The sequence below is a fragment of the Thermobia domestica genome, chromosome 15 (genome assembly GCF_964235325.1).
Source record: "Thermobia domestica chromosome 15, izTheDome1.hap1.1, whole genome shotgun sequence".
Classification (NCBI taxonomy): domain Eukaryota; kingdom Metazoa; phylum Arthropoda; class Insecta; order Zygentoma; family Lepismatidae; genus Thermobia; species Thermobia domestica.
This window is the reverse complement of record NC_137468.1, coordinates 87,362,841-87,479,723: the sequence shown is the minus strand read 5'-3', so window position 1 is coordinate 87,479,723 and position 116,883 is coordinate 87,362,841. Positions and strand designations below refer to the sequence as shown.

The 116,883-nt window shown below is 36.3% G+C and overlaps 1 protein-coding gene across 1 annotated transcript; it reads left to right on the top strand.

Annotated features, from left to right (window-relative positions):
* The first annotated feature begins 269 nt into the window (after positions 1-269).
* Positions 270-89,206, top strand: LOC145671124 (trehalose transporter 1-like protein). The gene is made up of 4 exons (XM_081739919.1): positions 270-612; positions 23,203-23,280; positions 61,251-61,386; positions 87,226-89,206. The coding sequence occupies exons 2-4, from the start codon at positions 23,215-23,217 to the stop codon at positions 88,527-88,529; spliced, it is 1,506 nt and encodes a 501-aa protein (XP_081596045.1). The 5' UTR covers positions 270-612; positions 23,203-23,214; the 3' UTR covers positions 88,530-89,206.
* Positions 89,207-116,883: the final 27,677 nt, after the last annotated feature.

The following is a 116,883-nucleotide window of genomic DNA, read 5'->3' as shown; positions in this document are numbered from 1 at the left end:
TCAATCAAATATCGAGACTTCCATGAAAACCTATAGGCTAATACGTCCCACCATTGATATTCACCCACATAAATTTTGGAGAGTCGGCGCCGTTGCCCCTTTTAATTCATAAACAGTAAAGTACACGTTTCGTTCTTGCATATATTTACTTACAGTAGGTCATGTAGACTGGAATGAATAGTATTTTCAAGGAGAGAAGAAAGTGGTCATGTTTCCTCGCTGATGTCAACACTGACAAATTCTTTCTTTTTTTCTTCCAGTCTTAGCGAATCACGTGCGGCTACCTTGGCTTTCGGCCACGTTCAGGGATAATATTGCACTCGTGCTGAGTACGGTTTTTGTTTTGCATTCCGCACTAAAGAGTGAAGAACGTAGCATATCTTGGTAGTACCTGCTGTTAAAGTTCCGCAGGAAAATATCTATACAATATGTAGTGACGTGATTTTCTGGTTCGTTCACTGCATACGACAGTGGCTTGTCATTACAAGGATAATGTGTTTGTGATATTAAGTTATTATTTCCTGTGATAATCTTCAGCGATATTATCAACAACAGATACATTGTGTATGTGTGTGTATGTGTTTTTAAAACGTTATCAATATTGGGAATGAAGTAAGTACATTATTTTATAATTCACGCGTTAAATAGTATGACCTTAATTTGATCAATGTTATTTTTTATTTAATCATTTTTACTAGTGTATCTCCGAGAACGCGGAACGTCAAAGGAATTGCCTTGACCTTAATATGAACGAGACGATGTAAATAAATAGCAGGAGACATCCAACTTCTAAGTCAAAACTATGAATATCTTGTTTGGAATTAGACACTTTTGGCTTGCTATATACGAACATCAACTCAAAATTTAATAATAATAATAATAATAATAATAATAATAATAATAATAATAATAATAATAATAATAATAATAATAATAATAATAATAATATCTTTATTAGTATCTTTGGGGGGCGCGATGGCTCAGTGGTAGAGCGTTCACCTCCGGTGCTTGGGGTTCCTGGTTCGATCCCAGCTCGCGCCGTGTGGACTTTGTGGTGGACAAACACCGTGCTCGTGGGTTTTCTCGGGGTTCTCCCGTTTCCTACCACTTTCTTCATTCCACCATTTCACTCATTTCTCATTATCACCGTCTCCTTTAGCCTAACCGGCATAATCGTGGGACGTTAAACTTAAAGATTTCATTTCATTTTATTAGTATCTTTATTTTAAAAAATGAACTCTTTCAGTTAACGTCCCACAATTATGTCCTTTAGAGTAAGAGAGGGATGATTAAAACAAGTGAATAATAATAGAAGAATTGGTGGAATGTAATGTGGGAGAAAACTCACGGACACGATGTTGTCCACCAGAAACTCACTTGGCCTGGGAGCAAACCAAGGACTTCACGTACAAGAGGTGCCACTGAGCCACCGTGCCCGCTATATTTTAACAAGGAGACTGATCATTAATGAAAAGAAATGGAAGAAATTGGTGGAATGATCATGTGGGTAGAAACGGGAGATTCTGTAGGAAAACCACGGACATTATTTTGTCCTCTACAAACTCACATGGCCTCGTATTGAACTAAGGACCTCCCCCCTCCTTCCATAGGCATCGTGCCTTTCTAAAACTGCAGATTCTACTGTGCTAACCTGGTAATACATTTTGTTCGTCTTTGAACCGGCTAGTATACCTCTACGTGTTTATTAAATTGGAATTTAGCGTCCGTTTTTGAAATACTAAGATCGCTGTGCTTTTATGTCACCGAGCCAATATGAAACATGCACCTACAGCCACGGAATCTGAATCACGTGACCTCCCATCGGGTATCAAACCCAGATATTCCGCGGCGAAGGCTCATACTCGTGTTTGCGTTCAGTTTGTGTAGTTCCGTGTCCGAGTTGGAGTCTAGTGTCCCTTTTCATCATCAGCACCGTGGCTATATGAGATGTTGACATATAGTTTAAGGTGGAATCCGAATAACCGTAATGCGTTCTAGCGGAAATAGAATCCGCTTTTTATAGATACATATTTAAGATAATTCTGAAACCAACTTGTATTGAGAATCCCGACTGAAGAAATGAATTGTAATCACATTCAATTTGTCATTTCAATCCATGTTTTGAAGTACCGGTATATTTCTTTCCGAAGTTAGGTTCCTTTGTGTTCTATTGCGTTTCTTTTCTGTAGTCTTTAAAAAAAAAAATACTGGGTATATTTGGGTTGGGGAAAATTCCAACAATTCTGCTTTAAAATTAAATCTTCAAATAATGACCCACAATTGTGCTCTTTAGCCTGAAAGAAACGGTTGATTAAATGAAAGTTAATAATTATGAAAGAATAGGTCGAAAGAAAATGTGGGAGAAAACGGAAATACTGTGGGAAAGCCTAAATATAGGCCTATATATGATGTTCATCACAAACTCACATGGATTGGGATCGAACCAGCGACCTTTCGCATGAGAAATGAGTAGTCTGCTACTGATCTACCTGCTCTCCTGTAAGTACTGTCTTATGCAATGTGCACAAATAAACGACAACAAACTTTGATTAACTAAGCCAGTGGTTCCCCACCGGTGTGTTGTACAGTCCCATATAATGTGTCGTGAAATTTTAAAATTTAATGGACAAATTAGAATCAATTTAGAGACAGACTGTCCTCGAATGGCAGCAAACATGCCCAGTACCACCTCTAGTAGCAGAGACAACTTGCAAAGCGCTTGCTGTAAGCTTTAATTCCGAGTAGGCCAAGCTTGCATGGTTGCATCTAGCTTGATTGGAAAACTTGCAAGCATGCCGCAAGCTGGATTCCAGTAACGAAATTACATTGGGGCAACCTTTCATTCAGTGTTTCATTCAGGCTTGACGCAAGAGTTTTAAAAGTCAAGTAAAGTCAATAGGCAATGAACGGCCAGTGATACTATGACGCTTTGCGAAGGATCGATTAATAGTTTACTTGCAAGTACAACAAAAGGCAGATTATATGAAAGCATGTGTTTCAAGTGCAAGCGTAGAAAACCAAAAGCCAAGCACACGCCAACTGGCCGAAAGCTTTCTTGCTACTAGGGACATAGAGTCAGTACTTTATAGAAACGTTTAATTTTTTACACTACTATCAGTGGCGTTTGCAAGGGGAATTTCGAGGTTTTAACCTCTTGCGCAAGCTAGCAAACTAAACGCACACATACACAGGGGACTTTTGAGACACCCTCTGTGTATATATATATCTTGTTCTGATATAATACTAGTTTCAATTCTTGGTGAACCCTCTCCACCATGAAACTCTGTATAGCCACTGACTATTCTATTATAATTTATATTAGCATTAAATCCAACAAGTGTGTCACGGTGTCAGTCGAAAACGATTTAGAACCATTGTCATAAGATGTTGCGAAATTTTAGAATTTAAAAGCCATGAATTTAAGATCAATTTGAGACAGGGGGCCGCAGTGGCTCCGTGGTAGAGCGTTCACCTATAGTGCGTGGGGTCTCTAGTTCGGGGCACTCGGTCGAAAAAGTGTAAAAAGTTTTTTCAGGTCAACCATCCTGAATGAGGTTTTCCTGAGTTTTCCTCATTCTCACCTTCCTTCCCCAATCCTTTCTTCCTCTCCTTTCCCTGGTTAGTGTGTTCACCAAGGGACGTCATCCCTCATTCGTGATGGGCTAACGTGGTCATAGATGCAAAAGCCCGAAAATCTAAATCCTAAAATGGGGTCCCTGGTTCGATTCCAGCTCGCACCAGGTGAGTTGAGTTGAGTTAAGTTGATTTTGAGTTTAACGTCCCGTTCAGCAGCGAGGCTATATGAGACATGGACCTAATCCGAACCACATGAGCTCCCGCCGGAAATCGAACCCGGGTCTTCCACGCCAAAGGCGCATACGCTAACCGCTTAGCCACGAAGGAGCTTTCGCACCAAGTGAATCTTGTCGTGAACAAACACCGTGTGCTTGGGTTTTCTCGGGATTCTCCCACTTCATTCCACCATTTTATTGATTTCTCATGACCGTCTCCTTTAGTCTAGCCGGCATATACGTGGGACATAAAGCTTAAATATATTACTTCATTTTTTTTCAAGTTTGAGTGACTATACCAGTTAACTCCTTCAGCGGCAGCAACAATGCTCCGTACTGCAGAGTCACTACTTAATAGCAGCTGACAGGCTTACACTTTGCACTATAAATTAAAATATTATTAATAAACCACCAGATAAGTGTGTCACAATATTATGAACCTTCAGTGTCCTCAGTCAAGGCAAGTATGGAACCACTGAACTAAGTTATCAATAAAAAGTTTACAGGAATGAAGGATCGATAACAACATTACATAATTTACTTTTCTGGAATGCCTAGCTTGTCATTGTGCTTTTATCATATGACATTGATAAAGTACTTCTTTTATGATTAAATTAGATATATTCTGATAAATATTAAGTTGTATAAAGAGTATTGAGCCTTGGGGGGCCAAAATTGAGAAATATTTTTATTTTGATTTAAAACGAACATTATGAAACCACGTATACACCATTTGTTCAATGACCTGCTATTTGATCGGCAACATCGTAACCCCGTTGCTGTTGAACTTCTGGTGTTTCTGGTTAAAAAAAAAAAAAAAAAAAAAAAAAAAAAAAAGTGATACGTGGCTATCACAGATCTCTTTTGGAACTAATTTAACACCATTCAGAGAGTTCTTCAGAGAATGAGACAAATGATAACCTGGTGGTGACAGGTCCAAGCTATACGGTGGATGCATTAAACAACTAGTCAAGTTCTTTCAATTTTTGATTGGCTTTTAAAGATGTATGCAGTGTGACGTTGCCACCCAAGCATCTTGGTATACGACATCTTTTCTATTGGCCAGTTCTGGCCGCTTCTTTTGAATGCTAGGTGCGCTCGCTTTAATTGTCGATAGCACATGTATCATTCTGCCCGGTGGCAGCAGCTCGTCAATCACGATGTCCTTCCAATCTCACCAAACGTAAAGCATGACATTCCTGGGTGCTTGTGTAGCGTTTGTCACAGCCTATGAAGCGTCTTCTCAGTTCTACCACTATCTTTTTCCACATTGTTGCCGTAGCTAATCCACTCATGATCAACCGCTTTAAAAACAGCTTGAGTTCTTTACATTTCAGTATAGATTCGCAGATAGAAATTCGATCGTTCAAATGTTTTTGAATCAGATCATGTGATTCGAAGGGCGCCGATCCTGCCTTCCCCCAAAGCTTATGTCGGCCCCCTATTGTATTTATGAATATACAATATTTGGCATAATTTGAATGCAATTTGTCTTAAAATCCTCATATATATACCTTTTGCCTCTGATTGGGCCCTCCAAAATTTACAGAGAAATCGGCGCCCTTGTGTGATACTCACACATCGAGCTTCTTTTCGCAGCCAGCTTTCTCCGAATGGTTTAACACTGTTTGGTGATAAATGTTTAGGTCATTAGCGATACATGCCTGCTTACATGTTGATCTTGCTCTCTCTTTTTTTTTTTTTTTTTTTTTTTTTTGTCAGAATATCTTCCAGTTTTGCTCTGATTGGTCGCCCACTGCGAGAAACATCTTTGACATCGAAATTTTGCACAACGAAAGCGACTGAACCATCTTTGTTTGTTATGTTTGCTAATGTGTACCTTGCCTATAAACAGCCCAAATATTTTCACGGGCCTACCCAACATTTGCGCCAATATCGAAATGAAAATGTAAAATATGCCGCAATTTTGCGAGAAGTCCATACATCTCCAGGGCGCAATATCTTACTTCTGATTTTAAACATTTTAACACTTTTTTGCAGAATTACAAACTTCAACTATTATATGACGTTAGGACAGACACTCTGCGACTCATATACTCTGAGATTTGGGACACTAATGCTATCTCTTGTACAAAAAGGCTCAATAAGTCTACGCCAGACTACCTTATGTATAGCATTTAGACGGTTTACCAAGAGGCACAGAGGCTTTCTATAGGTATTAGCATAAAAGTCAATCATTCTGGCTGTGACCTGTACTACACTGAGAAAAAACCGTTCTCCGGACAGCGGTATATTGAAGAAACATGCGGAACCCTCTTGCTTACTACAGAAATCAGTATGAAGCATACGTTATCCATATGCTACATACGCACACTGCCCTTAGATGGTACATCATGCCGTTGCAGGATGTCTGACATCTAACAGTCTTCCGTATTTTACATACATATACATATGTTACAATCGTCAGCTATATATTATATACGTCCATTTGTATGCGTGATCCTGACCACCTATATTGTTTTATACGGAAAATACGTACAGATAGAACGCTTATACAGAAAGTATTATAAAACATGCGTTTTCAGTTATACGTTTGCTGTACGTTAAGTCCAAAAACTACAGGAATTACACATGTAACCTACTTAAGTACACGCCTACATTTTTTTTTTTCAGTGTAGGCTTATAGAGAATGCGCATCATTTCCATATTATATTGTTTTGATAAGCTCATAAACACTTGGAGCACATAAACATCAACACTTTTATTTGGGAGCAGGGAAAAGTTAAATGACAATCTTTCCAGTGTTTACATTTGTTGTCAAGATATACACAAGGCACGTTCCATTCGTTGGCAGTATATACGCAGTGACATACGAAAGGTAATTTCTAGATTTTAAATCCCCTTGAGCAAAATATTATGCAAAAATAAACATTACCATATTAAGATTATACAAACACCTAAAATTATATGTTTCGCCTTTTGACTTAACTTCTGCGTACGCCACTGTGTATATATAGAGAGGTATTTTAAGTCATTTTCAACTCGTATAATATATCTTTAACAGTCTTATGTGTAGCCTATCTTGTAGAGTGTGAAATATCATGTTAGAATGTAAATATACTGACTTGAAAAAAAAGGAACGTAAATAATTTGGTCCCTGGTATAATAGGTTCCTGCACGCCAGGCTTAGAAATTTTAAAAGAACTAATAGTGCCAAATTGTCAAGTCGAGCCTTCTACATTAAAATGCCTCTGGCCGAGACTCTATCTATATGTTTGGTCAGAATTCTCTCGTTTCCTCCTAACATCTCACTTTTCAATATGTTTCATAATCAACTTGCGCTTGTCACACATCATCATTAGCATGAAAAATATAAGAGCAGACCGATATGCTAGTAAAGGTTTACTATTCGCAGATTTCGTAATCGTTCCGTGATTATGCACCGAGGCTAAGGGAGACAGTGATAATGCGATGGATGGTAATGGTGGAATTGCCGTCGGTTTCGGCGTATATTTATACCATCAACTTAAATATTCAGTTCTTAATTTTTTTCTTTTCCCGATTCTTATTTGTTTCTGGTGCTTATTGGAATAAAAAAAAATGTGAAAGATTTTTCGATAAATGTTTAAGCAGGGTATTTTGAGAAAAAAAAAAAGCATTAACATTAGTTAAGTGAAGCACAAAGAAAGAAAATAACGGAATTGACATTTAGCTCTTTACAGAAAATAAAATAGTCTATTATACAGTGATCAGCCAGAACATTATGACCACCTACCTAATAGTCGGTGTGTCCACCTTTGGCATGGATAACAGCGGCGACGCGTCCTGGCATGGAAGCAATGAGGCCTTGGTAGGTCGCTGGAGTGAGTTGGCACCACATCTGCACACACAGGTAACCTAATTCCCGTAAATTAGGCCAGGATCCATTCATCCCTCATCTTCTTGCCGAGAATGCTCTAAAACCTAAATTAGACCGGGATCCACTCACCCCTCATCTCCTTGACGAGAAAACTCTAAAATCTAAATTAGGCCAGGATCCACTCATCCCTCATCTTCTTGCCGAGAATGCTCTAAAACCTAAATTAGGCCGGGGTCCACTCATCTCCTTGCTGAGAATGCTCTAAAACCTAAATTAGGCCGGGATCCACTCATCCCTCGTCTACTTGCCGAGAATGCTCTAATATCTAAATTAGGCCAGGATCCACTCATCCCTCATCTTTTTGCTGAGAATGCGCTAAAAACCTAAGTTAAGCTAGGATGCACTAATGCATCAATAATCGTCCAACTCGGTGCAACGGTCAAGGAGGAGTTAGCGAGCAAAACATTGTCTCATTCAATTTTATTTAATTCATTGGTTGAAGTCTAATCTCTCTTGTCACAACCGAAGCTAAAAGAGACGGGCTTGTTTACAGTCGGATCCGTATCACTGCTCAGGTTTTATCCGAGGCGAGTACATCGACCAGGTATCAAACCTTGAACTACGAGAACGGAAAGCATACGTGATGGTGATGAAAGAAGTACGCAGGGGCGGATCCAGGACCGACTTCCGGGGGGCGGTGGGTTGTCATACTGCTACTTTTAAGGGCTCCAAACTTTGGGATGGATTTTATTTATATATATAAAATAAAAAAGCTTCCTCTTCTGGGAGGGGGGCGATCGCCCCCCTGGATCCGCCCCTGGAAGTACGTCTCAAGTCTTAGATGTAGTGGTATTAAATAATTTTTACTTCCATGTAACTGAATAATTTATGCGCGTCGCCAGACTAGATCCCCCAATGGAGCACAGAAATTTTTAAGTTGAACGTCAGTCTAGAAAACCAGAAATATAGTGGTTGTAAACAAGGGTAAGTGGATCTGAAAAGGGAGGGGGACGGTAGGTAGCGGCATGACGTCACACCGTCCCCCAGCCTATCTTTGCTCATTGTATTTTTTAGGAACTGGGGGGACGCCGTACATATTTTATGGAAGTGAAGGGACAGCGTCCCCCCCTACTTTTACCCCTGGTTGTAAGTTGATACGCCTGATCAGCATCTTTGAACTGAATATGTGCAATCTGAGTTGTTATAGTAATAACAGGTCTTTCCTTAATAAAATAGGCTCTTTCTTTTTGGTAACACAATATACCCTTCGCCCTTAGTAATAAAATGGACCCTTTGCTGTTAGCAATAAAACAAACCCTTCTCCCTTAGTAATAAAATAGTTTCTTTGCCTTTAATAAAAGAGGTTTGGTTTCCACTAATGTAATGAGCTAATCCCAAGGGAAGTTTATACCTATAATAAAAAACTATTTCAATAATTTTGATAATCAATTCACGTATATTTCGTAGAAAAATTGGGTATCTAATTAAAGTACTGCGGTAGAACCGGAAAAGTGGATTTAAAGAAAAAAGTTAAAAGCGCTATAAAGTGGAAAATGATAACAATAAAGTGCTTAAAGGCAGAAAACAATTGATTACTATTATTTATAAAAAGGTTTTGAAATCCCGCCAAGGCGAACATATACAAGACCTCATAAAGTAACCATCGAAACAGTTTTATGTAAGGCAATAATTTATTCGGTTCGGACGATTTCAAGAAATCTTTAAAATGATAACAGTAATAGATTGTTTTCTACATTTAAGCGCTTTCTTAATATTATTTTCCTTTTTATTTTTTGTGCTTTTGTTTTCTGCCTTTTAGTGTTTTTAAGTCTCTTCATGTCTTTTAAATTTATTTATTTATTTACTTTTTTAAACAGTTAAATATACTGGATCAAGTTATTATATTGATACGTGTAATACATAGCTTCAGTGAACTAAATGAAGATTGCATCACACTTCACGAATACATTTTAGTTGAATAGACAGTGATAAGGATAGTTGGTAGTCAAGACGAGCAATGAAATAATAATAGCCCTACTTGAGTCTCATGATGATTCTCGTTTGAAAGACCACAAATATGCTTCTGACAATGAGTGTGAGTACTATTGAGTCCATACGCTTTTGTACGTAAGGAATTTATAATTACACTACCAGAGTAAAGACGATTTGAATCGACAATTACTTTCATGAGAACAATAGGAGTACCTGGTACCACGATGTACTCAACAAGTTAACCTTCACTTTTAATACTAGTCCCCCGCTTGTTTGATAGTGATTTACAGCTGAAAGCGAGGATGTAAAAAAAAAAAAGCAATGTGAGAAAGGTTTGGCATCTGAATGACGTCAAAGACCATAAAGAATATGTATGGGTGTACAATACATTCAAAGAGAAATTCGTTTGTTTATAGCTTCACTCAGGTCTCTGGCATCATAAGTGTCTCTTACATTTCTATGGAAAGGAATCAAAAAGACTAGCGACGTCCTCCTACAGGAGCTTCAATTCAAAATTAACTTTCGCTCAAAGTAACGAAGCTTACAAAACACTTCAAATTCTACAATATAATTGCTATTTAACGAAAAAATGTCGATAGATGAAATAGCGATAGATAGATATCATTAAATGCAGTTTTCCGAGATAATCCAGCTAAACCAATTTTGCGAAATAAACATTACAAAAAAAGTTTAAAAAATTATACTGTACAATAAACGCCATCTGTTAATTTTGATTTGATTTCAATTTAACGTCTTTTTCGGCAACGAGGCTATATGAGATGTGGAACTCAGCTTAACGTGGGATCCGAACCGCATGTGCTTCCGCCGGGAATCGAACTTTTGTCTCCTAGGGCAAAAGCGCGTATACAATTCACGTAGTCACGAACAACTTATTGTTATTAAGTATTCTGGCTGTTGGTAGGTCCTGGAACTATTATTATTATTATTATTATTATTATTATTATTATTATTATTATTATTATTATTATTATTATTATTATTATTATTATTATTTTAGGTTTGGGGCTGGAAATGTTCCTTTCAGTTTTCCCGATCTTCAGCTTCCTCTTTAAACTCCTAATATTGTCTTTTATTTTTCAAATTATCAATCAGTTGTGTTATTCTCCTTCCTATTCCTAGCTTTTCTTTCATCTTTCATTCTACAGCGGTATAAGAAAGACAAATTTTTCAAGATGTGTCCAGTCCAGTTGGCCTTCCTACGAAGGATGCTGGCTAAAATTCTCCTCCTCTCTCCTATTCGTTTTAAAACGTCTTCTTTGTTACTCTCTGCGTCCATTTTATCTTCTCCGTCTTCTCCATCACATTTGGAACCGTACTAAATATTTCTTCTCTAACTTCCGTAGTGTCCAAGTTTCTGAACCATACAGTCCAATGCTCCAGATATAGCACTTGACCAACTTCTTCCTAAGTCCAATATTGAACCTGCTAGTTAAAAGTGATCTTTTTTAGTTGAATGATTTTTTGGCTATGACAGTTCGTGACCTAGGATCCGCACTACGTGTGCTCTCACAGGGAATCGAACCCATCTCTCCTAAGTCAAAGGCGCGTATGCTACCCACCTAGCCACTACCCACTTATTAAGCTGAAATTGGTACTGAAGTATACATTACTCAATGTTTTTATTATGAATATGCAGTATAGTTAATGAAGTATGACCAAGGTTGATTTATGATTTTTTTAACTCAAAGTTTTTTTTATACAGGGGAAGATGGGGCAAGATGATACAGTTGTTTTTTTTATCACGTGGTGAAAGCACTATTCATCGCAAGTCGTAGCTTTTACACCAACAGAAAGATTCATAATTCTAGTAAAAACGAACAAATTGGTATTGATGTTTCTCAGTGGTTGCTGAGGGATATTTTCTTTTAATGACTAGGTTAAAAATATCATCTTACCTCACATACCGGAGCAAGATGATATTAATACTAGAGCAAGTTGATACAATATTAGTACTTTCCTTACATATAAATAACACTAGTTAACAAATTTAAACTTTTTGTTTGTTACATGAGAAAAATCACCTGATCTTAAAGGAACATTTTACGCTGAATTCGAATATGCACTCGGTTTCTCTCCATCACGTACAGTTTTCCCGTAACAGAGGGATTTTCGGGAAATTCCCTCAAAAATTTCCCTTTTTCAGATATTTTATTCCCCTAGCTCCTGTCCCCTTACATATAGTAACATAGAAATTATACCTAAGTATACCTTGATTTATATTTAATAAACCCTAAAAGTTTCGTAAAAACCTCTTTGTTCTTTCTAGAGAAATAAATATATTTGTATGTATACTGTGTGCACTGTTTATTGCACCTGATAGTAATGCTTTCAGATCTCCTGAGTTGGGGTAAAAACGATTTGCTTTATTACTACAAACACAGACATAAAAATGAATATTTACAATAGTCAACAATACACTTGTATTGCTCTCTGTAAATTAGAAACGTGTATAAAAATAGAATGTACTTCCAACGTATATATTTTTTTAAACGTACAGTATATGTATATCTTAATACATATATATACAGTTCTCCAAGTTTTTTTCGTTTTGTTCATGAAATGGTTATCAATATTTGTTATCAAATGTAACAGAATGCAAAAGAAAGAAAGAATGGAATACAGACTCATTGTTGACAACAATGAACTAATGCAGTCTGAATTTTCCACTACGGTATCGTTTCCCCCCTCCCCCCGCGCATTTCATTCTTTCTTGTGTTCTTGACACCTGGTGAGGGAGTTTTGTACATTTTTATATTGACGTGTGGTTTAACACTACTTCACTTTCAAAGTTATCTTTGCTGCTAAGAGTGCTTTCATGTTTGATCTTAACGGCATTATACCCAACTAAGACCAGAAGTTTAGTTTGTGATCAGTACAATGGCGTCAAGAGGACGGCGTTCGTGTGTTAACTCACCAAATAGTTTTTGTTATGTGTGTGGCCAGTTTGTAGTTAAAGGACAGTGTAGATCCATTACGCCATCGGTGAAACAAGCATATTATATATATTTCGGATGTCGTGTGGGAGATCAGGACAAAACTTGGGCATCCAACATAATTTGTACGTCGTGCTACGTCACTTTACTTGCATGGGCCAAAGGGAAACGGAGGTTCATGAAATTTGCTGTACCAAATTTCACATAAGTAAATCCCCACGCTAAGCGGGTTTGCATATCCAGGCTCCTAACTATGAAAATATTTACGATCACTCCAACCCCAATCATTTCACAGATTCAACCTGTTGTATATAAGTTATTAGGACGTAAAATTGAATGTAATTTATACGAAAAACCCTTTTATGCATTGCAAGACCTGTAACGTCCAAATATTCACCACAAACTGATAGTTGTATCGACATAAACAAACAAACAAAAAAAAAGTGTGGAGCAGGAAACCACTTTACACAAAAGTCAAAAGAGGTCATTGAAGACATACGAACTGGTCGAGCGGTTTGTGTCACTAGTCTATCAATCAGAAGTTTCTGTGTTCAAACCCTGTAGAAAATATTCGTTTTTTTTTTCTGAAAAGTGTGTTCCTATTTTCATCAGAGGACTCAGAACATTTCTTTGAATAAATCTTTGGAAACTACTTTTCTCTCAAATTCGATTAGAAGCGAACATTATATGAATTGCTAATCTAAAATCCACAGCTGAGAACAAAATATTAAGTATGTTCAATATGTCATTATTATCCTTTGATTTGTAGTGAAAAACTAATTATAAGCATTGACAATTTCAGAAGATTCTCCCCCGGTAATGGTCAATATATGAATGAGAAAAAAACTGATAAAACATTATTAGTCCATTTGAGCATGATCGAAGATAACTTATGGCCATGAAGGGGAAATTTATGTCGACAGGGTCTCAAATTCTTCGACAGGTCATGCCCTAAAATCTTAAATGTTTGAAAGGTATCCTTAACAAATAGAATATTACATTTATTTCTCCTTCTACGTTTTGAAATGGAAAAATCATAATTTTAAATAGAATTATAATACGATAAGCATAAAGATTTATACAACTAATGAAGTAAATATTTTTGTGTAAGCTATCGATTTCTATTCGGATTAAAACTCGAATACTCATTTGCATCGCACTTTAAAGTAATTCCTCTCTCTATATATATATTTCCTACTGGAAAGCATGTTTAACTCCAATTACTTAATCAATATTTTGAATAATATATTTTTATTGTAATACTCTTACTATTCAATGTTGTATGCACTTAATTTCTCAAAGCAAAACCTCACAAATGTATAATTGACTAGTAAATATTATCAAATAAATTATCATTTAGTTTACGTAAACAATGCATCGCCTGATTTGAAACTTCGTATTTTAAATAATAATAATAATAATAATAATAATAATAATAATAATAATAATAATAATAATAGTAGTAGTAGTAATAAAATCATAGCCATATCTTTATCAGAATTTCAGGCTTAGTCAATAAATGAATTCAACATAGTCTCTATTCGAAGCTCTATTTAATCGAATCAGATAGAAATACGAAGAGGAACTTCGAGAACAGGTAAAAGAAAAATGTTACTTTGGTGGGTTTGGAAGTAACTTTTAAGAGTTTTTTTTTTTTAACAAATTACAGACAAATGCCTTGGACACTTTTTTCTTTTCTTTAAGTTAACTGATTCACCGAACGTATTTGACATATGAGTAACTTGTCTCTATTTTCTACTCGGTTATACACGTTTTACAATCTTTTCCATTAACCTTGAACGACAAGAACACGAACACAAAAACATCCACATAGGTATGACAGTTAAAACTCCTAACTTCCCCCACGGGGAATCGAACCCGGGACCACATACACCTGAGGCACACGTGCTAGCCACTAGACCAGCGGGAAGAGCAAATGAAATGTATTTTGTAGTTTCTGAAGTTTATAGCTATTTCACCCTGTTGTAGTATGTCTATTGATTTTTTAATGTTTACCGTATTCGTTACTTTGAGGAATGATATATATTATTGATATAGGTTTTATTACATATTCGGCCATAAATATTATATAAATGATCAGAATTATTCATGATCTTCCATGGAAATTCACTGGTGCATGCGCAGTAGAAACAGAAGAACACAACTTTCTGATGTTGGTCAGAACACAAATTTCTAACAGGATGTCTGAATTCCTTGGTGCAAAGCAGTAGTTCCCAACCTAGGGACCCGCAGCTTCCTTCTGAGTAAGCATGAAGAGCGAGTAAGGTGGCGAAAGCTACTGGCATAAAAGAATTGTGCAATAAATAAATAAAGCACTACTTATTATGACTTTCAAATTCAGCTTGACAATTTTATAATTGCCGTTTTACAAAAACATCATATTGCACTAGGAGGGTATGCAAAAGTCTTGCTGGAAATAAATATAAATTCCTGGGATTATTATTATTATTATTATTATTATTATTATTATTATTATTATTATTATTATTATTATTATTATTATTATTATTGGTCTCCTACTTCTTGGCCAAGATGTGAAATATTCACTACCTTCTTCATACCGCTAAATCAATTTCTTCACTGTTTTCTCGTCACAGCTCATACCCCTAGCTATCTGAATGGCAATTTGTCTAATTGTTGCTCGACCTATGATTTTCCCTCGCATAGTAACAGATAGTTTTCTACAGCTTTTAGAGCGAGGTATTTTGACAACCTGTAGAAATTTGCATTGTGATTCGTATTAGCAATGACAGTAAAGTGGATATTTCTGTTCCTACTGTGCATAATCAGTATCATTATATCAGAAGTATTCCGCCATTACCAGCGGGTCACTTACCGCAGCTCAGAAGCTGCCATGCTCCACGATCTTCTGTTAACCTCTCCATCTTCACATACGATTTTTCTGTTTTGATATCGCCAATAGCCTAATTCTGTTTCTATATAGTCTAATTCGTCCTCTCCCTCTCTTCCCTGCCACCATACACTCTAGCACATCCGTCATGATACAGTTCCTTCTTAACAGTTTCTACAGTTTCGTCCATGTTTATGTCCTATAAATACAGTAAAATACAGTAAACGAAGCATTTTATGAGTCTTTTTCTTTACAACTCTATTCGTGGTCCCCTCAAAATACTATTTCCTCCATCCTAAAGGCTCTTTTCGCCATTTCTATCCTTGCTTTTATTTCACGTTCGCATGTCATATCATCACTAGTAATAGTACTCAGATATCGAAAACTAATCACTTGTTGTTTTTTCCCGCTCCTACTTCTATATTTCACACCGATCGCTTCGTTTCAATCACCATGGATTTTGTCTTTCTAACATTTATTTTCAGCCCATATTCTTCACAAGCCTTTCTCAAGTTTTCTACATCTTATTAATTTTCTTTTTAGATTCTGCAACAACAACCATATCAACCCCAAACCGTATACACCTCACCATTCTATCTTCTACGGAAATTCCATCTTCATTATGTAGACTCGTTTTCGTTATCTCTTCTAAATAGTTATTAAATAAAATATAATCGGCGGAATATATAACCTCTGTTGAACTCATCTTCCAATTACACTGTCTGTCTACTGTGCATGCACCAGTGAATTTCCATGGAAGATCATGAATAATTCTGATAATTTATATAATATTTATGGCCGAATATGTAATAAAGCCTATATCAATAATATATATCATTCCTCAAAGTAACGAATACGGTAAACATTAAAAAATCAATAGACATACTACAATAGGGTGAAATAGCTATAAACTTCAGAAACTACAAAATACATTTCATTTGCTCTTCCCGCTGGTCTAGTGGCTAGCACGTGCGCCTCAGGTGTATGTGGTCCCGGGTTCGATTCCCCGTGGGGGAAGTTAGGAATTTTAACTGTCATACCTATGTGGATGTTTTTGTGTTCGTGTTCTTGTCGTTCAAGGTTAATGGAAAAGATTGTAAAACGTGTATAACCGAGTAGAAAATAGAGACAAGTTACTCATATGTCAGATACGTTCGGTGAATCAGTTAACTTAAAGAAAAGAAAAAAGTGTCCAAGGCATTTGTCTGTAATTTGTTAAAAAAAAAAAAAAAAAAAAAACCTCTTAAAAGTTACTTCCAAACCCACCAAAGTAACATTTTTCTTTTACCTGTTCTCGAAGTTCCTCTTCGTATTTCTATCTGATTCGATTAAATAGAGCTTCGAATAGAGACTATGTTGAATTCATTTATTGACTAAGCCTGAAATTCTGATAAAGATATGGCTATGATTTTATTACTACTACTATTATTATTATTATTATTATTATTATTATTATTATTATTATTATTATTTAAAATACGAAGTTTCAAATCAGGCGATGCAATGTTTACGTAAACTAAATGATAATTTATTTGATAATATTTACTAGTCAATTATACATTTGTGAGGTTTTGCTTTGAGAAATTAAGTGCATACAACATTGAATAGTAAGAGTATTACAATAAAAATATATTATTAAAAATATTGATTAAGTGATTGGAGTTAAACATGCTTTCCAGTAGGAAATATATATATAGAGAGGAATTACTTTAAAGTGCGATGCAAACGAGTATTCGAGTTTTAATCCGAATAGAAATCGATAGCTTACACAAGAATATTTACTTCATTAGTTGTATAAATCTTTATGCTTATCGTATTATAATTCTATTTAAAATTATGATTTTTCCATTTCAAAACGTAGAACGAGAAATAAATATAATATTCTATTTGTTAAGGAAACCTTTCAAACAATGATAATTTCAGGTCATGACCCGTCGGAGAATTTGAGACCCTGTCGACATAAATTTCCCCTTCGTGGCCATAAGTTATTTTCGATCATGCTCAAAGTAGACTAATAATGTTTTATCAGTTTTTTCTCATTCATATATTGACCATTACCGGGGAGAATCTTCTGAAATCGTCAATGCTTATAATTAGTTTTTAATTACAAATCAAAGGATAATAATGACATATTGAACATACTTAATATTTTGTTCTCAGCTGTGGATTTTAGATTAGCAATTCATATAATGTTCGCTTCTAATCGAATTTGAGAGAAAAGTAGTTTCCAAAGATTTGTTCAAAGAAATGTTCTGAGTCCTCTGATGAAAATAGGAACACACTTTTCAGAAAAAAAAACGAATATTTTCTACAGGGTTTGAACACAGAAACTTCTGATTGATAGACTAGTGACACAAACCGCTCGACCAGTTCGTATGTCTTCAATGACCTCTTTTGACTTTTGTGTAAAGTGGTTTCCTGCTCCACACTTTTTTTTGTTTGTTTGTTTATGTCGATACAACTATAAGTTTGTGGTGAATATTTGGACGTTACAGGTCTTGCAATGCATAAAAGGGTTTTTCGTATAAATTACATTCAATTTTACGTCCTAATAACTTATATACAACAGGTTGAATCTGTGAAATGATTGGGGTTGGAGTGATCGTAAATATTTTCATAGTTAGGAGCCTGGATATGCAAACCCGCTTAGCGTGGGGATTTACTTATGTGAAATTTGGTACCAATGGTGTGGAGAGAACCCACCAACCATCTGGATGATTGTTATTTTTGTCTCACAGTAGTTAAGGGACATTCTAAAAAAAGCAAATACACAATAAGTTATCCCAACGTTAAATCCGCAATTAGACCTATTTCGCACGGGAATGAACTTCCACTTCCCGAGCCCCGTACCAACTGGGAAGAGATATGGCCAAAAGACTCTGATGATGATCATGACCTTGATGAACCATCGACATCAACATGTACATCCAAGAATCCAACGTTCATCCCTGACTGTGTTCGCGAGCCACATTTCATCCGGCAATGTGAACTTAATGACCTAGTCCGTGATTTGCACCTGACAAAACAAGAGGCGGAACTTCTGGTATCAAGGCTCCAGCAGTGGAACTTATTGGATGCAGAAACGAACATATTAGTGTACAGGAAAAGGCATGTTCAATTTTCAAGCTATTTCTCAATGCAAGATAATGTGTGCGTATGTACGGATATAAATGGGTTGATGGCGGAGCTAGGAATTCCTTACGTTCCAGAAGAATGGAGGTTATTTATCGACGCGTCAAAGGTCAGCCTTAAAGCTGTCCTTTTACATAATGGAAATAAAAAAACCTTCTATATCACTTGCGCACTCAGTGAAGATTAAGGAATCCTATGACACCATGTCAACTTTGCTAAATCTTATAAATTACAAGGACCATTGTTGGCAAATATGTTGTGATCTCAAGGTAGTTGGTATTTTATTAGGACTGCAGTGCGGTTACACGAAGTACCAATGTTTTTTATGTTTATGGGATAGCCGAGCTGATGACAAACATTATGAAGTGAAGGAATGGGAACCTAGAGTGAATTACGTACCTGGAGAATGCAACGTCAAATACGCTCCTTTGGTAGATCCTAATAAGATATTACTACCGCCACTTCATATCAAGTTAGGACTTATGAAAAACTTTGTCAAAGCCATGGACACATCTGGTGAAGGTTTCAAGTATTTGCGAGATAAGTTCCCTAACCTGAGTGATGCTAAGATTTCAGCGGGAGTGTTTATTGGTCCCCAAATTAGGAAATTAATGCTTGATGATAGCTTTGACAGCAAGTTAAACAGTGCTGAGCTAGCTGCCTGGACAGCATTTAAGTGTGTTGTGCGCAACTTTCTGGGCAATAACAAAGCTGAGAGTTACACAGAAATCGTACAGGACATGATACAGAAATACAAAGAGTTGGGTTGTAGGATGTCTTTAAAAATCCACTTTTTGCACTCCCACCTCAGCTTCTTTCCTGCTAACCTAGGTGCTCTCAGCGACGAACAGGGGGAAAGATTCCACCAAGATATAATGGCAATGGAGAAAAGGTACCAGGGACGATGGGATCCTTCAATGATGGGGGACTATTGTTGGGGTCTTGTTAGAGAATGCAACATTTCTTACAAAAGAAGGAAGTAGTGTACGTTTTTGTAACCCAATGGAAGTTTCATATATTGTGATAGTTTTGATTGTCTTTTCATGACCTTTTGGTACATTTGTATTATTGTTTATTGTAAATTGTCACACTTGTAAATTATATTGTATTATATTTTATATATGTGTTTGTGGTAATAAAGCAAAACGTTTTACCTCAACTTAAGAGATCTGAAAGCATTACTATAAGGTGCAATAAACAGTACACACAGTATACATACAAACATATTTATTTCTCTAGAAAGAATAAAGCGATTATTACGAAACTTGGAGGGTTTGTTAAATATGAATCAAAGTATACTTAGGTATAATTTCTATGTTAGTATATGCAAGGGGACAAGATCTTGGGGTGTAAAATAAACGAAAAGGGAAATTTTTGAGGGATTTTCCCGAAAATCCCTCTGTTAGGGAAAATCGTACGTGATGGAGAAAAACCGAGTGCATATTCGAATTCAGCGCAAAAAGTTCCTTTAAGAACAGGTATTTCCTTTTATGTAACAAAACCTTTGTTAACTAGTGTAATATAATTTTGTAATCTAAAAATACAAATAAACCTATATCGAACATTTTATATCAGTGATAACAAATGCTACACTGAGAGATGATGCAGGTAAAGAAAAAAAAAACTAGGTTAATACTGCATTTGCAATTTGAAAATAGAAACCTGAAAAGAATTAGTCTACTCATACTCTATATTCAGATTGTTCTTCTAATATTATAAATTTAAAATAAAACTGTTATTACATATTCTTCGTTCGCTAATAATAATTTTAACGGGAAGCTAATTGGCTAATTTTGAAGTTATACAAAATGTGAATAATAATAATAAAACTTAAATATAAACTAAATAGGAGGTGAAACTTGAGGTATGCCGCATTACTACCACTAATCATTCACCACTTCCAGATATCACTCATCACTACAAAATTCATAGATAAAAGGACCACCAGCTTTTACCTTCAGTTTGGAACTTCAATTTTGGAGATTATCGTTTTTACATTTTATATTTTCATCTTCAATTTGTATTTTGGTTATTCTATTTTTTGCTTCAGCCATGTTGTGTAGTAATATTTGAGTTCGAGTTGATATAATACAGACGATGTAAACAGATACAAGATTTATTACAGGTTTCTAGTAGTATCCTAAACTGGGTGTAATTACCTGCACGTGTTGGTAAATATGCTACTTCGTAACACTTTTTTTTTCTTTCACCTTGGGTACAAAATAGAAATGAATCGCATCATTCCCACATTTTTTTCTACACGCGGAAAAAGCTACTCTGCAACGCACATGTCTTGTTCTTTGTGTTTCATGAAAATTAAGACCATAAAAAAAATACAACACATATTTATCTGCACCTACCTTATTTATGAAATATCAACAAAATTAGTCTTTTTAAAGAAAATTGTCCGGAAAAAATTCTCAGAGTTAAACTACTCCTTAAGCCATATTGTTGGTCTATTAATGAAATATTTATATGTGAAATGTGAAGAAAATCAACTGAATAATTTTTGAAGAACTTCCAAAAAGTAACTCACCCGCAGGAATAAATTGTCCGTTGCGATTTTGTTTCTTCAGAAGAAATGACATGTCATATTGTACGACTGTTAATGAAATTTAGACAAAAATCCCTGAGTCCTTTTTAAGAAAATTTTCCAAAAATGACATCTCCAAGAGTAAATTACGCCTTGAAATACTAAGTTATGATTATAAAACAAAATTGTTAGAGCCATTTCCGAGAATGTCATAAGCTTATCTTTCACTACTTTCATTTTCAGTGAATAGGAAGAAAAATCGAAACTATCTTATCTGGAGAATTAGGGATGCATTCGAGTCGAGTCGAGACAGAATTTTCCTGACAAAATTCGAGTCGAGACACAGCTCTTCCAATAGAAAAATATATATTTTTCGAGTCGAGACATCACTTTTACAGCACATTTTCGAGTCGAGACAATCTCAAATCTTGTCTCGAGCGCATCCCTATGGAGAATCTAAAAAAAATATTAGGTTTAAAATTTGGTATGGCTATTTTGGATGATATGGTCTCTAGACGAGTGTAATATCCAGGACGAACGGACATCGAAAAACCACTTTCTTGTGTAGAGGCAGCGAAAAGTGTAAATCCGCTGAAATCTCGGATTTCAATTTTATCTTCTATCATTACTCTAAAGCAGGAATGCAAATAAGCAACAAAATTTTACTAGTCCAAGAAAAAACTAGTAGCCCACATCCCACGTCCCAATCGTGATTTTTATAGCCTTACTGTTTAATAGCGCGCCCGAACCGATGAACCACTCGCTCCTGGCGAGGCGTGAGAGACCCGGGTTCGATTCCCGACGGGAGCTCATGTGGTTCGGATTCCACGTTAATCAGTAGGTCCACGTCTCATATAGCCTCGCTGCTGAAAGGGACGCTAAACTAAAATCAACTCAACAACTCAACTCCTTTCTGCACAACATTAAACATGATATGGGTAATCAGGATATGCGCTAAGTTGGAAATCAAGGAGAATGGCGCATTGCACCTTTCTGCTTTCTAGGGGCGATTTGCTTATCGGTTATTCAATGACGATTTTTGTAACGGAAGTAGTCCAGCATCATATGAAGGGTGGAGTAAGTGTGGTGGTTATACCAGGCTCTGCACTACGGTAAGAATGAGTTACATCCTTCAGAAACAGTAACAATTTTACTATTGTAATTCGTTCTTGGGATTCAAGATATTTTGAGATAATGACCTATCATTTTGTACGGCATTTTAAAGACCTATAATATGCACTCGTAACGTCAACAATTGCTACATTAAACATATCCCCCTATTCATTCCATTCCATAACTGTAGTGAATATCCGACTTAACCTTCGACACTTCAGAATTCTGTTGTGAAATTCATGTGAAGCTGATGTGAATGTTTACATGATTATCTTCTAAATATGAGTGTTCGCTATTTAACAAAATAGTGTCTTTATAGGTGAATGCGTTGATAATTTAATACGTTATATTAATAATACTGGAATGACTTTTTAAAAGTTTAACATCCCACGTTTATGTCGTCTAGGCTAAGGGAGATGAACAATTAATGACAGTGAATGATTGTGGAATTAATTTATGTGCTCTTCCACAACAAATCGAACTCGGTACCACATGCACGAAAGGTTAATGCGCTAGCCACTAGACCATTGCCAGAGCATATTATTATTATTATTATTATTATTATTATTATTATTATTATTATTATTATTATTATTATTATTATTATTATTATTATTATTATTATTATCCTTATTTTAGATAGTTACTGATATATCACTATCAGTGATATGAAAAGTGAACGTTGCCGTTAATTTATTCATATTGGATATGATATTCTCGTCTACACTATTGCTCCGCAATTTACTTTTGCCCCAAGCTCCGAAAATTGACGGGATGATCTTGATGATATATTCATGAATGGCAGCTTATATAAAGTGCTAGAATACCAAATCAAAATACTGAATTGGGAAAATGTTATTACATTAAGTTTCGAACTTTTCACTAAAATTCGTTTAAAAATTAAACTAGTCAACAAACTACCGTATATCTGAAGGATTATTAATTACTTTTGAAAACAGATCCATCAAAAATATAATATATTGTATTAATTTCAGGCATCGAAGAAGATGGAGGTAGCTGTAGATCAACAATTTAACCCCAAAAGATCTGAAATCAAGAGCATTCTTACTCAAGTAAGTGTTTTGATTACTGTTTTTATTGTAAGTTTAATTACAGTAGATACTTGAAATTATATTAGTAGTCCAGGAACTTTAGTCAAAAAATGGGCGTTTCTTCGGAAAAATTAGAAGCCAAGGTTTTTCTTCACAAACACGTTCATTAGGTCATTCTAAATGACATATCAAAAGTCCCCGACTTTCTGATGTACGCTTCCCCTTTTTCCGGGGGGTGGAAGTGGGGGAGGAAAACGCTATTTAAAATACAATCAAATTCAGCTTATTTGCGTGTTAACCTAAATATTCCGAATAAAAAAAAACAAAATTTACCGGGAACGCTTAGCACATTTGCTCGTAAATGTTGCACAGGAAGTCCCAAAGAATATCGGGCCGGGTTTCGGAAATATGATGTCATCAAAATGGCCGACACCAGAATTTGTAGTGTTTTGTGGGAATGGTTATAACTTCCCGCAGGATAGTGGTCGTTTTTGTTTCAGATTGAAGATAATTAATTACCAAATGTACGGAATGAAAAGTGCTGTCTGCATTGTTAATTTCTATCGAGATACAATAACAAAAAAAAAAAAAAACAACTAGTTTTTGAGTACCGGGTTTTAAGTGTAAATGCAAATAACTCAGTAATCATAAAATATTTCAAAACATATCTTCAAATGAAGGTTGTAGAACATTATAAAGCCTTTCCAACGGTATCTGTACCTGCATTTTTTTGTAACTAAAACCAAGTAAGAGGTCCAACTGCACAATTATGGGACCAGTATTTAGATATGGTGTTAATCCGTAAAGAGTTTATTGGGGCAGAGAGGATGAGTGACTGGAAGGCATATCTGTCTGCAGTGAAGAGGATGATTCCGTATTTCCACGCCACAGGACATTTTTTGTACGCTAAAAGTGCCAACTTGTTTGTACAAGACATGGTAAAGTTGGAGAACATAATGGATGGAGAAATCTGTAGAAAATTTACTGCATACTTTTTCACTGTTAAGCAATCAGACAATTTTTTTTAGTGGAACTCCAACAGATGTGGTATAAAACAGTCACTCATGAAGTCTTCAAAGATACGAGGTGGGTTTGTGCATGGAAGAAGTACAAAAAAGAATGTTTTAACTAAGTTTGTTGTTGGTTTGTTAAGTGCGAGCAACATTTCTGAAGGACTAGAAAACTTTTGTGGGATTTCGTTTGCAAGTGGAGAATAGCACGTAGATGCACGAGAATCTCGAATCAAACGGGACCAAGAAGATATTAGGAAAGTATCAGAGTGGTTCAGTGCCCACAACCCTTTCCCAAATGTACAAGCGATCATGTCTATAGCAATAGGGGTTACAGGTAATGTGGAGAAGATAAACTGCTACGATGCACTGAACATTGGAGCAACCATGATGGGAAGAAAAGTTGGTGACAATTTTCATGACATAAAATATTCTCGTACTGATAGGGTTCTTTCTATTCAAACAGTGAACAGTCACCTTACGGTACATGATGTTACTGTGCCCATCGATCCACTGCTGTTGTTTCAACGATTCAGCGTAATCAAAAGATCAGATGATTACCTTCGAGCATGTTGAAATTTCGTACTGGATCCTTACCCAATGGCTCTTTTTGATGCAACTGGAATGAGAAAAACGAAGAAATCATCTTTATTCAACATCTTCAACCCGACCAATGTTCATCCTGATCTCGGAAACGCAAACGACGTCGTTGATGGAGGGTGCCTTCTTCATCGAGTGGTGTGGCGTCAAAACAATTCTTTCATGGATACTTGTGATAAATATGTGGCACATGTGGAAAAACGCTTTGGTCAAAACACTGTCATCGTATTTGATGGATATGGTAATCCTCAGAAAAATGTAAAAGGTATGGAGCAACTTCGACGGTGCTCGAAAGCAGCATCAAAAACAATTATATTTGATGGAAACATGGTTGCGACTACGAGCCAAGAAAACTTTCTCGCCAATGCAAACAACAAAAGTAGGTTGGTCCTCATTGTAGAAACCGCACTCACGATTTCAAAAATTAATTATAATTCTACAGTTATTGTTGGTGAGGATATTCATTTGTTAGTAATCATGACAACTCGATCTCCGCCGAATTTAGAATTTTTTTCTTGAAGTCAGGAAAAGGAAAGACAGAGCAGAAGATTTACTCATCATGGAGTTTAGAAGGTGTATTCAAAAATCACATTTTATTTCTACATGCTTTTTTAGGCTGTGATGGAACATCTGCCATTTTTCAGAAGGGGAAATCAGCTTGTTTGAAATTATTACAAAAACGTCAAGATTTAATACATGTCGTATGGCATACAGTTTTTTTTTTTTTGGGGGGGGGGTTATTCGGTGCATCGGCAAATGACATTTCACTAAATGATTACCGCTATCATTTTTTCACCAAATCCGTGAAGAGAAATAAGTATGTCGATTTAAAAGCCATACCACCGTCTTCAGCTGCAGCACAACATTTGTTTCGGGTTTATTACCACATACAAACATGGCACGGAAACCAACTAAGTCCTGAGGAGTAGGGTTGGGTTATGAAAGACAATTTGTTAGTACCAATTCGATCAATGCAGCCACCTGCACCACCGTCCCTTTAAAATGATTTTCTGTTCATGATTTAAAGGATGCGGCAATGTGTGTGGATGTCGAAAGCTGGGTCTGTTCTGCTCTCTTGCTTGTGCAAATTGTCACGGACAATCCTGTTTGAATGTCACTCCAACGGAAGAAATCTCTGAGCGTGAAATATTCATGGACGCCGAAGAAATAGAGTTGAGTTGAGTTGATTGCGAGTTTATCGTCCCGTTCAGCAGCGAGGCTATATGAGACGTGGACCTACTGATTAACGTGGAATCCGAACCACATGAGCTCCCGCTGGGAATCGAACCCGGGTCTCCCACGCCAAAGCCGAAGAAATAGAGGCCGAATACTTATTGAGTTCCTTTGCTGATTGACAAATAATAATTGTAATTATAGCATATCCCAAACCAGGTGGACATGCTATAATTACAATTATTATTTATCAATCAGCAAAGGAACTCAATAAGTAAACCATTTCAGGTAAGTTGAATAGTTTACATTCCTTATTCATTATTACTCTGAATTTTACATTTCTCATTCTACAGACGATAAGAATCTATCGCCGAACGTTGTAAATCCTCATTTTTGTATCTGTGTTTGGGGTGTGTGTGACTTACGGATTCTAATGCGATATTAAATCTTATGTCCGATTTTTTCAATTATTTTAAAACGTAGGCTTATATTGTTTTTACAAGAGTCGGTCTATTAAATAAAACAACATACCTTCCTTACATTTCAAAATGCAAAAAAATGCAGGTACAGATACCGTTGAAAAGTATTTATAATGCTCTACAACCTCCATTTGAAGATATGTTTTGAAATATTTTATGATTACTGAGTTATTTGCATTTACACTTAAAACCAGGTACTCAAAAACTAGTTTTTTTTTTTTTTTTTTGTTATTGTATCTCGATAGAAATTAACAATGCAGACAGCACTTTTCATTCCGTACATTTGGTAATTAATTATCTTCAATCTGAAACAAAAACGACCACTATCCTGCGGGAAGTTATAACCATTCCCACAAAACACTACAAATTCTGGTGTCGGCCATTTTGATGACGTCATATTTCCGAAACCCGGCCCGATATTCTTTGGGACTTCCTGTGCAACATTTACGAGCAAATGTGCTAAGCGTTCCCGGTAATTTTTTTTTTAATTCGGAATATTTAGGTTAACACGCAAATAAGCTGAATTTGATTGTATTTTAAATAGCGTTTTCCTCCCCCACTTCCACCCCCCGAAAAAAGGGGAAGCGTACATCAGAAAGTCGGGGACTTTTGATATGTCATTTAGAATGACCTAATGAACGTGTTTGTGAAGAAAAACCTTGGCTTCTAATTTTTCCGAAGAAAAATGCTAAAGTTCCTGGACTATAGGGTCAGTCCATGCCAAGTGATCGAGAAAAATAAAAATAGCCGCTCGACCTTTTTCTTTTAAAAAAAATCTAATTTTTTCATGAACGTTTATATATATATCAGGGTACTTCAAAACCAAGCACAATTAATTATTAAAAGATCTCGTAGCGACGCAGCTTCTGCCGCTATTTTGCGTTTTCTTGATTTCAGGCGTTTACGTTATTTTAAATATCTCAGCATGTATTTGTCCTAGCAAATTTAAAATTGCTGGGCGTGTCCAACTTGTGCAAAGCTAAAACTTTGTCCTCTTAACATTTTTGCCTAAAAACACTTGGAAGGGCTGAAATCAGGGCCTACAGTAGCAACATTTTTAGACATTGAAGACGTGTTTGGGAAGAGGAAGCAACTGACGTACAGATCTGAATTTGTGTCTGCATGTAGTCCGGGGTCATACGTTTATACTCAAAAATATGCAGACCTGTAGCTGCTTCTAAATGCGTGACAAAATATCGTAAATTTGGGGAATTATGCCAATTTGCCATATTTCACTGTCCAATATCTCCAATGGGCCTGGATAAAAAAATCTGAAATTTTGGAAATAATTACTCCATTAGTATACCATAACACACAACAAAGTGCGTTTGTGTGTATTTTGACTTTTCTCGCCTTCTGCTGATACCTTTCCTTCATTCATTTCCTTTAATTTAATTCATTTCCTCTTTCTTAGCCTAACGGACATACTTGTGGAAGGTGAAAGGGAAAGATTTCATTTTTCAAAGATTTCAAAAGTACCTACCACCGGGAATCAAACCCAGCCTCCTGCATAGACACCGAAGTTTTAACCACTCAGCCACGAGGAATCCACCGAGGTATCCTTGGTTTCGCCAACAACATATTTCCCTCCTTTACCTCTTTCCTTCCTGGTTCAATAATAATAATAATAATAATAATAATAATAATAATAATAATAATAATAATAATAATAATAATAATAATAATAATAATAATAATAATAATAAAAGTTATAGCAGTTAGAATCATCTCATGGACAAAAGGAAGTGTTCTCCGTAATCAGCTAGCTGTGAAGTACTTTTAGTGTAATAGAAAAGTCAGGGGAAATATCGATTTTTCACTGAAAATATATAAAATCGCGGGGAGAATACACTCTTACTTTATTATTGACCCATAATTTCAACTCCAAGCAAGTGAAACGATTGAGAATCCTCAAGGGAAAAAAATGCAATATTCAACGAACGGAAGTTTTTTTTTTTTTCTTTAACGAAATTATACTGGTCAAAATAATTAACTTTCTTTCGCAACATGGATGAAAATTCACTTTATGAATTCAAGAAGCTGAACACGAAACTGAAAATGAAACTGCTACTCGACTTTTGATTTAGGAATTATAGGAGGTATTGTTGAAAAGTCTAGAATTTCCCAAAGTTCTAACGTGGTGAAGCAATTATGTATGCTAGATGTGTATGTGACTTTTACGCTTTAACTATATTGTTCGACACTTTGACTGTATTATTATTCTCAAATGCTAATAAGCTATTTCGGTATTATTATAATCTATTTATATAAAAATGAAAGTCACCATGTTTGTGACTTAATAACTCTTGAACCACCCGACCGATCAATGATCAAATTTTCAACTTAGATTAGACTCAGGCTGGAATGGTTTTTGTCATATCACTCGTGGTGCAACTTAGGGGTTGCGGAGGGAAAAGATACATAAAAATGTCTAAAATGACCAATATTAGTGTCGAATTCATAGTTTTCCGGGTCGTTAAGATAAACAGTGACACTTCCAATGCCATGTAAATCCAAATTCATCCCAACAACTTAGAGGAAGGGGAGATATAAAAAAACGATTGAAAATGGTCGATAATAGTGATGAACCTATTGTTTTCGGGGCCGGGGTCGCTGAGACGAACAGCGGCACTTCGATGCCGTTTAAATCCAAATTCAGCCTCCAGTAGTACTCCTAATGGGGAATCGTGACATGTAAAAATAATTCGAAAATGACCGATATTAATGTCGAATTCCTAGTTTTGGGGGTCCCTAAGTTGATTGGTGCCACTTTTGATGCCCTTTATGTCCGAAATGAAAGTGTTCTTCCCATGCTGAGATTGGGTACCGGTATTCTGCTAATATTATTTAATAACTTTTCCGATTAAAACTTCAGCTGTAAGCATTGAGTGTGAAGTATGTTCGGGTGGTTCAAGAGTTAACCCGATATGGACGACGAAAACAAATTTGTAACGTTTCAACGCATTGTTGTATTGCAAGCCCGAGCATTTTTTTTATTCGAAACGACGAACGTTTCATATCCGTTACGTTTCGAGGATTATATTTGACAAGTAGCGAAGCCTGGCGTCTTCAGTGTGGATCACAGCTTGATACCGAAAACAATTTTTTTCTTCAACAGGAAAATAATTCCGTCCATAAAGGGTTAAATTTTATTTATTTTTGTGTATTTTCCATCCTCCTCCTCCTCCCTAAGTTCTACCGTCAAAGTGATTTGATAAAAACCACCCCGAGTCCGAACCTCATCTATGTTGAAAATTTGATTGAGATCGATCAGCTGGTTCAAGAGTGATGAAGTCACAAAGACAGCACTTATATTTTTAATTTTTTACACACACACACACACACACACACACACACACACACATATATATATATATATATATATATATATATATATATATATATATATATATATATATATATATATATATATATATCCCTCCTCCCTTTTCCCCTACGTTGCACCGTCAAAGTAAAATGATAAAAATCGCTCCAGGCCTGAACTTCATCTATGTGGAAAATTTGATCAAGATCGGCCGGGTGTTTCAAAATTTATTGTTTTTACTTTATATATATATATACACATCCCCTCCCCTCTGCCTCCCCCTCCCCTATATATACCATCAAACTGAAACAAGCTCGAAAAAACTTTCCAGGAAAGAACCTCATACATGTTAAAAATTTGATTGAGATCGGTTCAAGAGTTATTAAGTTACAAACTTATTCACTTTTATTTTTATTTATATTGATTTTTGTACATCTACCCCTCCTCCTTTTCCCCTACTTGCTCTATCAAAGTGAACTGACAGATAACATTCCAGGCTTGAACCTTATCTGTGTTAAAAATTTGATCGAGATTGGTCGTTTGGTTCAAGAGTTATTAAGTTTTATTATTTTATAACTCTCCCTTATCCCCTCCCCTAAGTTTTACCGTCAAAGTGAAATGATAAAAACACTTCTAGGTCCAAACCTCATCTATGTTGAAAATTTGATCGAGATCGGTGGGGTGGTTCAAGAGATTAGGAGTCACAAAAATAGTCACTTTCAATTTTATAATATACATAGTATAATGTTATATCCAGGCACGAAACCAGCCACAGAGGTTTGGGGGGGGGGGCACGAATATGTTAGGGGGCAAGTTATTAAAAATTTCCTTAAAATATCTTAATTATGATTTTTGTAGTGATGACTGGAGGGTCACGAAAAGTTTAGGGGGGCAGACCCCCTATCCCCCCTCATGTTGCGGGTCTGGTTATATCGTTGAATCCTCGATGTGCCGTATACCTAAGGAGGCTAAAAGTTATATTAATACACAATTGTACAACGTATAAGCATCCTCCCATGAAATCAAACTTGCGGTCAGATGCACTAAGTTTTTGTCAATGTCATGAAAATGTTATTTCGAAATTAATTTTATGAGCACATATTAAAAATTTCCAACGGATGCTTGAGTCTCGGAGCCAAGGCCATACCCATGTAGTCAGCACCTATGGTGTACGGTATTACCGATGTTCACTACTACATTTCTCTTTAGTTTTGTAAGAAGAACACCACTAGTATGTTTTGAAACGAAACGAAATATCTAGTAGGAGGAAACGGCAAACGCCGAGAAAATCTACGTACACAGTGTTTGTCCACCAAAAAAGCTCACATTTCGCAAGATGACACCAGTGGGGCTTGAAAACGAGCAATATCTACAGAAAACGCGAGCAACCAATTCAGAAATTGACATATTGTAGCTATATGCTACAGGGGCAGATCGACTCACACGGATTGCATAAACTACTGGTAACACGTTCACTCCAGCAGCATTTTTACTGAAGCCAAGAAGTCCATCTCCTATTTTACATTATATAAAAATATTCAAGTAGTGCCGGTACTTGTGCAAGACTCTTGCGCAAGAGTCTTGATCTTCGCCTTGCAGGTATGGTCTCGGTCTTGGTCTTACATCGGGATTCTTGGTCTTGGTCTTGCATGCAAGACTCTTGCAAAAACTGCAAGACCAAAACTCTTGTGCTCATCACTAGCCCAGGGGCGTAACTAACGGCAAACCTTGCCGTGTGGAAAGGCCCACAGGCACCGGGGGCCCATAAAGAGTAAGAGAAAGATGGAAAGAGGGGCCCAAGAATTAGAAAAACAACATTTTCTATGGGGCCCAAATGCACGTATTAATACTTGCCCCCCAGAAAGAAGTCTAAGTTACGGCACTGCTATCTCTTCTCCTGGCGTGTGAGATACAGGTTAGATTTCTGGCGGAAGCTAATGTCGTTTGTATTCCTTGTTAGGCTGCAGATACGCATTTCATATAGCCTTGCTGCTAAAAGGGTGCTAAACTCTAACCAACTACCTCTTCCGGTACCTCGATTACTTCTTGGTAGGGAAGAATTTCCATGGTGTCCCGTGGCCTGTGCAACGTGTGATTAACGATTTTCTTTTCATCTCATGCTCCAGACATCTTTCGTCAGGGAGCCTAATGGTTTGTTGAACGATGTCTAAAGTGTGTTGCTTTAGCTTGAGTCTACTGACTAATCTGGTACTGTAGTTTTCATTTTATTCATTTTTGAAATGAAATGAAATTAAATTAAATACTTCAGTGTAACGTCATATGACTATGCCCTTTAGGCTAAGGGGGATTATGATTAAGGCAAGTGAATTATAATTATGGTAGAATTAGTAGAATGAGGTTGTGGGAGGAAACGGAGTCCCTAGAAAACCCACGGACACAATGTTGTCCAGCATAAATTTACTTGGTCCTGGATCGAACCAGGGACCACACACATCAAAGGTAAGCGCACTACCATTGACCGGCTGTGTACCCCTTTTTTCACCTTTGAAAGTGACACATTTCAGTTAGACATTTCAGTCGTACCAACTTAATAACTTATCTTCGATATCTTGGTAACATTGTACTTTTAATTTGACTGATTAGTTTGATTGAGTTCATTTAGCACTTTTTTTTCTGTTACGCAATACCTTAATGTTGGATAAAAATGCATTAGCTCCCATCAGGAATTGGATCCCCAATCACACACTTTAGCTGCTTGGCCACAAAGAAATGAAATGAAATCTTTTAAGTTTTACGTCTCACGGTTATGCCGGTTAGGCTAAAGGAGACGGTGATGATGAGAAATGAATGAAATTTTGGAATGAAGAAAGTGGGACGAAACGGGAGAACCCCGAGAAAACTCCATAAGCACGGTGTTTGCCCACCACAAAGTCCACACGTCGCGAGCTGGGATCGAACGGGGAACCCCAAGCACCGGAGGTGAACGCTCTACCAGTGAGCCACCGCCTCCTTGGCCACAAAGAGACACATGAGATTTTAAGTTTCAATTTTCTTAGGAATATATTAAATAGGCGTAACATTTAAAAATATATTTAAAAAAGAATACACACAGACAATGTTTGTAATACGTAACCCAAGAAATTTTATGAATTATTGTTAATGTGTTCTCACACTAAAAAAAGAAAAAGAAAAAGAAAAAGAAAAAAGATGTCTGTGCTCTACCTTCCTCACTCCAGTGCCGCTGTAGAAAAATTGTTTTCTATCGTAAGTTTGATGAAGACAAAACAAAGAAACAAACTGAGTACTCAAACTTTGCAAGGATTGCTGCACACAAAAAGGCTCACTTCCAACACCTCATGCTGCGGATTCCCTGTGGATCACTCTCCTACCAGCAGAGTCAATGTTAATAGGTATGCAGATGAAGAAGATTAGTTTTTATTTTTAAGGATAATCATTTATGGTTTACTGTTTGCCTTGTAAAAAAAAAAATCTTCCTAATTAACATCTTTAGATAGTAAGTTGTCTCTCCTGGATTTTGGATTTTAAAAAATCCTGATTTTTCGAAAAATTGGTTGGCAACATTGCTACTGAGCTTCTGAATAGATACATAGCAAAACAAAAGCTAGTTTTTATTATATTGTTTCAGTTCTTATGAATATGAAAATCTTACAAGAATTCTGCTATTTTAAGAAATACAAAAAGGAAAGGAAAAAGAGAAGAAAATAGGATTTGGATCCGATGTCAAAATGATATACGAGTTTGCAGTCCTTCATTCCACTCATTCATCCATAAGACTTCCGTTGGATGAGCTTCCTATTTTTTACCGTACGTTCAGATTTTTAAGATTTTTCTAGCCGTAGTGCGTTGCTTTAAGCCTCAAAAGAAGTTTTCGTTTGTTTCTATATTTGTGTACGAAATCTTGAAGTGAGAAGTTAATGTATGTTTGACAGACATTCTAGACATCAGGTTTGAACCAACATATTTAACATTTTAGTTCCTTCACTCCTCCCTTCCGTCCCTTACCTATCTCCTTTAAGGGAAGTTCTGAATTTCCCTTCACTTCTACAATAATCCCTCGAAGTTACGATTGCCACGGTTCACTCAATCGAGCTTAATTTTGTTTTCTCGCTTATACTTTTATAATATTTTAATATTTTTGGGGGGCGGGAGGGACATTTTCTTACAAGGAATGCTTTCTATCATCTTCATTTACTAATCTCTCAACTTTAGCCAAAAACGAAAATAAAATGTAACAAACGCGAAAAATTGTGTATTACAAATATACGCGCAAGATTTAGTGTGCATGGGTGTATATCATTGAAAAAAATTCTTATCTTTCAGTGGGTGTATAAAGATTGTCCAATGAGCATAGTACGAGCCAATCACTTGAGGCAGCCCCTGAAAATGTCCTCCTCTCCATCCTCACGCCACGTTAGGTCTGTGGATCAATTATCGCAGCCACTGCCCTATCTTCTATTAGATTTATGTGTATGGCAAGAGAACTGCATTATTTTAGTTTGCAGTTTTCCAGGCTACTTCCGTAATAAGCTTTCTCGGATTGAGCGCCTCCTTTCTACAGCTAACCCAACTAACTCTTAAGTTGTTTGAAAATTTCTTATAAAAATATCCCCTCATAACCAGAGATGGAGTGGATCAATGGATCGTAGGTCAAGATTTGTGAGTGGGTCATGGGTCAACAGAACGTGACCCACTGCGATCCACCGTGTGTGACTCACTGGCCAACTCTAACCTACTACGGCACACCGACCCACTTTGCTCAGTGCATTTTTCTTCCCTTTCCATTTGTTTCTATTTACTTACCTGAGAAGATATATATCTAAATGAAGAGGCACTTTTGGATATTGATATTTGTAATTGTAATAATAGTAAACTTGGCTTTCCAGAAGCAGCCTATGCGTTTTTAGAGGAGCTGACTACTGGAAAGAATATATTTTTGAATCACCTGTAATATATGAAGTATTATATAAAAAAATGAATATTACTATGTGTGCGTGATCATCACGGCCAAATGCCAAACCCAAATGAAATGACTTTTGGTATGTAGGTACACCCTGATCCCAACTGGGATGTTATCATATCGCTTCCATTATAATACATATCCTAAGAGAGTGGGAGTCCGAATTTTTCCGAAAAATTGAGCATCTCAGGAGCCGTTCAACTTAAGGAGCTGCAGTTCAATATATTTCGCAGCCTTGTTTTATTGCAAGTGTGAACTCAATCAGTGGACAAAAGGGTGTGGATAATGGACCAAAGTTGATGATAATGAGTTTTGGTGGGTGATCAGAGAGAGTGGGTCATGTTGCGTGGTGGGTTACGGTGGGTGGTGGGTCAGTAGGGCAAGTTTTATTTAACACACGCCATCTCTGATCACAATATACGTGAATGATGAGCCAGTTAAAAAAATTGTTGCATGAATAATACAAGGCTTTACGTTTTTAATTAATAATATAAAGCTTATTAATACCTTAGTTCTACCAAGTAATTATACTTTGCCCTAGAATTAGGAGTGGTTTAAGCAGTTGCTGAATGTCTAAAATTGCCTAGACTGAAGAATACTTAAGTTTCTTCATTTCACATGCAGACTCTTGTTGGTTGTCATCAATACTTTCGTGACTTATATTGTTTTTATACTGACTTGAGCGTTTGGCTTCTTGCTACAAGACTCCTTGTGTCGCAGGAATAGGTATTAATATGCTCAAATGAACGGCCAGTTACATGATCTTGTAGTCCAGCTGCCTTAGAGGAAATATAGTGCAATGGCGAATGGTCTTTACACGAAGCGTTGATCTTAGATGATGGACCGGATTCAATCCCAAGTCATGGTTCTGAATTCATGGCAATAGTGGGTTCTGTCCTTCATAATCCCGGTGTTGCATAACGATGCATACACAGAAACTCGAATGGAATTAAATGAGCATTCCAGTTTCGTATCCAACGTTTATACCCTTTAGGCTAAAGGAGATGGGTGATTAAGGGAAGTGAATGAAGGTATAACTGATGGAATTCCAATGTCGGGAAAACGGGAGAATCCGGAGATCTCGTGTCACCAAGGATCGAACCAGGGACCCCTTGCACTAAATATTAGCCCTCTACCACTGTACCAGCATGCTTCCCTCTCCTCCGCACACATATTTTTTTTTTTATTATTTATAAAAGGGTAAAATACTCATTTCTCAGTTTCCATATACTTGGAATCCCTGATCCTAATTTCTAAGCTATCCCTTGACTTCGAAGTCACTAACTTCCACTTTCTCGTAGAATCAAATTACTGAGGAACAAACTGACAACGTTAGCCATTCTATATTTCTCTAATACTCCGCCTAACCCCGCTCGCCAATAGTTATAAAATTTTCCCTGGAGCAGAACACTCATACACAAACATAAACATATGTAAACATTCATAATGTTGTATTGACCTGTCTTCAATATGTAAATATGTTTAGTTTATTCTTTGTTATGTCTAATATAAGATATTGTAAAGCATTGTTGATAGAGTTTCAATTCTTGTGCTCACTGTTATCGTTACTAAGAGCCTGAAAATTCAGTGCAGCGCCATTGATCTTTGTAGCAGACGTACGTTGACACTTGTCTCTAAAAAGAAAGCGATGACTGATTGGAAGAAAACTTCTTTTCTTGCAAAATTCGAACAATCATTTCCTTATATTGACGACGCACCCTTAACTATCAGCTGCGAGCGAAGATGTAGAGAATATCAAAGTTACGACAGTAACGGCAACTTAATATATACGTATCGCTGTGATGAAGAAGTTGTAAGATCATCGTTCATATATACTGTAACTGGTTTCGCTGTTTTCTGGTTCTCGCTGGAAGAGATGAAGTTTAAGGGAATCCTTCCATACGTTAGCGTGAGAACCGATTTTCGTAGATTTCGTGAGCTACATAAGGATCCCTCAATGCAGAGAATAGATTCCGATCTGTCTTCCACCTCATTGAGCGACACACAGAGTGACTCCTCTTGGTATTTAAAGATAAAAAATAATGAAGGAGAAGAACAGAAATTTGACATTTTTCAGTTTTCGTTTTCGAAGATTGTGTTCGCAGGGATTCATACACATAATTCCCTTACTACCATTGGATCAGATGATCACATTAACGAACTGTCGGAAGATGATTTGAGCGATATCCCGGAATCTGAATTTGACGGAATAATCTTCAACTCCAGTACAGAGAGCTTAAGTTCACACCAGAAGAGACCATGGTGGAAAAGACTGTTGTGTTGCTGTAGTGGTGGCTGTCGTTAAGGAAACGCTTGTTATACGATGAGAGCCGTCCAGAAGAACTAGAGACGCCTCCAATACGGGAGAATCTTTGGCAATTGTTAACTACGCCAACAGCAGTAATAATAGAACCCCTACACCAAAGATCAGATTGCACTGTTAATCATTTTGGAACATGAAAAAAAAAAAAAAGAAAATTATGAATATAGCTGCCGTGCCTTGGCTCACATAAAGGACTTTAGGAGAAATGGAAAATTTTTACAAAACTTTTCGGCTACTTGTACAACAATAATGCAGCTCAGTATGTATAAGAATTAGACAGGGAAGTTAACTTGATGAGATTGGATTCAACAGTTTTCTTAGAAATTATTGAACCAACCGAATATCCGGTGCTTAATATGAAATACTACTTTCTTTACTAATGAGGCTACCACAAGTGGACCATAATATGTGTTGTGTTAAGTTTTAATTGTGTAGCAGCTTTCCTGTATAATATTGTTGTGTAAAGAAGTGTTAAACTTCTGTCATTGTTTAATGTATTTAAGGAGGACTTTGTAAATCCATATCCAGATAGTTCGATGAATTGTAAACACATGTGGATGCCCAGGAAATGAAGAAAGTTCTTTAGTTTTGGAAAAGAAAGCGGAATTTCGAAGAAGAATCTGAAAGAGGGCCAAGAATAGAATGAGAACTGGTTGAAAATACGAGAATCGTAACAGCGTTGAAAAGAATGAAGCTGGAAAAGCATGCTGAGAAACAGTTTAAAAGATTTATTGAAGTACCATATATTTTCTTTCGTATGTTTAGATAAACACAAACGAAAAACGAAGACAACAAATTAATAATTGTTTTCCGTAACTGCAACCATATTAGATGGAATAATCTGCGATAAATTTGTCATTTTTATTTTGGATTTTAAAATGTATTAAAAAACCATACGTTGCATTAACTTGACTTATTATTCATAATGCTTTGGAAATTATGAAATACTTTACCTATTCATTGTATAATAGTGGTTCCCAACCGAGGGTTCTCAATCTTTGTTTAGGGGCCGCGGTGGCTCAGTGGTATAGCACTCACCTCTGGTGCACGGAGTCCTTGGTTCGATCCCAGTTCGCGCCAAGTGGACTTTGAGGTGCACAAACACCTTGTGCGTGGGTTTCCTCGGGATTCTCCCATTTCTCATCACCACGGTCTCCTTTAGCCTAGCCGGCATACCCGTGGAACGTAATATTCAAAGATTTCATTTCAATCTGTGTTTACAATGTTAACAAGATGTCAGTAAAATTTGATAAAATTTTTAATGACGAATGGAGGAAAAAAATGGTTTTGATATGCAACCAGCCCTCACTTAAATAGATCGTTCAAGGGCTTTGCGCAATTCGAAATTTACGTAAATCTAATTTCTTTTACCATAACCATTTTCGTAAACAAGTATGAAAAATCGACAAATTACGCCAAATTAGCAGTTGTTCCTGTCTCACTCACTAGATTGCTCAAAAGATAGAATTTAGAAATTTAATTCTATTTCTTATTTCAGATGTAAGTGCCATTCGTAAGCTTTACTTATATTTGCAACTTCTTACGTAACTGAATTTGCATATATCGAATTAACAACTCGTGGACTGACTGTACATGTCGGTGAGTGGTATACACAAGAATAGGTATCTTCTTCACAAAGATTTATTGGCTACAGTATAGTGCACAATCGACAGATACAGTGCGCCGCAAGTGCTTACAGTGTGAGCTTCACACAGACTCCTAAACACGTACTCCAGCTATTAATTTCAGCAGTTAGGCTTCTAAAGGAAACGCTGCTCCTGCTTGCACAAGGGAGTGTTTCAGGGACGGAATATCTTGTATTACCTTGAGCACATCTTGGTCTCCAATTTTGATCACGGATCATAGTCCAAGAGATTGAGACGAGGGCTTCCATCCCGTCCTTAGACCGCCGTGAAAAGGTTGGCAACATGGATCGACTTACGAAACGGAGATGAATCCTGTTGTAAGACTCAGTGGATTTGGCAAAGAAGGTGTGACTGAGAGGTTAAACAATAGGTATCAGAACATCAGACTGATGGTTCACAGCATGCATTTTCACTCGTTTTGCAGAAGTTGAGGTTCATGATTCTATGATATGACATCTTCAAGAACACCATGCCGGGATGCACTTTGGGAACTACCATAGCGGCTTCTTTAGATGATATCGTATGTACACTGGGTCATTTTGGACGTTCAAGAATTCCTTGTAATCGCCCAGAATATCGGGTCGCTGTTCGGGTACCATTTATTTGTAATCGCCTGGTCGTGGTCTGTCCTCCGTTGTCCTCTGTGCCAATGAGTATTCCCCTGAGACCTTGGGACGTTGAAGGACCACTCCAAGAAGGGATTGCAAAGTTGTTCCATATATCTATATATATAAAAGAGAACGCACAAAATCCTTTGTCCGCTCATCACGCTAATACGGCTGAACCGATTTCTTTCATTTTTGGGGGGTTGTTAGGATTTGGACCCTAGATGGTTTTTATCATATCACTTTAATTTTCAATTACCAGTGTCTTGAGATAATTGACCAATCAGGTGTCAATACGTACAAAAAATCCTTTGTCCGCTCATCACGCTAATACGGCTGAAGCGATTTCTTTCATTTTTGGGGGGTTGTTAGGATGTGGACCCTAGATGGTTTTTATCATATCACTTTAATTTTCAATTACCAGTGTCTTGAGATAATTGACCATTCAGGTGTCCATACGTACAAATCCTTTGTTATTAGTTCATCATAGGTATAAAAATAAACGTATTTATATGCAACCCGCATGACCCTGTGACTCGGCGGGTTAACATAACTGACAGGCGCTATAAATCACTTGAAAGCGAAAAAGTAAAAATTATCTAAGTAACAAAGTTTATTGCGTTCCGGGATGACCGCAGCGAAGCGGGGCGGGTTGGGGTGACCGCAGCGAAGCGGGGCGGGTTAACATAAATGACAGGCGATATAATGTTAACATTTACTGCAATCTTCTATGGTTTTTATCATATCACTTGAAAGCGAAAAAGTAAAAATTATCTAAGTAACAAAGTTTATTGCGTTCCGGGGTGACCGCAGCGAAGCGGGGTGAACGCTGCTAGTATATATATATATATATATATATATATATATATATATATATATATAGAGAGAGAGAGAGAGAGAGAGAGAGAGAGAGAGAGAGAGAGAGATATTATAGTTGAGATTTGGGGCCGCGGTGGCTCAGTGGTAGAGCGTTCACCTCTAGTGCTTGGGGTCCCGGGTTCGCTCCCAGCCCCCGCCAAGTGAACTTTGAGGTGGACAAACACCGTGTGCGTGGGTTTTCTCGGGGTTTTCCCGTTTCCTCCCACTTTCTTCATTCCACCATTTCATTCATTACTCATCATCACCGTCTCCTGTAGCCTAACCGGAATAAGCGTGGGACATAAAACTTAAAGATTTCATTTCATTTTCATTTTTTATAGTTGAGATTTCACTATAAATGCTTTTCTCACACCATTGACGCACTTGGGAGATTAGCACTGGGGGAAGGAGTGTCGCCGGGATAATCACACGTAGTAATCTAGTTGCTGCTCCAAACAGTCCTGAAGAGTTGACACGAGTCTTCAGTAAAATTACATAGTCGCCAAAGTGGAATGCTAATGTTGGAGAGTGCGTTTATAACTTTACGCACTAGGTATATGAACCTGAGACTTATTGATTGGAGCTCTAAAAAAAGAGTTGATGACAATTTTAGTTCACTGGCCACGACGCACGAGACATTGTGATAACTCGGGCGTGTGAAAGAACAGATAAGGAACTATAAAAGCGATGTGGCTGGCGTCGCTCTGGTGTATGAACATCTGTTCTACTCTGATCTGCTCTAATCTACTGCAATATTTCCATAAACGATTAAAGAAAGCACTTAATTCAGTTCCAAATAACTGTAGAATATATACTGTGCATAATAATAAGTCATGGAGAGACACTGAGAAGCTTCGTCGCTTACTGAAATGTTCTCACCACAAAACAATGTTTTAAATATATATATGAAAAAAAAAATGAAAGATTTCTTTGTTCAATTGCGTGGAAAAGAAGCAATTCCGACCGAAGAAAGAACTTATTTGCGTCGCAGAATAAAGTATAAATCGAAAAAATAATCACTGTCCTTACGAAATATACATAGCGTCCGCAAAAAATACTTCTATAACCTGGTGGCGGTTATATCCTCAATGGTAAATATATTTCTGTCCGTAGTATGAATCACCTATGAACTAAAATATGCTTTCATAACCCTGTTCCGGCGTAGCTGCAGAGTTGGGAAGTGCCCTTGGAGTTGTTGGCCAGTGGAGTCCTTACAGTACGTGCATTATCCTAATTTGGATTATCTATGACTGTGGATATCGGCAGTTTCATCTCTATAGTAAAGGTGACAAACACATTGATAAACTTGATTCGCTGCAGGAGGTTGAATATCTCAATTGTAGTCTTAAGCGCCATATGCAAAACTACAAAAGTTAATCTATTTTCATTTGTACCCCACCACATCTAAAATAAACAAATAAAAGGAGCTGAAATATTCTGATTACAAACCATCATACGCTATATTACCTCCACCTAACATGCGTCCCAACAGCTTTTACTTGGCTATTTATGATCACGTTAAGTTTGTATCAGTACCAGCGCATGCTGAAAAGTAATGTGGAAACAATTACAGGTATCCATATAAAACAGTGCATATACACTAGTAGCACATCTACTTTAATCTACAGAGCTCAATCATTATTTTTCTACATCATCACCCTGGCAATCAACATACACCTGCCAACTTCCGACCAGTTTCATTAACTCATTGTAAAATTATTAATTTTGATTACGAAACCACAGCTTGACTTCTTGCTTCACTGTATCGTCAACATCAAAATGAAGTCTTCTTAGGTGTCCTTAAGCTTCAGACAAAGATGGAACTCTGATGGAGCCACATCTGAAATATATGCAGGATGAGGAATGACAATAAAACCAAAGAGCTATAAGTCTTTATTGTCATTGTATTAGTGTCAGAGAAAGCATTCTTATACTGAATTAGAAGCATTATTCGTGAACGAACTCGTCGTATCCATGCTTCCAGTTTGTAATGTTTCACTTATAAAGTATCGCATCTAAACTTTAATTTATAGAACATTTATATGTTTCATTGAGTGTGCATTATTCTGTTAAAAACTGCAGATTCCATGTTTGAGTATAGTTATGTATATATCGATAATGAAAAAATGGAAGATGTTCCAAGATTGCAGACGAGAAAGATCTAACGTAAGTTTTCGCCATAAAAGGAAAGGATGAGACATCAGCTGACATTTATGAACTTTTTACCCCAAAACTTGAATCAATACAGAGACAGAAAAGGGGGTGCTGATCTACTCCCGTGTTTTCACTAGTTATATAATTTCCGAATATTGAACTGAGATCTTGCGTTTTGAAAGTCCAAATGCTGTAAAATGTCGAAGTACACATGACCTTTTTGTAGTCAATTCTACGGCCAGCTTTTCAGTAGTACGGCGTCTAGTCCATAGTGGATTTGTATGCATTATTGAAAAGCAAAGAGATAGCTAAAGAAAAGTCGAGTTTTCAAAGAGGAATTTATCACAGCTATTTGAGGTCAAAAGAGAACATTCTATCATCAAGGAAGGGGTCCACGGACAACAGAATTCTATTCTTCAAGTCAAAATAAAACGAAAATGCTTTATAATGGTATACTCTCCGGAGCCTCCTTCAGCCCCTATCGGGAATCAAAATTTCACTATGTACACTAATGTCCAAAATTACTGTCGCATGTCTATAAATATGTCATTCTAAGAATATAATTTGATAACAAATTCGCCCTGTATTTCTTGTAATGTTAGTGTGTGTATTATCGGCAAAGACATGTATGTGGCAAATTTCATGTCAAAAGAGCAGTAAATAAGAACAATAAAACGAAAATATAACTTTTTTCCTTGTCCATTTAGCAACATTTTGTTTTACCCATTCTGATTTTTGTATTTATAATTCCTTTCCTACGAAATTTACCACAAATATACATTTCTCGATTATACATATAATATCAGTATAAAAAGTACCCTGCAAAATCATTATCAAATTATAGTCTTACGAGAAGAGAGTTATAGATATGCGACAATCATTTTGGACATGTGTGTACCTACGTTGCAGATTAACTTGTAACCCTTACATTACCCTACGAATCCGTCAAGCAATTACATCAATTGTGATGCTAATAAGATTCCAAGATTCCAAAACGAGAATTCAAGTTTCTTTTGGAGCAGAGAACATCACGGAAAATGAGCATTGGTAACATTGACGTCCGAACAAGCCAATCTCTGTCAAAGATGTTTTCCCGTAAAGTGAGCAGACTTAAGGGGCAGACAACCTAGAAAGACGCTGGAAGTGTTGAAGCAAGTGCATCAGGGATTAGGCATAGGCACAGATCAAAGATACTAGTGTCGTTAGGGGAATTCAGCGAAGCTGTTGAATCGGAAAGCACGTCGGGATCCGTCTTCGAGGCGCGACCCAGAAGGAAACATAGCCTAAAGCGCATCTGTCTTCAAAATACAGCGAAAGCAGCGTTTAGAACTGGAGCTTCAGACAGACAGGTTGCTTTAATCGCTTCTGCCGTACTTCAGGACATGAGACTCATAACGCCAGAGGACAAAAATCTTGTTGTTGACAGATCTAAGGTACGAAGAGGAAAAGATAAACTTCATGAGAAGATCCAAAAAGAAGAGGCTCACCTAGGTCGGGCGATTACAAGTATTTACTTCGACGGAAAAAATGATGCAACTCTTGTGCAAGAAAAAATTAACGGCAAACTACGAAGACGAGAGGTTACAGAAAAGCATATCACAGTTCTGTCGGAGCCCGGTTCAGAGTGCTTGGGTCATGGCACATTTAAGTCAGGCACTGGCAAGGATATTGCCGATTCTATATTGGAGCTTTTAGAGAAGAGCCAGTACGACGTGTCAAGTCTTGAGGCAGTCGGCAGTCGGCAGCGGTGGTGAAGCCACGAACACAGGATGGGATAACAGCGTGATAAGTCAGATACAAGATCCCTAGGAAAGGAACTGCAGCATCTTATTTGCCTTCTTCATACCAATGAGTTGCCACTTCAACACCTGGTTACCGAATTGGATGGTGGGACAACCGGACCCAATGCTTTTTCCGGCCCCATCGGAAAGAAATTAAAGGTTTGTGAACGTTCACCGATCGTCACCTTTACACCCATTCCCGTTGAATGATTGTCTGAAATGGAAAACCAGATGGTTTAAGCAGCGACCAGAATTATCTCTTTGAAATTTGTAAGGCTGTTGCTATAGGAATGTGTACTACCGATCTAGCAAACAGAAAACCAGGATCATTATCACATTTACGATGGCTTACATTGGCCTGTAGGATGCTTCCCCACTACATAAGTACTGATAAACCTAGTTCAAGTTTGTGTCTACTTTGCCAGTACATTGTTAAAATATACGCTCCCGTCTGGTTTTCAATACGGCGAAATCCTTTGTGCGAAATGGGCGACATGCATCTGTTTAGCATAGTTAAGGTATAACGTTTTCTGCCAGAAAATCTAAAACACATAGTTCATTCTATTCTACAAACAAACAGATACTACGCTCATGCTGATAGCGATGACAGCAGATGAAAATCCGCATATTCGAACGTTAGGCTGGAGAAGGATAAAAAAGTGCCGCAGCCAGAAGACTCCGAGATCAAGCTGTCCACGTGAATTCATTGTTCTGAAATTAAACTTTACAGCTGAAAATTACTACGACATGATTAATTGGCCTAAGTGTCTAACAGAGCCGCCAATCATACGAAACATAACGTATCAGCAGCTTGAAGAAACATCATAACTTCAGCTACTTTAACAACAACATTCCCTTGCCATAGTCAAGCTGTGGAACGCACAGTAAAGCTGGTGTCCGAGGCAGCGTCGAAAAAGTGCGGCCAGAATGCACGAGATATCTACGTTAGAGCCAAACTGAAGTCTAGAACAAGAATGTCCCGCTTCAAGACCAAGAACTACGTGACCTAAGGTCAAGTGTCAACGTATGCCTACTGGGGGGATGGGTGGACGGAACTCGATGTGCAACCACCTCCCCGTGGTGAGTTCTGGGTTATTTTGCGTACAGAGGAAAATAAGCGAGGAGTTGCACAAAGAAAATTGTGTTATATCAAGGGCTATGCCCAGGCCCGCAGCTAAGGTTTCTGTCACCCGGGGCAAACACACAATTCAGCGCCCCCCCTTCCCTCAAGGTTTAGTCGAAAAGTATGGACTTATGGATTGCAACTGTAAATAACATTCTTAATGAAACCAGTTATATCGATTTTTAAGTACTTTAACCCTCCAATACCCGCGCGGGCTACCATTGTAGCCCAGCGTTTTTATTTTCCTTGCCGCAAAGTAATTCGAGATGATAACTCAAAGGGTGTCTGTGTACCTTTCTCTCAACTATCATTCTGCGTGTTTAGGGTGTGGTCAAACGTAAAATCGAAAGGATCTCATTGTTATTCTGCTTGAAAGTTTCATGGGCTACATCTGTAGCCCGCGCGACTATTGATGTCACGGGTGTTCCAAAGCGTCAAAGTTTTTTCATTATAGTTTGAGTGTTGATCAGATGGTCAATGAGTTTGCAAAATGCCAATTCTGATGAGAAATGTTTTTAAAACCAATATTTACGATCCAAAATCATTGAGAACATAACAATGCAACAATGAAAAGCTTATTTTTATTTCTGTAAATTTTTCGGTGTAATCCTTTGATGTGGAGAAAAGAAGAAAACTTTCCATCAACAATGAAGCACACAAGAACTCCACAGTATATTGTTATGTGTACCTCTCGAACTTGAGCACTTTCTGTACCTTTTGGGCACCTTTCTGTATACTTTCTCTTTCTGTATATATGCACCTCTAAGGTGCACACAAGTGATAGAAAAAACTGATTCGAGCAAAGCCTCTCTCTTTACAGTGCATTAACTAGAAAGTTCATTAAATATGAAAGAAATTGCTTCATAAAATATTAATAAATAGATCAAGATATTTAGATTATTTAATGTATAGTAAATATTATACATTATATACGATTAATGTAAAAAAAATGATTGAAATTAACAATAAAGCATAATAAAGCATAAGTTGGACTGATAGATAACAATTCAAAATGCCTCGAAAAGCTCTCAAGCAAAACTAATAGATAAAGCTTCATACAGCCTTCACTCGCAAAATCTCTTGGTAGGCGTACAAGAAACAATTAAATACACCGAGGCGTGTAAATTATCTTTTCCGCCACAAAACTGCCCTCTAGTTTAAAAACATTACAGCAATTACGTAACATTACAGGGGGTGCGTCTGAGCTAAACTCTTCAACCACTAGCAAGCAACAAAAATCGGGAACTTTTCGCCCCCGCCCCTATTGATAACAGCGTTTTAAACTTCAGAGCTGTTCTCAATGGAATTATACGAACAAACAGCTCCTTGTGGTAGGAAAAAGAAAGGGGGACGGATTCTCTGTGGTCGCCCAAGGGAACAAATGCATGCAATATTAGGTTTTTAATGTATGACATTACACCTATTTAGATGAGATTCTCTCTCTCTCTCTCTCTCTCTCTATATATATATATATATATATATATATATATATATATATATATATATATAATCAACGAAAAGAGGTCCCATGGAAAAGGCCAAGTAAACTTTTGATTTCTTTTAACCTCTAGAATAAGTTCCTCAAGTGAAAGGGTGCGATTTTTAAAACAATTGATATATCTTCTTTCCGGCGCCCCCTCCAACCACGCGCCCGGGGCACGTGCCCCCTCTGCCCCCCCTAGTTGCGGCCCTGGCTATGCCTATAATCATTGTTAACGTGGCATTCCAAACAAAATCTGGACATTAATTCCAACAACTGAGCTAATATGGCTGTACTTTGACTCATAAACATTTTAAAATTATTTACTGGCATTGCTACAAGTTTCTTTTTATTGTATTATAGCCATCAAGCAACTCTTAAAACGATCGCAAGTAGCTTTTCTGTCATTGGTGTTGTGTGTGTTGCCTAACCAAACGCTTAAAAAACTTTAAGTCCATTGGGGCAGGGTAAGGGGTTGTCCAAAATAACAAAACAAATAAAAAATCAGTAAGGTTGGTGCCACTAATGGCACCTTTTCCGCACTAGCTGTCATCGTATTTCCAACAAAAGTGCAAAACGCTCCACCCTAATGGACAAACATCATGTGCGTGGGTTTTCAAAGGACTCTCCTGTTTCCTTTCACTTTCTTCATTTCGCCAGTTCATTCTTTCTGATTTCATCGTGTCCTTTACCCTACATAGAATAAGCATGAGATGTAAAACTGAAAGGTTTCATCTAATTTTACTCACAAACTCCGCGAATGCGAGCTAGACCACTGGAGGGTATATGTGTATAAAAGCTTTTGTATAGAGACTAGCTTTTGGCTAGCTGTAGGCTCCGCCCCTAGGAGTCTGCTCGGCCTACGGCCTCGTATTTCTTATCTATCGGCCTTTGCATCAACTGTGAATTTCATGAACTTGCTCTTTATATTTCCTGAAACTGCCCATGTGGGGGCTTCGCCCCTACACACAGTCTTTGCTCGGCCCACGGCCTTGTTCCTATTGTTTCTTTTCCTATTTCAACTATCTAAAATAAGATTTTGTATCCCAAGAAAACGCCCATTTAAATAACATGGGAATTTCTTCATCCCCCTTTAGACCCTAAAAAATTAAAAATATTCACTTTTGGCAATTTTCCTGTCGGTTAGTCCTGGAAGACTACAATCATGCCAAATTTCATCAGGAAGTACCTAAACATTCTCGGGTGTAGAATACATTCCATATAAATAACATGGGAAAGATTTTTTAGTTCCCCATAAAACCACTCTACGGTTAGAAATCTTTATTTCTGATGATTCACTTAGGTAAAGCTAACAAAAACGTAGAAGCATACCGAATTTCAAGTTTTTATTCTAATTCTAAGTACCTAAAACATGAGATTATAAGTCCAAAAAAGGCCCATTTAAATAACATAGGGAAATTCTTCATCCCCTCTTTAGACCCCCTAAAAATTAAAAATATTCACTTTCGCCAATTTTCCTGCGGGTTAGTTCCGGAAAGCTACAATCATGCCAAATTTAATCATTGCAGCCCCACAGGAAGTGCTCAATAAAATTTATGTCAACCCATGTAGGCCAAGTTTTATATATAATTAGGATAGGATATTAACTATTATCAACGAGAGAGACTCCAGTCAGATGCGAGACGAGACAGAGCTTTTCCAATAGAAATATATTTTTTGGAGACGAGACAGGCTTAAGTCTCGCTCTTGAGTAACACTAATCTGAGCGCTCTTCTACATAATCGTCTCTTCGGTAATTATATAGTGATAGAGTTCGAATTTAATTCGTTTCTGAACACGGTCAAGTTCGAAGATATTGTTTCCCCCTTTAAAATAGTAGAAAATGGATTAATTTGCTCCTGGCTCCCATGAACTCGAATTTTCAAAATTATGATTGTTTAAACAGTAAATACGCTGGATTTTAAGGTATATAAAATAGGGGACACGATGGCTCAGTTGTAGAGCGTTCATCTCTGGTGCATGAGGTACTTAGTTCGATCCCAGCTCGCGCCAAGTTAACTTTGTGGTGCACAAACACCGTGTACCGTTTGTATGGGTTTTTCTCGAGGTTTCCCGTTTCCTCTCACTTTCTTCATTCCACCATTTTCTCCATTCTTAATCATCACCGTCTCCTTTAGCCTAGCCGGCATAACCGTCGGACGTAAAACTTAAAAAGAAAAGATTTAAGTTCATATATTAACAAATAATAATACTTTTTGAATAAAAAATACATACTATATAAAAACATTGAATAAAACATAAATTATGTAATATAAAATTGTAAATTGATACAATTAAAAATATCAAACAAACGAGATGTATGATTAACAAAAATCAAAGAAAATGTTTTTGCTGCAATTTCCGACAACTATTTGAATATATTGGTAGCCGGCGAACATAGAACGTAGCCTTATACTAATGACGTAAACTTACCGGAAATTTTGAAACCGTTGAAAAGAATAGTTTTTTTAATGTTTTTTCGGAAAGATTTGGATTTAAAAAAAATATATTTGTGTATATTTTCTCCAAACTTCCATTTAATTTAATAAGTCTTGAACCACCGAACCGATTTCGATCAAATTTTCAACATAGATGAGGTTCGGGCCTGGAATGGCATTTATCATTTCACTTCAACGGTGCAAATTAGGAGAGGGGGACGGGGATATATATATAATATAAATATAAAATGATAGAAAATGACCGATATTACTGTCGAATCCATAGTTTTCGGGGTCGCCTGAAATGAACAGTCACATTTCCGATGCCGTTTAAATCCAAATACAGCTCCGCAACTTGGGGAAGGAGGAGGAGGAAATATATATATAACAAATAATCGAAAATGACCGATATCAAAGAGCGCTTCAATAACAACAAAAAGTGACTGACTAACGGAACATGTTACCAAGGGCGCCGATTTCTCTGTAAATTTGGGGGGGGGGCATTCAGATGAATGTATATATGTGAAGATTTTAAGACAAATTTCACTCAAATTATGCCAAATATTGTATATTCGTAAATACAATAGGGGGTCCACATGAGCTTTGGAGGGCCCGGGCCCCCCAGGATCGGCGCCCTTGCATGTTACTAATTTTTCTTATTTTAACCCAGCTAAGCGCATAATTGACGCTAGTGTTAATAAATATATTCACTAGTTTTAGTATGAATGAACCAGGGTTTAGCTATAAAAAGTGAAGGAATTCGGACTCGGAAAACATAAACTATACTCAGTGACGGTCAGCTTTTCTAGGAAAGGTCGAAAGAAAAAACAAGCGGATCAATCTAATTTATTTGAAACAAACTAGTACATTTTATAAAATTCTTCTCATACTGTTAATGATTGAAGTTTCCCATAAGCTGGTTCAAACCGAGATACACAAATTCTTAGAAATGAAGTTAAACCAGGGATGCAAATAAGCAACAAAATCTTACTAGTCCAAGAAGAAAACTATTAGCCCACATCTCACAATAGAAATCATTTACTTACCTTCGGTATGGTATTAAATACTCGCCCGCACCGATGAACCACTCTCCCCGGGCGAGTGGGCGAGTGCTTATTTGCATCCCTGAGCTAAACACTCACATGTCAGTCATTTTCTAATTGAACTCTCTTCTTTCCATTTATCTGATTAAGAATCATATCAGGGGCTGAATAGAATTTTTCATAGGGGCATATTTGGCCTGTGGGCCGTAATTTACCATTCTCTAGGCTACACAGAAAATATGTTTCTACACTTTTATTTATTTATTTATTTTTTAACTTATGGTCTGAATCCAACTAGTTTGTAATGCCAGAAAAAACGAAACAGGAAGCAAGAAATCAAACTGTGCGTTATCCTGGAAATAAATTCGAAATTACACGGACACGCTAACCCTATTACATAAGTTTTAGTTGCTATTTAGCAAGTACGAATTTATACGAAAATGCACAGACAGAAAAGGAAGAAAACTACGGAGGTTTACGAAATTAAAAAAAAGAAAACAGAGAGAAGCAAAAAAAAAGTACAAGGAGGGAAGTTCAAGGTTGAATTGCTAAATGTGCAAGGACCATAAATGTGCTTGCACAACCTATCATTATTGTCTTTCATTCGTCTTAATTTAAAACATTTAACCCTGTTGTCTTCACAACTATTAGCAATATGCCATTGAAAACAATACTGTGTTCTGCCGTCATCGCCTTTAGAGGTTTTCAAGATTGTACAGCAAAAGTTCATAAATGGATTCCAAACATGTAAATCAGAAAAATAAATTAAAATTTGCCCCAAAATGCTTAATTTCTGAGGTATTACGGCTTTTGTCAAGCACGAATGCAATCTATTATTATTATTATTATTATTATTATTATTATTATTATTATTATTATTATTATTATTATTATTATTATTATTATTATTATTATTATTATTATTATTTAAATAATCGTTGACATCACATCATCATTTAGAAAATCATCAATGCTAGTTTTACTTTATGGGGCAAGCAGAGAATCAAAAACATTGGGGGTGCCGCTATTTTTTGGTGTATGAAGCGAAAAGAAGAGTTTTATATTACTTAATTTACATTAAAATACATCATGTGTGGGGGCTGTCAGGGAACAACTTAGTCTCCCATCTCCTTCTCCTCTGGAATTCAGTGGTTGATATCTGTTTGACATTGTTCGCTTTTTTATTTATCGCGTATCGTAGTCACTAACATTCTCGCCTTTGGTGCAAGTGGTCCTGTTTCTATTCTAGATAACACTCGGCAGAACATGTGTAACAGATTTTCTTTATTTCTTTTAAAAGGTAATCCAATCTGACTCAGCTTTTTCCTGAGTTTTTCTCATTCATGCCAGGCAAATGCTGGAATGAGGCCTAATATACACACGCTCCAGGCCATTTTCCCGGATAGTGTGCTCGCAGAGGGACATCATCTCTCATACGTGACGGGCTGAAGACCGTAGTTGCCCGTGATACTCAGAAATATGTATAAATAAATATTTACTTGCCAAATTGAAATGAATTATGTAACATAAAGGGTGAGGGAATCCATCTGCTGACCAAAATAGAAATAACACAAAGCCTCGGAGCAAAGAGCAATGTTTTATTAAGACATTTACGTGTAACCAGTGGCGTATTTAGGGGGGTGGCTTCCGGGCTTAAGCCCTCCCCGAAATCTTACTTAGTATAGTAAAGTAAATGAAATATCTTGCAGAATTTTCACATTTCCAGGCAAAGCCCCCCCCCCCGAAAGTTAGCAAAGCCCCTCCCGAAACAAAATCGTAAATACGCCACTGCGTGTAACAGTTTCGCCAACTAACTAAACATTTTACTTCATCAGACATATTATCTGTCTGATGAACCAAAGGTTAGACGAAACTGTTACACATCGATATTTTAATAAAAGATTGTGTTTTACTCAGAACTTTTATGGTTATTTCTATTTTAATTACTAAAGCAAAGTTAACATGAACCAGATGGTGTCGACCAAGTATCATCGCAATTAGTGATGGGCAGTGGGAATATTCCCGGTGGGAAGGAATTTAAAAAATGGGAATATTCCCGGTGGGAAGGAATTTAAAAAATGGGAATATTCCCGGGTTTTTTCCCTGGCCTATAAATTCCCGGGAAGGAATTTATTTCCATTTCTTTACTTTATCTTCCAAACTATAAGAACCATATGACCAATTACTTTATTTTAATATATTATGATTTACTTCTAGGTTTTAAAGAATTTGGAGGTTAAAAAATTTAAAATTATTTGACTGTACTTTATATAACTAATAATATGATTTTTTAAGTTTCATTTCCATTCACACTAAAGTAGGGTAATTGTTTCGTATTGGGGTGCCAAAATTAGCAAAAAACAGAATGATTTACGGAAGAAACGAGTTGATAGTGGTGTTCAAGCAGGCAAGAAAGTATCGAACACACTTTTTATTTTTTTATTTTATTTTTTTTAATGGCAGTAGGGAATTTGTAAAAACCGTAAAGGTAACTGGTAGTGATTTATGTGAGAAGAGAAAGTGAAATGTTGGTAACGAAAATAGAAAACAATGTGCCCTGCGGTGCTCTAGCCCGCCTCCACTCGCTTACGCTCACTCGGCAAGGCTGTTGGTAACGTAATTTAATGTATGAAGGCATCAAACAACCGCATCGGAATAGAATATCGAAAAAAAAATTGGTGCAAAATCTGACCCTTAAAGCTAAACAATAGCCAAAAGTAACAAAGTACTAATTTACAAATGATGAAAAGGATCCATTTTGTAAAGTGATGTAGAATTACGTAGAAATAGAGACGAACTACTATTAACCCTTTTAAATTCTCGCCTTTTTAGGCGTTTTTCTTGAGTCTCAGATATTAAGCAACAGCGTCATCCCTATTTATCCTAGGATCATGGTTTATACCTCGTTTTCCCAGAATGGAACAGCCTTTCAAACGGTATCACTTACATGCCCCTATAATATGCCAGAAGAGAATTATTTGAGGGAAAATCGGGATTTGTTTACAAAAAAAACTTCTTCAAAGTTTGGGGCCCCCTGAGGCTCTACCGGGTCTGCGCACAAACCTCCAAAAATTTGGAAAAATACTACGTAGTGTACTAATTACTTGTGACAAATTCGAATTTCCTATCTTGAATAGTAAGGGCAGGAAAATTTTTTACCCGTGTTGAGAGAGCATCAAAAAAACGCCCAAAATTTCCCTAACATGCACCCTACAAATTTTTAAAAATTTCTGACACGCCCCTAATAATCGTAAAATTATGGTTCATACGTCGATTTATTCAGAATGAAGTAGCCTTTAAGATGGTACCACCCGCATGTCCCTCGGTTATCCCTAAGGAGGAAAAATTGAGGAAAATAGGGATTTTTGTTGAAAAATCCCTTTTTTCCGGTTTGGAGCCCTCTGACGCGGCCCTGGATAAACATAGAGATCCAGAAGTCACTTTCAAATATATTACGTAGTGTACTAATTGCTTGTGCCAAATACCAATCTCGTATCTTTAACACTAAGGACGAGAAAAATATTTTCCTCTTCTGGGAATATTCCCAGAATGTCCCAGAATACCCTATATAAATTTCAAAAATTTCTTGACACGTCCCTAATTATTATCGTAGGATCACGATTCATACACCATTCTCTTCAGAATAGAGCAGGGTTCCAGATTGTATTACCCTCATGTCCCTCGGACGTCCCTAAGGAGGGAAAATTGAGTGAATATGGATTTTTGCTGAAAAATCCCTTTTTTCCCGTTTTGGGGCCCTCTGGTGCGGCCCTGGGTAAACATAGAGATCTGGAAATCACTTTCAAAAATACTACGTAGCGTACTAATTACTTGTGCCAAACGCCAAATTCCTATCTTCAATACTAAGGACGGGACGGGAAAAATATTTCCCACTTCTGCGAATATTTCCGAAATTTCCCAAGGATACTATACAAACTTCAAAAATTTCCTGACACGTCCCTAATTATCGTAGGATGATGATACATACGTCGTTCTCTTTAGAATAGAGTAGGCCTATAGACGGTATCACCCGCATGTCCCTAGGACGTTCCTAAGGAGGTTACAAGTGAAGAAAATAGGGATTTTTGCAGAAAAAATCCCTTTTCCCCGTTTTGGGGCCCTCTGGCGCGGCCCAGGGTTAACATAGAGATCTGGAAATCCCTTTCAAAAATATTACTTATGGTACTAATTACTTGTGCCAAATACCAATCTCCTATCTTCAATACTAAGGGCGGGAAAAATATTTTCCTCTTCTGCGAATATTTCCGAAATTTCCCAAGGATACTATACAAACTTCAAAAATTTCCTGACACGTCCCTGATTATCGTAGGATGGTGATTCATACGTCGTTCTCTTCAGAATCGAGTAGGCTTTCAGAAAGTACTACTAAAATGTCCCTATCATGTAGCCGAGCGGAGCAAGAATCACGAAAGTGGGATTTTTGGTCAAAAAATATCCCTTTTTTACCCTTTTTGTCCCTCTTAACGCCCTTCTATGTTGACGAAGAGATCCGAAAAAATTCTCATAAAAACTAATTGGTCCACTGATTGTTTAGGGAAAATGTTAGGATTCTAGGATTAAAGAGAAGCTCACCAAAAAATGTTGAAGTTAGACCTCAGTAAAAAAGGGAATTTATAAAATGATGACGTCATACCCCCCTATGTTCTGACGCTCGGAAGCGTATAGACCCTTCCAAGGCTTTCTTGAATGCCTCCTCTCTTGGAAAATTAAAAAAAAACGGATCTAAATAGCATTCTTAGTTCTCTTTTAAACGAATCTTTAAGACACTACAATATCGGTCGAAAACGACCGAAAAAACTTAAAAGGGTCAATAAACCCTGAACCACCGTTAGTAATAGACGTCGGTCTGTCTCCTCTCTCTGACTCGAATTTCTGAAGAGGTACTCGGACTTCTTTTACATGTGAATTAACGCATGAAATTTCGAGAAACGGGCAGGAAGAAAGGTCCTGTGGGGCAATGTTACATGCAAAATTATAAAGATACGAAATTTTTTTGCAAATATTGTGAACATACATATTTATGCGCAAATGTTGACAAAATGGTGGGACATGTGTCTTCTGGCAGTTACCCAACCTAATATGTTCATAACATTTAAAAATTTAATATGTTTATAATATCAGTAGTAGAGTCAAGTTTAGAAAATCCACTTACATATAAATTGAAACTCTTTAGCGGTTTAAAAATATGTGGACTTACTATACCATTTTTGAAACATATTTACTTTCGTAGAACATATTGTAAATAAATATCCATTTATGCGTACTCTCTAAATATAATAAAATATTAATAAAATAACATCGTTCAGAATATACATTTTAGAGACTCGTCTGGAGACAACAGTAGGCCTAATAATAGACCTATACTGCGATATAAAAACGAATTTAACTTTGAAATTATAATATAGTAATAGAATGCAATTTTCTTTGTGATTGTACATAAATTCCCGGAAAATTCCCATTTTGGGGAATCTTCCCGGGAATATTCTCTAGGAATATTCCCGAAAAATATCTCCCCGGGAATTTACCCATCACTAACCGCAATCTCATGAGTGAGACAAGCAAGCTAGTAAATCCTGGCCCCTAAGGGCTGTTGCGCGAGGAGTTTAGTTTTATCTTTTATGTAGCATAGAATATGCTATTTGTTCGTTCTATTTTTTTTTTCCTTTTTGCAGAAGTGATGAATCCTCTGATAAAGGAACATTTATTGAAGACTTTCTACAATGTATTTACTTTATATGCATTTATTACAAATAAACTATTTCTTAATAAATTCCTTACTAGCTGACAAGACAAATATTGAAAGACAAAAGTTGAAACCGCAATTATATAATTCCTCGTTTTCTGATACGAGTGTTCCCAGTTTTGATAGTTCCCTGTTTTAACTTTGCCTAAAGAAAGACCAAGGGGGCTTGTTTCTTTGAAACTTTGGGGGGAAGGGGCATTCAGATGTATGTGTGGTTGCAGACAAGGGTCTAAGAAGGCATAATGAGGACTTTAAGACAAATTGAATTTAAATTAAGACAAATATTGTATATCATTAAAAAATACATATACAGTAAAACCTGTCTTCAACGGACCCTTTATTAAACGGAAAACTGTCTTAAACGGAAATATTTCACGGTCCCATGAATTTTGGAGAACAAAACGTGTAAAAAGTCCCTTCATTAAGCGGAAACTGTGTTACGCGGACAACGGAAAGAAAAATAAACATTTAACGGAAAATTCTGAGTTCCGGACTACAGCGTTTAGAAGATGTTTAGACATTTTGTGAGACATATACATTACACTGTCTGCGATAAAATGTTAGTTCTTTTGTTAAATGTTTCTGGACAGTGTTTACCTTCCCCAACCACTACTCATATTCACCCCCAAAAGTTGCCCTTAATCCCCGCAACTTAATCAAAAATCATACGGAATGTCGGAAAGAAGAAAACGAGATAGAGGAAGAAGAGGAATACGATACCGAGTTCGAAGAAGAGTGTAGAATAAATACATATCAAGATGCTCTCAGAAGTTTAAAGGAACTGAAAAATTTGTCTTACGGAAAAATGATTCTGATTCACTTAGCATAATTTCTCAGGCTAAAGTGTATGCGGAAAGTCAAGCAGCGATGCAGCAATGTACACAGAAAACCCTGCTTGACTATTAGAAAAATAAAGAAAACATGTGCATAGTATATTTTATACTCATTTTAATTTTTTTTTTTTTGGTATTTATTCGTAGAAGAAAGAAGTACTGTAATCGAACAATGTACGTACAGCAATATATTTTCTCAGTATGCCCCTTTATAAGCATGTATATTTTTTTTTTTAAGGAAAGGTCTACCTCCACTAAGCGGAAACCTGACTTTAACGGAAATTTTTGCAAGTCCCGCTCGATTCCGCTAAAGACAGGTTTCACTGTAACATAAAAAATACATATAAAAATACATCGGGGGCATATGAGCATTGGGACGCCCGGCCCCCCATAGGATTGACGCCCTTGAGAAAGACTACGATATGTAGTGTTGCTGAAGTCAAATTGCTTTCAACATATATATATATAAAAAGTTTACTTATAATGCTTCACGGTGTATCTGCATTGCAAACGTTTCGGATTGACCCTTGCAGGGCTGCAGTCGAGGATAGCGTTGGTATACGCCGTACAATCTTTGCCTATTAGTCATTAGAGCATATCTTCTGCTTCAAGACGAATAATACTTTTGTTTTGTTTTATTTATTTATTTATTTATTTGGGTCCTGACTCCAATGATAAACTGACTATATTGTTTTCTCTTCTATACTAAAGTCTATTGATCATGTGAAAAAATTGTCTTTCTTACTATACTCTGCGGTCACAAGGAGAAAGAAATTAAAAATGGAAATATTACTTTAGCTTTGTCTTTCACCAAGTTCGTGTTGTGATCAGGGCATATTAGTACAAAGACCTTGTTTAACTGTGATGTCCTTATGTCCACTCTACTTGTGGGACGTTAAACTGAAATATTTCATTTCCTCACCACAATTTTTTTAATTCCTTTTGGTATATCGGGCGCAATTTTCTTTGTTCCTTTTCGCCGTGGGTTGGTTCCTTCAGCGTACCTACATCAATTTATGTTATTAATGGAATAATTTATCTAAGGCAGAGTTTCTCAAGCTGGGAGTCGCGACCCCTAGAGGGTCGCGAAGATAAGTGGAAGAGAGAGTATCTAATATTTAAAAAAAATATATATTATTTTGAATTTTGCTCTGAGAGGCGTATTTTTATTTTTATACATAGCCTACTGTTATGAACAACAAAAAATAGGTCTACTAAACATTTTCAACAAGTGCAGAGTTGTGTAAAAATCATTTTAAATGAGATATGATAACTCCATATTGAAATACCAGAAAAATACAAATGCAACAAAACGTGCATATTGAAATACATTAAAATTGAAATCTAATGATATACATGTATATAGTATGATTTCACTAGTGCGGCAGTGTTCCGTTCAATCTTCGTGACTCACGTTAAACCATTTAAAATACTCACTTTATTTTTTTGGAAACCATGTTTTTTTTTTTTTTATCATATGACCCAAAATTAAGAGAGTTACGAAGTTTTTAAATTTTCAGACGGCCTCCATTTTGAAATAATATGACGTATCGGATTCGATATTTGTGATACGAATAAACTGACCAAATTTGGTTTTAATCCATTCGTTTTTAGGGAAGTTACTGTATCGACTATATACAAGAAGTGAATTCTACTATTATAGAAATAGATGGATATCATGAGATCTCCGCAATAGGTATATTAACAGTCGCACACAAACTTATTACAAGCCAGAAGTTGTAAGGGGTCACGTGGCAAGAGAGTGAGATAAAATGGGGGTCATGATAGGAATTAGGTTGAGAACCACTGATCTAAGGAATATTATCAAGAAAATAACATAAAATACTTTTACACTATAAAATAGCATCACATCCTTTATATTTTCATGCATTTTGTCTCTTTTATCATGTCTTTTATGTCAATTACTAGGTATAGATGTTCATAGAACAGTGTACACCCTTTGAAAATTTTAGGATTACACCATTGGACCCTAGTATTTATAAGGTGCGCCTGTTGTGTATGAGAACGCCAAGTGGACTTTGTGGTATATGTGGGTTTTCTCAGGGTTCTCCCATTTTCTCCCACTTGATTCATTCCCTTCATTTCTCATTACTACCGTTTCCTTTAGCCTAGCTGACATAATCGTTGGACGTAAAACTTAAAAGATTTCATTTCCTTTTCATTTTGTGTATGAGAACGCACATTTTCTCTTGTTTTAACGTACTTCGGCTTGCCATATTTCAAAAATTAAAATCCGGAATGCTACTAAATTACGAGAATCTCTGAAATGCTTAAGAGTTATTTAAGTATTACGTAATCACATTTTTAGTCATTTTAATATGTAGGCCTTCTCCCTAGTTAAGCAAACGTAAGCACATTATTTACCCCCCACCCTGTGATAAGCATATATATATTTTTTAAATTTCTCAGGATCTATTATGTTTCGTAGCTTTTGGAGTCTGTTTTAGCTCAATCAAGATATGATGTTTCTTTCCACATGTTTTGTCTGTTCGTGTTGCTTTTTTTTTAAAAAAAAAAAAAAAGTTTAATTCATTGACGGCATGTTCTGGCGGCGTTTGTTATCTTCAAAGAACTTTTTTCGTTGAATTTTTATTTTATTTCTGTTAAGAGAATATTATATACCTAATCCTGTGGAAAAAGCAAACTATAATATTCCCTTCATTTCTTCTTCGCTGAAATTTGCAGGAAATTTAAGCGTCCCGAGAAATATTTTCGGGACGCCGGCCGGAACGCAGATCTCAATTCCGTGACGGTCCCGGATTTTCCGGGACGAATGACAACCCTAAAGGTAATGTAAAAAGAAAAGATAAACAAAAGAAAAGGAAAAAGCATTACTCGTTTACATATACTAAAGTCCAACTATCGATCTCCTCCTCAGCCTAAAGGTGTGAGGTAACACTTATTTTTCAACATTTATAATTGCATCCTCTAGATCTATGATTTAACAATATTATCACCGTTTAACGAAGAAAAAGTCTGAGGAATAAATCAAATGATAGATCTACCTCATTCAGCTAAATAAAATTATACGAATTGATGTAAATTATATGACTGAGTGCGATATTTGCGACAAAATCGACAAGAATAATTTTCTTATAAACCCACAAATTCTGTCTATTCGACAACCATGCTACCTATTAAAATAAAAATGATACCGAAGCATACCCTCATCATGATTTTGATTATAACACTAGCAAGATGATAGAACATAGTGTGGTTTTAACAAAGACATAGTCTTTACACAGTAAACAATGTGTGAAAACAACTCAATTTTAACACAGGCCAAGGTTCTCAGCATGACTTCCACTTTATCCCGTTATTTCAACATCAAGGGTTCGATGTTCAGGGTATCGCAGAACAGGTGTTAGCGCCTTGACACAGACACGGTGCTCTAGCGATATAAAAGTAACACCTCCGAGGTATTACAAAACTAATCGATTGAATAAAGAAATACAGAAATTAGAACAGCTCCATTTTATCGCTATAAGTAGCCGTTTTCACATGGTGTCAGCCAGTAAAAATTTACTTTAGCTGCAATTTTGACCAATTCTGCGTTCGAAGTTGCCAGTTTCTAGCCATTTGTGGTCAGCGATATTTCAATTTATTTATTTATTTATTTATTGTATATTGAACACAACAGGTGTATACCCATTAATAGTGTTCAGTAGTATACATAAATGATTAGTACATTACACAATATTTGTTCTACATGCTAAACTATGTAGTCAAAGTAATTTTTTAAGTGTACATCAAATATATCTATTGTATGGCATTTTATGTGGACACTATTATATATATTGTGCACATTCTCCTAATAGGCGATATATTTGATGCATTAGTACGCTGAGGGTGGTTCATGAAATGTTTGTAGCCGCGAGAGCATTTTCCTGTTCGGAACCTGAAGGGACATTTCGGATAATAATATTTGCGAATCTATCTTCAATGCCTTCTCTATTCAGAACTTCTCTAAAATTCTGAATAAAACTTGATTTGCTCTTTGCTAATCCGTCTGCTTGTGATAGTATTTACACTGCCGCACCACAATCTTAGGTATCTAAGTTAATATTCTCATTTATTAGTATAATCTAAGGCAAATCGGTATTTTGGAAATTCTCCTTTACCGTAGACAGACAACGTCGATTTAAATTATAGGGTTTACATGCTTCATCTACCTAACTTGTAAGGATCTGTATATTTTTGGCGTACAGTTTTAAATTATAATGCTCATATTAATCAAAGGAACATACCTAAAATCTAGCTCGAGATAGGTACCAACTACGTATGTTTAACAATTAACGTTTTTTCGTAATACAATCAGTGCTTTCTTTTATTTATTTATGGAAGGTAAATTTTCATAAAAGGAACATTAATCAATTTTTGTTCTTATTTTTTCCAGGTATATGCGTCTTTCGCTGCTAATATACCATGCATTTCCTTGGGAATCATCATTGGGTTCTCGGCCGTAACACTGCCCCAATTACAAAGCTCTCTCAGCAGTATTCAAGTATCGTCGGAAGAAGCATCTTGGATTGGTAGGTGTAGCGTTTATTGGTATAATTGCCCATCCATATTTGTATTATTTGTAATGATCGGCTGAGTGATAAAAAGGAATGAGTCATTATTTTTTCTGCAATTGGTCATTGTCTTCAAATGGAAATTGGCCTGTTTTGGATTGTCGTAGTAATGGAGATTTTATGGATTATTTAGTTATAGAGGGTATAACAAGGCAAATATCCAGATTGGATGCACTTATTTCAAATATTGTTTAATTTTGCGTCCTCCCCCTCCCCCCGACTTTTCTTGTTCTTCCTCTTCTTGAGTCTGGGGCCACGGTGGCTCAGTGGTAGAGCAAGTACCTCTGGTTTGCGGGGTTCCTGGTTTAATGCTATCCCAAGTAAGTGTATGGTGGACAACATTGTGTCCGTGGGTTTTCTCGGGGTACTAACGGGCATAATCGTGGGATGGGCAACTGAGAGATTTCATTTCATTTCATTTCTTTCAGTTGCTTTGACGCAGCTTAACATTCTTTTTTTTTTATCCTCAACTAGAGTATTCGTTACATTTTTAGTTTTCTCTTATCTACATATTTTATTATTTGCTCCTTATGTTTCAATCATGACCTTCGTCTGGGTATTTTTCTTTCTGCCATTCCGTCCATAATCCATATCCCTATTGCTTCATGTCTCACCTCACAATGTGCCCAGTCTTCGTATCTCTTCTTTTCGAAATTTTTATTCAGTATACTTCGTTTCTATCCTATCACTTAAATTAATATTTCATACGATACCTTATCCACTCACTTAAGGGTGCAGACTACTAAATATTTTTGAAAAGCTAATAATTTTTCTTTTGCCCGTTTTTCGTAAGTGGAAAGAGGTAATAAAATGTAATTTACTACAATAATAGATAATGTTATTCTACACCTGAAAATACGAATCGGAAGAATTTTCAGTGTTGCCATCCATAGAAATTACAGTGTGACCAGAATTTGAATTACTCAAAAATCTAGGTAAAGGCAGCGACTAGAAAAATGAACTCAACGGTAATTGATGACTTATCATACTGTCTACCTTTCTTGTTTACTACTTTTTAAATAACATTTCTATTTATTTTATAAAACTTACATAAATTATTACAAAATAAATAAGTTATTACAAAATAAGTAGAAACATTTTTTAAAAAAGTAGTAAACAAGAAAGGTAGACAGCATGATAAGTCATCAATTACCGTTGAGTTCATTTTTCTAGTCGCTGCCTTTACCTAGATTTTTGAGTAATTCAAATTCTGGTCACACTGTAATTTCTATGGATGGCAACACTGAAAATTCTTACGGAAAAATAAAACAAAATTTAGCATTTTTCTTTTGCCTATTTTTCATAAGTGACAGGAGATAATGAAATGCTACTTACCACAATCATAGACAATCTTATTCTACAACAGAAAATATGAACCTGAAGAATTTTCAGTGTTGTCATCCATAGAAATTACAGTGTTGCCAAAATAACATTTCCCCAAAAATCTAAGTTAAGGCAGTGACTAGAGGAACGAACTCAACTGCATTTCATTACGTATTATGTTGTTTTGGTATCCTGTGAACTACTTTTTAAATAACATAATTATTTAATTTTATTAACTGTATGTTAAAAGGATTTTGTTTATTACAAACTAAATACAATTATTATTTGAAAAGTAGTTCACAGGATTCCAAAACAACATGATACGTAATCAAATGCAATTGAGTTCGTTCCTCTAGTCGGTGCCTTAACTTAAATTTTGGAGAAAAAAAGTTATTCTGGCAACACTGTAATTTCTATGGATGACAACACTGAAAATTCTTCAGGTTCATATTTTCTGTTGTAGAATTAACTTTGAACATTCTTCTATAGCAGGATACTTCGAAGGATCGCATTCTCCGTTTTCCTTCTTTAGAGCCCACGTGTCTCGTCGATATCAGTAATGGTATGAGTCCCGGGTCACCAAGTCACAGTAAGTTACTGTTCAATTACAAGTGCTACCCCTGTCAATCCTTCTGTCCGGACCTGGTCTTGAACACCCACCTATTAGAAGTCTGCACAGGCTCGGGCCCGGCCCGATCCGGCTGTACAAAGCATATATTACTTCGGGCTCTTCCCGGGCTTAGGTCGTAAATTTTTAAATATACAACCATATTTCTCGGACCTTTTCGGGCCTAACTTTGTAAATATACTGTACAAAACGATATTTATCGAACCGTTCTTCTGGAGAACTTTTAAAGCACAACTGTAAAATTAAATCTCTAATGGCTGTAGATGAAAATACAATTTTGAGTTAATTATAAGGTATCTGTAATTCGGGCTTATTTGATTCGAACCTAAAGACTAAAACATATTTCGGACTCGGGTTGGGCCTCACATTATAAATTCCGGCCCGTGCAGACCTCTACCACCAATGTTCATTTATTGAAGATTGCATGGTCCTGTAATCTATCTGTAAGACTTCCACACGACGAGTAAAAACCATTTTCCTGATAAGATACTAAGAGACAGAACTCTCCCAATAGCAACAGATATACTTTCCGAGACGAAACTTCACTTCCACACCTTTTCGAGATGCGACAGCTTGAACTCTTTGTCTCGGAGGCAAGTCTTTCCAGCTATTATATATTCCGAGATAGTAATGAGGAACGTTGTATTCGAGTTCATCCTACACGATGTTCTCTTTCACACGAAAACTACACCATATTTAAGCCACAGTCATGGTTCGGAACACACGTTAATAGTAGACCATTTCTTACATAACCTCGGTTTTGCATGAGGGCGCACAATACACACTTCTCTCTACGGTATCCTTGACTACTTGGTTTACTATACAAATACCAACGTTGTTCTCTTTGAATTACTCACTACTATTAAAAGAAATAGGAAAATGGAAGAGTAACATGAGACATAAGACACTTTCAACGTTGTAAATTCTTGTACAGAACATGCAATAGCGTAATTAGTTTTAGGGAGAGCACTGAGGCGGGAGGAGGCTATTTGTATATTTAACACAGTTTGTAAAAAATTAAACATAATGGACCTTATGCAGAGTTGTTTTGAGTTATGATTAACGCCATACTAAAGGCCTGACTACTGCAGGAAACATGTTAGTCGAACTCTTTAGTATGGCACTAATCACGCGTCAGAACGACCCTGCATAGGGCCCAATGACACTAACACACACCACATAGCGGCCAGGGGCGGATCCAGGGGGGGCGATCGGGGCGATCGCCCCCCCCCCCCGAAAAGGAAACTTTCTTATTTTATATATATAAATAAAACCCATCCCAAAGTTTCAAGCCCTTAAAAGTAGTAGTATGACAAACCGCCTCCCCCAGAAGTCGGTCCTGGATCCGCCCCTGATAGCGGCTGTGGTTGAGTTAGTACATCACTGAGTTAACATTACGGAGATCTTAGGTTTGAGATCCGGCCATCATCCTTACAGAAGTTATCCCATTTTTTTCACATAAAGTAACAGAGTTCCATCATTAAATGCAGTCAATTTTTGACTTTTGTGTAAAGTAGTTTTTTTTTCTGCTCGACACTCGCTTTTTTTATTTATTTATTTATTATTTATTCGATACGGCTATGAGTTTGCAGTGAATATTTGGACGTTACAGCTCTGGCAATGTACGAAAGTATTTTCCGAATAATTTACATTCGATTTTACATCCTGATAACTTGTATAAAATTGGTTGAATCCGTGAAATGATTGGAGGTGGTGTGATCGTAAATGTTTTCATAGTTAGGAGTCTGTTTGGGTAAAGCCGCTTAACTGGGATTTGGTTTCTTGAATTGTGATACATAAATAATAGAAGTTCAGACTCTAGACTCATTATAGTAAATGATTTTCTTTTTCTATGAGTCAACTCAAAGGTTGGTAGCGTAGCCAGGATGTGTGTTTGGGGGGGGGGAAGTGCTGTTATAAGTACATATAGAAAAAATACGAACAAAAAATATATAAACATAAAAATATTAAAAAAATTACAAACATCAAAGTACCAAAGTACTCCCATGCGCAAAAAAAATTGCGCGTATTTTGTAACTCACGATTTTCCGCATTTATTCCTTTTTCCTTACGTTTATGGGTAAAATTGAGTTATTAGTATGTGGAGATAATAGAGAGCAATCCATCTAAGGAGATATTTTCAAAAAATATAATAAAATAATAAAAATATAAACAAAAAACAAAATTATGCTCGGTTTTGTGTATACTGGCAACGATGATTTCTAGGGATTTTTTCAGTAGCACAGCACGATTGCGGAGGGAATTCAGTAGGGGAGTCGAGGAGCTGGATAGTGGAGTAAAATGTTGCATTTATTGGTTAAAACCTAGTGTGTAGATTGCCTGCCAAATATAAATTAGCTTCTGTAACTAAGATATCGTACGAAAATATAGAATTAAACAGAAAAACTCTTATGTTAAGGTTCGAAGCGATACGCACCATGGTTATGAGGATTATTTCTTAAGAAAAAAGAACAAACACAACGTAGCCTCTGTGGTTAGGTGGATAGAGTGGCGGACTCGTAGATATTTTATTATTTTGACACCACATCGAATCCCATCCTATCCCATCCCATTTTTTTTAACAAAACATTATTGGAAGTGTATAACTTTGATGTTAATAAGAACCGAAACAGATAATAAGGAAATAACTTATTGATAGTATCCTTTAATCGACGTATATATTCAGTATTAGAATACGTGTACTATTGGAAACAGTTATTGTTTTCAGTTTATGGTCTTGTATGTTACATGCCCGTTCTTGAACAGCAGACAACTCACTTCGGATTTGTGTGTCAAGAACAGGAAAAATAACATACGCGACCTTGACAGTCTTCCCAAGTTTACCCCTTGTTATATCGACATGACGTTACATCGAATGATGCTTGTTGTCGTGAAAAAAAGGAAAAAAGGAAAAAGCTTATGTCAAATTATCGTTTGTGTGTGTGTGTGTGTGCTTGTGTTTTTTTTTTCTTTTTAGAGTATTGACTTTCTCCCTCTCTCTCTTTGTTTTCATATCCACAATTGCAAGAAATTATGACCGACCTTTGTGGGTTTATTGGGAATAGGACGATTTATTTTGGATTGCTAACAGACGACATTTTTTTAACCATTTGCTTTAAACTTTGGCTTTGTGGCTCTTAGCACCCACGAAAGGTCATTATAAACTATATAAGCAGTTCCCGTTTTCACCGGCCGCTGAAAAGATATTGGGGAAGAGAAAAGTGCTTGCCGTAAAGATAATGAATAAAAAAATAATTAAAACAAATAATTTATAAATCTTTATAATACACTGTAAAGTTACGAGCGATTACGGCTAAGAATTTAACGTGAGATTAAAATTACGAGTATTATGTATTACGATTAAACAAATAATATACAATAAGTAAACTACAAGCAAATTATATATTTAACAACCTGAGTGCTTAAAAACAATTACTTTATTTTTAATTTTTATTTTTTTTTAAATTATTTACTTTGATTAGATGGCCTTTTTGATTTATAGGAATGATTTTTTTAAAAATTTTATTTATAATTTGCGCTAGCGGCAACCAATGAGAGTAGGGGATAATTTATATAACACTTGCGTTTTATTATGCACTGCACAAGGAGGGTGGGGATTAAGTCAGCCGCAGTTTTTTTCTTTTGGGCTTTTTTTTTTTTTTTTTACAGAAATTTGGTTTTCTGTAAAAGTCAAAAACTAATTTGAGTGTTATGCTTATATTTACTAAATTCTAACGACGACAAAAACACGATTTCAAAATGCAATCATAAGTCTGTGTAAGGAATGTTTTCGTTGAACGAAGCTAAATTATACAGATCTATGTATGCGGAACACGAATATTTCCAAAAGATAGCATGAATATGAACGATAATCATACCATATTTCTACATTATATAGTAGCGTGAAAAACTGATATTAAAATGATATAACAAACAGGCATAAGCTTTTTTTTTTCTAGCACGGCAACACATTAAACTTAACTCATTAAATTTTGGGAATTACAAATTATCACTTTACGTGTCGTTGTATTCCTATTCGTTTTTACGTTCGAGCGACGAAAGAAGAAATTGTAGTAATAGTGATAAAAATCGAATTCGAGATTTCAATGAATTCAAGTTTCACGCCCCCACATATCGAAAAAGTAATTTTGATGTCTGTCCATCTGTTCGTCTGTCGGTTCGTCACGCTTTTTCATGTATTCAAATAGAGGCCATACTGTTCGACGTATCTGGACCGAATTCTAGACATGAAGTTTTTATAACACTTAAAAAAAACTAACTAACTCTATGGCCTATGGAACCAGGAGGTTCAATGCCGCGTTCAAAAAAGCTCTCCACTGACTTCTATTCTTAACTAACTGCATCCAGTTTCTACTTTGTATTCCAATCTCTGCGAGATCCATCTTAATATTGTCCTCCCATCTGCCCATAGGTCTTCCTAATGGTCGTTTTCCGATTGGTCTTCCAGTCAAGACTTTGAAAGCATTTCTACTTTCTTCCATTCTAGCTACATGACCCGCCCACCTAAGCCTCCTAGACTTCACGACCCTAACAATGTTGGGTAGACCATATAAATTGTGTAGTTCCTCGTTACGAAGTTTCCGCCATTCCCCATTCCCGTTCCTCTTGGGTCCGAATATTCGTCTCAGGATCTTGTTCTCAAATACTTTCAGTCTATGTTCTTCCCTCAGAGTAAGTGACCATGTTTCGCAGCCATACAGAACAACAGGCATAATTATCGTTTTGTATATTTTAAGCTTCAAATTCCTCGACAGAATTCGCGACAACAAGAGATTTTGAACCGAATAGTAACACGAATTCCCTGCTTTGAGTCGACATTTAATTTCTTCGTGAATATGATTTTTCTCTCTTAATATTGATCCTAGATATTTGAAACTATCCACTTTACCAAAAGTATTATTTAATATTTTAACGCATCCATAATTTGCTGTATTCCGGTCCCGACGCACTTCCATGTATTTAGTTTTCTCTGCATTTACTTTTAAACCCAGGTCCCTGGAAGAGTTTAATAAGATCTCTGCATTTCTTTCTATTGTTCTCCTATCATCCCCTATTAAATTTACATCATCAGCATATGCCATAACCTGGTCAATACCGTTCAACTGTAGGTCCTGGTTGCTATCTTTGATTTTCCTTATAGCGTATTCCAGAACGAAGTTAAATAATAATGGCGACAACGCATCTCCTTGTTTCAGGCCATTTTCGACGTGAAAGCTCGTGGACAAAAATTTTCCTACCCGGACTTTACTTTGGGATTCATTTAAACATATCTTAATTAATCTAATTAGCTTTCTCGGTATTCCAAGTTCTGTAAGAAGTTGTATAATGTTTCTCTCCTAACCGAGTCGTACGCCTTTCTAAAATCAATAAATAATTGATGTACCGGGGTATTGTATTCCCACTTTTTTCCGAGTATTTGGCGAATGGTAAATATTATGTCGATAGTTGATCGATTTCGTCTAAATCCGCACTGATAATCTCCAATAATTTCATCTGCGTATGGGGTCAGTCTTGCTAACAGAATATTTGAAAGGATTTTATAGGATGTTGACAGAAGAGAAATGCCTCGATAATTATTACAGTCAGTTTTGTCGCCTTTCTTGTAAATTGGAACAATGATTGATTCTTTCCACTCTTGTAGCAATTCTTCTTTGTTCCATATAAGGAGAATGAGTTTGTGTATCTTGTTCCACAATTTTTCGCCTCCAGCTAAAATTAACTCAGCCGGAATTTCATCTACACCCTGAGATTTGTGTTTATAACACTTTATCGTTTCGAATTCTATATCCTCCGACACCTAAAAATAAGGGTAGTTTACTGAAGGATGAAAATTTAAAATCATTAAATTGTCTCAAAAACGGCTGTAAAGATTTTGCTTGTATTTTTACAAATATAGTATGAATCATTGCTCTGAAAAAATACGTAAAAATGTATGGGATGCATTTTTTTGAACAATTTTCTCAATCACATTTTATAAATAAATGTATCATTAATAACCTGACAATATGACACAACTCGTTCGTCCTGTAAACATTCAGAAGAGGTAGTTTAGCCTACTCTTCGACGATTTTCCCATTAACGCCTGACCCAATTTTGTTCATATTACATAAATAGATGTTACATAAATAACCTAACGATATGGTATAATTCCATCATCCTAAAAAGCTAGAAGTGGTATATTACTTTTCGGAGCAAGTTTTACCCTACGATTTTGTCGAGAACGGCTCAGGCAATTTTGTTCGTATTTCATAAATAGCATAACTCGTTTGTCTTGAAAAGATATACAAGGGATATTTTATTTTTGGGGATGACTTTTTTAACGATTTTCTCAAAAAGTACTCAGACGCTTTTGCTCATAGTTCACATACAATTATCTCCTTAATAATTCTAATGTATGGCATAAGTTATTTCTAACAGAAATATGACGAATGGGTACTTTACTTGTGGACGTAAGTTGCTTCGAACAAAGTTTTCTAAAACACACTATTTTATTCGCATTTCCCAAATAAATGTTTCAGTAATAGCTGCAGCCTAACACGAGTCAGTTTAAGAAATTCGAGCGAGAAAATTCAGTGCGTTTCATCCGTACCCATTCTTAAATATATTTTTAAATGTTACACCCAATCACAATTTTCCTAACAAAATCGAAACTTCTTTTTAAATGTGCCTTGTTGTGGCCAAATCGTTCAAGTGGCCATTGGTTCTGGATTTGATTCCAGGTGAGAGCTAGTGTATTTTTATCCAACGTTAAGGAATAGGTGCAAAGAGAAAAGTGTTTAAACAAGTCTAACCAAGCTAATGAATAATACAAAGAAATAATACAATATTACGAAATTATAGAAGAAACGTTGTTAATATTAGATATTTGCATGTAAAATGTCCAACCCATGACTGTAACTCCAAAGGTAAGAAAGTGAAACATCCAATACCAGGTTAATCAGTGGTCTCTAGTTAAAGCTATCCTACTAGGAAGTGATTGAGATACCAAAAAATATTGTAATCGCTGGGAGACATGTTAGGAGAATACATTGGGTGAGAGAGTTTAATACTGGAACTCATGAATAGTCTCTGCACCTTCGTTGAGTATTGAAGTGCGTAGGTCTATATAGGTTTGCATTGAAATGAGCATTAATACACAACATCTGTTGAACATTATGGTGGGCTTACGGACAGGTTTGCAGTACATTTTACGGGGTTCGATATTGTATCGATCCTAGCAAACTCCTCAGCCTTTCCGCACTGTACTCTATAAGTTAAATTCGTGCTTAATTGAAACTATGTGTTTAAATTTAACACTGTTAACCGTTAATACCTGTGCACTACGGGCAACAATCCGCCAGTAATTTTTTATTTTTGCCCTTTGTTTTAGCGCCATAAATGTCTTTGTTCATAAATTTCTTTGTCTATGGTTTTGCATATACGTAGCGTGGACATTAAATTTTGACTTCTACGCCATATGCATCTAATTACAAACACACCTATAGAACGAACACAACAAACTTGGAATATATAGTTTATGTATGGAAAATCATATACGAGGCGCTGCACGGGAGAGCAGGGTGCATACCTATGGCAGTCAACTTCCTAAGAAATTTATAATAATAATAATAATAATAATAATAAACACAGAAAACGAAACAGTTATTTACATAATGTATTTATTTAAGCATGGAAGTGCAATAAACTTAAGTTATTTCTCTCTCTCTCTCTTTGAAGGCAACAACCTTTAGGGTGCCAAGACGTAGAAAAGGACTTGTGGCACTCATGACTATAGAGTGGTGTGTGTTTGGCACATTGGGTTCCTTCGTTGTTAGCCCCAGCTTTCTAGACCGGATGCAGTTATTCCCGGTAGAAAATACAAGAAAATATACCTTTCTATTACTATTAAAGTAAATAATTACACTCATTCCCTCAACGTGATACTTGTTTGTTTAACTGTATACAGACAGCTGATCCATGGGAGAATCGTTGATAATAATAAATAAATTAAACTCGACAAATATTCTTGTAATTTGCTGGGCACGCCAGTGTGCCTGTTATCCGGTTGTGGCACACTGGAATATAGGGTATGGCTTTCTAATTTTTCCCCAACTATTTTAACTGCTTCAATTGAAATTAATCTATAATAATAAGAGTGAATTTAGTCTTCTTACCCTTCGATTTAGAAATAAGGTCCGCTAGAATTGTATATTTAAAAAATAATAATACTCAGAATTTTATAGAGTAGTTTGTTTTATTCGAAATGACATATTTCCTGCAACTGTTTGGGTTGGAATTATTTGAGATCAAATCTTTAAGTTTTACGACCCACGGTTATACCGACTAGGCTAAAGGACACGGTGATGATGAGAAATGAATGAAATGGTGGAATGAAGAAAGTGGGAGAAAACGGGAGAACCCCGAGAAAACCCATGCACATGGTGTTTGTCCACCACAAAATTCACTTGGTGCGAGCTGGGGTCGAACCAAGGATCCCATGCACCAAAGGTGAACGCTTTATCATTGAGCCACCGCGGCCCCTCTGAAATTATTTATAGGAGAGAGTGACTACTTTATGAAAACTTGATATCGAACACATTTGTTTAAAAATACCAGCTTTTTGTGAAATATTGCTTAATATTCAGGAAAACCTAAGGCAATAAAATAATAATAATAATAATAATAATAATAATAATAATAATAATAATAATAATAATAATAATAATAATCTTAAATTAAAAACTCTCTGGACCTAGTGCATTGGCACAATTCCACGAATTAAAAAGAGTTTGTTTACTTCTCATGTAAGTGTAGAAGGACTTAATCCCTGTTGCTTTCAATATACGAAGAAAGTGTCCAACTGTCAAATGATATGCTACATAAAATGCCCTATGCAACATAATGTAATATAGAGTCATCATTTCAGGTTGTCTAAAGAACACTTTCGTTTTAGCAAGAAAGGAAGAAAATAGAAAATTCTCAGTTTTAACCTAGTAGAAAGTTTGCAGATTTAAGAGAAAATGTACAGAGTTGTTGGATATTAAATGTAGTTCGGATTAATGGAGTAAGACACCGTAGTTCATTGTATGAAATATACTGGGAGTGACCAAGCCATTGCCTATGGAAATATCGAAAGAGATACGTTAATGGTGTTAGTTGCAAACTGTTGTAGAAATGAAAAATTTAAGGAAATCTCTAAAACTCTGAAATCACAGATCCAAATTGACTAACTGCTAAGTAAAACTGCTAAATCTGACTAAAGCAAAAAAAAAAAAAAAGTCTTAATGACCTGTGTTACAGTTTCAGACACATCATTCTCATATCAAAACTACGATAGAAGTAAATTATGAATACAGGTGAATTTGCAGTTCTGGAATACCAACAAATGATTTTGCTAGATGTAAATTTTGGGAAAACTTTTTTATAAGGTTTTAGATTTATTTATTGGTTTGTTTGTTTATTAGCTTCTCCATGCCGTAAACGTCGCCAACACCTAGTGGCCCACTTGCTGGTAAATGGCGATCGTCAATATAGCGACGCGTCGAAGGATTGCCGCTAGTGTGCCACTAGTGGCAGGGATTCGTCGAGTCGAAGCAGATATCTAGAATCGGGATATTGAAGTTACCACCACGTAACAGCGAGGACTTCATTTTGATCCCCGCTCCTTTGATTTGTCACGGAGAATCGCAAAGGGACCAACACGAACTATCGCCAGTCATGTGCATGCGGTTATTATTATATATTACTTTTCCCTGACGAATTGTTATTATAAGGACATTACTTGAGCTCCGGGGGTCAAGAGTAACTCCTGCCTTTACTTCATGAAGTGAAAAATCTTGAGATGGCTGCGTATAATTGTATGAATTTAGTTGGCAACTGTCGCCAATCACTAGCAAGTGAATATGGGAGAACTATGAAAAAAGTAAATAGACGCTTGCCATTTTGTTATAAAATTACATGACGAGTACATTTGATCTGATTCCAAACAGTTATCGTCAAATATACACGGTTAATGGAGCACTCTGATTAGAAATATTGAAAATACTTCAACGGTTTATCACTCTACAAGCTGTGTCTTCATAATCGCCTCCGTGGCTAATTCGGAAGAACACGCAACTAATAACCCTAAGGTTGGTGGTTCACGCCCAGCTCGGGGCACTTTATTTTTACTTTTTTAAAAAAATGTTTGTAGACTCACCTTAATGCAAAGGCGATTTAACGTATTTTAGGGGAACAATTTTGTGGTTCGTTGGCGTTCCGTCGCTTCTCTGCCGGTGGTGGTATAATTTTCAAAGCGGAAGTGGGACCAATTTTTGGCTGCGGGGCCACCAATTTTTGGGGACATGTCGCTAGTTGCCTATCGGTAGTCCACCGACGCTTACGGCATGGGGTTGTCCCCTCACAAGTGAGGCAGATTGTAATCGACCAAGAGTGTTTGGGAAAAAATGGGAAACATCTTCCGACTTCGACTTCTGAATAATCCGTTTAGGATCAAGTCGAATCAAGGCTGCGTCACGGGAAGGTAGAACAAGTGAGGCAATCTTTCCAAGCACTACGCTGAAGAGCCTCTATCTCATTCAAGACTTAGACTCTTCAGGAAAAGTAACAAGTTTATTACTTGTAATTTATTCTTTGAGTCAAAGTATTCTGCAATAAACCATCGTTTTGTAAGATATTTTTACGATTGTATACTATTAATTTCGAAAATTGTACACATAATATAATTTCCCATCATGGATTTGAAAAAATCAAAGTTCGAACAAAGAAAGATCGTCGATCCACATGTCTCTTTCATTATTGACCCTTAATTTATTTTAGTCCTAGGCAAAGCGAATCGACGGGATGGCTCTAAGTGAAAACATTCATTTAGATGGTTAAGTAATCTGGAAATTCCTGCTGTTATTTCACGAAACACAACAAATCTTGAGAAACAAAAACAATTTTGCTTACCAGGGGAAGGGAGTAAATCATCTGCTTACGTTTGCTTAACTAGGAAGAAGGCAAGGGCGCCGATCCTAGGGGGCCGGGCCCCCCAAAGCTCATGTAGGCCCCCTTTGTATTTATGAATATACAATATTTGGCATAATTTGAATGCAATTTGCCTTAAAATCCTAATATATATTGTCTGCATTTGAATGCCCTCCCAAAAAAAATTTACAGAGAAATCGGCGCCCTTGGAAGAAGGTCTAGTGAAAGGAATAAAAATGTGATAACGTAATGCTTGAACAACTCTATCTAATGGAGAAAAGTAAATTAGTATTCAACACTTTCAATTTTAAGCATTTCAAAGATTCTCGTAATTTAGTATCGTAATTTAGTGCATTTTTGAAGTACGGGTACTCTATCTATACCTTAACGTTTCAGACCACGCACTTAAGCCGCTTTGCCACAAGAGGCACATAGGAGTTTTTCTTTCGATTTCCTTAGGAATATTGAGAATGGTATGACTTTTAAAACTATGTTTAAAAAAAGAATACATATCGACACAATAAGATGATAATCTAATACCTAGGAAATGTATTGAATTTTTTTAATTTGTTCTCACGCTACCAAAACAGTATTTATTTATTTTTTATTAAAGCCTTTTAATATAAGCATTTCACACTATTGTCTGTTCTAGGACAATACAATTCTAGTTCATGTATATGCTAGCTTTGGAAATACAGTAGAATTTCGCTTATCCGACATAAACAGGCAGGCAGAACGCTAGATAATATGGATGTGTTAAGAAAAGACCTATTAAAAGTAAAACTTATGATATAATTTTACATATTACACATCTAATAATAATGTTTTATAACAAATAATTGCACTGCACTGAATCAGGGACGTATCCAGCGTGAGGGCCTGAGGGCTTTCCCCCTCCGAAACTCAAGCACTTTTTAATAAACATGCTTTTACCCTTTTGAGATTCTTTTATATCAGTTTACTAATAGTCAGTGTCCAAACTTTGGGCAATGTGCTGTTGTCTTGTTATAATTCTAAGAACATACCATAATGCCATTATACCATTTGGAATTAAAGAACAGGAATTAAATAGGATTAACATTTTGTTTCCGTTCTGTTTTTAACTTTAATATATTAGAACGATACACTCAATGTCTTCTTGCTATTTTTGTTATGTGATATACGTAGCAGACAGTTTTCTTTAGTTACATTTCTCTCAAAAATATGTTTCATTTTGTTTGTGCTATAATGCAGTTTCCAAAGTAAACCGGTTTATAAATGAAAAGTAGGAAAAACTTTAAGAGAAATACAGAACTGTTGCATTATTATTATTATTATTATTATTATTATTATTATTATTATTATTATTATTATTATTATTATTATTATTATTATTATTATTGATATTGATATTTTTAGAATATTAGAATTACGTGCTTATGAGGATTCGCGTTGGGCCCCCTTCGAATAGAAAATCTGGATACGTGTCTGCACTGAATGATAGATGTATGAGTCAACGTGTAGACGGGCGCGCTAGGCGATATACTCCAGAGCATGAAAAATAGATTAAGACCACAACTTGCAGTTCTTTTTGCCGATTGGTGCTTTCTGCAATGATATATCGGATCATACGGTATGTGTAACAAAGGATGGTCGGATAAGCGAGACCATGGTGTATTGGCGTTTCACGCACCTAACCTGTAAAATGTTTGTATAAACGATTATCTTTCACTCCCTAGCTAAATTTGTGGGTATGATCACACACCTTGCCTCATAAAGTATAGTCTTATAAAGAAAAAAATATTTTTTTAGCTAAAAGCTAAAGGGAAGTCAACTTCAGTAATTTACTTAATTTTTTTTTTTAAATAATGGCAAACTAGTCCATTTCATCACGATAAATCACGTTTGATACTAAGATGTCTTTTTCTGTCCGTATATATCCTTTACATTTTGTTGGAGACAAAATTGTTATTTTCCCAAGAAAACAGGGTGAGAGAAGCTATACAACAACATGAACTGAAAACAATAGCTATTACCAATAATACTGTAATCCTGGATATCAATAAGTTGTCCTTAGTATATTGCTTCGGTTCTTATTAACATGAAAATTATAATGTTTTGTAAAAAAAAAAGAAAATAAGAAAAAGAAAAAATAAAAAAAGAAAATGGGATAGTATGGGATTCGATGTGGTGTCAAAGTAATAAAATAACTACGAGTCCGCTAGTCTATCCACCTAACCACAGAGGCTACGTTGTGTTTGTTCTTTTTTTCTTAAGAAATAATCTTCATAACCATGGTGCGTATCGCTTCGAACCTTAACATAAGAGTTTTTCTGTTTAATTCTATATTTTCGTACGATATCTTAGTTACAGAAGCTAATTTATATTTGGCAGGCAATCTACACACTAGGTTTTAACCAATAAATGCAACATTTTACTCCACTATCCAGCTCCTCGACTCCCCTACTGAATTCCCTCCGCAATCGTGCTGTGCTACTGAAAAAATCCCTAGAAATCATCGCTGCCAGTATACACAAAACCGAGCATAATTTTGTTTTTTGCTTATATTTTTATTATTTTATTATATTTTTTGGAAATATCTCCTTAGATGGATTGCTCTCTATTATCTCCACATACTAATAACTCAATTTTACCCATAAACGTAAGGAAAAAGGAATAAATGCGGAAAATCGTGAGTTACAGTATACGCGCAATTTTTTTTGCGCATGGGAGTACATTGTCGGACCTCTTTGCGGAGGGCCCGGACCCTCCGGGCCCCCCTTCCTACGTCACTGGGTACTCTAAGGATTATTCAATTGCATTAATTGGATAATAAATGCACAAGTTGTAATTGGATTAATAAATAGTTTTGAATGGTTGATAACACAAAGTATTTATCGACCAGTTCTGTACTACGTTTTTCAACATTTTAGTTGGTAACAATATTGACACTACTGCGAAGGGTCGACACGGGAGGGAAGTTTTCGAGTAGGAAGACCTGGCCCACCTAGGCCATCCTATATCTCCACCACTGAAAATATGTTATACAAAAAGAAAAAAAAATGGAATATTGAAGTAATGGATAAGTACCTGGAAGGCTTGTTCTTCTGTTAATGAGTAAACATCAAGGGCGGTATTCAGAGAGAATTCGTTAATCGAGGGTTAGTCATGAATTGGTTAGTGGCATTCTAGGTATTTACTAAGGAAGGTCCACTTTTTGGTATTCAGAATCTACTTTGAGTACAACTAAAAAGTTGATTTGGGTATGATTAACTAATATAACCTCAATGCATCGAGTGAGAAAAATAAATGTGACAACTACGGAAAGGTAGATGTGCGCATGTGTAGTCTGTAAAAGTGAAAATACATGAAATACGAAATTCGAAATGTTGTGTCGCACAACCTAAACCGTGGCTAAAAGATTACCCTCTGCTCTAGATTAATTAGTCACATGTGATTAACTTCGTCAACTACTACGTCCTAATCAAAGACTCTGAATACCGTTAGTCAAACTCATAGTAAGGCTTTAATCAGACGTGAAAACAACTCTGCATAAGGCCCCAGAGTTTTTATAAAGCTGCTTAAAAATGAGTTTGTATTCTTGTATATACGACCAATAAGGACAACATGCACAACAATATCACGATTCACCGTGTATATTCGTTCCCTTACATTTATATTGTCTTGCTTCAACCTTGAGTAATAATTATTGTTGTAGCACTCCAGCTTATCATCATTACACATTACCAGTATGTGCCGTAACGAGTTGGTTTATAATAGGAGACATTCTGTAGTAGCTGCAAGCAGTATCATAACTCTAATACAATGCTTTGAGGAAGAACGTCTTTCCCGATTGAATAACCATTACAGTGGCATTTATAACGAGAAAAAAAATGCTATATCAGAGAATGCTCAATTAATTCTACATGATGTAATTACTAGATGCGTCAAGCTTTTTTTTTTCTTTCTTGCCAAAGGCAATGCAGTTCAGTGGAAATCTGCACAATTCAATCATCTCCAAGAATACTGTTTTATTTATTTATTTATTTAGAAACAATCTTTAAAAAATCTGAAAGTTTTGCGTCCCATGCTTATGTACGGAAGATAAATGAACTAAATTGAGTGAGTGATTATGGAAGAATTGACGGGATGAGAATGTGAAAGGAAATGGGAGAACCCTGAGAAAACCCGCAGACACGGTATTGTAGCTTTCTCTTCATTGGTTGGATTTTACTTTTATTGCAGTGCTCGTTAGTTTAGTTTCCTGTGTTCAGTTCCCTACAAGTAATTTGCTATAGACGAATTTGATGACTTCCTCTTTGTCAATTTCCAAATAATACACCGTAGTTGCTAAACTGCATACTATATACGAGTACATTACTACTTTGTAGATTACAGCCATGTTATCATTAGTGTTTCTTCCAGATATGTTTCTTGTGGGGCGGTACCCCCCACCCCCGGAGCTCAGAGTGCTTCCCCCCGGAGAAGACTAAAATAATAAGTCTATATATAATAATAAATAGAATAGTACCAGCAGTGCCCTTCCGAATACTAAGTGTCCCCCCCCCCGGATTTTTTTTCTGAAAGAAACACTGGCTATCATTCCGATCAAGGCATTGATGAAAGTTGTATTGAAACTGATGGCTGTCAGGCCATTCTTCAGTCATATAAAGCCAAACATAGATGTATGATTGTATAGCGAAAATAACCTCCCACAGTAAAATTCGATTTGTCATTAGAATATGTTGTGAATACCAATGATGATTGCGATGCGATTGTAGGATGTTTCACAAACATCTGTAGGTTATCCCTTGAATTCGCGATGAATGTTCAGTAATAACCGATCATGAAGTAATGGCTTAATAAAAGTGAAATAAAACCAATAAGCACAGCGTGAGTGCGTAATAGCATAAAACAATTCCAACATTACCGCTTTTTCTTATTTCAAGTGAAACATGATGAATTACCTTACATTTCGATTCGCTTATAATTTTGATTGATTAAGGACTTTTCTTTCTTTTAGTTATGCAATTTCTTCTTTCGTTTTTTTTTTTTTTTAAATATCAATTACTGTTTATATTCAAGGTTAGATGTCTATCTTTGATCCTGGGTTTCTTTCATTCAACCATGCCTTCTTTCAGCAGAAACACGCAAACCTGCGTTTCAAGGCAAGGTCACGATGTTCCTTTGTTTGTTAGTAAAGCAACGTTTGTACAGCATCTTCTACTCCGTACTATAGATCTTAAATACTCAAAAGTGTGAAGGTTGTTAACCAGTTGCTGCAAATTCATTCTTATTCTAGTAAAAATGAAATAAAAATGAAATCTTGGTTGATATTCAGAAATGAAATGAAATGAAACATGCAATTGAATTATGATCGGAGAATTAGTGGAAAGAATCAGAAGAGTTCTGAGAAAACTATGTGGATATGATTTATTCGCCATAAATTATGTTCTACGATTCAACTAGAAACATCTTCGCACCACACATGTTCTCTCTACGGACCTCCTATGCATCCGCATTCTCAAACTGACGTTGCTAAATTTCTTGAGAAATCTATGGTACAGTCACGAAAGAAAGTATTCTTCAGTTGACAAAATTTCTTTTCCTAATAACTCGACAACAATTTAACCTATTAGAGTACTGCTTTTGGCAAGTTATCAAGTTATAACTATTCTAAGGAGAGCAACAAAAAGACCCAAATTAATTCATTTGTTCCCGAGTTATTGGCAAGTGAAAATTTGTCAACTGTCACACTTTTTTTCCCGTGTCTACCTAAATTCATTTAACCATTAGGGCCGCGGTGGCTCTGTGGTAGAGCATTCACCTCTGGTGCATGGAGTCCTTGGTTAGATCCCAGCTCTCAGAAAGTGGGTTTTGTGGTGGACAAACACCATGTGCCTGGGTTCATCATCACCGTCTCCTTTAGCCTAGCCGGCATAATTATGGGATGTAAGACTTAAAGATTTCATTTCATTTTCATTAACCATTATAAAAAAAACAACGATATAACAGGATACGTTTGCAGATATAGGCATATGAGGCGTCTTATTTTAACAATACAGGTATACTCACCTTAAGGTTTAGAAGTACCAGGTATACAGGCACACAGTTTAGTGTATGTCCGTATTACCAGGTGCCAGGGTCAGTGCTGTAGAACTCTAATCCAGCCTGTTGAAGGTGAGATCGTGTAGTGGGGAACAACAAATACTGTGAGGATTGATTTGGTATGATCGTCTGTACACTCATTAACTATACCGTTTCAAGCTCCAGTCATTATTCGTATACTATCTTCCTGTCCTTCGTAACCACCGTGTTGAATTACTACGAAAAACCCAACATTATCAAGCTTCCAGATCAATATTATTGAACCCTTTAAAAAAAAAAAAGTGATCTGCACTTTCGTGTACATAAAACGGTTTTCTTGGAAAATATCTAATTTCTGTTATACTGGTCTTTATGATTAAAATATTTACTTTGTTTTCCTGTTTATGAAGGAATATACCAAAATGTTGACGTGTAATCAGAAGCACCAGTTAAGGTTCTAGCCAATTAATCGTAATCCTAAGCGTGAACGTAACTTCTGAACACAACGCACCAATAGCAATATTCACTTGTGACTCCTTAGAATGCCTCACGTTAGTAGGTATTCTAAAGAAAAGACGACAAGCAGTGCAATATATTCTTTACTTTGAAGTTATGAAATCGGACTCTGGATAATTCTATCAGAAAGAATAGGTCTCAGGCTCTTCGTTTCTCTTTGTTATGTAAAGTGAATGATATTGAATAAAGGATGGGTGCCCCCAATAAGACCTGTTTCTCAAACCTACTTGACAGATATTACTGCGCTATGCATTGCTAAAACGAGTTTAGTTCAGAATTTGTTTACTTTGACTTACGATCTCTTTGTTCCACCTAAGAATTCACCTCTTTAATTTCATACATTAATTGCAAGTTTTTCTCTTCATCTTTAATGTTATATCATATATTTCTATTACATTTGTAATAACACAATTTTTTTCGTAAAATTATTTCCTAAGTAGTTTCTTTCCTCTTCATTTACAACTATTTGTTCACACTTTCTCATAACTTTTTATTCATCTGACTAACTTTCTTCATTTCTCTCCGTACTGTGATTGTGATTCCTAACTATTTTAGCTAGCTAAATGCAATGCATTGTATCGTAGCGGACATGTCTTCGACCACGTAATGGCGACTGCTTTGAAACAAATGCAGAGTATGAGAATTAAATCTGTCATATCTGTAGTTTCGTGTGAAGAAGAAACAAACTTCTAAACCAATCTTCTAAAACTCAGGTTATTAATATAAATATGCCGAAGATTATTTTCTTATATCATGATAAAAGAAATACGAAAGACGTTTTGAAATGAAGAAAAGTAACTTACAACTTTCCAGAAACTAACGTAACCACACTAAAGAAGTTTTCATTGACCCACGCCATCTCTGGCAGTTAACTGGATTGAGTTCGGTTTAAGCTTGAAACAGAATGTGTCCGTTTATTTCAGAAAACGAACCGTAATTTGGTTCAGGTTTGTTTGAAAACCGACACTATGTTGCCACTTTTCAGAATATCCGTATATATTTTGGGAAAGATCAAAATGATATGTAATAGTTTCGTTTTAGTTTAAGATATTATGAGTCTGCTGTTTAACTTTTGAATGGAATTACGATTCCCCATGTTTTTTTTTCTATATATTTTTTTGTGAAAACACGTTAATAAGCAATAGAAAGTACAACTGTTTCTCGATTCGGTTTGGTTTGGTTTAACAGCTTGCAAATATAATCTTTACGTTTAATGTACCACGATTATGCCTGTTAGGTTGAGGAAGACTATGATCAAACCAAGTTAATTATGACGGACGAATTGATGGAATGAGAAAGTGGGAGTGTCCCGAGGAAACCCACGAGCACGATGTTGTCCGTGTCAAGCTTACTTGCCTTGGGAACGAACCAGGCACCCCACCCATCAGATAATTTAGTAAACGGGGTCTCAGTTTCGATTCCCGATGGGAGAGCCTTTGAAATGTTTAATGTCCTCGATGTATACGTGTTCTTGTCCCTGTCGTTCAAGGTTACTGGAAATAACTGTAAAACGAGAATAATCGAATATAATACAGACACATTACGGAGATACTTTCGGTGAATGAGAAAAAAGAGTGGTCTGAGGCACCATGTTCCAGTTAATGATTCGAATTACTCTTAAGATCACTTTCTCCTTTATGTTCTTGCGTGTTTGTAAGTAATTTTTATTTAAATTTGAATTCTCTGGACTAAAGTATTTTATTTTATCATTAGTGTTTCATCGTTAATAAAATATTGGAATCGTAAACGTTTGCAATTTCCTACATACAAGAGTGTTTCTTGACTCTTACTTGAAAGAGCAGTCTTAGGGTAGTGGCTTGAGCATTCGTTTCGTAATTTAGGGATCCGCGGTTCGATTCCCGCCGAAGAAGTTAAGAAATATTTTATAATTTACAATGTTAATATTTCTGACGTATAATAGCATGAAAAATAGTCAATTTGTCTCGTTCTTACAAGTTATAGTTGAAACGACTTCCTTCACAGGTGAAATACTTACAACATGACATCACAATTTACAATCTCGATTCGCACTCTCTGAAAACTAGCGTGTTTAGCAAACAATTTATGAATACGTAAGATATGAGTCATAAATGTGCCTGAAACATTATTGTTTCATTGTAGAATTGTTTCTAACTTCTTCCACTCTTACTGAAAATAATAATAATATTTTCGTTCGCCATTTTGGACACGTTCCATATATCTGTTCAACCAAAATTTGTAAATACAGGAGGAACTATTCTTTTTATATTTGTATGTATATTTTATTAAAAATATCAATATAACGCATACCTAATCTAAAGTCTTTTGCCCAAAAAAAGGGGCGTTACTATGTATCGTGATGAAGCCAAATCCTACTTAGTTTCTTTTAAGGCATCCGAAAGTTCGATTTTCGTATTGTCCAGGAACTAACACCTTTTTCCCCTTCTTTTCCTTCCAAAGTATCTCTTATAAATCAATTCGTCCTTTAGAGGGTCCAAAAAATTTATTTTCATTTTTCTTAACTTCAGTATGCTTATTTGCATTTTAATAGGACGTAATATTGAGGTCTTAAATATTCAGTAATAATAATGTAGAAAGTATTTTACTGTATGTTTTAAAGAAAATTTCATTTTTTTTAACTTCAATTTCATTTTTCAATTTTCATTTTTCTTAACTTTAGTATGCTTATTTGAATTTTAATAGGACGTAATATTGAGGTCTCAAATATTCAGTAATAATAATGTAGAAAGTATGTTACTGTATGTTTTAAGGTAAATAACTAGTAAAAATAACTGAATATCGCTCAACAGTAAGGCATGTAATAAACTAATTTTTGGGATATGAAGAGGTAATTATAAAAGCTTTGCTACAAAAATACCTACACAGACCATAATTTAATGAGCTCTGAAGTACAAAGTAAGAAAACAGCCCAGAGAATCAAGACAAGACGAGAAATGTTTACGATACTTTTCATCTCGTCTCGATTCTTATCTCCAAAGCGAGACGATAATTTGAGTTAGCCTTGTCCCGTCTCGAATGTTAAACGTTAATTCTCTTTTTGTTTGTTTGTTTGTTTGTTTGTTTTAGAAACGAGATGAGAAATTTCTCTTCTCGTGGGCAACATTAAACAAAACCGAAATATTCTTGCCAAATGTCACGTTTCTGCTTGTAATGGTAGGACCTGAGCAACAATTAGCGCCTAGCTTTTAATCTTGTACTTAATTATTATTATTCCTGAAGATTTGATAGTCCAAGTATTTAAACATCCGAGTATTAAATGTCTGAAGATATAAAACGTGTGTTATCGCCACCAAATTCTAAAGTAAGTAAGAAAAGTAGTAAGAAGTAAGAATCAAGAATTTAAAGTAAGAAAAAATGCCTCCCGGAAGGAGATTCGATCCACGGGTTATTCGATCCACGGGAAGGGTTATTGAGAAGCTGTTTTTTCTTAAGCCTGACAACGATTTAACTTAGCTGCTGATGAATTTGTAGTGACATAAAGTTTACTTAAATTACTGCATTTTAGTGTAACTTAAAGTTTGATTAAATGGAAATTGAAATATTTTTGAAAGATATGTTAAATTTACAACTAACTTTGCGGACTTGGCTGTTTATCTTCAAAGGTTTGGGTGTTAAGTCCACTACTAGCTAGACGTGTTGCTAGAGACTAGTCGCCTGAGACTAGAAAATTTTAAAATATGCAATGAAATAAAGTAGTTTTGTTGTGTTTTTGTAAACATGAAAAACTTTTTTTTGGCGTTTAATTTTAAAATATTTGTAGTTAACAGAAAATGGTTAGATTGAGAGAGAGAGAGAGAGAAATTTGTTTGTAAGCGTTATATAATTTAACGCTTGACATCACTAACATAGTTTACTTTGTAGACAATGTCGTATATTGTTTGCTTCTGCCTGAATGTAGATAGAGGAAACACTGTAACGTTAATAACAAAAGTAAAGAAACAGTTTTTTTAGGATTTTAAAGATTATAAATTATTGATTTTTATATTCTTTTTTAAAAATTATATCTCCACAATACATTTACCTTATTTATAAAGTTTTTTTTCAGCTTCCTATTCTTGCTTTTACTTCTATTACACATTTCAGATATTAATTACTGTATTAAAAATAACTAGGTACCTGAAACTAGTAATTTGTTTTCCTTTCCCACCTCGATTTCCACAGAATTCCTTCATGAATACATGGTTATCATATTCGTCTTTAGCGTAAACTCCAAAAGGAATAACCAACACTCAGGGTGGTGCCGAGCCGACTGACACAATTGCGCAGATATAGTAACCGAGAGAGGAAAGAAGCTTACATTATATGATCAGTTGCAATGGAGAATTGAAGTTGAACGTCGTGTTACCTCAGATCGTAGTTATTACGAAACTAAATCTGTGCCACAAGTGCAGCGTTTTCTTTAGATGAAACTTTAATGTTGGTCTCTCCATGTTCTCAGGAGTTTGCACTGTTCTCGGAACTCGATGTTTCACATCCAACAGACCACTAGTCTCTTCAAACTTCTACACCCAAGCTAATATGTACGAGACAGACTCTTACCGTGTCGACCGTGCCAACATGTTGAGGAATGTCCATCTTATGACACAGTGAAACGCTGGAAGAAATAGTTCAAATGTGGTCGCACAATTCTACAGGATAATACAAGTGAAGGTCGTCCTTCAATGGCTATAGGCTCAAGACAGATCGTTCTTCAAGGCTACAGGTGGTGACAAAAGTTGAGCAACTAGTGCTTGAAGATAGACGTGTGACTATTAATTGTTCAGTTAAGCAGGCGAACATTAGTAGTAGATCCGTTTACACAGCTGTTCTACATCACATTCTACATATGATCAAAATGGGTTTCCTGATTGTTGACATTTTCAAAAACATTGTACTAATGTGTACAAGGACATTTTGACATTTTGAACCCTATACCACAGGAATGAGGATGCTGTTGGGTACTTATGGCTGAATGCGTGGCGTAACTATGCAACACTGAAACTAAAGAAATGAATAAAACATGAAAACATATCTCGTTCTCCACCTTCAAAAGGATAAAGTGCAACAATTAACCCACAATATGATGTCCATGTTTTAGGACTATAAAGATATCATCTTGAAGAGTTTACAATCGTAGGAATATATTACAACAAATGTATTGCAAGGGGTTCGGAATGTTATCGGTGTAATAAGATCTGGTTTGCTCTCTAAAGATATGCTGCTGTTGGCGGACAATGCATTGGCACTCTGAGCATCAGAAACACTACTTTTGTGCACCAACGTGCCTACGAACCTTTTGCTCAATCACTATATCCACCCGATTTGGCTATGTTCGATTACATCCTCTCCCCAAATATGAAGGAACATTTGCTGCATGGGGGTTTTTGCGAATCATGATGAAGGCATTAATGTGGTGGAAACCTGGTTAGCTTCAATTCCGCAGACTTATATTTAGATTATGTTAACAGGCTCGTCCATAGATGTGAGAAATAAAAAGCAGTATGTAGAGAAGTACCAGTCCGTGGACCAATTTGCAGATCCCTAACTCATCTCTAACATGATTAGGATAACGACTATCTGATTACTACTCGTGCAAGCAATGATAAAACTTTAAAAAAAACTTTTTGAAAGACGCAATACAGGCTTTTTTTTTCATTCCAGATCTCAAGGAAAAGACCCTGGTGACGTTCTCCTAGTATACACGAGCAAGACAAACAAATCAACAACCTATGACTGTAACTAGCTTTCCTTCTATACATAAACATTAATTACCTCGTCATACCTTTAGTTTTCTTTTCAATCCCCACCCTTATTTTATCACGATTAACAAAATAGCCTGAGATCGCTAGACGTCGTTTCACCTCAATATATGGAAGTAATGAAAAGATTTTCGCTACCTACCTGCCTCACTTTGTATAGCTTTTACTTAGATTTTCGTTTTTTTTTAAAAAAATTCATTTCGAATTTCCCAGCAGAAGGAAAGCAACTGATACCAGCGTTTTATACAGTTAAACTTTTATAAAAATTGCCATAACATGAATATTATTGTTCATACACGTGTATTGCTATGAATATTAATTATTTTTTACTAACATTTCTTAACAGTCTTCTAAATTAATATTTGTACAAGTAAAGCAATCCAAGCAATTTCTAATTTTCATCATACTGTTCTATTTCGTATTCTGGTGAAAGAAACTTCCATTGTTACTTTGCCGTGTCATGATATGAGCACTGCGATTCACTGTTTTAGCTTGTAACAAACTATCGAAATATATGTAAAACATTGTACTACAACTTCTGTTTTATCTTTCTTACAGCGAGTATGGCGCCTTTGTGTACGTCGTTTGGCTGTTTAGTGAGTTCGTTCACATTGGATCGCCTTGGACGTAAAATAACTCTTCTTATAATGAATGCACCAGTGCTTCTTGGGTGGGGTCTGATCACTTTTGGACACAATGTCAACATGTTATATATTGGTCGTGTGTTTACTGGAATCGGAGGAGGAATGTCCAGTGCTTCTGGAGCGATTTATGCTGGAGAAACTTCTCATAAGAAGCTACGTGGAATGCTCGTTTGTTGGAATTCTGGAGCTGTTGCACTAGGAACTCTTATAGTTTACATAATGGGGTGCTTCTTAAATTGGAGAACAGTCGCAGGCCTCAGTGCAATTTTCCCATTGTTAGCATTTGTATGTATAGCAGTTATTCCTGAAACGCCAGCTTGGCTTCTGACAAGAGGACGAGTTGAAGACGCGCGTAAATCGTTAGTGTGGTTACGAGCAAGTGATCCAGAGTGTGTTGAAGAATTCGAAGAGATGTTGATTCATCATGAAAGTAAACAACGCCACCAAAGATCGACCCAACCGTTGCAAATATTTCTCAGACCTGAAGGATATAAACCTTTTCTGATTATGGTGACGCTGTTCGCATTTCAGCAATTCTCTGGAATTTTTGTAGTATTTTTTTACGCTGTGAATGTGGTTCAGCAAGTGGGTACAGATGTGGATGAGAAACTGGTAACCATCTTGATAGGTCTCAGCAGATTTGGTGTTGTTGTAGTTATGTGTTTTGCCTTAATTAAAATAAGTCGCCGTCGCCCGTTAATAATTTCAGGTATAGTTATGACAATAGCAATGGCAATTATAGGAGGCCTTAATTACGCTAGTGAAGTTTCGGGTTTGGACTTAAAAGATGAACGAATTAAGTGGATACCCGTGACTTGTATAATTATTTACATAATTTTCAGCAGTATTGGATTTCTTACAATTCCGTGGATTCTTAACGGAGAAATATATCCTGTAGAAATACGAGGGGCTGCTAGTGGAACCACGGTGTGTATTGCACATATGCTTATTTTTATCAGTGTTAAACTATATCCAGATATGTTAGATACGTTGAAAAACTATGGGCTTTTCTGGTTCTATGGCTCTGTGGCCCTTGTAGGAACCCTTTTTGTAATGAAGTTTGTTCCAGAGACTAAAGGTAAATCACTTCACGAAATCGAAAATTATTTTGTAAAGAGAAGACGTACTTATCCTAAAATTATTATCGAAAATCCTGACGAAGGGAAAGAAATGTTAACGTTCAGTATTACTAATAACGGAAATAAACAAACTATGTAAATATGTACACATAATTATTATTTATTTTGTTTCAGGCTAACTGCATTTACAGATTTTCATTGGTTCTCCAGGAAGAAACAAAGAACAATTTTCCTTTCCTTCGATGATTAACTTGATCCTCTAGTCTAAACTGACAACAAGAAATTTAGGATAGAATATACGTTATACCTCCTTTGATTCGTCAATTTATTTTTATTTTATTTTTCGGATTACGTCCTACAAATCTTCCTTTTAGGCTAAAGAAGACGATGACCAATGAATTATAATAATGGATGGTGAAAGAACCTCGAAAGAAATAACATTTATGCCTTGAGCAAGACTTGAACTTGCGATAGAAATCTTCTGTAATCACTATCTTAATGCGATTGGAGGGGAACATATTAGGTGTTCCGAGTTGTAAGGGAAAATTCAACAAGTTACGTTCAATCTGAAAGCTCGGAAATTCCATTGGAAGTGGTCAAATAGTAGTGAAAGTCGTTTTTCTTTCCCTTAGAAAACACAGTTTCGAAACAAATGGAAGATTATATTGACTATTCAGGGTAGATTTTCTGAAAAGAAGGTTTTGTTGGGTTCGCCCCTATTATTCCGAACGCCTCATATTTATAACATTGCAACTTCCTACACGCAGTTGTTTCGGAGATTATGTAATGAGTGTATCAGTAGGGATGTGCACAAGACAAGATTTGTGGCTGTCTCGTCTCGAAAATGTGCTGTAAAAGTGATGTCTCGACTCGAAAAATGTATATTTCACTATTGGAAGAGCCGTGTCTCGACTCGAATTTTGTCAGGAAAATCCTGTCTCGACTCATCTCGTGCGCATCCCTATGTATCAGTGAGTGGAAGTTTGTGATCAGATTTTGAAATATTCTTTGCCGGACAATGTAAGTTATACAGAAAGAGGCTCGTACTCTCATACACATTACACGTTATTCCACGCTTGAAACAGCTTTCATTAGTGCCATATACAGCAGAAACAGACGGTATGAGTGTTTCTGCGGTATATTTCTATATATAAGTTGAAATACATATAGCACAAGCGCACAAGACCCATTGGATTGTGTCACATTGCGTCAGACAGTTTTGGTGGAGGATAATGCAACGACATAATACTTTGTCCACATCATACAGAGATATGCATTTAAGAAGTAAAACTAGGCCTTACATCTCTAGGCTTTTGTTCTTCGAATCTTCCGAAGTCCAGAATACATTTGTTGTGCTGGTGTATCTGCCACCAGATCCAGATTGATAAATATTCTTCTGTATCACATCCAGAAATTACGTACTGAAGAACTAAAACGAGGAGATTTCATTCTATTTACTTATATTTTACGATTACTAAGGTTATTGGGTATCAGTTCAGCGTTAACAATTAAATTTATACGAAGACATTAGTTGTTACAATAAACGTCGTGTATACTTTTTGATATTTGCCTTGTTAATGTAACGATAACAACCTCTTATTTACGAATATATTTACCCAAAATCAAAATCAGCTTGCATTCGTGGTATCAGATGTGCATTCGTAGTATATTTTATATATTATCAATTCATACTTTCACTTTTGTCTTAGCTTGCAGATTGCACCCATGAGTGACTGCCTTGAGAGTCTAGTAAAAAAAATCTACACTTCAATATACATTTGTTACTGCTTCTAAAAGTATGGTACATACATACCAAAAATATTCGTACAAACATCGTATTTCTTTCATATTGAAGTATTTAATATTGTTACTTTTATTGCAAACTAGTTCTGTTTACATATAATAAAGAGCAAATTAAGCAATCATCTCGTTCTACCTTGATGAATCAATATGGCATGAAGTCTCTATGTGCTGCAACCAGAATCTCGATAAATTGTGGCATAGAATCAAACAAGTATTGGGTGTGCTTATGAGGAATCGCCTGCTATACTGGTTGTATGCGAGTTCGCAAGACACTGACACTGTCTATTGGAGGACCGTGGCAAACAAGTACCGACATCGTTTGATGCCCAACATTAATATGTCAGGCGACAGTGAAAACCAAGGAAGCAATGGTACTCATCCTCTGTGGAAAAAGACTTGCACATTCTCGGATATTTGCAGGCACTGTCCTATTGAAACATGGCCTTCAGTGCTGTCTGAAGGAAGATCATAACCTTGGCCTCTAGAACTTTCCTGATGTGGCAGTAACTGGTGATGTTCGTCTCAGTGCGTAACATGCGAGATCGTGTGGTTTATTCCCGCGCCTATACATTACAACTCCCATTTGGCAGCTATGGTGATCGATAATGCAGTCTGTTCTTACCATGATAGTATATAACACTTATGTGGTCACAATGATAGTATATAATGCTTATATGGCCATCACTATAGGATAAATTGAAGCGAAACTCATTCGAGAACACAACCGTCCGACATTCTGCTTGCCAGCGAAAGTTTTCGAATAGTTATAATAACCTCAGGCAAAAAATAAAATAAAATAAAATTAAGCTTAACGTTCAATGATTTCTTCTTTAGGTTAAAGAAGACGGGTTTTGTTAATGAAAGTTAATTTAATTAAAATTTTGTGAAATTATTTTTTGTATTCTTCTACCGGCGGGAAAGGAACCCAGGATCACGTGCACCAAAGGCATACGCGCTAGCAACTTTTTTGAAGTTAACGGATGACCGATCATTCTTTAATAACTTTATTTCATTAATTGCCACTATTTTCCTAAATACACTTTTTCCATTCCACTTTCTACTTCACTCAGCAGGGACACGAACGTAGAAAAGTCGATGATAGTTATGTTCTCCCACCGGGAATTGAACCCGGAACCACATACACCAAAACAAAACTATGCTAGCCATGAGATCTGCGTGAAAGGCAGAACTTCGATGAACAATTAGACCAGTGAGTGGGTCAGTTCTGGGTCATTGGAAACCAACGCCCAGGCATTCGTGTTACCAGACCATTTTTCAGCAGGCTACATGTTCACAAGTATATACACCCGTTACAGTAATCCAGCATTGAGCTAACTGTACAAGATACTGTTCAATCCGTCACATTCTAGTGGACAAATGTGTGTCGTCTCGCGGCCAACCAGCTTTTTTTTTCTTATTGTTTCTACTACCCGCATCATTATCGTGGCACTGTGTCCTGTAGAAATTTTGACCTGAAAAACTGTTTTCTGGTACTAGAAACTAATTTACTTACCTTATAACATTGCCAAAACTTTCTTAGTAGTTTCTGGAAAAAAGGTTCGAAACTTATTTTTCAGTTAATAACTCGGAGTACGGAACTTATGTAAATGTCACTGTCAATTTTCATGGAACAGTTAAAATTCACCTTCCATTACAAGAAAGTAATTTGGCTTTGTTTCGATTTTTCGAAAGCTATGTTGTGGAATATTTAGAGATAAATTTTTCATCTAAATTTTATCTTGAATATGAATCGAGACAGTCACGACGTTTAATGAAAATTCTTTTATGGAGTACGAATAGGTTTCAGTTTGTCCAGAACTTCATTTAGTAGCATTTTCTGTGCATATTTTCGAAGTTAACTAAATTTTATTTTGGAAATAGTTTTGGTGATTTAATGGATTCTTGTAAAAACTCATTTTCTGGTACGATAATCTTTACTTTGAGAAAAATCATATAGCAGCGTATATATATATATATATATATATATATATATATATATATATATATATATATATATATATATATATATATATATATATATATATTAAAGGCAGTTAGTGATTTAAATGAATTGAACCTATTATTACCGACCAAATTGAACCTAACAATTTTCATCAGATTTCATCAAATCTTCATTTTCATAATTTATTATAAAGCAATTTGATTAGCTGCAAGTCTTGACTTTGGACAAACTTACTCATGGGCGACTTGGTGAAAAGTCATTGATGGTTCAAGTTGTATCGTGAGATAGGATAAAGCTATTGTATTTGGGTACTGGAAAATAGTTTCTCTAATTCTTGACTTTGAGAAATTGCGGTTAGATTTGACGTAACTAAAGACTTAGGATTGATACCTAAACTGTATCTACTTTATTTAATATGAATATGTGTTCATTAGTACGAATTGAATAATTACTTATGATGTAGGAAGCGGAAAATTCCTTTTAAAACGACGGATAAAATTATACAGAAAAAAACTGGGTAGGTTTCAAGCAATTTGTAATGTAAGTTCTACTGTATGAATACGTTTTAAACTTAATGGCAACTTCGTAAAGTTTGAAGTTTCGAATACAAAATAATTATATGTATTCTCCTGTCCATGTAGTGCCACTACGTAATAATATTTTAAAAACAACTGAAATATGGTGAATAACTCGCAATTGGTCAAAATACAGCTCCTTTCTCATTTACACCAACTGTGCACAGGTTCAATGTAAAATATTACGAAAATATTACACTAGATGTACGTAATTATAAGCAAAAATTCGTCTTGTCTTGACATACCTTCCACACAAACTGCAACTACACAGTATCCATGGCACCAAACGCAACAACTTTGAGACTATATCCAGTTGGTACATTTTCTTACCGTGGAGTTGGCAATGGCCTTTTTACAGAAGTCGCACATTGTTTTCAGTTTCTGAAGTAGGGCAGTATGGCCAATTTCGCAATATTTTCGTGTTTCGATATAGAGTCATGAATTAGAAAAATAGCAAATAATAACGTACCAGATTAGTTTGTGAGCTCCCTCGTGGCTAAGCGGCTAGCGTACGCGCCTTTGGCGTGGGAGACCCGGGTTCGATTCCCGGCGGGAGCTCATGTGGTTCGGATTCCACGTTAATCAGTAGGTCCACGTCTCATATAGCCTCGCTGCTGAAAAGGGACGCTAAACTAAAATCACCTCACCTCACCAGATTAGTTTGAGTCCATTTTAACATGAACATACATATGCGTTATTATTCTTTTGCTTTTAGAAATGTAGTAATTTTGTCTTGAAGCTCAGACAATTGTTCCTAACTTCGTAGTTACCTTTCCTTACTTTGAAATAGGATTGCCTAATTTCACAGCACTACATTCTTGCTATTGATTTTGCAATATACGGGGACTCAGTGCAAAAAAAATTCAAGTTCGCTTTTTGTCATTTTTGGCATATTTTATACTTAAGATATCTATTTGAATCTCCCTTCAGTGCTTAAAAGATGAATGCCCAGATATTGTAAATAACTATTATAATGTAAAAAAAAAAAAAAAAGCCGTATTCACTTGTATGTGGAGTGTACAAACTTTGTCTTTCTTTCTCACAACTTTGGTAGTTGACTTGAATCCCTTGTGCTCTGAACGCCCCGTATGTTTATATATATACAGGATGTTAATGAACTATACCGACAAACTGTAAGAGGTGATTCCTCACATCAAAATAAGAAAAACAATCATATGGACCTATAGGTAAAAGTGCATAGTTTCAGAGCTAGGGCTGTCCAAAATCGCGAAAAAGCTAAATTTCAACAGACCCTATTTCGAATTCCAGAAACTGTGGATGGTGGTCCTTATCAGCATAAAGGAAGTCACATACACACTCCAAAAATGCATCTTTCATCAATTTTCAATGGGTGTGCAGGGTATAATTCTCAAATATGCTCTCAATAGAGTTTTCAGATATACCATGATTTCAAGGAGGGTCCAAAGTAGGCACGAGGTAAGCCTTGACAACAATCGACATCCAGTGCTTCAACAGGGAAGTCGGAAGTGTTAGGAACCGGCAGCTCCATGTTTTTCAGTGTTCCGAATAACGTGTGATGAGATGTATTTCGTCACGGTATATTCCACGTTTTCTTTACTTACCATCTGAAAGAAAACATCGCAGTATGCTTTTTCCCGAGTACGAGAGACCGTGCTGCTGACTATCCTTAACACTTCCGACATCGCGCCAAAGGATTCCGTGTTCATTGCTATCAAGACTTATCATTTGCTTACTTTGGACCAATCATGAAGACAGAACATATCTCAAAATTCGCTTCATGGCAAGTCTGAGAATTTTACCCTGCAGAAATACTTTTTACACTCATTGAACATTAATGAATTATGCATTTTGGGATTGGGTATGCATGACTTCCTTTACGCGGATAAGAACCACCATCCACAGTTTCTCGAATTCGAAATAGAGTCTCTTGAAATTTGTCTTTTTCGCGATTTTAAACAGCCCTAGTTCTGAAACTATGCACTTTTTCCCATAGGTCCATAGGAACTTTTTGACTTATCTTGATGAGAGAAATCACCTCTTACATTTTGTCGGTATAGTTCATTAACACCCTATATATACTATGTGATCAAAAGTATCCGGACACCTGGCTGAAAATGACTTACAAGTTCGTGGCACCCTCTATCGGTACTGCTGGAATTCAGTATGGTGTTGGCCCACCCTTAGTCTTGATGACAGCTTCCACTCTCGCAGGCATAATTTCAATCAGGTGCTGGAAGGTTTCTTGGGGAATGGCAGCCCATTCTTCACGGAGTGCTGAACTGAGGAGAGGTATCGATGTAGGTCGGTGAGGCCTGGCACGACGTCGGAGTTCCAAAACATCCCAAAGGTGTTCTATAGCATTCAAGTCAGGACTCTGTGAAGGCCAGTCCATTACAGGGATGTTATGGTCGTGTAACCACTCCGCCATAGGCCGTGCAGTATGAACAGGTGCTCGATTGTGTTGAAAGATGCAATCGCCATCCTCGAATTGCTCTTCAACAGTGGGAAGCAAGAAGGTACTTTAAACATCAATGTAGGCCTGCGCTGTGAGAGTGCCACGCAAAACAATAATAGGTGCAAGCCCCCTCCAAAAAAAAAAAAAAAAAAAAAAAAAAACACGACCACACCATAACACCACCACCTCCGAATTTTACTGTTGGCACTACACACACTGACAGATGATGTTCTCCGGGCATTCGCCATACCCACACCTTACTATCGGATCGCCACATTGTGTACCGTGATTCGTCACTCCACACGACGTTTTTCCACTGTTCAGTCGTCCAATATTTACGCTCCTTACACCAAGCGAGGCGTCGTTTGGCATTTACCTGCGTGATGTGTAGCTTATGAGCAGCCGCTCGACCATGAAATCCAACCTCACGTCTAACCACCTAACCACCGATTCACCTCACGCCTAACTGTCGCAGTACTTGGAGTGGGTTCTGATGCAGTTTGGAATTCCTGTGTGATGGTCTGGATAGATATCTGCCTATTACACTTTATGACCCTCTTTAACTGTCGGCGGTCTCTGTCAGTCAACAGACGAGGTCGGCCTGTACGCTTTTGTGCTGTACGCATCCCTTCACGTTTCCACTTCACTATCACATCAGACACAGTGGACCTAGGGATGTTTAGGAGTGTGGAAATATCGCGTACACACTTCTGACACAAGTGACACCCAATCACCTGACCATGTTCGAAGTCCGTGAGTTCCGCGGAGCGCCCCATTCTGCTTTCTCACGATATCTAATGACTACTGAGGTCGCTGATAATGAGTACCTGGCAGTAGGTGACAACACAATGCACCTAATATGAAAAACATATGTTTTGGGGGGTGTCCGGATACTTTTGATCACATAGTATATATATATATATATATATATATATATATATATATATATATATATATATATATATATATATATATATATATATATATATATATAATGAGCACATCGGGAAGAAAATTGGAAAAGAAAGTTCAACATTTCCATGCTGTGCAATGCAATAACATGTGTCAAACAAGCATTCACTGCCATGTGCAGGTACAATTCTGAACTTAAATTACCTACATATTGTTCTGCAGTTCGATCCCAACCCATCCACCTAACACCTTATATCAATTTCGCCGGAAGTGACGCTTACCATTATCTTCCCCCGAACCACGTGTATAAAACCCAATTAATAATGAATTTATTACATATATAAATATTAAAACATCATAAATGCGCGCCTAATAAGTCCCATAAAACCTGTTCGTTTGGTAACGAAGCTTTCGAAGTAATAGGAGGGGAAGTCATAGGAAAAAATAACGAGACTTCCATCACAACTCATAGTTCGTTGCTTTATATACTCAGCTTTTCTTTTGTTATTTAATGTACTAATACGATTAGAACAAAATAATGCTTTGGCAAATGCAGGAAACGTGGTTGTAGGTAAAACATACGTACAAACTTTTCAACTACAAATCGCTATAAAAAAAATCTTAAGGTGTTCGTTCTGTATGCATGTTATAAGAGGAAAGATTTGCAGTTGTTTCAATAGCCATACAGTCAGTGGGCATAACCGAGCTGTCTCAGGCGTTAGGCTGACAATTGTCATGTGAAGCCCATTGGGAGTTTGAATTCTTCTGAAGAGCAAGGTCAGAATTTTAATTAGGGATGGCCACAAAGTTCCGATGAAACTGGTTCTCCGAGATCCGGTTTTCAGAACCGGTTCCGGGGCTGGATCCGAAAACCAAGTTCCAGAGCCGGATCTTAGAATCCGGTTCCAGATCTGAATCCGAAAACCCAGTTCCAGAACCGAATCTTCGGAACCGGTTCCAGACCTGGATCCGAAAACCGGATTCCAGAACCTGTTCCAGACCTGGATCCAAAAACCTGGTTCCAGAATCGGTTCCAGATCTGGATCTGAAAGCCCGGTTCCAGAACCGGATCTTAGGAACCGGTTCCAGACCTGGATCCGAAAGTCCCTAAAGACCCGTAAAGGAGGCACAAAGTTCACCTTCAAAACACTGCAAAGAGGACCATGCGTTTTCGTCCACCCGTGGGTGTTTAGCCAAATGAATTTGCCTGTTTAGCCAATGAGTTTGCCAAATACCCAGTTTGTTTAGCCAAATAAGACAAGCGGCCGCCGCCTGGGCTCCTGCCTGTCGCTTTCACCATTTTATCTAGCACACTGTTCACAGCCTGCCAGCAGCTCGGGTTTAGCGTAGGGATGGCCACAAAGTTCCTGTTCCAGCGGAAGCGGTTCTCAGAGATCCTGTTTTTACCGGTTCTGGATCCGAAAATCAGGTTCGAGAACCGGATCTTAGAAATCGGTTCAAGACCTGAATCCGAAAAACTAGTTCCAGAACCGAATCTTCGGAACCGGTTCCAGAACTGGATCTTAGGAACCGGTTTCAGACCTGGATCCGAAAACCGCGTTCCAGAACCTGTTCCAGACCTGGATTCGAAAACCCGGTTCCAGACCTGGATCCGAAAAACCGATTCCAGAACTGGATCCGAAAGACTGTTCAGACGCGAAAACCGGTTCCACCAGGAACCGGTACTCAATATCAGCTTGGTTTTCGCCCGCTGTTCCTTGGTCATGCATACTCATGGAGCCCTTCTGTCGATTTGCAGGCTTTGGGGCAAAAATAAATTGTAGGACTAGTGGTGTAAGTGAGAATTTGTATCCATCATGAATATTTTTTGTGTGCAAGTTTGAACTATCCATATCAGTTGCAATAATATTTTGTTATATATTTAACACAAGGGGATAATAATAATAATAATAATAATAATAATAATAATAATAATAATAATAATAATAATAATAATAATAATAATAATAATGAAAGCATTCACTCCATTCTATTACAATATAGTACTTGGTGTATGGTAAACAGCATTCGCTACCCTATACATTGCATGAGAGCAATTCGAATTAAATCAAGATGGATATATGGACTAAGTATCGCAAGAATAGGTTCTATTATTGTCCTTATCTTCATACAAAAACTGCAGGCTTCAGAAATCTATATACTATGCAGTTTCAATTCTGATCCTCCTGCATAAAAAACTGTAATAGAGTGGAGCGAAAAAATCAAATTTTCGAGTATCGAATTCTAATAGGGCTCAAAAGTTGCGTATTTGTATGCTAATCAATGGGAAAATAACGGAAAAAACACACTTTGGATCTTCAGATCGCGCAAACGGCCTAAAGTTTTAAAAATAATAACAAAAAACACCAAAATTTGCCTTTACGCAAGGAATATACAGATTTTTTTTTTTCATTTCTTTAGCGTCTAAGTACTTTATTTTAGTTGTATGAAAGCATGCTTGTTAGTAATTCGTTAATGTGAGTGATTTTATACATTTTATTTTCATAATGATTTTGCAGCTCATCGCCCATTTGTCAACTTTTTTTTTTCTTGAAATGGCCCAGAACTCATCACGAGGAGGTGGCTGCAATTCGAGTTCCATCCACATCCTACTCAACTCACCGACCAATTGGAGTGTGCTAAATTATGTTGATTTAGTCAAGGACGTTGTCTTAAATTCAGATTTTTTAAATCAGATTTTGGCATTGTAAGTCTTGTGATCAAAGTTGCTCTAGTATAACCATCTCTGGTTTCTTGTCCACACACTTTTCCTACAAATTCCGTAACAAGTTTGACACCTTTCGACTTCCTGAGTATGGCGTGGAAAATTTAAGAAGTCAAACTAATGAGCAGATTTGTCATGTATAAGTGATAAGAAACTGAAGGGGGTGATAGCTTACATTTTCTCCAATCGATCAGCTCACTGTAGTTCGTTGCATCAAAATTTATTGAAGTTGCGATAAAAGTTTTAACAGAGCAATGCAGACAGGGAAGTGTGCTCCAGATGGGGCTATAAAAGATCCTGGACCTCTCAGTTACTTCGGATGGCTGACATGTGCAAACTGGGTCTTACGGTTGCACGTTTCTCAAACAAATCCTACAAACGAACTCAAAGTGCTTGTAAACTACATTATAAAGACATACGCTCCTCTCTGGTTCAACATAGAGAGATATCAATCAGTGAAATATGGACCTAAACATATTTTGAAGGTCTGTCATCCAAAGAACATATTGTTAGCTATGACAGTGTATGAGAGACAACACGTACGAGAGTTGGGTTATGGGAGAGTGCTAAAGGCAAAAATTCAAGATCCAAAGTTGAAATTTGTTAGAACATTTGTGGCAACTTCAATAAATTTTGATGCCACTGACTACATTGACCTGATGGATTGGAGAAAATGTAAGCAGTCGCCTCCTCCAGTGCTCGAAAGCTTGATAAAGAAACTATCTTATCACTTATGCATGACAAATCTGCTCATGAGTTTGACTTCTTAACATTCCTATGCCATACTCAGGAAGTTGATAGTTGTGTCTAACTTGTCACAGAGTCTGCAGGAAAAGTGTACGGACAAGAAAACAGAGATGGTTACATTAGAGCAACTTTGCTCTCAAGACTCAGAATACCAAAGTTTGATTTTTTTAAAAAAATTTGAATTTAAGACATCTTTGACTAAATCAACATAATTTGGCACACCCTAATTGGTAGGAGAGTTGAGTAGGATGTGGGTGGAACTCGAATTCCAGCCTTCTCCTCATGATGAGTTCTGGGCTATTTCATGAGGAAAAAAGAAAAAAAAACGTTGGCAAATGGGCAAAGAGCTACAAAGTCATTATGAAAGTAAAATCGTATAAAATCACTCACATTAACGAATTACTAACAAACATGCTCTCACACAACTAAAATAAAGTACTTAAACGCTAAAGAAATGAAAAAAAGTAATCTGTATACTCCTTGCGTAAAGGTAAATTTTGGTGTTTTTTGTTCTTATTTTTAAAACTTTAGACCGTTTGTGCGTTCTGAAGATCCAAAATGTGATTATTTTCGTTATTTTTCCATTGACTAACACGGAAATACGCAACTTTTGGGCCCTTTTAGAATTCGATACTCAAAAATTTGATTTTTTCGCTTAAATTTAAATTTTGATGTTTTCTGTAATTTTTCAAACTTTAGGCCGTTTGCGCGAGCTGAAGATCCAAAGTGTGATTTTTTTTCGTTATATTTCCGTTAATTAGCATGTAAATACGCAACTTTTGAGCCCTATTAGTATTCGATACTCGAAAATTTGATATTTTCGGTCCACCCTAACCCATAGGTCCTGTTGGATCGAAAAGGTCGAGAATAAATTATTACTGGACTTTGTCTAATGGTACTAATGGATGATTTCTGGCTTGGTCACATGTTCTGAAAACAGTGATTTTCTTTTGGAAATATGGCCGCCAAGGTCAAAGGTCGCCGAAATCACCTTATATCAGAAATCTTTGAATATATTTAAAACTGCTGAGTTTTTTTTAAAAATAACCTTCCACAAACGTTGTTCAGAATTAGATTTTGAGAAAATTCACTATTTTTACCGTTTTGTCCAGTGGTGTAGCGTGAACAAAAATTTAAGGAGGCACTAGGCTATATCCTAAACTATCTTATAGATATCAGGACAATACAAATATCCATATGATAAAGAGGTGAGTAAATATTTCAGAGGATAATGTTGGGGCATGTACCTTCCCCCTCCCCCCCGAAGCGGCGCTCTCACCTAAAACCTACCTTTATCGCAAAAATGCGGTAAAGTTAAATGCTGATATATAACGTAAATATATACGCTACATGTTATTTTATTTACTTTTACGGTATTTAGTTAAATGTAAGTCACCGCTATTTCCCAAAGGTTTTATTTCATTTAACAGAAGTCGTACTGTATTTAGTAAAGCCAGTATTTACTAGTTATTTTCGTATATAACCTATATTTTTATATTTTCGTTATCTGAGTTCTGAATCTAAATCCTATTTACTTACAAGAAAATAATTTTATTCTGCAAACATACTTAAATTGCATTCTCGCTTATTACCATGTTAAGTTCGAAGTTATATATATCTATATTTGTTTATTGTTTTTTAAAATTGTATGAATTGTTTTCTCTTCCATCACTTCTAATACTAATTACACTGAACGTGCAAATATCTTATTTCCATTTTTCTTTATAAGGTGTACGTTGGAATATAATTGCAATCGATAAACAAAATAAAGTAATATTGACGTGTTATTTAGTTTAGAATATACACATTTTTACACGAATGGGTGCAAATAGATGTGATTTATAAAAATAGACGTGACTCGATAACATAAAAGTTACGTGAACGGATTTTTACATTCACTACTTTCACAGCTTCAGAGTTGACAACGAGACATGACATTAATGTAACACTTACAAGATGTGTTTCTTGCGTGTTTTTATGCAAATGCAGGAAATGGGAAGTCGATAGGAAGAATTCCAAGTGTCATTTCTGGGATCTATTCACCATCATCATCTGTGTAGCCATATTGAGATGGGTCGAGTTCTGGAGTTTAATCAAGTATGTGGTACCACTTGTAACACTGAAATTAAGCTCTTCTGATGTGAAGATGTATCGAAGATGAGGTTGGCGGTAATTTGGAGAAATCCAGACGCTTCATGTGATGATATTGGTGAATTCTATATTTGCCCATTGATGAGAATTTCCGTAACATCATCTGCACTAGAAAGGTTTCTGCAGACATTATCATAGTTTCTGACATTTCATCTTTGCCGAATTCAGTCAGATACTGTGCCATATTCTTTGCGATGGTAACAGCAGAATGCTTAGTGCAACTTTGCTTGTAGTGATACATCCAGTTAGAGCGTCGGCTACCGATAAGACTCCGCATACATTCAGCAAAATATGGACGGAAACATACCGTAAAGTGATCCCAATCCCACATAATACCCATAATTCTAGTAATCCGTGACTTCTGGAGTCTTTCTGGTAATAATACAAGCCACAAATGAAAGTATCAGTATCAGAAGATGCAAAGATTAGACACTTGTCAAGTTGGAGACTGCATGCTTAATACGAAAAAATACCTTCTTATCAGCTTCTTCTAGCTCGCATTACAAATCAGACACATTGCTTATTTCCTCATTTAATATGCGAATGCTTCTTTCCCCACAAACTTCTAATCCACCAACATACACATCCATCCCTCGCTATTCGTGACACTTTCATCAAACGTTGCATAACGTTGAAAACTTCGATATGCGAAAGTACTACTGCTAAAAGTAATGCTGTTCTTCAACTTCACATGCATAGTGAATACATTTCACTTATTGAATGACATCCATATATTTTCTGGGATCTGATTTCCAAAAGAATTGCAGTCACTGTAAAATTTGAATTGCTTCTACAAATACAAATAGACCTCGAACTCGACGAGAGTAGTGATTACCCCTAAGCACCCTCTCAACCACTTCTGTACCAAATATTTCTGCCTCTGTTAGCACTTCTCTTGCTCCACTTTCATCAGATAGTCACGAATGAAATGGATGATAACTTTACAAGTTTGGAACGAACCTAGCCTCAAGGAAATGTTTTTAAACTTCGTCGGGAACCAGTTCTTTTGCCAGTCTTTAATCACTTTTGTCATACCATAAAGACCCGCATTCTTTTCCATTCTGGGGAATGCATCCAAAAATGAAGCATTGTTGTGTGTACAACATTGATATCTGTAGTGGGATGTAGCAGAATTAGAATCTGGAAGGTTGCGACCAGGCAAGTATCAAGACTACAGAAAGCTAACTAGAATTCAAACACAATCACTGCCACAAACAATTTGTTCTTTATTGGTATTTAAAAGTTGTGAAGGTATGAAGTCAGGAGCAATTTCTCCTCGTGTCTTTTTGGTTTTTGGCACTTGATTAGTCTTTGGCAGTCTAAAATTTGACTAAAAGTTTTCTTTCTTTTTTAAAGCCCCATTCATTAAGAGTGATTGCCGTGTGAGATCCGGTTAACCCTCTTTTCCTGAAACAAAACCAAGACTGTATCACGTGAACCTCCGATACCCAATTTCATGTTCTCTTCTTGATCGAAGTTATCTATGGATGCGCAAAGTGGTTATCAGCATTTAACTTTGCGCGCACTTCTGTGATAAAGGTAGGTTTAGGAAAGAGTGTCGCGTCGAAAGGGGAGGAGGATGGAACAGGAAGGTATGGTCCAACATTCTCCTCTGAAATATCTACTTACCTCTTTATCATATGGATATTTGTGTGGACTAGATATTTATAAGATAGTTTAGGAAATAGTGCCTCCCTAAATTTTTTATCATGCTACGCCACTGAACAAAAATCTAAAAATAGTGAATTTTCTCAAAATTTAATTCTGAACAATGTTTGTAGAAGGCTATTTAAAGAAAAACTCAGCCGTTTTAAATATATTCAAAGATTTATGATATAAGATAATTTTTCGGTGACCGTTGATCTGGCGGCCATATTGCCAAAAAATTTACTATTTTCAGAGCAGTGGATGTAATCAAGCCAGAAAACATCCACTAGTACCATTAGACAAAGTCCACTAATAATTTCCTCTCGACCTTTTTGATCCAACAGGACCTATATGCGGTTCCAAGTCTATAGAGAAAATTCTATCATATGAATTCAGCGTGTGACAACAGGTTCCATCTTCGAATTTATCCCAATATTCCAACCGGAAGCTATAGATGTACCACTTTCGGTTTCAATATTGAAACTCATAGTTTCAAAATTTACAATTGTTTCACAATATGCAACGCAATCCACTTGTTCATTAAAGGGAAAAAATGAACTAAAGAATAATTGAAGTTGTCAGTTAATATGTAAAATAAAATGAAATCTTTGAGCTTTACGTCCCACGATTATGCCGGTTAGGCTAAAGGAGATGGTGATGATGAGTAATGAATGAAAATGGTGGAATGAAGAAAGTGGGAGGAAACGGGAGAACCCCGAGGAAACCCACGCACACAGTGTTTATCTACCACAAAGTTCACTTGGCGGGACTACAAGCATCAGTTAATATGTAGTACTAATATGGCTTGAAGATATTTAATTTTACTCCTATAACTGATTTCTAAAAAATCGATTAATTATTTCCATTTTTGATCAAGAGAGCCTAACTTTAAAAGAAAGGAACTTCCCGACGTAGTGATCATCTTATTATTAATAAAATCCTTCATCTATAACTCGACAAGTTTCAAACCAAGATGCGCAGATCGCTGCGGAGCACTTCGTATTCCGCCATCCTCCCCACTACTCTTCCATCCACTTGTCTGGCTTTGAAAGTTCCAGTGATACTAACTCAACAAACTTATGTTACAACAAATATCACCTGCTAAAATGTTTAAAGTCCGAATCTTACTTTTTTTTTTTAGTAGGTAAGCAACCTCATGGTAGAGGTCTGCACGAGCTCGGGCCTAGGGCCGGGTCCGGGCCGTAAATTTTTAAATAAACAATCATATTTCTCGGGACCTTTTCGGGCGTAATACAACGATATTTTCTGGAGAACTTTTAACGCACACCTAAATTTGTAACTTAAGACGCCCACACTTAAAATCACTGTGCAATTGAGAGAAAAGCTGTGTAATAGAGAAATAAACTGAAAGTAACAGAAATAAATATGCTTAGCTTGTCTGAGTGAAAATACTGCTTCTTACACTGAATTAAAGGAACAAGAGCATTGGGAACAACGTGTCTTGGTTTTTTCTTCAAAACAATGTCAGTTTATATTAAATGAGAATTTATATAATGACTTTTTTTATATATATAGAGAGAATTCATAGTTAACTAAATGTAAAGGATAACCTTTATTTCCTTGTTGTCTCTGAATCATGAAAGCTTTTAAACTGCAAAATTAAACATCTAATTGTTGCAAATAAAAAATACAATTTTGCCTTAATTGTTAAGTTTTTGTAATTCGGGCTTATTTCGGGCTCATTTGATTATCACATAGGGTCGGGCCTAAATGCTAAAACATATTTCTTACTCGAGTCGGGCCTCATATTATTAATTCACGGGCCGGGCCCGTGCAGACTATCTCATGAATACACCGTAAGCAGTGACGCTTTCCGACGGGGCGATCCCTTCACGCCTTCTGAAAGGAAAATTTCTCTTTTTGTTATTATTTTTTCATTGGTACGAACTGGCACAGTCAATATACAGCATTTACACTCAAATGTCGTAGAGGGGGCCGCGGTCGCTCAGTGGTAGAGCGTTCATCTCTGGTCCTTAGGATCCCGGGTTCGATCCCAGCCCCCGCCAAGTGAACTTTGTGGTGGACAAACACCGTGTGCGTGGGTTTTCTCGGGGTTCTCCCATTTCCTCCCACTTTCTTCATTCCACCATTTCATTCATTATTCATCATCACCGTCTCCTTTAGCCTAACCGGCATAACCGTAGGACGTAAAACTCAAAGATTTCATTTTTTCAAATGTCGTAGAAAATCCTCAGACCATTCCTCTCCTTGCAGATTGCAACACTGCAAAACATCATCGTCGCGGAGAAGGGAGTGGGGAAATGTAGGATTAGGTGCGCAACAGCTAGGCTGCAGCGTTCTGTTTACAAACTTTTTTACTTATAATAATATTTGTGGACAGGGCCAGATTTAGGGGGGTGCCTCGGAGCATGTGCACCCCCCTTCGCTGTTAATATACATTATATAAAATAAAAAGCTAGCAGTGAAAATAGTAACACTTTCTGAAACTTTCTGCCGTAATGTTTCCATTTGGCCGTAATGTTTCCACACCACAGATGTAATATGCCATTACAGTCTAATGAGATTATGTTTTAATAGGAGGGTGCCCGAAATTTTTTGTACCGACTGTACTTGACGTTTAACAAAAAATTTCTGGCTGTTCATATAATTCGTAATATTGTTCGTTATTTTATTTCAAATTAACATGGAAAACTGTAAAAAATTTATTAGGAATTATAGTTTTGGGAGTCAATACCTTTATTTATATTTTAAATTAGTTATAAGTCTTGTATATGGATGTGTAAATGGATTATTACAATTCTTACGGTGTCAGTGCTATCTGAAAACGTAGGTCCACTATTGGACGGAACTTTTCAGATCAAATAACCAATCTAAAATTCGACAGAATTTTCAGGACCACCCTTCACCTCTCTTTTAGATACCTAGGTCCTTCTAAAATCTAGTTTAATCCAGATTTTACCAAATTTTATTCGTTTCAAAGCCCCACCGCCAAAATGCTTTGTTTTGATTGGAGGATAAACCCACGCTATGATATTAGGGCGCGATTATTCCCATTCCATGCCGGGAATTTCACTGAAGACGCCGGACTAAGATCTTCCCAGCTCAGAAAGTCAAAAAGGAGCTAGAAAAGCTGCAAACAAGGTAACATTTGGGATTTTATTAACGTGTAAAATCGCTGGAGGTCTCAAGGAGCCATAGAACTATTAAATTTTCAGAACAAAACTGGACTAAAAAGCTGAAATAGTAAGTGCAATATAGTGACGCCATGATTTCATCTACCGATCGCTATGGACAGGATTCAGAAGTAGTGTGATTTCCGTTTTTCTTTTCCTAAAACCGGTTCTGAAGATCAGTGTTTCCCCTGATATTTTCACCTTCCAATTTTCCTGCTAATTGAGGGTTATAAGACCTGTCCATATATAGATTTGTTTATGTAGGTAGCGAGTGATTCTTTTTTTTAACATATATGGCGGTATTTAATTTCTTTATAGTTAGGATAGTAATCATAATGCACGTGTAAATTTACAGTAAGGGCTCCTATCTGACTCCCAAATTGGGAGTACGGCTTCCAGCGGGATGAGTTGAACATGTAGTTTGTTCCGGGTTCCTGCCCCTTCAGGGCAGGGGTCCTATTGTTAGTCAACACTTCGATATGTCCCCTCGGGGCATTGATTAAACAGGTTGATTTTAAGAATGTGATTTAGTAAATACAAGGGCCAGTTGGCCCTGTTCCTTTCTTTCCCTTTCCTTTCGAGCCGATTTAAAATGGTAAAATCTGAATGTTGTCTGTGTATATTTATTAGTATAACATGTATTAATGATAGTGATGATTGGTGTGTATTGGCATGATGTGTCTTGTAGTTTAAGTAGTATGTGTATATTTGTAATGTAGTATCAGTGGTAGTGGTAGTTAAGTGATGAAAGAGTGTGTGAGATAATTAAATATGGACAGTGTGGTATTTGCTATGCGATAATTTTTTTTATTATTCCGTCATTAAGTGAACACATACACAATATTTAAAAGTGAACGTAATATAGTACAATAATTCCGTGTACAAGGTCACATTCAGTTGTTCAAGGGTTGATTATATCGTCGCTAGCCCCTAGTGTCAAAAGTCAGTACTAACCGCCATTCGTATGTCGATGTTCTTAGTGATTTAGTTTCCATGAAATTGACCTTTCTTTTCGAAATAAAACCTAGAAGGTATAATTCACAGCCCATATGGATGTACAGTTAGGTCAAGTGACCCAAAATTAATATATCCTGAAAATTACAACATTCTGCTTAGTCTAGAAATCGAAATATTTAAGTAAATAAACAATACGTAATTTTTTAACAGAAGTCGGGCGATATGATGCTAGTTCTTCGCTTTGAAATTATATTAAATGTTCATTTCTTTCTTCGTGGCTGCAGAATTTCATTGTTGCTGCAGAATTTCGTAAACATTAAATATTATCGCAGATAATTCTATTTTCAGTGAACATACGTAGGATTTTTTTTCATTCTTAATAAAGCTACCAGGTATTACATAGTATTGTGTGTGTGGTGAAAGAGTCTTGAGTTCGAGTGAGGTTGTCGTGCGGTGATCGGAATGGGAAATGTTTGTAGTGACTATAGATTTTAAAGTGTTATGATGAAATGTGTATATAGGCTGGGCGTAGATAGAGGAGACAGGGTGTTTGTAAAATATAGCGTCGTAGTAAATGAAAAGAATGATGATATGAATATGATATGAATATTAATGTGAATATGAATATGAAGTATATGAATATTGTAGTAAATGAATATAGAAGATAGGACACCCATATAGTTAAATATATATAGTAGCCCAGTGAATACTTCGCCACGTGTGGATATATATATATATTGAATAGATACGTGTAGCTACAAACATCTCGGGTTCTGACCCCTGCACCATAATATCACGCGGACCGGAGGGCGATATATAGTCGGACTATGGTAATACTTTGTAGTTTAATGTGTTATAGTAATAATCAACCATAGTAATACCATCTGATAGAATGGGTAGCATCATATAATCGCTGACTAGACATATTGAATAATAAATTATGAAAAGACAGTAGTAGTTATACAACAGGGCTGTAGTGAATTATATTTTCTGGTCGGTTTTAAAAATAGAATATCCTGCTCCGTGAGATTTTTTTTTCTTCACGTCACCTACTCGGGCTAGCTTACAATGTTCATGGAGGCGACAGCTCTGACAGGGTTACAGAATCAAAACAATTAGTTATTAAAATTTATTATACCGTACCCGGGCATCGACCTCTCCCCCCTTGAATATTTTCGTTTTCTTTTCTTAGTTTTCAAACTAGATAGTGATGGAAATTAATCGATGCCTCAGAATTTAGCGCATTCTGCGAAGGGGAGCTATCGGTGAGGTTTGGCCATAGAAATCACCGATCCAAAATTCAGTTTATTTAATTTTTTTTCTATTTTGGCAAATCACTAATTAGGGATATCTTAGCTATTACTCTAGTTTCATTACTGTCCTTGAACCTTCTTAGTTCTTCTGAGGGGTCGAATATTTTTTTCCTTACTTAGAGATTTCAAATTGGGGACGCAGTTACCTGGTCCCTTCCCCCTCTCCTTTTATCCTGCTGGTCTGGGCAGGATACGGGGCTCGGATTTCAATCTTACAAACAAACTCTTGTGGGATTGGGATCTGATGGACACAGAACTTGCATCCTTGGCAGCAGGGCCTCCCTCCTAGTTTACGTATTTAAGTAAACTACCCTCTTTCGGCATATGTGAATATTTTTGGCTATGAGTTGTTATATATTTAAATTCGATTACTCTTCTGTGTAGTGAGTAGTACTTTAATCTTTCTCCTTTCGTTGGCGCCGCTTTCTCTCTCTTGTCTTTTTCTTCCTTCTTACTTCGAGATTTTTTTTTAATTTTTCAACCTCCCCCCCCCCCCGATTTTGAACTTGTCGCTTACGATTTATTTAACGTACAACTCTGATCTGAAATTACCAGCTGAGATGTTGCAATACACGATTCATGGATAAAGTAGATAGTGATTGGGTCCTCCATCACATTTTGACCTATCGCCGAAATGAACAAAGACTTCGTAGTTGACGACACTTCGATTACGTTCTTTCACCGTCGTCCCTCTTAAGTTTTTTTTTTAATCCATTGGTCACTTTCCTTCCTGTTTTGGTTTTCGTTTACCTTGTAGTTGACCTGGGCCCAGAAATTGTATTTTGGTTTATCTAGTTATATCTTTAGGAATGCTCTGTGTTACGTGCCTGCCTCCCAAAGTTTTTTTTTATTATTTAAGCACGAATTGATTATATAAAAGTTGAAATTTATAGACGCGCGGTATCAGGTAAAAAATCAATTTTCTTTTTCATATGTAATGTCGGAAGTCATTTGTTTTCTTGTACTTGCAACCTTTTCAAAAATTATTGTTGGGGTGATTAATTTAAATGTGTGCGCATTTATAATAAATATATATATATAGAGAAATGAATACGTCGAAATGTATATGTACTTAGTATGTGAATATGATTTTAAAGTAAAAGTATGATATTAAATGTATTATATGAATATATGTGAGAGCGCTCGTGTCTGTCCCCCCAAACGTGTATTGGTTGCTATAGTTTACCAGTAAGTTTTCCGACGAATATAAGAATGTAGATTTTGTCAAGAATACCGCCGTGTACTCAAGTAATTTTCCTTTTCTTCTGAATAGATGTAAATGATAACCTATGTAATTATTTAATGGCATGTATTAAAAAGTAACGGCAGGTCTAAACGTAACCCACATCATGATGAATATTATCCCTGAACTACCAACCTAAAACCATTGTGGAAAGTGCACCTTGAATCCTTCTCACCTGCATATGTATCCTGTGACTTGACCAGTTTTTTTTATCCTCAATTTAAACCATCACACTCCGTACACCTGTGGAAGATCGTTTTAAATCCGAACCATGTATACATATATACAAAAGTGATCTAAGGAAAGGTCTCATGACGTGTCCCAGTGTTGAACAAATAACTTGAAATTATTCAATTAATAAGTTTGGAAATGGACTGTCTAAGAGGAGAAACATCCTCTGGCGAAAGTGATTTTTCGAAATCCCTACATGGGTATAAACGTCGCAGTGTGCGAGTGCAGATATAAACTGCTAAGAGTTACAAACTAAATATAGTCAATGAATGGTTTTTATAAACCAATAGTTATATATATATATATATATATATATATATATAGATATATATATAAACACAACCTAAGTTATATGGAGCGAAATGTTTTGGACACTACGAGTAGTGCGTGATTTGTGATTTGAACGCTCAGAATTATTAATATTTTATTGCTCAATGTGAGGTAGAGACTCATATAAGTTTTAATACACCTAAAAGTTTTTTTTTCTTTTTCTTTCTTTCCTCTTTGTCCAATTTTTTTTTAAGTGAAATAAGTGTCTCTTTGCGAATGTCGCAAATCATAATTTTGTTTTAGCATGCCTAAGATATAATACATGTAATTATTTTTTTTCTTTCATTTGTCAAGATGATTGAATATATAAAAATTTACTAAAATATAACTCTATGTATTTTATTAATATATAACCAAGAACTTGTGCTTTTAAGATTTTCTTTGTAATTAATTTTTCCTTTTCACTATGAATGTAATAAACTATTTGTATCTTTGTAGTTAGTTGGTTTCCTTTAAACATATATACACTGTCCTGAGTGAGTGAGCGTGTGAATGCATGATAGATTTAATATAAGTAATCTTAGTGATATAATTTGTCATATTAACATCTGTAATATATGTGTCATGTTTTAATATATGTGTTAAGGTAAATAACCTAGGTCATGAAGGACCGGTACTAATGGTTTAAATCGGCTCTAGGAGTGAAACAAAAATAGCAGGATGAGCCTAAATACGACATCTTTCTTCCAGGGAGTTGAAATTCTTATTGATACGATACATAAATTTATATTGAGTTTATAAGTTTGATTTTTTTTCTTTCTTTCTTGGCTAATTCATATGTGTGGTCGATCCTAGAGAACAGAGTTCAGATGCTGGATGGTTATCAATCACCGGTTGGAATAACAGTACAAAGAATGATTTCACTTTTCTCGTTTCCAGGTCTAGGTCTGGGCAACCCCATGATCGTGGTGCCTGGAGCTAGGTCTGGGTGGTATGAGGGAACATGTGTCTATTCCGAAGCATTCCAAAATTGATTAGTCGTTAATAACATTTAGAATGATTCATCTTTCAAGGACTTTCTCGAATTCTTACTATATTTCCGGAATTATCCAGTAATCTGTTTCTTATTACAATACCCTATTTCTTTTCTTTCTTCTTTTTCTACCTCCTCCTTTTACCCTTCTACTTTCTTCTCTTTCTTTTCTATTTCTGAATGAAAGAAAACGGAGTCATGACTGAGAGTAGTCGCTATTGGCACGGTCAATAAGTTGTTTCGATGAGTTTTCTTCGGGAGTCCGATATGGGATAATTAACAATGAGATGAGTATGCATTGAGGGACGAACAATAACAAGAAAGTTTATTGGAATTTACTTTATTGGAGAATAATCTGGATTTCAATTAGTAGGTGTTGTTTAGTAATCGCCCTCGTTCAAAGAGAATTAATTTTAGCGACTCCTCTACATTGCTTTTTTCTTCGTTTACTACTTTTTTTTACGTTTTCTTTCAATTGGCGACCGTTGACTTTGGACAGTTACCATGGAAACAATTGTTTTCCCTGGTAACGGATCTGAAATTATTTATTAAACACTGTTTAGGATCGAGCACATATTGACTTGGCCACAAAAGGTGAATAATTAAAAAAGTCACAGTGAGATTAAATAATCATAGTCATTGGCTGTTCTGCTATCTTTGTCTCTCTCTGTAGAAAGGGGGAAATGAAGGAATTTGTCAAAGTGAATTCTAAAATTTGAAAATGCTGGAAGTTGACCCAAGGAGGGAATTAGATAGGAGTCCTTTAATTTATGAACAGTACCTGAATAATAAGTATTGTTAGTCTATAAGTATATAATTGCATGTGTTTATATTGTGTCTTTTGGTATGGAAGCTATGGCAACCAATAGGGAAGTTGTATCACACGAGAACGCGGAAGTCTCATGTACACAATGTACATTAGAAAGTAATGAGAAAAGAGCTCGCGTCTCCCGTAGGCTAGTGAGGTGTCACGAGTGTGGGCTGAAATGGATTCATTTCAGTTGTATCAATTTAGAGGATACTGCTGAAAATGCAGAAAAGATCCGGGCTGGTGAGATAGTTAAATACTGTAAAGAATGTGAGGGGAAGCTCCACCAGTCGCGTGAACCCATGAGTCTATCCTCTGAGAAAGAAAATGAACATCCCGATTCAGACGGTGAGCGAGGGTATAGTACCCCGAAGAACCGAGGCCAAATATCTCCAGTGGAGATATCTGACCTCGATGACGATGAAAGAAATGGGGATTCAATTGGTGATAAAACCAAAGAAGAGCAAAGGAAGACTGTGTCATCTAATAATGACGCTCTCCTCCTTTCATTGCAACAGATGTTACAAAAAATAGATCGGGATAATCAACAGATGAGGTATGAAATGAATGAAAATAGCCGGGAAATGAGACGCGAAATAAATGAAAAAAAAGATGAGAATAGCCGGGAAATGAGACGCGAAATAAACGAGAAATTTGACACCTCGAAACGAGAAACCGAATCTCGATTCGAGGTACTAACCCAGAAAATCGACAACATATGTTCGGACTTTGCTTCCTCAATAACCACATTGAGGGAGCAAACGTCTACTGAAATTGATTTGGTCAGATGCGAGGCTCAGCAATCTCTAAAGCAACTTCAGCAGGAGACTGAGGGTAAATTTGATCATGTAAATTCCGAATTTGAACAAATAGATACCAAATTGCATAAAATCAACAATAAACTAGAAACACAGCAGGCCGAAATTGATAATTTAAAGTCAACCTTGTCATTTATCACTGGAAACCAAACTGGAAGTAACTGACTAAAAAATTTCGAAAATTCAGAACGAAATAGTAAATATTCAAAAAGAAATAACGAAACCTAGTCGCGAAAAATCAGAGGTAACCTATCCTTTCCCCGGTAGCGATTCCTCAGAAATATTACCTGCTATAACAACTACCTGTTGCGCAGGAAAGGAAAATTTAATGTCAGTTGATGCACGGGATATTGCGACGCACTACCCCATGCATCGGTCAGAACCAAAGTCATGGTTTAATTCCAATAGTGTGCCGAATCAGTCGAGTGTTGTGACGACTACGGTCACTAGCGTGAGTGCTCCCTCCTTACATGGAGGTATACAATCACATAGCGTGTTGCCGGGAAGAGGAGATGGGTACCATTCTGAGTCGTTGTTCACGGGTGCGATTGGTCCGGGGATGGAGCCCAACATATTCAATACGACCAACAGAATCCCTTTTAATTACATGGGTAATTATAACACCGCTACGACGTCATCAGTGGTAAATCCGGTGACTACTCCGATTGTGCAGGATAATATGTTAATTCCCAGTAACAATTCCCCTACTTACGTTAGTATGAGCTCTAAAGTTTCCCTCCGGGATATTGAACATTTTCCCACTTTCGATGGGAATATTGCGAATTGGTTACCTAGTGTTTTCCTGCGACCTAAAAGGTGAACTAACAATTTCCAGAATCTTAAGCTTTTCAACTGTACCGAGGACAAAAAACGGGAACTTCTATCTCAATACCCAAAGTGAATGTTACACTGTCTCATTTGAGTGTATGAGAGTATGAGTGAGTAGTTAGTTTATTAGTATTAATACATGTTAATTCTATTCAACAAAATTTTGTTATTCAAACAAAATTTTTTTAACGACGCCGGGGAACTGTAATATGCCATTACAGTCTAATGAGATTATGTTTTAATAGGAGGGTGCCCGAAATTTTTTATACCGACTGTACTTGACGTTTAACAAAAAAATTTCTGGCTGTTCATATAATTCGTAATATTGTTCGTTATTCTATTTCAAATTAACATGGAAAACTGTAAAAAATTTATTAGGAATTATAGTTTTGGGAGTCAATACCTTTATTTATATTTTAAATTAGTTATAAGTCTTGTATATGGATGTGTAAATGGATTATTACAATTCTTACGGTGTCAGTGCTATCTGAAAACGTAGGTCCACTATTGGACGGAACTTTTCAGATCAAATAACCAATCTAAAATTCGACAGAATTTTCAGGACCACCCTTCACCTCTCTTTTAGATACCTAGGTCCTTCTAAAATCTAGTTTAATCCAGATTTTACCAAATTTTATTCGTTTCAAAGCCCCACCGCCAAAATGCTTTGTTTTGATTGGAGGATAAACCCACGCTATGATATTAGGGCGCGATTATTCCCATTCCATGCCGGGAATTTCACTGAAGACGCCGGACTAAGATCTTCCCAGCTCAGAAAGTCAAAAAGGAGCTAGAAAAGCTGCAAACTAGGTAACATTTGGGATTTTATTAACGTGTAAAATCGCTGGAGGTCTCAAGGAGCCATAGAACTATTAAATTTTCAGAACAAAACTGGACTAAAAAGCTGAAATAGTAAGTGCAATATAGTGACGCCATGATTTCATCTACCGATCGCTATGGACAGGATTCAGAAGTAGTGTGATTTCCGTTTTTCTTTTCCTAAAACCGGTTCTGAAGATCAGTGTTTCCCCTGATATTTTCACCTTCCAATTTTCCTGCTAATTGAGGGTTATAAGACCTGTCCATATATAGATTTGTTTATGTAGGCAGCGAGTGATTCTTTTTTTTAACATATATGGCGGTATTTAGTTTCTTTATAGTTAGGATAGTAATCATAATGCACGTGTAAATTTACAGTAAGGGCTCCTATCTGACTCCCAAATTGGGAGTACGGCTTCCAGCGGGATGAGTTGAACATGTAGTTTGTTCCGGGTTCCTGCCCCTTCAGGGCAGGGGTCCTATTGTTAGTCAACACTTCGATATGTCCCCTCGGGGCATTGATTAAACAGGTTGATTTTAAGAATGTGATTTAGTAAATACAAGGGCCAGTTGGCCCTGTTCCTTTCTTTCCCTTTCCTTTCGAGCCGATTTAAAATGGTAAAATCTGAATGTTGTCTGTGTATATTTATTAGTATAACATGTATTAATGATAGTGATGATTGGTGTGTATTGGCATGATGTGTCTTGTAGTTTAAGTAGTATGTGTATATTTGTAATGTAGTATCAGTGGTAGTGGTAGTTAAGTGATGAAAGAGTGTGTGAGATAATTAAATATGGACAGTGTGGTATTTGCTATGCGATAATTTTTTTTTATTATTCCCTCATTAAGTGAACACATACACAATATTTAAAAGTGAACGTAATATAGTACAATAATTCCGTGTACAAGGTCACATTCAGTTGTTCAAGGGTTGATTATATCGTCGCTAGCCCCTAGTGTCAAAAGTCAGTACTAACCGCCATTCGTATGTCGATGTTCTTAGTGATTTAGTTTCCATGAAATTGACCTTTCTTTTCGAAATAAAACCTAGAAGGTATAATTCACAGCCCATATGGATGTACAGTTAGGTCAAGTGACCCAAAATTAATATATCCTGAAAATTACAACATTCTGCTTAGTCTAGAAATCGAAATATTTAAGTAAATAAACAATACGTAATTTTTTAACAGAAGTCGGGCGATATGATGCTAGTTCTTCGCTTTGAAATTATATTAAATGTTCATTTCTTTCTTCGTGGCTGCAGAATTTCATTGTTGCTGCAGAATTTCGTAAACATTAAATATTATCGCAGATAATTCTATTTTCAGTGAACATACGTAGGATTTTTTTTCATTCTTAATAAAGCTACCAGGTATTACATAGTATTGTGTGTGTGGTGAAAGAGTCTTGAGTTCGAGTGAGGTTGTCGTGCGGTGATCGGAATGGGAAATGTTTGTAGTGACTATAGATTTTAAAGTGTTATGATGAAATGTGTATATAGGCTGGGCGTAGATAGAGGAGACAGGGTGTTTGTAAAATATAGCGTCGTAGTAAATGAAAAGAATGATGATATGAATATGATATGAATATTAATGTGAATATGAATATGAAGTATATGAATATTGTAGTAAATGAATATAGAAGATAGGACACCCATATAGTTAAATATATATAGTAGCCAAGTGAATACTTCGCCACGTGTGGATATATATATATATATTGAATAGATACGTGTAGCTACAAACATCTCGGGTTCTGACCCCTGCACCATAATATCACGCGGACCGGAGGGCGATATATAGTCGGACTATGGTAATACTTTGTAGTTTAATGTGTTATAGTAATAATCAACCATAGTAATACCATCTGATAGAATGGGTAGCATCATATAATCGCTGACTAGACATATTGAATAATAAATTATGAAAAGACAGTAGTAGTTATACAACAGGGCTGTAGTGAATTATATTTTCTGGTCGGTTTTAAAAATAGAATATCCTGCTCCGTGAGATTTTTTTTTCTTCACGTCACCTACTCGGGCTAGCTTACAATGTTCA

Excerpts from the sequence above, each read along its gene's own strand:
- LOC145671124 (XM_081739919.1), top strand. The coding sequence starts at position 23,215 with ATGGAGGTAGCTGTAGATCAACAATTTAACCCCAAAAGATCTGAAATC. Across the intron at positions 23,281-61,250 it reads TCAAGAGCATTCTTACTCAA|GTATATGCGTCTTTCGCTGC; the intron begins GTAAGTGTTTTG and ends TATTTTTTCCAG. Across the intron at positions 61,387-87,225 it reads GGAAGAAGCATCTTGGATTG|CGAGTATGGCGCCTTTGTGT; the intron begins GTAGGTGTAGCG and ends TCTTTCTTACAG.